This window comes from Anolis sagrei, chromosome X (assembly GCF_037176765.1).
Source record: "Anolis sagrei isolate rAnoSag1 chromosome X, rAnoSag1.mat, whole genome shotgun sequence".
Classification (NCBI taxonomy): Eukaryota; Metazoa; Chordata; class Lepidosauria; order Squamata; family Dactyloidae; genus Anolis; species Anolis sagrei.
In genome coordinates this window covers 11,610,538-11,744,874 of record NC_090034.1, presented here as the reverse complement: position 1 = coordinate 11,744,874, position 134,337 = coordinate 11,610,538, and the positions used below count along the sequence as shown (strand labels likewise).

The 134,337-nt window shown below is 44.6% G+C and overlaps 1 protein-coding gene across 4 annotated transcripts; it reads left to right on the top strand.

Moving 5' to 3' along the window:
* Positions 1–39,333: 39,333 nt before the first annotated feature.
* On the top strand, positions 39,334–134,135 carry LOC132782122 (phosphatidylethanolamine N-methyltransferase). Of its 4 annotated transcripts, none has more exons than XM_067473653.1 (7): positions 39,334–39,417; positions 50,725–50,832; positions 85,677–85,792; positions 102,936–103,081; positions 117,040–117,151; positions 128,671–128,745; positions 131,111–134,135. In XM_067473653.1, the coding sequence occupies exons 2-7, from the start codon at positions 50,740–50,742 to the stop codon at positions 131,157–131,159; spliced, it is 591 nt and encodes a 196-aa protein (XP_067329754.1). In that variant the 5' UTR covers positions 39,334–39,417; positions 50,725–50,739; the 3' UTR covers positions 131,160–134,135. The 4 variants fall into 4 exon arrangements, with proteins under 4 accessions (XP_067329754.1, XP_067329755.1, XP_067329756.1 ...); XM_067473652.1 differs by lacking the exon at positions 39,334–39,417 and adding an exon at positions 41,026–41,186; XM_067473654.1 differs by lacking the exons at positions 39,334–39,417; positions 50,725–50,832 and adding an exon at positions 41,022–41,186.
* Positions 134,136–134,337: the final 202 nt, after the last annotated feature.

Sequence of the window (134,337 nt, the reverse complement as noted above, 5' to 3'; positions counted from 1 at the left end):
CTCAAAAAGAGAAGATGGAAACCTCCTGAGATAGTTGTGGGGAAAAGGGGGTCTTGATCTGAAGGAAAAATAGGGGAAGGTGAGAAAGGGAGAGAAAGGAGGGAGGGAGGGAGAAAGGAAGAAGGAGGGAGACAGAGGGAGGGAGTGTTTTAAATCAGCCACCAGAGGCTGATGGTTGAACTGATAATATAGAGATGATTGTGAGCTTTCCCGTCGCACAAAGTGATGGGGTCTCAAGCCTGAGAAATTCAAGTCTGGGAAATGATGACTCTCTGTGAAATAACTGGCTTGGAAAGTGCAGGGCCACAAAGGCATTCAGGGGAGTCAGAAGCAGCAACAGGAGAAAAGTAATTGAGTGAAGAGCTGAGTGATAAGGAGGGTTCCCATGGGAACCCACCTGTAGTTATGGAGGTCAACAAAAGTCTTCTTGGGGAGGAAACTCAAAAAGAGAAGATGGAAACCTCCTGAGATAGTTGTTGTAGGGAAAAGGGGGGTCTTGATCTAAAGGAAAAATAGGGGAAGGTGAGAAAGGGAGGGAAAGGAGGGAGGGAGAGAAAGAAGGAAGGAAGGAAGGGAGGAAGGGAGGAAGGGAGGAAGGGAGGAAGGAGACAGAGGGAGAGGGTGTTGTAGACCAGCTTCCAGAGGCTGATGGTTTAAATCCGTGGTTCTCAACCTGGGGTCCCCAGATATGTTTGGCCTACAACTCCCAGAAATCCCAGCCAATTTACCAGCGGTTAGGATTTCTGGGAGTTGAAGCCCAAAAACATCCGAGGACCCCAGGATGAGAACCACTGGTTTAACTGATGATTTAGAGAGGATTGTGAGCTTTCCCGTGGCACAAAGTGATGGGGTCTCAAGTCTTGAGAAATTCAAGTCTGGGAAATGATGACTCTCTGTGAAATAACTGGCTTGGAAAGTGCAGGGCCTCAAAGGCATTCAGGGGAGTCAGAAGCAGTAACAGAAGATAAGTTTCGAGTGAAGAGCTGAGTGATAAGGAGGGTTCCCATGGGAACCCATCTGTAATTATGGAGATCAACAAAAGTCTTCTTGGAGAGGTGACTCAAAAAAAAGAAGATGGAAACCTCCTGAGATAGTTGTTGAGAAGAAAAAGGGGCCTTGATCTGAAGGAAAAATAGGGGAAGGTGAGAAAGGGAGGGAAAGGAGAGAGGGAGGGGAAAAGGAAGGAAGGAGGGAGACAGAGTGAGGGAGTGTTGTAGATCAGCCACCAGAGGCTGGTGGTTCAACTGACTGGCTTGGAAAGTGCAGGGCCACAAAGGTATTCAGGGGAGTCAGAAGCAGCAACAGAAGATAAATAATTGAGTGAAGAGCTGAGTGATAAGGAGGGTTCCCATGGGAACCCACCTGTAATTATGGAGATCAACAAAAGTCTTCTTGGGGAGGAGGCTCAAAAAAGAGAAGACGGAAACCTCCTTAGATAGTTGTTGAGATGGAAAAAGGGTCTTGATCTGAAGGAAAAATAGGGGAAGGTGAGAAAGTGAGGGAAAGGAGGGAGGGAGAGAAAAAGGAAGGGAGGAAGGAGACAGAGGAAGGGAGTATGGCAGATCAGTCACCAGAGGCTGGTGGTTGAACTGATGATTTAGAGAAGATTGTGAGCTTTCCCATGGCACAAAGTCATGGGGTCTCAAGTCTGAGAAATTCAAGTCTTGGAAATGATGACTGTGAGATAACTGGCTTGAAGAATACTAAATCATAAAGAGATAGTAGATAAAGTGCAAGCAGAATGGCAAGAAATATGGGGCTTTAACGAAAAGGGGGTGACAAAAGGAGTTCTATGGGTCACCAGAGGCTGATGGTTGAACTGATGATTTAGAGAGGATTGTGAGCTTTCCTATGGCACAAAGTCATGGGGTCTCAAGTCTGAGAAATTCAAGTCTGGGAAATGATGAACTCTCTGTGAGATAACTGGCTCAGAAAGTGCAGGGCCTCAAAGGCATTCAGGGGAGTCAGAAGTAGCAACAGCAGATAAGGAATCTAGTAAAGACCTGTTTCATAAGGAGGGTTCCAATGGGAACCCACCTGCAGTTACGAAGAACAACAAAAGCCTTCTTTTACAAATCAGAGCGAAAAATAGATTGCTTCATTCAGAGAGATTACGTGGGAAAGTTGTGAAAGACATTCACGGGAAAAGGAATGATTTCATGGGTATCTATTAAACAACAAGTTTTTTACCTTAAAGTCAGTTCAGACAACACTGCATTAGAGTGAGAAGCTAAGCCTGAGTTCTCTTGTTCCTGGTTCAAGCCAAGTTTTGATTTTGGATATAATATATCCCTGGAAGTTTTCTGTGTTCCTATTCATGTACTCCTGTTCACGTTTTGCTAGTTATACCTTCTTGATTGTGGACTTAAGCTGTACCTGTGATTTCTAGCTGTTCCTGGACTTTGTTGTCTCTAGAACCTTAGTTGGATTATTGTTTGGTTATCACTTGTTGCTAAACCTTTTTGGATTATATATCTTCCTTTCTTGTTGTTGTTGTTCATTCGTTCAGTCGTCTCCGACTCTTCGTGACCTCATGGACCAGTCCACGCCAGAGCTCCCTGTCGGCCGTCACCACCCCCAGCTCCTTCAAGGTCAGTCCAGTCACTTCAAGGATACCATCCATCCATCTTGTCCTTTCTTAGTCCTGATTTTTATATGCTTTAGCAACAGTAAGAACTGACCATGACTATGGAACAACAGATTGGGAAAGGCGTACGGCAGGGTTGTATACTCTCACCCAACCTATTCAACATGCAATGTGCGGGACTTGACGAATCCACACACACACACTTTTCTTACCGCCATGTATTCCTTTTATCTAGCATCCAAGCAGCTGTTGTTGCTGCTACGGCAACAACAACAACAGAAAAAGCCACCAATTTGGCTTGCAACGAGCCCCAGCCGTGTCACCATAGAAACCCAAGCCAGAAGTGTTTCAAGGATGTGGCAGCAGGTGAAACATGAATTTCCATCCATTGCATTAGCTGAAGAGCAAGGCAAGGCACTCTAGTATTTCATAGCATTGAGCCATGGCAGATGATAGTGGTGTCAAAGTGTAGATCAGGCATGGTCCAACTTGGGCCCTCCAAGTGTTTTGGACTTCAACTCCCACCATTCCTACCAGGCTCAGGCTCTTTCCTTTTCCCCCTCAGCCGCTTAAGCGGCTGAGGGGGAAAAGGAAGGAGCCTGAGCCTGGTAGAAATGGTGGGAGTTGTAGTTCAAAACACCTGGAGGGCCCAAGTTGGACCATGCCTGGTGTAGATGCTACCCAGAAGATGTCATATTTTCCCATAGAAAGGGATGTGCATGGAGTAGTTAGGGACTGTAAAAGACACTTGGAGATCATGGGGCAAAAGTAACTTGCTGTCAAGGAGAAGATTGGATGGGATTAATCTTTCCCTTCTGCATTCTCTCCCGCCGTGCCTATTCTTCCACATTATGAACCTTTCTCTATGTAGACGACATACCCATAGGTCACACCCCAGTTTCCATTTTGAACCGTTGGAGCATATGCAGTTAATATTTCACTCCCTTTTCTTCTTTCCTTTTCTCCTTCCTTCCTTCTCTATCTCTTTCCTTCTCTCCCCCCTTTTTCTTTTCCTTCCTCTTTCTCTCTTTTCTTCCTTCCTTAGCTTTTTGCTTCCATCCTTCCTTCTCTTTCCTTCTTTCCTTCCCTCCTTCTTTCCCTCCTTCATTTACTCCCTCTTTCCTTCCTTCCCTTTTTTTCTTTCCTTCTCTCCTTCCTTCCTTCTCTATCTCTTTCCTTCCCTCCCCTTTTTCTTTTCCTTCTTCTTTCTCTCCTTTCTTCCTTCTCTACTTCTTTCCTTCCTTAGCTTTTTGCTTCCATACTTCCTTCTCTTTCCTTCTTTCCTTCCCTCCCTCTTTCTCTCCTTTTTTCTTTTCTTCCTTCACTCACTTTCCTTCCCTTTTTTCTTTCCTTCTCTTTCCTTCCTTCCTTAGCTTTTTGCTTCCATCCTTCCTTCTCTTTTCGTCTTTCCTTTTCTCCCTCTTTCTCTCCTTTCTTTTCTTCCTTCACTCCCTCTTTCCTTCCTTCCTTCCTTTGTTTCCTTTTCTTCTTTCATTCTCTCCTTCCTTCCCTACCTCTTTCCTTCCTCCCCCTTTTTTCTTTTCCTTCCTCTTTCTCTCCTTTCTTCCTTTCTCTACCTCTTTCCTTCCTTAGCTTTTTGCTTCTATCCTCCCTTCCCTTTCCTTTTTTCCTTCCCTCCCTCTTTCTCTCCTTTTTTCTTTTCTTCTTTCATTCCCTTTCCTTCCTTCCCTTTTTCTTTCCTTCCTACCTTAGCTTTTTGCTTCCATCATTCCTTCTCTTTTCTTCTTTCCTTCCCTCCCTCTTTCCTTCCTTCCTTTCCTTTTCTTCTTTCCTTCTCTCCTTCCTTCCCTACTTCTTTCCTTCCCTCCCCTTTTTTCTTTTCCTTCCTTTCTCTCCTTTCTTCCTTCTCTACCTCCTTCCTTCCTTCCTTAGCTCTTTGCTTCCATCCTTCCTTCTCTTTCCTTCTTTCATTCCCTCCCTCTTTCTCTCCTTCTTTCTCTTCTTCCTTTGCTCCCTGTTTCCTTCCTTCCCTTTTTTCTTTCATTCTCTCCTTCCTTCTGTCCCTTTTTCCTTCCTTCCTTCCTTCCCTTTTTTCTTTCATTCTCTCCTTCCTTCCTCCCTTCCCTCCCTCTTTCCTTCCTTCCTTCCTTCCCTTTTTTCTTTCATTCTCTCCTTCCTTCCCTCCCTCTTTGCTTCCTTCCTTCCCTTTTTTCTTTCATTCTCTCCTTCCTTCCTTCCTTCCCTCCCTCTTTCCTTCCTTCCTTCCCTTTTTTCTTTCATTCCCTCCTTCCTTCCTTCCCTCCCTCTTTCCTGTCTTCCCTTTTTTCTTTCATTCTCTCCTTCCTTCCTTCTCTACCTCTTCCACCCTTTTTTCTTTTCCTTTCCCTTTCTCTCCTTTCTCCCTTCTCTATCTCTTCCCTTCCTTCCTTCACACTTTGATTCCATGCTTCCTTCTCTTTCCTTCTTTCTTTCCCTCCCCCTTCCTTCCTTCCTTCCTTCCTTCCTTCCTTCCTTCCTTCCTTTCCTTCCTTCCCTTTTTTTTCTATATCATCATTTAGTTTTTTGTCATTTAGCTTTTTGGGGGTTTTAAGTTATTTCCACTGTTTTTGGGGGGGAGGTATGAGTCATGGTCACTCACTGGTCTGTTAGGGGTATAGTGGCCACATTTCGTGTCAATTAGTCCAGTGGTTTTTGAGTTATGTTAATCCCACAAATGAGCATTACATTTTTATTTATATAGACTAGCCATCTCCTGCAACGCGTTGCTGTGGCCCAGTCAATGTATATGTGCTTTGTGTGTGTGTGTGTATTTTTGTATATGTGTGTTTGTGCATGCTTTGTAATATGTGTATATATGTGTGTATATATTTGTATATATGTGTATATATGTTTGTTTGTGTATATATGTGGTTTTGTGCATGCTTTGTAATGTTTTTTTGTGTATTTCAGTGTTTTTATGAGTGATGGTCACTTATTGGCCTGATAGGTGTATTGTGTCCAAATTTGGTGTCAATTCGTCCAGTGGTTTTTGAGTTATGTTAATCCCACAAATGAACATTACATTTTTATTTATATAGACTAGCCGTCCCCTGCCACGTGTTGCTGTGGCATAGTCTGTGTATATGTGCTTTGTGTGTGTATATGTGTGTAAATATTTGTGTCTATGTGTGTTTGTGTATATATATGTGGTTTTGTGCATGCTTTGTAATGTTTTTTTTTTTGCTTTTTAAGTCTCTTCTGCTGTGATTTTCAGTGTTTTTTTATGAGTGATGGTCACTCATTGGCCTGATAGGTGTATTGTGTCCAAATTTGGTGTCAATTCGTCCAGGGGTTGTTGAGTTATGTTAATCCCACAAACTAACATTACATTAATATCATCATGTAATGCACTGCTATTACCAGCAGGTGGCACTGTATGCAAAGATTGGGAAAAGAGGGCACTGGAGTAATGCTTTTAGCTGGTCTTTTGGAAGGAAAGCAAGAAAACCATTCAACTTCAAAGTGCTGCTCTCGCCCTGAGATTCCTCCCCAATTCTTTGAGGAATGGGGAAAAGGGACCAAGGAAGCTCTATATATCCTTCCTTTAGGCAATGTGAATTTAAACTCAGTTGCTGTTTTGATTTAGGTTTCCTAGTAGGTGAATAAGAGCCAAGAGTGTGATGCAGCAGCTAAAAAGGCCAATACGATTCTAGGCTGTATCAATAGAAATCTAGTGTCTAGAGCAGAGCTTTCCAAACTAGTGTGTCACCTGTAGTCCATAGATGTGTTGCATGAAAAAATGATCCCCACAGACACAGGCTGTCTGGCAGGAAGGACACAGTCAAAACCTTCCCGGCAGATAGCCATCCAGCTACAGATCAAAAACTTCAATGGACCTCAGACAGTCTATACTTCACTAGAGTTGGAAGTGATCCCCAAAGGGCATCTAGTCCAACCCCTTCTGCCATTCAGGAAGACATAGTCAAAACCCTCCTGGCAGATAGCCATCCAGCCTCAGTTCAAAAACCTCCAATGGACCTCAGGCAGTCTATACTTCACTAGAGTTGGAAGTGATCCCCAAAGGGCATCTAGTCCTACCCCTTCTGCCATTCAGGAAGACACAGTCAAAACCCTCCTGGCAGATAGCCATCCAGCCTCAGTTCAAAAACCTCCCATGGACCTCAGGCAGTCTATACTTCACTAGAGTTGGAAGCGATCCTCAAAGGGCATCTAGTCCAACCCCTTCTGCCATTCAGGAAGACACAGTCAAAACCCTCCTGGTAGATAGCCATCCAGCCTCAGTTAAAAAACCTCCAATTGACCTCAGGCAGTCTATACTTCACTAGAGTTGGAAGGGATTCCCAAAGGGCATCTAGTCCAGCCCCTTCTGACATTCAGGAAGACACAGTCAAAAACCCTCCTGGCAGATAGCCATCCAGCCTCAGTTCAAAAACCTCCCATGGACCTCAGGCAGTCTATACTTCACTAGAGTTGGAAGCGATCCTCAAAGAGCATCTAGTCCAACCCCTTCTGCCATTCAGGAAGACACAGTCAAAGCCCTCCCAACAGATGGCCATCCAGCCTGCATTGAAAAGCCTCCAGAGAGTTTTCATCCCTGCAGAAGTGGGGCTGTTCAAGTGCAGTTACAGTGATAACCTTTATAATTTGCATGAATTAGTTGATTGATTTGCAATAATTACCACTAAAATGGCTATGTTTCTAATTATGAAAAAAATCTGTTAACAACTATGCTTGTGATGAAACACATGAAGTGGCTATAGAAGAAACCACACAAGAATCAACTGTAATATGTAAGGGGAAAAATCCAAACCTCGTTCGTACAGTGAAGATGACATGAAATGTGTGAGTGTGTGTAGTATATTATATTATATGCAATTCTATAATTTATATATTGCATGAAACTCTTCTAAGGTTGGTTTGACCTCTGCTTTGGTAGTAAAAGTGAATCACCGTTCCATGAAAGGATGTTAACGTGGCTGGGGGGAGGAAAGGGCCTGAGGCTGTAAGGAATTGTGGGGCTTGAAGTAGAAAAAACCTAGAGTACAGAAGTTTGCCCATGCCTGGGTTAGATGGCCATCTGTTGGGAGAGCTTGGATTGTGTCTTCCTATAATGTAATGTGTTGTCATCAACTCTTTTGGATGGGAGATATAAAAACGTGGAACATTCCAAAAGGGTTTGTCCTTGTGAATTAGTCTCTGTTGAAGCAGTTCGACCGTTCTTTGTTTGTTTGCCCGAAATATAATAGACAGACGAAATACAGGAATTCCATTTTTTCAGTGTTCTCAATGGCAAAGGTGTTATACAATTCTGTATCTTCTGAACAACTCTGATGCATTATTTTGTGAGAACTTCTGCAAATTTTATTTTTGAGATTAGTACCTTTTAAGTAGTTGGTTTGCTTTTTTATCTGTTACTATCTGTACCTGCCAGTCTTCCCTCCCTCTTTCTCCCCTCCTTTGTTTCCTTCCTTCCTTCCTTCCTTCCCTTTTTTTCTTTCATTCTCTCCTTCCTTCCTTCTGTCCCTTTTTCCTTCCTTCCCTTTTTTTCTTTCATTCTCTCCTTCCTTCCTTCTGTCCCTTTTTCCTTCCTTCCTTCCTTCCTTCCTTCCTTCCCTTTTTTCTTTCATTCTCTCCTTCCTTCCTTCCTTCCTTCCTTCCTTCCTTCCTTCCCTCCCTCCCTCTTTCCTTCCTTCCTTCCATCCTTCCTTCCTTCCCTTTTTTCTTTCATTCTCTCCTTTCTTCCCTAACTCTTTGCTTCCTTCCTTCCCTTTTTTCTTTCATTCTCTCCTTCCTTCCTTCCTTCCTTCCTTCCCTCCCTCTTTCCTTCCTTCCTTCCCTTTTTTCTTTCATTCTCTCCTTCCCTCCCTCCCTCTTTGCTTCCTTCCCTTTTTTCTTTCATTCTCTCCTTCCTTCCTTTTTTCTTTCATTCTCTCCTTCCTTCCCTCCCTCGTTCCTTCCTTCCCTTTTTTCTTTCATTCTCTCTCTCCTTCCTTCCTTCCTTCTTTCCTTCCCTTCCTCTTTCCTTCCTTCCTTCCTTCCTTCCTTCCTTCCTTCCTTTGTTTCTTTCATTCTCTCCTTCCCTCCCTCTTTCCTTCCTTCCTTCTCTTTTTTCTTTCATTCTCTCCTTCCTTCCTTCCTTCCTTCCTTCCTTCCTTCCTTCCTTCCTTCCTTCCCTCTTTCCTTCTTTCCTTTCCTTTCCTTTCATTCTCTCCTTCCTTTCTTCCTTCCTTCCTTCCTCTCTCTCTCTCTCTCTCCTTCCTTCCTTCTCTTTTCTTTCCCTTCCTCTTTCTTCCCTTTCTTCCTTCTCTACCTATTCTTGGACTGCAACTCCCAACAGTCCTCCTGATCAATCAATCTGACTACCTACCTATCTATCTATCTCTATCTATCTATCTATCTATCTATCTATCTATCTGTAGAATTGCTGGGAGTTGCAGTCCAGGAATAGGAAATCGGAAATATGCAGGGATTGGGATGCTCTCAAAGAAATCCAAGGAGAAGAAAGCTTGCAATTTGGAAGCAGTGCATTTGGATCATCCTCCTCTCCTAAAGGGCCTGGTCTACGGGATGCTGGGAGTTGTAGTTCGGAAGAGAGTGTGGATATGCTTTTGTGTGTTTTGTTTGCTGGGGGAGTTGTTTTTGCGAATGCGCTGTAGCATCTTTTTGCTTTTTGGCCTTTTAAGTCCCTTCTGTTGTGTGTTTTTCAGTGTTTTTATGAGTGATGGTCACTCGTTGGCCTGATAGGTGTATTGTGTCCAAATTTTGTGTCAACTCGTCCAGTGGTTTTTGAGTTATGCTAATCCCACAAACGAACATTACATTTTTATTTATATAGACAAGCCGTCCTCTACCATGCATTGCTGTGGCCCAGTCTGTTGATCTGGATAATAAAGTAATGCGAAAGTGTTGGTTTCTAATATATATGATTTCTTTCTGCTTGTGGGTAAACAGTATTTCTTGATGTTTCTTTGTCAATGTTGATGTGGAGAGTGTCTGGTTTGCCCGCCCTGGAACATGCAACATATAATTGTCCTTCTTTAAGGGTCCCTTTCAAATCTATGATACTATATCTGTCATATACATATGTATATGTGTGCGTGTGTATGTGTGTGTGCGAGAATCATATCTATCTATATCTATGGCTGGATGTCTCTTTGTCAGGAGGGCTTTGATTATGTTTTCTTGCCCTGATGAAGGGGGGTGGACTGGATAGCCTTCAGGCAGCATTTCTCAACCTGGGGTTAGGACCCCTGAGGGGGTCGCGGAGGGGTGTCAGAGGGGTTGCCAAAGATCACCAGAAAATACAGTATTTTCTGTTGGTCATGGGGGTTCTGTGTGGGAGGTTCATCCCAATTCTATCATTGGTGGGGTTCAGAATGCTCTTGATTGTAGGTGAACTATAAATTCCAGTAATTGCAACTTCCAAATGTCAAGGCCTATTTCCCCCAAACTCCCATCTGTGTTCATATTTGGGTATATGGAGTATTCATCCCAAGTTTGGTCTAGATCCTTCATTGTTTGAGTCCACAGTGCTCTCTGGATGTAGATGAACTACAACTCCCAAACTCAAGGTCAATGCCCACCAAACCCTTATAGTGTTTTCTGTTGGTCATGGGAGTTCTGTGTGCCAAGTTTGGTTCAATTCCATCATTGGTGGAGTTCAGAATGCTCTTTGATTATAGGTAAACTATAAATCCCAGCAACTAAAACTCCCAAATTACAAAATCAGTTGTTGCCCTGATAGGTGTATTGTGTCCAAATTTGGTGTCAATTCATCCAGTGGTTTTTGAGTTATGTTAATCCCACAAACGAACATTATATTTTTATTTATATAGACTAGCTATCCCCTGCCACATGTTGCTGTGGCTCAGTCAGGTGGTCTTTGGCAACCCCTCTGGCACCCCCTCATGACCTCCCCCCAGGGGTCCCGACCTTCTGTGCGGGTGGTTTGACCCATTTCTATCGCTGGTGGGGTTCTGAATGCTCTTTGATTATAGGTGAACTATAAATCCTAGCAACGACAACTCCAAAATGTCAAGGTCTATTTCTCCCCAAACTCCATCTGTGTCCATATTTGGGCATATGGAACATTTGTGCCAAGTTTGGTCCAGATCCACCATTGTTTGAGTCCACAGTGGTCTCTAGATGTAGGTGAACTACATCTCCCAAACCCTTCTAGTGTTTTATGTTGGTCGTGGGAGTCCTGGCCCAATTATATTATTGGTGGGGTTCTGAATGCTCTTTGATTGTAGGTGAACTATAAATCCCAGCAATGACAACTCCAAAATGTCAAGGTCTATTTCCCCCAAACTCCATATGTGTTCATATTTGGGTATATGGAATATTTGTGCCAAGTTTGGTCCAGATCCATCATTGTTTGAGTCCTCAGTGGTCTCTGCATGTAGGTGAACTACAACTCCCAAACCCTTCTAATGTTTTCTGTTGATCATGGGAGTCCTGTGTGTCACCTTTGGTTCAATTCTATCATTGGTGGAGTTCAGAATGCTCTTCGATTGTCGGTGAACTATAAATCCCAAGAACTACAATTCCCAAATGACAAAATCAATTTTTTTAATGAAACACATACATTGGGTTGTTAGGTGTCTTCCATCCAAATTTGGTGTCAACTCGTACAGTGGTTTTTGAATTATGTCAATCCCACAAACGAACATTACATTTTTATTTATATAGATTTATGATTGTGTTGTGATTGTGTTGTTGCATGCCAATAAAGGTTGCGTATGTGTCTTCCCGTATGGCAGAATGGGATTGGACTTGATGGCCTTTGGGGTCTCTTCCAACTCTAGGATTGTGTGATTTCTTTGCCTCTTGTCAAGTGACTTATATTTCTGGGCAAAATGTACAACCTTTTCGATATGTTGCAGCTCTCTCGCTGCTTCCAGGAAATTATTTCTGTCCCTTTCTTTCTTCTCTTCCTCTCTTGAGAGATAGAGAGAGGTCAGAACAACTCTCAAATCTAATAGAACTCATCACGGGAGGAGGTCTGGATGACATTTGGAGGGCTGCAAAGCACTGGCTGTTCCAAGGCTTTGTGCAGTTGGGCTTCCCTCGCTTTGCATCCTTCCTCCCACAAGGCCAAGACCCATTCCCAGGAGAGTGAAAAGCAACAGGTCAAGATGTCCAAGGGGAATCGATATTCGGAGAAATCTTCTTTGTGCTGTTGCCCTCCTCTTCTGTTAAGTCCTTCGCGAGTTCTGCGAAAAGATGGGCACTTCAACCTCCTATATTATTATATTCTAAGTAAGGGGCTTTGAATGAAATTAACAGCAAAAGAGAGACATACCCTTTCTCTGTAGAAAAAGAGCACCACGGAAGAAACAAGATGTGACATATTAATGTACTTTCTTACACAGGATGCTTGTGGTTAACTTCAAAGGTTGTTTTTTTGAAGCACAGAGCCCCCGGTGGCGCAGTGGGTTAAAGCCCTGTGCCGCCAGGACTGAAGACCAACAGGTCGCAGGTTCGAATCCGGGGAGGGGCGGATGAGCTCCCTCTATCAGCTCCAGCTCCTCATGTGGGGACATGAGAGAAGCCTCCCACAAGGATGATAAAACATCAAAATCATCCGGGTGTCCCCTGGGCAACGTCCTTGCAGACGGCCAATTCTCTCACAACAGGATACTCCTGACACGACCAAAAAAAATTATTTATTTATTTATTTAAAAGTCTTATATACCGGCCTTCTCACCTCTCTTGAGGGACTCAGGCCAGTTTCCAACCATAATATCACAGACAATCAATAAAACATCATAATTCATATTACAGTAAAACATTAAAACAGCAATTACAATCAATGACTACTGAAAGGGTCTTTGAGATAAGTTTGCAAATACTAAGTAAGGGGCTTTGAATGAAATTAACAGCAAAAGAGAGACATACCCTTTCTCTGTAGAAAAAGAGCACCACGGAAGAAACAAGATGTGACATATTAAGGTACTTTCTTACACAGGATGCTTGTGGTTAACTTCAAAGGTTGTTTTTTTAAGCGCAGAGGCCGCATGTACAAGAAGGTACTTTCCATCAAAAGGTCAAGAGAGGGGGCTGGAAAGAGGGTACTTTCCATGACAAAAAAATGTTCTTGTTTACTTGAGGTTATATATTTGGTGGTCAAAAGCCAAGGGGGCACGGCAGTCACTTGAAGGGTATTATCTGTGCATGCTACTCGGCTGTCTGTCTTCTTCATTGTTGGGGTTCAGCCTGAGTTTGAACTTGAACCTGATTCTCTGTTTGTTCCTCCTGATGCTAATGAAAATATATTTACTGATGCTAATGAAAATGTACCTCTTGATGCCAATGCTCCTAAAATTAGTGAGGAAGAAACTTCTGTAGGTTTGGAAAATGCCAATGTTCCTGAAATTAGTGAGGAAGGGACTTCTGTAGATTTGGAAAATGAAAGTACCAGTGTTCATGAGAATGTTTCAGAGGGAAGCCATGACCTTTCACTCCCTTCTGCACCTGTTCACTTTAATGAGAACAGAAGGGGCCAGATTTGGCAAGACAGAAGTAAATCACTCAGCTTGCATAGGTCTTCCCAATTAAAAGAAATACAAACAATGGCTTCAAAGCAGAGGGGCGGTTCACGGAACCAATTCTTCGGCTTGAAGTGCCTTCCACCGGGCTGACTTTCTCAGTTCAGGCATCATTTCAGATTGATGAAGACCTTGGCAGTTCTCCCGGTTTCCCTGGCCATGGTCTTGAAAGATTTCTAGGATATCAAGCACGGTTAGTGGATTGCTAACAGGTTCCAGTATTTTACAGTGTGGCTGTGGGTTTTGTTTTGTCCATTTAAATTCATGTTTGCTGATTTTGCTGTGGCTTTTGACTTGCATTTTTCCTTTATTTTGTAACCATTTTTCTTCAATAAAAAAGGATTGTTTTTCACAGTCAAGTGTGGTGGATAGTTATCTTAGGGCCTCGTTCCCTGCTCTGGATTGCAACATTCATGAAGAAACTAAAATAAACCTTGCTTTTTGACCTTTTTTGGGACTGTCTCCTTCCTTCTGTGCTCCCGCGACATGGACCTAAAAAGACCCAATTTAAAGTCTCTAACACTACAATGGTCAGTCGTCACACTAAAATCGTTGTTCATCATCCTCCATCCATATCTCAGGGTGTTGACTCACTCGTCGAATGCCTGTCTCCATAGCCAAGTCTTCACCTGTTTCCTAAACGTCAGGATAGAAGGGGCGGTTCTGATCTCCAGTGGGAGAGAGTTCCAGAGCCAAGGGGCCACCACCGAGAAGGCCCTGTCCCTCGTCCCCACCAGACGCGCTTGCGAGGCCGGTGGGACCGAGAGCAGGGCCTCTCCAGAAGATCTTAATAATCTTGATGGTTCATAGAGGGGGAGAATACGTTCGGAGAGGTAAACTGGGCCGGAGTCGTTTAGGGCTTTATAGGTTAACACCAGCACTTTGAATTGTGCTCGGAAGCTAATTGGCAGCCAGTGGAGCTGGTGTAACAGCGGAGTGGTGTGCTCCCTGTACCCAGCACCCGTTAGTAGTGTGGCTGCCGAGCGTTGGACTAGCTGCAGCTTCCGGGCAGTCTTCAGAGGCAACCCCACGTAGAGAGCGTTGCAGTAGTCTAAACGGGATGCAACCAAAGCGTGGACCACCGTGGCCAAGTCAGACTTCCCAAGGTATTATTATTATTATTATTATTATTATTATTATTTACATATTATAACATTATTCTTATATTATTATTATTTGCCACATTATTATTAGTATTATTATTTACCTATTATAACATTATTCTTATATTATTATTATTATCCACATTATTATTACTATTATTATTTACCTATTATAACATTATTCTTATATTATTGTTATTTGCCACATTATTATTATTATTATTTACATGTTATAACATTATTCTTATAATATTATTATTATTATTTGCCACATTATTATTATTACTATTATTATTTACCTGTTATAAAATTATTCTTATATTATTATTATTATCCAGATAATTATTACTATTATTATTTATATATTATAATGTTAATCTTATATAATTATTATTTGCCACATTATTATTATTATTACTATTATTGTTTACCTGTTATAACATTATTCTTATAATATTATTATTATTATTAGCCACATTATTATTACTATTATTATTATTTACATATTATAACATTCTTATATTATTATTATTATTTGCAACATTATTATTATTATTATTATTATTATTATTATTATTATTACGCTCGAAACAATCCACCTGTAAGGCACACCGGTTTCATTGTGGACATATGGGCCAATATTCCTTCAGATGGAATCCTTTTGTAGATTTCTGCCATGGCTCAATGCATTTGGATGCTGGGATTTATAGCTTTACAAGGACTGGAGCCCACTAATACATTTGCACAGCAGAATTAATATAATTTTGTGCCACTTGAAACTGCCACAACCCATTAATGCACCCACACTGTAGAATTAGTGCAATTTGGCACCACTTGAAACTGCCATGGCTCAATGCTATAGGATGCTGGGAGTTATAGTTTTACAAGTACTGGAGCCCACTAGTACATCTGCACTGCAGAATTAATATAGTTTGGTGCCACTTGAAACTGCCATGACTTCATGTAATAGGATCATGGGATTTATAGTTTTACAAAGATTGGAGCCCACTAGTACATCTGCACTGCAGAATTAATATAGTTTGGTGCCACTTGAAACTGCCATGGCTTAATGCAATGGGATCCTGGGAGTTATAGTTTTACAAGGACTGGAGCCCACTAATATATTTGTACAGCAGAATTAATATAATTTGGTGCCACTTTAAACTGCTATGGCTCAATGCAATTGGATGCTGGGATTTATAGTTTTACAAGGACCACAGTCCATTAATGCACCCACGCTGTAGAATTAGTGCAATTTGGACCCACTTGAAACTGCTATGGCTCAAGGCATTGGGCTGCTGGGATTTATAGTTTTACAAGGACTGGAGCCCACTAGTACATTACACTGCAGAATTAATATAGTTTGGTGCCACTTGAAACTGCCATGGCTCAATGCAATGGGATCATGAAAGTTACAGTTTTACAAGGACTGGAGCCCACTAGTATATCTGCACTACAGAATTAATATAGTTTTGTGCCACTTGAAACTGCCATGGCTTAATGCAATGGGATCCTGGGAGTCATGGTTTTACAAGGACTGGAGCCCACTAATATATTTGTACAGCAGAATTAATATAATTTGGTGCCACTTTAAACTGCTATGGCTCAATGCAATGAGATGCTGGGATTTATAGTTTTACAAGGACCACAGTCCTTGTAAATGCACCCACGCTGTAGAATTAGTGCAATTTTGACCCACTTGAAACTACTATGGCTAAAGGCATTGGGATGCTGGAATTTATAGTTTTACAAGGACTGGAGCCCACTTGTACATCTGCCCTGCAGAATTAATATAGTTTGGTGCCACTTGAAACTGCCATGGCTCAATGCAATGGGATCATGGGATTTATAGTTTTATAAGGACTGGAGTTCACTGATACATCCGCACTGCAGAATTAATGTAGTTTAGTGCCACTTGAAACTGCCATGGCTCAATACAATGGGATCCTAGAAGTTATAGTTTTACAAGTACTGGAGCCCGCTAGTACATTTGCACTGCAGAATTAATATAGTTTTGTGCCACTTGAAACTGCCATGGCTCAATACAATGGGATCCTAGGAGTTATAGTTTTACAAGTACTGGAGCCCGCTAGTACATTTGCACTGCAGAATTAATATAGCTTGGTGCCACTTGAAACTGCCATGGCTTAATACAATGGGATCCTGGGAATGATAGTTTTACAAGGACTGGAGCCCACCTATGTGTCTATACTGTAGAATTAATGCTAGGAATTATAGTTTGGCGAGACCCCAGCAATCTTTGACAGAAAAGGCTCAAGACCTTGTGGAACTACAACTCCCAGGACTGTACAGCATTCAACTTTGGTAGTTCAAGTAGGGTCAAAGTGCATTTATTAGATGATGCAGCTATGCCTTAAAAGCAGCAACTTTAGTTGAATTTGCCCGCAGACCTCCTCTCTGTTTTGCCTTTTCCAAAGGCCTTCTGGAGCAAAAAGAACAAGCCACCTCACGTTTCAGTGCAGGAATGCTCATCGCTGGCATGGATCGATCAATAACATCCTCAAAGGAAATAATAAACACCTCGGGGCTGTTTTTCCTCCCAAGAAGCCCTTCTCACACATCGAGCCATGTGTCGCCGCCGGAGGGAGGCTTCCCCACATGCACAAACACTTGGGAAGCCGATCAAAAGTCACATTTCACCTTCGCTTTATTGACCTTGCAAAGACATTAGACATCGTGAATCGCAGCGCTCTCTGGACCGTCCTCCAAAAAATCGGATGCCCTCACAAATTTGTGAACATCCCACAACTCCTCCATGATAGCAAGAGTCTTGGACAGCAATGGTTCCCAACGTTACCCATTTAAGGTGGAATCAGGAGTTCAAACAGGGGTGTGTTATTGGCCCAACCTTATTTTCCATCTTCGTCACTACGATATTTCATCTTGTTGATGGGAAGCTTCCCACTGGAGTGGAAATTGTCTATCAGACAGATGGCAAACAATTTAAACTCAGCAGACTGAAAGCCAAAACTAACGTCACAACAACATCTGTTATAGTGAAATCGATAGGAACTTTAGAAGGGTCTACCCCAGGAGGAGAGACCCTGCGGCCCCACCAAAGAGGGATCGCTAAGTTGGTGAGCAAAGAGAAGCCTAATTTTAAGCGATTTATTTTCCCTAAGTTCCCAAAAAGAATCTCACCAAAGTTGAAGAAAGCGCCACCGAGATGATTTATTAGCGATTCAGCTGAAAAGGATGCAAAGCAGCAATCATTCACCAAGGTAAGCATACATGTACAGAAATAAATGCCATTTTTATAGAAAATACAGAGTTGTGTGGTTCAAATCCCCCACTCCCCGCCCCTCGCCCAGCTCGGTGATTGGCTGGCACGCAAACAGCTGGGAGGAGGCTTGGCCGTCCCCCATGCGTCTGGGCCAATCACAGGGCTCCCGTGGTGTGCCAGAGCCAATCAGAAGACTCCTGCTGCCTCTGCACTCCAGCGAATCAGAAGGGAGGGAGGCGGGATGAAGGAAAACAATGCATTCTTGAATGGATTATGGAGTTACAGGAAATGTCCAGGCGGCCTAACGAGTCCGAACCGGTCTTCAAGAAAAGCCAATCTATTGTGTTGTGATTGATCTGAGATAAGCATCGATGTGAGCGATATGACTTAATCTGGGTTTTCCTCTTGCGGTCAGGCAGGGGCACAATGGGGGAGATTTCGGGTGAATGTCTTTAATGGAAAGGCTTGAAAGGAAATGGGTCAGGAGGAAGAAAACTTTCCGAAGGTCCTCTTTCCCCCAATTGTAATGTGATTAAAAGTCTGCCAAGCGATTGTCTTCCTGATGGTCAAATCCTCCGAAGTCAGAGAGATATTTCTTTGTTATTTTTCCATGCAAGAAATGTCCTCAGATAAGGGTTTCCACAATCGCTAATTGCTTTTCTTTTCAGAGGCAAGGTAACTTCCTTATACATTTTTTCCAACAAAGGGAATGGGGCAGAAAGGGTCAGGAGAAGGTTACATACACAGGAGAAAATAGGAGAATATAGAAATCATAATACAGAGAGTAAACCCAACTACCCTCCCCCAGTGTCCACAGTTCATATTATTCATAGGAAGGTCCATAAAGGGAAATATTTCCATGAGGGGGAAAGAGAGTCCCTTGTTTGTGAGATGGGGGACCATCAGGAGCCCAAGTGTGTCTCAGACGGAAAAAGTCAAATACTTTTGTGGCATGATTTTCAGTAATAAATTGGTTACCTTCTGCTATAAACATATGAAAATAGGGCATAAAGCCTTGATTAAATGATACGCACCAAATTGACCAAGGCTTAACCCTTATTATCCAGTCTGGTGTCCTTGCCCTTAGCAAAACTATAAGTTACTATCTCTTATGGGGGGGGGGGTCATGTTCGACTTCATTACAATTCCAATATGCCGATGATAACATAGTCTGTGCACATTCAGAAGAACACCTACAAGCCACCCTAAACACCTTTGGAGAAGTGTACAAGAAGCTCAGCCTCTCATTGAACATCGGAAAAATCAAGTGCTCTTCTGACAGTCACCAGCTAATCGCTCTGCAATGCCAGAAATACAGCTTAATGGTGTAACATTAGAAAATGTTGACAGTTTTTGCTACCTTGCAAGCCACAAAAGTCAACACTGACACTGAAATACAGCACTGCCTGAGCTCTGCGAGTGCAGCATTTTTCTGAAATAAAGAAAAGAGTGTTTGAGGACCGGGACATCCATAGGGAGACCAAGGTGCTTGTTTATAAAGCTGTTGTCCTCCCAACCCTGCTATATGCCTGCAAAATGTGGACTGTCTACAGGCGTCACACTCAACTCCTGGAATATAATAATAATAATAATAATAATAATAATAATACTTTATTTATACCCCGCCTCCATTTATTTATTTATTTATTTATTTGGAGTGCTTCTACCCCACCCTTCTCAACCCCCTAGGGGGGACTCAGGGAGGCTTACAAAAGGCAAAATTCGATGCCTAACAATTACAACATACAATACACTATACAATACACAAATTTACCACATAATATCACAGTTATAACTAATTAAAACCATCAGACAATATACTAGCAGCAATAAAACATCTTGTGGTCAGTGTTCACCAAATCCAAGTCCGTAAACCTTTTAGCATCATCATTGTCCTTTCCTACTCTGGTCATTATTGGTTGTCTTTGTCCATCTGCCAGCTACCCGAACGCTTGGTCCCACATCCAGGTTTTTAGCTTCTTCCTGAAGGAGAAGAGGGATGTTGATGTCCTAATTTCCCCGGGGAGTGAATTCCACAGGCGAGGGGCCACCACCGAGAAGGCCCTGTCCCTGTCCATCTCCCCAAAGAGGACTCGGGGCGGCTTACATAAGGCCACGCCCATCAATACAGTAGAGCACAACATAAACACAAAAACACAACAAAAATTAGAAAATAAAGGACATACAATGCAAAACCAATATAAGTAAACCACAAATAATCACACTGGGCAGGGCCAAATTCAAGGATAACATTTTAAAACACTGGGGGATAGGACAATGTAAAAAAAACACAGGGAGGGGATCTGAGGATGAGGTAGGATTTAATTGCACTTCTGAGGTCATTTTATGCAAAGTTTGGTCAAGGAGTATCTTACATTTAATCATTGAAGGCACATTGGAATAACCAAGTTTTCAGGCTCCTCCTAAAGATTGCCAGGGTGGGGGCTTGCCTACTATCTCTAGGGAGTGAATTCCAGAGCCATGGGGCCACCACAGAGAAGGTCCTCTCTCTCGTCCCCACAAGTCGCGCTTGCGATGAATTATTCCATCAGTGTTGCCTCCTGAAAATCCTGCAAATCTCTTGGGAAGACAGGCAGACAAATGTCAGTGTGCTGGAACAAGCAGAGACCACCTGTATTGAGGCGATGCTCCTATGCCATCAACTCTGTTGGACTGAAAACCACATTGTCCGAATGCCTGATCACCGTCTCCCAAAGCAGTTAGTCTATTCCAAACTCAAGAACAGAAAATGAAATGTTGGTGGGCAGGAAAAAAAGATTGGGCTTAAAGCTAACCTTAAAAACTGTGGCAGATACACCAAGAACTGGGAATCCCTGGCCCTTTAGCACTCTAGCTGGAGGTCAGCTGTGACCAGCAGTGCTGTGGAATTTGAAGATGCACGAATGGAGGGCAAAAGGGAGAAACGTGCCAAGAGGAAGGCTCATCAAGCCAAACCTGACCGGGACCGCCTTCTGTCTGGAAACCGATGTCCTCACTGAAGGACAACATGCAGATCAAGAATAGAGCCCCACAGTCACCTACAAACCCACTGCCAAGACACAACACTTGGACAGCCATCATATTCAGACAACGAGAGATTGCATAAGTAAGGAAGGAAGTCTCCAAAATACACTAGTGTTCCCTTAAAAGCCACTGTGATTTGTTATTTCTTTGCAGCAGTCAAGGAAACCCCAAACCCAATGCGATCAAGGGATGAAGAAATGCCAGTCGCCTTGGGCAGCTAGCAAACTATGTCCAGTTTGGACAACAAAAACGATATGGAGAAACTGGAAGATGTTTCCATTGGAACAAGCAAATTGATCCATTGAGAGAAAAGGAGACTGAGGGCTGGCATGAGAGGTATCTTAAGAAAGCAAAGAAAATGGAGCTGGGTTAGAATTAATGCCATTGTACCCCACTTTAACTGCCATAGCTCGATGCTTGGAGCTGTAACTTGGCAGAGAAGGCTTTAGACCTTGTGAACCTACCTTACGATTCCATAGCATTGAGCCAAAGCAGTTACGAGGGTTGAATGAAAACTAATGCCTCCACCTTCGTTACTTGGGTTTGATGAGAATATTTTAATAAATCAAATGCAGAAATAATCCTTAGAATGTACTCTTTAACTACCACCATTCACTTTTCCACATAATCACCAGACAATGGGATACATTTCTGCCAACAATGAACAAGTTTTCTGAAGCCATCATGGAAGAAATCAACACTGTTTCCGCAACCAGCGTCTCACAGTTCTCTCATCCTGGGTACCCATCGTGCACAGATCTTCTGATAGCCAAGCAAAGTAATAACGTGACCCACCCGTTCTTGTGAAATGCCGATTACGCTTTAAATTTCTCTCCCGAGTGATATGACGATCATCCTGAATCAATCTGTCAACCTTTTGCCTGTGAAATTCGGTTGTTGCTGTCACAGGACGTCCAGCTCTTTGTTTGTTGTGCAAGTCAGATGTTCCCACCTCAAAATCTTTAAACTTACTCGCCCAACAATGCACAGTACTCACATCAACACAATCAGCATAAACAGCTTGCATTCTCTGATGAATCTCCTTTGGGGTGACACCTTCTGCTGTCAAGAATTCAATAACTTAACGTTGCTTAAGTCTCATTGACCAACCGTCTGCACAGGGTTCCATACTTCGCACTTTAACAACACAACCATTCAATGCTAAGGCTTCCTGCCAAAATGGAACTGTAGAGGAGAGTCTTCTGAACAAGCCAGTACCTGACGCATACCATTATTGCCATCTGTTGAGGAGTTACGAAGGTGGAGGCATTACTTTTCATTCAACCTTCACAAAATGGTAGGAAACTGTGTCAACTCTGCACAAACCACTGGGTTCAAATGGAAACAAGACAGAATCAGGGATACCTTGAAGCAGGAGATCGTACGTATCAACCCTGATGGCCCAGAGTTCTTCATTCAAATGCAAAACCCTGATGCAGTAAATATCTTGGATGGAAATATTTTGGAGCCATACATCTTCCATAATGGACTTGCACGGTCGTGTAACATCTGTATCCAAAAAAGGGGTTGCAATACTACATTGGGGAGCCATCAAAACATTCGATGCACCATGGGACTCATTGTGCATCATTCTGATTGTGCTCCATTCCAATTGTGAATCATGTTGAGCTGTATCCAAACATCAACTAAGGAGTGCTCTTGGGCATGGAGATGTCATAGCTTTTGCACCGTTATTCCTGTTTTCAATTTACCTATCAGGGCTTCTTGGTGCTTTTACTATGTAATGAAGTGTATATAAGAGTGGGTAATGTGGTCTATGTAGCTAAATAGGTGTAATGTTGTGTATGGGAAGTAGGAGAGGATCCCCACCATTTATTGCTTTCAAAGCGCTGCTCTCGCCCTGAGATCTCGCCCCAATGGAGAAAAGGGACCAGGCTCCATTATTTGAGGCCTTGGGATCTGACAGTCCTGAATTATAACACCTAATTTTGGTGTCCTTCATCTCCCTGCTTTCCTCGTGCAACAAGGACACGTTGCAGAAGCCTGAAAACAAATGCTGAGTTCTGCGAAGGACTTCTTTCTGGATCCAGCCGCAACCTGTTTCAGGCCGGAGGGCAATTTGGGGAGAGACGCAAACAAGTTGAGCTATTCAAGGCAGAGGGAGTTGACTGCCTTCTCTATCCGACGGGAACGTTTCGGAGAACCCAAAGGAGGCATCAACAATGGGGTGCTTTTATTTCCATAAAGGGATTTGCGTGTGGAGACATAGTACGCACCAAACAATGCCACCGCACACTTGAAAACATCAAACAATGCCACTCCACACTCGGAAATGTATTAAATTACGGCACGTGGATACGATGGCACCTGTCGAACGAACGAACCCCATGCCCTGGGTGGCTTGCCTTCAGAGAAAATGAATTCAAACTCAGTTTATTTATTCCCGACCTCCAAAGAGGGACTCAGGACTACTTCCAACAATATAAAAACACCAATAAAATACACAATTACATAAAATGATCATGAATATACATTTAAAACAGTTCGCCAAGTTTAAAACGTGCTCCAAATCAGTCCAAAAAATGTGGTCCATACAATCTCATCTAAGCCAATAAAACCCGTCTATTCTGTGAACGCTTGCTCCCACAGCAAAGTCTTAAGTGTCTTCCAAAAATTCAGGAGGGAGGGGGCAGACATAACCTCTGTAGGGAGGGAGTTCCACAGCCGAGGGGCCACCACAGAGAAGGCCCTGTCTCTCGTTCCCACCAAACGCGACTGCGATGGTGGCGGGACCAAGAGCAGGGCCTCCCCAGATGATCTTAAAGTACTTGATGGTTCATAGGGAGACATGTTCAGACAGGTAAGGTAGGCCAGAGCCGTTTAGGGCTTTATGGGCCAGTGGAGCTGGTGTAACAAGGGCGTTGTGCACTCCCTGTACCCTGCTTCTGAAAGTATCCTGGCTGCCAAGTGTTGGACTTGCTGAAGCTTCTGAGCAGTCTTCAGAGGGAACCCCACATACAGCGCGTTGCAGTAGTCTATTCAGGATTAACAAGAGCGTGGACCACCGTGGCCAAGTCAGACCTCCCAAGATACGGGCGTAGCTGGCGCACAAGTTTCTATTTTGAAGGAATTGGCAATAATTTCTGTGCTAGCCATCCCAGGTTGGCATGGACAGACCCAATTGGAATAATCTCTTTCAAACTGGGACATTGTTGCGACACTCCACCTATTACTAAGACATTTTGAGCAGTGGTTCCTAACGTGCGGTCCAAGTACCATCAGTGGCCCCCAAAAACTAAAATATGGTCCTCACTGTTACTACACCGTTGCAACAAGAGGGACTGGTCTCTCAAAACCCTCTTATAGTGCCTAGGAAATGGGGATGTCAGGAGGGGAGAGGCTGACTACCCACAAAAGGCATGACAACAAACCTGTTATCGAAACCTCTGTGTATCTATCCAGCATGCCAATGACTCAAAACTATTAGGGGAGGTTCTCCTTCAATACAGTGGGTACATTATATATCAAGATGGAGATAACCTCTCACAGTTTTGGCTTCCTCCAATGTAGAATACCTTTCCGAGTGGAGCCATTCCATGTGGCAGCCTTGGTATTTACTTACTTACTTACTTGTTCATTCGTTCAGTCGTCTCCGACTCTTTGTGACCTCATGGACCAACCCACACCAGAGCTCCCTGTCGGCCGTCACCACACCCAGCTCCTTCAAGGTCAGTCCAGTCACTTCAAGGATGCCATCCATCCATCTTGCCCTTGGTCGGCCCCTCTCCCTTTTTCCTTCCACTTTCCCCAGCATAATTGTCTTCTCCAGGCTTTGCTGTCTCCTCATGATGTGGCCAAAGTACTTCAACTTTGTCTCTAGTATCCTTCCCTCCAGTGAGCAGCCGGGCTTTATTTCCTGGAGAATGGACTGGTTGGATCTTCTCGCAGTCCAAGACACTCTCAGAACTTTCCTCCAACACCACAGCTCAAAAGTATCGATCTTCCTTCGCTCAGCCTTCCCTAAGGTCCAGCTCTCACATCCGTAGGTTACTACAGGGAATACCATGGCTTTGACTAGGCAATGGATCTTTGTTGCCAGTCTGATGTCTCTACTCTTGACTATTTTATCGAGACTGGACCTTGCTCTCCTCCCAAGAAGTAAGCGTCTTCTGATTTCCTGGCCACAGTCTGCATCTGCAGTAATCTTTGCACCTAGAAATACAAAGTCTGTCACGGCCTCCACATTTTCTCCCTCTATTTTCCAGTTGTCAATCATTCTTGTTGCCATAATCTTGGTTTTTTTTATGTTTAGCTGCAACCCAGCTTTTGCGCTTTCTTCTTACTTACTGTATTTGTATACCGCCTTTCTCAGCCAATCGGCGACCCAAGGCGGTTTCCAACAAATCAGTACATATAAAAACATAATGCAGATTAAAACATTAAACAATATAAAACACCACAAAAGCAATAAAAACAACATCATTAGCGTCTCATTATTATCAAGCATTGTCCAGTTCCATTGTCAAATCGTTCGATTTCCTATATTAGCTACTCTGCATTTGTAAACGCTTGCTCGAACAGCCATGTTTTAACTTGCCTCCGAAACGTTAAGAGGGAGGAAGCAGATCTAATCTCCCTAGGGAGGGTGTTCCATAGCCGAGGGGCCACCACTGAGAATGCCCTGTCTTTCATCCCCACCAAACGTACTTGAGACGAAGGCGGGACCGAGAGCAGGGCCTCCCCAGATGATCTTAGAGTCCTCGATGGTTTGTAAGGGGAGACACGTATCTTCAGTTTTAGGCCTGTTCTTGGTGTTTTTTGGTGTTCTGATTCAGAAAATTGCACATCAGGTCTAGATTATTAAATATGGTTTTCTGTGGATGAGCAGATGGCAACTACTGGATGGCATATGTTCTGTATCAGAAACTAGAGCTGATGTGGTCTATCCAAGGCAATTTTCTCAATCAGCACCCCAAATAACCAAACTGAATCTAAAGTTGACTAAAAACAGATTCATAACCCTTTTGGTACTAATGTTGGAGAGTAGTAGTCCCTGGTCAAAGTGGTCCCTGGTCAAAAAGGGGTTGGGAACCACATTCACCTTCAAGCTAATGAGATTTCTCGTTCCTGATGTGTGACATTTGCAATTAGCGAGGCTTGCCAGGCGTCCCTCTGCTGTCCACGGGACTTAGAAAAACTCCAAATTTCCAGCATCTCTAGGAGCAGAAAAGAGCAACCTTTGAATGTCAAAAAGCTCAGCAAAGCAGCCTTTGCAGACCCAGAACAATGATTCTGTGGAGGAGGTTTGCCAAAGCAATCTCCCTTTTGCAGGCATTTCGAACAAGCAAGTGGAGGTCAGCATGACAGAGTGAAAAATACTCCGTGATCCGGCTCGCATCTGTACATCGGTCAAGAGCTCTCCAGCCGACATAAGAGCAGGAGAGAGGGGGGTTGTATAGGAAAGCAGGAATAGAGGAATACGAATGTGTTTTGAGCCACAATATGGGCCAATATTCCTCAAATACATACATATATGCATAAATATACATATAGGACTCCATCCTAAACAATTTTGGCCAATATTCCTATATGCGAGGCAGACCAAATTTCATGCTTCATCGCTGGCTCTAACATTGGAGACTTGTAGGTCTCAATCAAGAGATAAATATAGTAATAATAATAATAATACCCAATTTCTTTGTTCCTAAGAAATATGTTTTTCCCCCTATAAACATATCTAAAAATGGGGTGTGTCTTATAATAGAGGGTGTTATATCTATAAGGGCTCCCCCTGTGGTGCAGTGGGTTAAACCCCTGTGCCGGCAGGACTGAAGGTCACAGGTTCAAATCCAGGGAGAGGCGGATGAGCTCCCTCTATCAGCTCCAGCTCCTCATGTGGGGACATGAGAGAAGCCTCCCACAAGGATGGTAAAACATCAAATCATCCAGACGTCCCCTGGGCAACGTCCTTGCAGACGGCCAATTCTCTCACACCAGAAGCGACTTGCTCCTGACATGACAAAAAAAATCTATAAGGTAAAGGTAAAGGTTTCCCCCTGACATTAAGTCCAGTCGTGTCCAACTCTGGGGGTTGATGCTCACCTCCATTTCTAAGCCAAAGAGCTGGCGTTGTTCGTAGACACCTCCAAGGTCATGTGGCCAGCATGAGTACATGGACCACTGTTACCTTCCCACCGGAGTGGTACCTAACCAATTGATCTACTCATATTTGCATATTTTTGAACTGCTAGGTTGGCAGAAGCTGAGCCTAACAGCAGAAGCTAATGCCATTCCCCAGATTTGAACCTGTGGCCTTTTGGTCAACAAGCTCAGCAGCTCAGTGGTTTAACCCATTGCACATCTATATCTATATCTGGGTTGTTGTAGGTTTTTCCGGGCTATATGGCCATATTCTAGAGGCATTTTCTCCTGATGTTTCACCTGCATCTATGGCAAACATCCTCAGAGGTAGTGAGGTCTGTTGGAACTAGGAAAAAAAGGGTATATCTATATCTATCTGTTGGTGATACAGAAATTAGTATGTGTCTTACAATCAATGATGTCTTAGAATGGAGAAAAATGATAATAATTAATAATAATAGGTATCTGCCATATAGGTGAAGACATAACATCCAAGGAAATGAAGGGACTTGAGATAAAAGCAGGATACAAATATAATAATAATTATAATAATAATAATAATAATAATACCGTATTTCTTCAATTCTAAGGCAAACTTTGTTCCCATATAAACATCTCTAAAGATGGGGTGCATCTTAGAATCAAGCGTGTTTTATACATACATGTATGTTGTCTTATTGATAATATTATATGTTTATCGTCTATGTTTTAATTGCTTGTATTGTTGTGATTATTGCTTGTATTGTTGTGTTGAGCTCGGCCTCATGTAAGCCGCACCGAGTCCCTTGGGGAGATGGTAGAAGGGTACAAATAAAGTGTTATAAATAAAGCGTTATTGTACCCGACACACACATACACACACACACACACACACAGAGAGAGACTGTTTCTTTGGTGGTACTTTTCTTTTGTGTCAGGAGCGACTTGAGAAACTGCAAGTCACTTCTGGTGTGAGAAAATTGGCTGGTCTGCAAGGACATTGCCCAGGGGACGCCTGGATGTTTTGGTGTTTTACCATCCTTGTGGGAGGCTTCTCTCATGTCCCCGCATGGAGAGCTGGAGCTGACAGAGGGAGCTCATCCACGCTCTCCCTGGATTTGAACCTGCAACGTGTCAGTCTTCAGTCCTGCCAGCACAAGAGTTTACCCCACTGCGGCACCGTGGACTCCTGAAATTATACGTATTACAATCGATGGTGTCTTAGAATCAGAGAAATGTGGTAACAGTAATAATAAGTCTCTGGCACATTGATGAAGACATAAAAGCTGCAACACCAAGAGTGCAACTACATTGTAGAATTCATGCACTTTAACTTCTATGGCTCAGTACTATGAAATCGTGGGATTTGTGGCTTGGGGAGAGAAGGCCAAACTACAACCCACACAATCCCCTAGCATTGAGCCATGGTGGCTAAAGTAGTACGAAACTGCATTAATTCTCCAGTGTAGATGCATCCCCAGATGTGAACTGGTGAACTTACTCTGAGTTTTAGTCTGAACTCAAAGAATCCTAGCCTCCCAAAGAAATTCATTGCCATGGATAGTGCTTTTAACGTTCTCACAGTTTTCAAATGATGATAGATGGGAGGTATGTTCAACAAGCATCTTGTCCCAGCAGAGATGTTTGGATTTTCTGCATATTATCATCTTCCAAAATGCCTTGGTTGTTGTGCAAAGGAGCCCAAGTTTCTTGCCAGGTGGGAAGCGAGAGCAGTACGTGTGAAAAAGATCTTGGAGTCCTCGTGGACAACAAGTTAAACATGAGCCAACAATGTGATGTGGCGGCAAAAAAAGCCAATGGGATTTTGACCTGCATCAATAGGAGCATAGTGTCTAGATCTAGGGAAGTCATGCTACCCCTCTATTCCACCTTGGTTAGACCACACCTGGAATATTGTGTCCAATTCTGGGCACCACAATTCAAGAGAGATATTGACAAGCTGAAATGTGTCCAGAGGAGAGTGACTAAAATGATAAAAGGTCTGGAGAATAAGCCCTATGAGGAGCGGCTTAAGGAGCTGGGCATGTTTAGCCTGAAGAAGAGAAGGCTGAGAGGAGATATGATAGCCATGTATAAATATGTGAGAGGAAGCCACAGGGAGGAGGGAGCAAGCTTGTTTTCTGCTTCCCTGGAGACTAGGATGCAGAACAATGGCTTCAAACTACAAGAGAGGAGATTCCATCTGAACATGAGGAAGAACTTCCTGACTGTGAGAGCCATTCAGCAGTGGAACTCTCTGCCCCGGAGTGTGGTGCAGGCTCCTTCTTTGGAAGCTTTTAAACAGAGGCTGGATGGCCATCTGTCAGGGGTGATTTGAATGCAATATTCCTGCTTCTTGGCAGGGGGTTGGACTGGGTGGCCCATGAGGTCTCTTCCAACTCTTTGATTCTATGATTCTATGATTCTATGATAAGCTAGTTATTTTTTCTTGGAAAGTTTATTTTGGAAGCCCTCCTTTGCCTCTCCGTGTTTCTTCTGCTTTTACAAGCCTTCAGCCGACAGACGTACAAAAGCAAGGAGACGTCCAGAACAAACACACAGGACCCATAGATTTATTAGAGGCAGACGGAGGAGCTGACCTTGGCTCTTCTCAGATAAAAAATTCCTTTGACTTTTCCAAAGTTATTATTATTATTATTATTATCCACTTTCTAGGAGAGTCTTGACGTATACATTTTTTGTACGTGGTGCTTTTCAAACCTTCCCTTGTCGACTACGTCCCTATTAAATGAGGACAATGGACCCACTCTGGCTTTTAGTGTGAACTTTAAGTGTTTGAGAGTCCCCACAGCATGCTCTCCAAGCATCCTCCTTGTTTGAAGGCTTTTAAACAGAGGTTGGATGTCCATCTGTTGGGGGCAGTTTGACTGTGCTTTTCCTGCATGGCAGGGGGTTGGACTAGATGGCCTATGTGGTCTCCTCCAACTCTGATTTTATGTTCCTGGGGTGCATCTACTACACTGTCAAATGAATGTGGTTTGGCACCACTTTGACTGGCAATGCTCAAAGTCATGGACTCTTGGGAGTCATAATTTGGTGACCACCAGACCTCTTTGGCAGGGAAGGCTCCGAACCTTGTGAAACTACAACTTCCAGGATTCCATAGCACTGAAAGTGGTGCCAAACTGCATGAATTTGACTGTGTAGCTGCATGCCTGGTTACTTCTCTGCTTATTTATCGTGTCATCAGCAACCGTACCATTGTATTACATTTCTAACAGAACAAAACAAACAAACAGATTAAAAAACACAGATTTTGCAATGTCTTTTGACCAGTATCTGGCCACTTGGAGTGCCTCTGGTGTTGCCGCAAGAAGGTCCTCCATTGTGCATGTGGCAGGGCTCAGGTTGCATTGCAGCAGGTGGTCAGTGGTTTGCACTTCTCCACACTCGCATGCCGTGAATTCAACTTTGTAGCCCCATTTCTTAAGATAGGCTCTGCATCTTGTGGTGCCAGAGCGCAGTCTGTTCAGCGCCTTCCAAGTCGCCCAGTCTTCTGTGTGCCCAGGGGGGAGTCTCTCTTCTGATATCACCCACGGATTGAGGTGCTGGGTTTGAGCCTGCCACTTTTGGACTCTTGCTTGCTGAGGTGTTCCAGCGAGTATCTTTGTAGATCTAAGAAAACTATTTCTTGATTTAAGTCGTTGACATGCTGGCTGATACCCAAACAGGGGATGTGCTGGAGATGTCTCTGCCTTGGTCCTTTCACTATTGGCTGCTACTTCCCGGCGGATGTCAGGTGGTGCAATACCGGCTAAGCAGTGTAATTTCTCCAGTAGTGTAGGGTGCAGATACTCTGTGATAATGCGGCATGTCTCATTAAGAGCCACATCCACTGTTTTAGTGTGGTGAGATGTGATCCACACTGGGCATGCGTACTCAGCAGCAGAGTAGCATAGCGCAAGGGCAGATGTCTTCACTGTGTCTAGTTGTGATCCCCAGGTTGTGCCAGTCAGCTTTCGTATGATATTGTTTCTAGCACCCACTTTTTGCTTGATGTTCAGGCAGTGCTTCTTGTAGGTCAGAGCATGGTCCAGAGTGACTCCCAGGTATTTGGGTGCGCTGCAATGCTCCAGTGGGATTCCTTCCCAGGTCATCCTCAGAGCTCTGGATGCTTGTCTGTTCTTAAGGTGAAAGGCACATATCTGTGTTTTGGATGGATTAGGGATCAGTTGGTTTTCCCTGTAATAGGCAGTAAGAGCACCTAGAGCTTCAGAAAGCTTCTGTTCAAGCATCTCAAAGCTCCCTGCTTGAGCGGTAATGGCACGATCATCAGCATAGATGAAACTCTCTGTCCCTTCTGGCAGTGGTTGGTTATTTGTGTAGATGTTGAACATGGATGGAGCAAGCACGCTCCCCTGAGGCAGGCCGTTCTTCTGTTTCCGCCATCTGCTTCTCTGGCCCTGGAACTCAACAAAAAAGCTCCTGTTTTGTAGCAGGTTTCCTATGAGGCGGGTGAGGTGGTAGTCCCTTGTGATATTTTTCTCAGGAGGAGGCAGTGGTTCACAGTATCATAAGCTGCTGACAGGTCTATGAAAACAGCTCCTGTGATCTGCTGCCTTTCAAAGCCATCTTCTATGTGCTGAGTCAGGTTCAGCACTTGCATTGTGCAGCTTTTGTCTTTTCTGAAGCCAGCTTACTGTGGAATCAGACTGGGGTCTATTTTTTCCATAATTCTATGCAAAATAAGTCTCTCCAGAACTTTGTAGAGGTGGCACAACAGGGAGATTGGTCTGTAGCGTTTTGGATCATTACGGTCTTTGCCTGGCTTCTCTGGCAAAGACTTCTCTGCTGCCCCTCTTTTTAAGCTGCTTTTAAAATGTCCTGGTTTCTCTCTTTTTCACTCACTTTCCTCCCCAGCTTATTTGTATTTCTGCAAAGTACAGAAGGAGAGGAAAGCGACAATGGAGCACAAAAAAAAATCCCAATAGATTTAGTCAAAAGCAAACTGCTGCAGTATCTCCTAGTTTGCCTGTCCTTTCTCATGCACATTATTGTTTTCTATTTGCCATTTTCTCACATGGCTTGGCACCCCATGTCTCCACATCCATCTCTGAAACGATCCTTATGTCCCACTGAAAACAAAATGTGATTCTGAGATGGAGAGATCCATCAAAGCTGCTGGATTCAAAACACAAAAGCAGCCTGTGTTTTGAATCCAGAGCCAGATAGTCATCCGACACACACGACTCCTTGGTTTTATAGTGTTTTGGCTACTAGTGGTTACAAAGGATCCAATGTGTGCACAAATATAGCACAACATGCCATTGTGGGTCTCCCCTGTGAGTCAAATGCATGCCCTGTGCCATGGGGCAAACTGCTTTGGGGATGACCTTCATTCGAAGGATTTTTTGGGAGGAGGATGGGGCATCTCCACTGTTGATTCAATGCAGTTTGAGTGTCATGGCCCAATGCTAGGAAAACCTGAGCATTGCAGTGTGCGCTCTTTGGCACAAAAGGCTCAAGGCTTTGTCAAATGATAACTCCCAGGATTCCATAGCTTTGAGCCGTGGCAGCTCAAGTGGCTCAATGTTATGGAATTTGGGCATATTGGGTATTTGTACCAAATTTTGTCCAGTGAATGAAAATACATCCTGCATGGAAGTTCTGTGTGCCAAGTTTGGTTCGATTCCATTGTTGGTGGAGTTCAGAATGCTCTTTGATTTTAGGTTAACTATAAATCCCAGCAACGACAAGTCCCCAATTGACAAAATCAATCCTGTCTCCAACCCCACAACAAAAATACATCCTGCATTTCAGATATTTTCATTACAGTAGCAAAATTACAGTTATGAAGTAGCAACAAAAATAATGTTATGGTTGGGGGTCACCACAACATGACGAACTGTATTAAGGGGTCGCAGCATTAGGAAGGTTGAGAACCACTGATCCATACTGTAGAATCAACACATTTTCTCCCCATTTAAACTGTCATGCCTCAATGCTATGAAATCATGGGAGGTGTAGTTTGCACTCTTTGTGGCAAAGAAGGCTCATGTCCTTATAAAGCTACATCTCCATAGCCTTGAGCCTTGGCATAGAATCATAGAATCAAAGAGTTGGAAGAGACCTCATGGGCCATCCAGTCCAAGCCCCTGTCAAGAATATTGCATTTAGATCACCCCTGACAGATGGCCATCCAGCCTCTGTTTAAAAGCTTCCAAAGAAGGAGCCTCCACCACACTCCGGGGCAGAGAGTTCCACTGCTGAACGGCTCTCACAGTCAGGAAGTTTTTCCTCATGTTCAGATGGAATCTCTTCTCTTGTGGTTTGGAGCCATTGTTCCGCGTCCTAGTCTCCAGAGCAGCAGAAAACAAGCTTGCTCCCTCCTCCCTGTGGCTTCCTCTCACATATTTATACATGGCTATCATATCTCCTCTCAGCCTTCTCTTCTTCAGGTTAAACATGCCCAGCTCCTTAAGCCGCTCCTCACAGGGCTTGTTCTCCAGACCCTTGATCATTTTAGTCGCCCTCCTCTGGACACATTCCAGCTTGTCAATATCTCTCTTGAATTGTGGTGCCCAGAATTGGACACAATATTCCAGGTGTGGTCTAACCAAAGCAGAATAGAGGGGTAGCATGACTTCCCTGGATCTAGACACTCTGCTCCTATTGATGCAGGCCAAAATCCCATTGGCTTTTTTTTGCCGCCACATCACATTGTTGGCTCATGTTTAACTTGTTGTCCACAAGTAGTGTCAAACTACATTCTTTCTATAGTGCAGATGCAACATTCGAGCTGCAATATATATTTTTTTCTTACTCAAGCCTTCACAGATATATTTGTTTCCCTTCGCCAGTGTGCAAAAGTTTGGCAAAACATGGATTGACTTTTTAGGAATGTGCATCTCATTTGCCTATTCTTTTCCATCATGAATTTTGAATTTACTAATTGCATACCCCGCAGTGCATTTCTTTGGAGCTCTACCTGTAACACCGCATTTTCCAGCAAGTGCCAGTGGTTGACTTTCATTTGAAGGGTTTTTTTGGAGGAGGACAGGGCCTCTACACTGTAGGTTTAATGCAATTTAACTATCATAGCCCAATGCTATAGAAACCTGGGCATTGTAGTGTGTGCTCTTTGGCAAAGAAGGCTTAAGGTCATTTCAAACTACAACTCCTATGGTTCCATGGTTGCTCCAGTGGTTACTCACTTGATGGACTGTCACCTTGTCGTGGTGAGTGGGCTTGCATGTTCCCATGAACCTGCAGGCACAATGCCTAGAGTCGTGCACTCCCAGGAGTGGCTGTGGGGGAGGTTCCAGACCAAGCACAGTCCGAAGACCCAAAGACCTCAACGGCGGAGCAGGTGGAGGATAACATGGTACATGGTACAACGGCTGTGAAGGCAGAAGAAGGCTGCAGCAGACTGAGAAGCCACGGTCATTGTGTTAAACTACACCACCAGTAGAACCTCACTCTGTGAAGACTATGTGTTGATCAGTTGTGCACTGACCTCCACACATTAAAAAACTCACGCACACGCGTCTTCCAAAGAAAATAAAAACAAACCAACAAAAGTCCCATGGCGATCAGCGAGTGGCGACGGCGGCAGTGTTGTCGAGGGCATCCCAGGCCCCTGCCTTCAAGCTGGTGTGACCAGCAGCAGGGAATTCCACAGTTCCTGGGTGCAAAGATTGGGCCAAACTGATGAGGTGTGCCCCAACAGCAAGCTCAACCAGGGACTCTGCACAGTCGTATGCTCTGTCCTTTCACTTCCCTGCCAAGCCCCAACTTCAGCAGGACTGTGAAATCTGAAAGCCCCTAGTCATGGACTGGCACATGGGCGGTGGATATGGACTCAGTCATTCTACCTCAAGGTCCTCAAGGTCTGAGAACTGGGATGCCCTGGCCCTTGAGCACTCCAGCTGGAGGTCAGTTGTGACCAGCAGTGCTGCAGAATTTGAAGAGGCACGAATGGAGGGTGAAAGAGAGAAACGTGCCAGGAGGAAGGCACGTCAAGCCAACCCCGACCGAGACTGCCTTCCACCTGGAAATCAATGCCCTCACTGTGGAAGAAGATGCAGGTCAAGAATAGGGCTCCACAGCCACCTACGGATCCACAAGAATACTGATCATGGAAGACTATCCTACTCGCCCAATGAGGGATCGCCTAAGTAAGCTCCAGTGGTGCCGAACTGCATTCATTCAATGTCAACAACTTTCCATGGAAGCAAAGGTCGGCATGTTAGGCTAGGCTTCTAGGAGTCCTGGGTTCAAAGCTCTTCTCAGGAGTGAACTTTGGCAAGTCATGCTCTCTCAGTGTCCAAGGCAGGCAACTTCAAACTGCCTCCGAACAAGTCTTGCCAAGAAAATAGCCTCTGAGACAACTTGGAGGCAAACCCTAGCAGCTGTTTGTGAGCGAGGGGCTTCTGAGCATGCGCAGAGGATTCCCCCCCCCCCCCCCGCCTTTTTAGTTCATGGAGTCACAGAATCACAAGTTCTGAACCTGCTGACCATCCAAGGCACAATTGAGACAGCGAGGCATGAAAATATGATCCCGCTGGGCTGCCTTTCCCTCTCTTTATTTCCAAACGATATCCGGTTTTTAATGAGCTCCAAAGGGTTAGCGTGGCTCGGCTGTATCCGAAAAGGCCTTCTGCATCCAGCCTCACGTGTTGCCTATTGCGATTCATTTTCCTCTCTCTTTTTTTGGCAAGAACTAGTTTCTTCCAACTTTTAAAAACCTACTTGCTATTATGCATTAGCCCCATTTCGGCCCTTGAGTTGTGCTATTTTCACACAATTGGTTTTCAGCCTTCTTGAAATGTCGTATCCAAAAGTCAGTTTGGTGTTATGAACATTAGATTATGACTATGGGGAGACTCAGGTTTGGATCCCTGCTCCGTGGAAACTCAAAGTCACATTCTCTCAGCCTCAGAGGAAGGCTTCTGCTCCTAAACAACTCTTCCCAAGGAAACCCTTTAATAAGGTTTCCTTATTACTCAAAAGCACAAGAAAGAAGGTGGAAGGAGGAGAGAGAAACCAGGACATAAAATCAGCCAAAAATGGGAATGCATAGGAGCAATTTTCAAATTGAGAGAGTTGGGTATATAATCCAAAATGGAAGTCTTTTGAGGTCCCATGTTCTCTTACATGTGTTTCTAGCACTTTGAAATAAACTGGGACTATTTGTTTTGATGGTAAAGCAAGGGCTTTCTGAAGTGGTCCTCACCGCACTGCTGTTGCCATGCTTCCGTAATCGATTTCCGACTCTTCAAACCCCTGGTGAAGAGGTTGAACCTATTCAGAAAGGTTTTTTTGTACTTTCCTGATGGAAAGGAAAATGAGCAGAGTCTCACCACGGTTACGTAAGGACCCATTTACCCTTTTAATATGCAGTGCATTAAGTGGGTTTCATGGAGAGCCTTTTTAGAGTTCAACTGGGATCAAGGAAAGATCGTAGGAGGATACTGGCTTTATTATTATTTTGTTCCTGTTTTGAATAGGTTTGCCCTCCTTTCCAAATCTGCATCCAAGATCAAACTAGAACTCTCCAGGGATGGATGGCACAGCAAGGTGGACTGTTTGGTGGGATGAAAATCACACATAGTTCACATCTTTACAAATCCACGCACTGCCTTGCCAGAGAAAAGATATGCCATGTAGATAATCAGTAAAGAAGAAGATGTTTACACTTTGTTATGCAGAGCAACATATATACAGTCATGTGAACAGTTGCACTGACTCACACAATGTCCTCTGAGAAAGATTCAAATGGTGTCCATGTGAAGGATCTTCTTCCACCAGCTCAGGAGCAAAAATACAAAACTGACTTGCTATGCTCCCTGCACAGAAAACCTAAACATGTAACTGTTGCCAAAACTCCCAGACTCAGCTAGCCTCTCTGGTGTGGCCCAACCAATAAGCTTCATGCTTTCCATTATTCAGTTAACACACTTACCAACTGATTTTTACATGCTCCAACAGACAGTGGACACATTTCCACTGTGAGAATGCATGCAATTTGAAACTATTTTGATTGCCATGTTCAGTGCTATGGAATCATAAAGTCACAGTTTGCCCTTCTGAGACAGAGAAGATCTCAAGACCTTGAGGAATTACAACTCCCAGGATTTCATTGCAGTTAAAGTGCTGTCAAACTGCATTCACTCTACAGCAGTGGTGCCCAACCTTTTTTTGACCAGGGACTACTTGACCAGGAACCATTTTGACCAGGGACCACTCTCCAACAATAGTATCAAAATGGTTACAAACGGGTTTTTGCTCAACTCTAGATTTGGTTTGGTTATTTGGGATGCTGGTTCAGAAAACTGTATTGGATAGACCACCTTAGCTCTGGTTTCTGATCCGGAATATATGCCATCCAGTAGTCACCATCTTACTTACTTAGGCGATCCCTCGTTGGCCGAGTAGGATAGTTTTCCAGGATCAGAATTCTTGTGAGTCTATATGTGGCTGGGGAGCCCTATTCTTGACCTGCATCTTCTTCCTCAGTGAGGGCATTGGTTTCCAGGTGGAAGACGGTCCTGGTTGGGCTTGACTTGATGTGCCTTCCTCTTGGCACATTTCTCTCTTTCATCCTCCATTCGTTCCTCTTCAAATTCTGCAGCACTGCTGGTCACAGCTGACCTCCAGCTGGAGCGCTCAAGGGCCAGGGCTTCCCAGTTCTCAGTGTCTATGCCAGAGTTTTTAAGATTGGCTTTGAGCCCATCTTTAAATCTCTTTTCCTGTCCACCAACATTCCATTTTCCATTCTTGAGTTCAAAGTAGAGGAACTGCTTTGGGAGACGGTGGTCGGGCATCCGGACAACGTGGCCGGTCCAGCGGAGTTGATGGCGGAGGACCATTGCTTCAATGCTGGTGGTCTTTGCTTCTTCCAGCATGCTGATGTTTGTCCGCCTATCTTCCCAAGAAATTTGCAGGATTTTCCGGAGGCAGCACTGATGGAATTGTTCCAGGAGTTGCATGTGACATCTGTAGACAGTCCACGTTCATGTGACGTCTGTACACAGTCCAAGTTCTCAGTGTCTATGCCAGAGTTTTTAAGGTTGGCTTTGAGCCCATCTTTAAATCTCTTTTCCTGCCCACCAACATTCCGTTTTCCATTCTTGAGTTCGGATTAGAGCAACTGCTTTGGGAGACGGTGGTAAGGCATCCGGACAATGTGGACGGTCTAGCGGAGTTGATGGTGGAGGACCATCACTTCAATGCTGGTGGTCTTTGCATCTTCCAGCATGCTGACATTTGTCCGCCTGTCTTCCCAAGAAATTTGCAGGATTTTCCAGAGGCAGCGCTGATCGAATTGTTCCAGGAGTTGCATGTGACATCTGTAGACAGTCCACGTTTCGCAGGCATATAGCAGGGTTGGGAGGACAATAGCTTTATAAACAAGCACCTTGGTATCCCTACGGATGTCCCATCTGGTCACCCACAGAAAATCATATTTAATAAGCCTTGGTACTATAAGAGGGTTTCATGAGTAACGGTGATGCCGCGGACCATATTTTATTTCTTGTGGACCACTGGTGATCCATGGACCACTAGTTGGGAACCACTGTTTTACAGTCCAGATGCATCCAAAGACTCTAGGCTCAGGCAAAAGCAAACTACGGCATCCTTTCCTAGTGTTTACATTCTTCCTCATTCATAACTTTGGACACTTTGGCCACATAGAATCATAGAATCAAAGAGTTGGAAGAGACCTCATGAGCCATCCAGTCCAACCCCATTCTGCCAAGAAGCAGGAATATTGCATTCAAATCACCCCTGACAGATGGCCATCCAGCCTCTGCTTAAAAGCTTCCAAAGAAGGAGCCTCCACCACACTCCGGGGCAGAGAGTTCCACTGCTGAACGGCTCTCACAGTCAGGAAGTTCTTCCTCATGTTCAGATGGAATCTCCTTTCTTGTAGTTTGAAGCCATTGTTCCGCGTCGTAGTCTCCAAGGAAGCAGAAAACAAGCTTGCTCCCTCCTCCCTGTGGCTTCCTCTCACATATTTATACATGGCTATCATATCTCCTCTCAGCCTTCTCTTCTTCAGGCTAAACATGCCCAGTTCCCTAAGCCGCTCCTCATAGGGCTTGTTCTCCAGACCCTTGATCATTTTAGTCGCCCTTCTCTGGACACATTCCAGCTTGTCAATATCTCCTCTTGGCCATTCGTCTGTGAAATCTTGGAAGGTATGAAATAAATAAATTAACTCCCTGGTCAGTTGTCCTTTGCCTCAGCTGTCATTTTGGATCATGGAAACGTCCCTTGCCAGCATCATGGAAAGGAAAGCAACCCCAGGTTGCAAACCAGTGGCCAAGAAAGATTCAAGAATCAATTACTTTGGCATTTTTATAGGGTTGCGTTTGTTGGCCAACACTCATAACAAAGCACATGACTATAGAGGCAAGCAATGACCCTTAAGGAAATAATAATAACAGGGAGGGGGGGGACTAGCCAAATATGGAAAAGCCCAATTGTTTGAGACATACATACACACCCACACCCACCCACACACACATAATTAAAGAGGTTCATGATAAAGAATCAAAAACAATTTGGCTCATTAGAGAAAAATGTGGTTGCCTGATTAAACTCTTAAGACGAAGATTGGGAGCAGCAGGCAAGCCAAATTTAATATGAGTCAAGATTATGTAAAACTATACATCCCAGGATCCCATAGCCTTTGGCCATGGCAATTGAAGTGGGGTTAAACTGCATTCCTTCGAAAGTGTGGACACAACCTCAGGGAGACGTCCAACATGTGCCAGGTGCCAGCGTCTGCCTTCTGTTTACAGTGCAAAGTCCAGGCTTTCCAGGACCCATTGCAGTCAGCCGGTCGATCCCTTTACCACCTAAAGCTTCTCCATCTGGAGGTTGAGGAACCCCAGGAAGGTTAGTGGCTTCCTTGAAATCCCAATCCCATTCACCCTTTCCCTTTCTTCCAGGGTTTGGACATGTTATGCGTTCTGTTAGGGTGCATCTACACTGTCAAACGAATGTGGGTTGAGCTCACTAGAACTGCCATGGCTCAAGGCTAAGGGATCTTGGGAGTTATAGTTCTACAAGGTCTGGACCATAGGGGTGCATCTTACTTGCAGGATTGATGCAGTTTGACCTTACTCAATGCGCAATGCTTTGTGGTCCTGGGAGTTATAGTTCTACAAGGTCTGGACTGCAAGAGTGAATCTTACCTGCAGGATTGATGTGGTTTGACCTCACTAGAACTGCCATGGCTCAAGGCTAAGGGATCTTGGGAGTTATAGTTCTACAAGGTCTGGACCATAGGGGTGCATCTTACTTGCAGGATTGATGCAGTTTGACCTTACTCAATGCACAATGCTATGTAGTCCTGGGAGTTACAGTTCTACAAATTCTGGACTGCAAGAGTGAATCTTACCTGCAGGATTGATGTGGTTTGACCTCACTTGAACTGTAATGGCTTAAGGCTATGGGGTCCTGGGAGTTGTAGTTCTACAAGGTCTGGACCCCAAGGTTGGATCTTACCTGCAGGTTGATGCGGTGTGACCTCACTCAAACTGCCATGGCTCAATACTATGAAGTCCTGGGAGCTGTAGTTTTACAAGGTCTGGACTCTAGGGGTGCATCTTACTTGCAGGATTGATGCAATTTGACCTCACATGCCATGACTCAATGTTATGGGCTCCTGGGAATTGTAGTTCTACAAGGTCTGGACCCCAAGGATGGATCTTACCTGCGGGTTGATGCGGTTTGACCTCACTCAAACTGCCATGGCTCAATGTTATGGGGTCCTGGGAGTTATAGTTCTACAAGGTCTGGACCCTAGGGATGCAGGTTACTTGCAGGATTGATGCCATTTGATCTCACTTGCCATTGCTCAATGCTATGGGGTTCTGGGAGTTGTAGTTCTACAAGGTCTGGACCCCAGGGGAGGATCTTACCTGCAGGTTGATGCAGTTTGATCTCACCCAAACAGCCATGGCTCAATGCTATGGGGTCCTGGTTATAGTTTTACAAGGTCTCAATCCTTCTCTGCCCAAAAGGGCCAAACTACAACTCCTAGGATTCCATTACATTATATCAACACAGACTAACTGCATTGAACTGGATTATCTGTCAGTGAAGACTCATTCAGTCCAGTTCAATGTGGTTCAGTCTGCATAATATGAGCCTAAATTGGATTATGTGTCGTCCATGGATATATGTTGTCCTTGCATAGCTCAGTGCTTTGATAGTTCAGTGAGGCCTCAATCCTCTTTGCTAAAGACCTTGTCAAACTACAACGCCCAGGGTCCTATGGCAGTGAAAGTGATTTGAAGCTGTGTTAATTCGACAATGTAGCATTCCAAGTTCAGCTTCCAGAAAATGTTGGGAGATCTCCTAAAGAGGCTTAAAACACGCCTAACGTGTGAACCCACCCTCTGTACACGTGTAGGGAGGGCAAGAGCCCAAAGAGGCAGGAAACTACATCCCCCAGCAAGCTTTGCGGTAGATTACGAAGCTGTGACTCATCAGGAAGCAGGAGTCGATTGAGCAAAGCTTTTTAAAATATATATATATATATATACATTGCAACCAGCAAACAGAAGACAGATTCAGGTTTGGGGTGCTTTTGGGGAATGCACCCTGGGCTCCCCCCTTTGGATTGCTGTGAAGGATTGAATAATGTGGATTATAGCAAGGTAGAGCCTTTATTTATTTGCAAATTCGCATTTTCCCAGGAATTTACCAAAGGAGGTTTGGGGCAGAGCTGGGGACTCATTGTGCCAAAGGAAGGGTGCATCTCCATTGGAGAATTCAGGCACACACACAAAAAAAGGAATCCTGGGAGTTGCAGTTTTGGAAAAATAATTCGCCTTCCCTTCCCAGAGAAGTGCTGGTGCTTTACCAAACTATAAATCCCAGGGTTATTGAGCCAGGGAGGTAGAAGTGGTGCCCAACTGCAGTCATTCCAAAGTGTAGATGGAACTCTTGGCTCTGATTGTTTTGCTTTCCTGGAGATGGCAACAAAAACATGCAAAGTGTGGCCTTTCTGTATCATCCACATTTGGGTTTTGCAACTATGTCTTTCCTCCTTGTTGCCAAATCTTGTAACTTTCCCATTTCCTCCTCCTTCCATTCTCGTTCTTTCCACTTTCACTTTCCCACAAAGTTACTTTGATCATAGAAGTTCCTAGATTTAGAAATCTGGCCAAGTTCAGTTTGCAAAGGTCCTGGGAGTTGTAGTTCTACAAAGTCTGGACCCCAGGGGAGGATCTTACCTGCAGGTTGATGCGGTTTGACCTCACTCAAACTGCCATGGCTCAATGTTATGGGGTCCTGGGAATTGTAGTTCTACAAGGTCTGGACCCCAAGGATGGATCTTACCTGTGGGTTGATGTGGTTTGACCTCACTCAAACTGCCATGGCTCAATGTTATGGGGTCCTGGGAGTTGTAGTTCTACAAGGTCTGGACCCTAGGGCCACATCTTACCTGCAGGATTGATGCAGTTTGAACTCACTTGCCATGACTCAATGTTATTGGGTTCTGGGAATTTTAGTTCTACAAGGTCTGGACCCTTACTTGCAGGATTGATGCCATTTGATCTCACTTGCCATAGCTCAGTGTTATGGGTCCTGTGAGTTGTAGTTCTACAAGGTCTGGACCCTAGGGCCACATCTTACCTGCAGGATTGATGCAGTTTGAACTCACTTGCCATGACTCAATGTTATGGGGTCCTGGGAATTGTAGTTCTACAAGGTCTGGACCCTTACTTGCAGGATTGATGCCATTTGATCTCACTTGCCATAGCTCAATGCTATGGGTCCTGTGAGTTGTAGTTCTACAAGGTCTGGACCCTAGGGCCACATCTTATCTGCAGGATTGATGCAGTTTGAACTCACTTGCCATGACTCAGATTTAGAAATCTGGCCAAGTTCAGTTTGCAAAGGCATTTGCAAGCCGTGAGTTTAAGAGGCCTTTCTTTGGCACCACATTGTACAGCTTGGGATCTTCACTTTAAATCAGTGTTTCTCAACCTTCCTAATGCCGCAACCCCTTAATCCAGCTCCTCATGTTGTGGTGACCCCCAACCATAACATTACTTTGTTGCTACTTCATAACTCTCATTTTGCTACTGTTATGATTTGTCACATAAATATCTGATATACAGGATGTTTTTTCAATCACTGGACCAAATTTGGCACAAATACCCCATACGCCCAAATTTGAATATTAGTGAGGTTGGGGAGATTGATTTTGCTATTTGAGAGTTGTAGTTGCTGGGATTTATAGTTCACCTACAATTCAAAAGCATTCTGAACTCCCATTAACGATGAAATTGAAACAAACTCCCCACACAGAAGTCCCATGGCCAACAAAAAATACTGGAAGGTTTTGGTGGGCATTGACCTTGAGTTTTGGAGTTGTAGTTCACCTACATCCAGAGAACCCTATGGACCCAAACAATGATAGATCTGGACCAAACTTGGCACAAATACTCAGTATGCCCAAATATGAACACTGGTAGAGTTTGGGGGAAAATTGACCTTGACATTTGGGAGTTGTAGTTGGTGGGATTTATAGTTCACCTACAATCAAAGAGCATTCTGAACCCCACCAATGATAGAATTGGGCCAAACTTCCCACACAGAACCCCCAGGACCAACAGAAAATACTGTGTTTTCTGATGGTCTTTGTCAACTCCTCTGACACCCCTTTGCAACCCCCCCCCCCAGGGGTCCTAAACCCCCAGGTTCAGAAACATTTGGAAGTTGTAGTTGCTGGGATTTATAGTTCACCTACAATCAGAGCATTCTGAACCCCACTAATAATAGAATTGGGCCAAACTTCCCACACAGAATCCCCTGGACCAACAAAAAATACTGTGTATTCTGATGGTCTTTGTTGACCCCTCTGACACCCCCTGATGACCACCCTCCCAGGGGTCCCAAACCCCCAGGTTCAGAAACATTTGGGAGTTGTAGTTGCTGGGATTTATACTTCACCTACAATCAAAGAGCGTTCTGAGGCCCACCAACAATAGAATTGGGCCAATCTTCTGCCTTCCACCAAAGGGGTTCCTATGACCATCAGAAATATATGTTTCTGATTATCTTTGGTGACCCATCTAAAAATCCCTCGTAAGGATCCCACCCTCCAGGTTGATAAACACTGCTTTAAATTGATCTTTGGTATGAATAACATGAGTTTCAACAAATGTAAACACTAGGAAAGGATGCCACAGTTAGCTTTATTATGATTTTGTTCCTGTTTTGAATAGGTTTGCCCTCCTTTCTGGATCTGCATCTAAGGTCAAACTAGAACTCACTTGGGATAAATGGCACCAAAGGATGGACCGTGAATGGCACAGTGGTGGAACCTAGAGTTTTTGGATGTATCCAGACTGTAGAATTAATGTTTGTGAAAACACTTTAACTGTTATAGGATCCTGGGAGTTGTAGTTCCTCGAGGTCCTGAGGGCGTTTCTCTCCCAAAAGGGCAAACTGCAACTCTGTGATTCCATAGCATTGAGTCATGGCAATCAAAGCAGTTTCAAACTGTACTCATTCTCGCTTTTTTTCAATTCGGAAGCAACTTGAGTAACTGCAAGTCGCTTCTGGTATGAGAGAATTGGCTGTCTGCAGTGACATTGCCCAAGATGTGTTACCATATTGTGGGAGGCTTCTCTCATGTCTCCACATGGGAAGCTGGAGCTGACAGACAGGAGCTCACCCCATCTCGCAGATTTGAACCACTGATCTTTAGGTCAGTAGTTCAGCCAGCACAAGGATTTAACCCATTGCACCACTGTGGCTCCATCATTGTGCCATTCGTGGTCCGTCCTTCAGTGCCATTTATCCCAAGAGAGTTCTAGTTTGACCTTGGATGCAGATTCGGAAAGGAGCGCAAACCTATTCAAAACAGGAACAAAATCGTAATAAAGCCAATATCCTCCTGCAACCTCTTCTCGATCTCAGTTGAAGTCTAAAAAGCTCTCCATGAAACCCACTTAATGCATTTGCATCTTAAAAAGGGAAATGGGCCCTTACGTAAGTGTGGTGCGACTCTGTTCGCTTTTCTTTCTTTTCATCTGGAAAGCATAAAAAAGCTTTCTGAATAGGTCCAACCTCTTTGATGGAGGTTTGAAGAGTCAAAAATCGACTCTGAAAGTCATGGCAACAGCATTGTGGTGAGGACCACTTCAAAAAGCCCTCGCTTTGCCATCAAAACAAAGCTCTCCAGCTTAATGTATTGTCGAAGGCTTTCATGACCGGAATCACTGGGTTGTTGTAGGTTTTTCAGAGGTAGTGAGGTGAGCTTATTTGGAAGAGCTAAAAACAAATATAAGAGAACATTGGATCTCAAATGGCTTCCATTTCCGTACCCAGCTCTCTCAATTTGGAAATTACTTCCATGCCTTCCCACTTTTTTCAGCTGATTTTTAAATGTCCTGGTTTCTCTCTCCTCCTTCCACCTTTTTTCTTGTGCATTTGAGTCATTTCCAACTTTATAGTAACCTTATTATAGAGTTACCTTGGGAACAGATTTTTAGGAGTGGTTACCTTCTTCTGAGGCCAAGAGAGTGTGACTTTGGGTTTCCACATAGCAGGGATCCGAACCCAGGTCTCCCCATAGTCATAATCTAGTGTCCAAAGCTTTTTTGTGTATGTGTGTCAGGAGCGACTTGAGAAACTGCAAGTCACTTCTGGTGTGAGAGAATTGGCCGTCTGCAAGGACGTTGCCCAGGGAACGTCCGGATGATTTGATGTTTTTATCATCCTTGTGGGAGGCTTCTCTCATGTCCCCGCATGAGGAGCTGGAGCTGATAGAGGGAGCTCATCCGCCTCTCCCCGGATTCGAATCTGCGACCTGTCGGTCTTCAGTCCTGCCGGCACAGGGATTTAACCCACTGCACCACTGAGGGCTCCATCCAAAGTTATGAATGAGGAAAAATGGGAGAGGGGAAGTTAAATATAATTAAACTCTTAAGATGAAGGTTGGGAGCAGCAGGAAAGCCAAAACCAAATCTACTTCCCCATCAAGGGAAATACGTCATATAGGATATGGATGGGTGACACCAGCTTGGTAACAGTCAATTTGAAGGGGATCTAGAGGTCTTTGCAAACTGGACATTCAGACTACAAGTAAGGAGATTCCACCTGAACATTATGAAGAACTTACTGACTGTGAGAGCTGTTCAGCAGTGGAACTCTCTGCTGCATAATGTGGTGGAGGCTTCTTGTTTTAAGCAGAGTCTGATGGCCATCTGTCGGGGGTGCTTTGAATGTGATTGTCCTGCTTCTTGGCACAATGGGGTTGGAGTCGATAGCCCACGAGGTCTCTTCCAATTCTAGGATTCTGTGATTCTATGAATGTGTCCAGAGGAGAGCGACTAAAATGATAAAAGGTCTGGAGAACAAGCCCTATGAGGAGCGGCTTAAGGAGCTGGGCATGTTTAGCCTGAAGAAGAGAAGGCTGAGAGGAGATATGATAGCCATGTATAAACACGTGAGAGGAAGCCACAGGGAGGAGGGAGCAAGTTTGTTTTCTGCTTCCCTGGAGACTAGGACGCGGAACAATGGCTTCAAACTACAAGAGAGGAGATTCCATCTGAACATGAGGAAGAACTTCCTGACTGTGAGAGCCGTTCAGCAGTGGAACTCTCTGCCCCGGAGTGTGGTGGAGGCTCCTTCTTTGGAAGCTTTTAAACAGGGGCTGGATGGCCATCTGTCAGGGGTGATTTGAATGCAATATTCCTGCTTCTTGGCAGGGGGTTGGACTGGATGGCCCATGAGGTCTCTTCCAACTCTTTGATTCTATGATTCTATGACATGAGCCAACAGTGTGGCGTGGCAGTGAAAAAAGCCAATGCGATCCTAGGTGGCATCAATAGTAGGATTGTGTCAAGATCAAGAAAAGTGATAGTCTCTTGAGCTTTCTCTTCCAGAGGCCAGAACACAATGGAGTCATGGATTCAAATGGCAGAGGGAAAGTGATGCCAACTAAACATCAGGAAGAACATCCTGATCAAATTGTGATGCATTTGCAGTCTCCTTGAGATAAATTCCTCCTTGCTTTTCTGTGGGTCTTCTAATAGATTTGTTGATTCTTTCAACCGGCCTGTGTTTCACAACGTTATGTTTAATGCCCAAAGAAAAGATAAATCCTCAAAGCCCGGGATGTCTTGATTTATCATACAAAAATATAAATCCCAGGGAGGTATAAATATATAGTAGGGGATGGAAAAATGGAGAAGGGAGGAAAACAAAGTAGAGGGAGATCAAGTTGGAAAGAGAGCAGAAAAGAAAAGGGATGAATCCTACATTGTAGGATTCATACCGGTTGAGACCACTTTTAGCTGCCATAGCTCAATGCTAAGGAATCCTAGAATCTGTAGTTTTGTGAAGCACCAGCATGATTTGCCAGAGTGGGGAAAAGATCTTGGAAACCTACAGCTCCCAGGATTCCATAATTTTGAGTGAGATTTTGCCAATGTTGTGAAAGGTGTCCCAATGTATTATTATTAGTAGTATTGGTATTATTAGTGTTATTATTAGCTGTTGTTGAAGGCTTTCATGGCTGGAATCACTGGGTTGCATGTTCCAGAAGCATTCTCTCCTGACATTTTGCCCACATCTATGGTAGGCATCCTCAGAGGTTGTGAGGTCTGTTGGAAACTAGGCAAGGGTTTTTTTTTTATGTCAGGAGCAATTTGAGAAACTGCAAGTCACTTCTGGTGTGAGAGAATTGGCCATCTGCAAGGATGTTGCCCAGGGTAACCTGGATGTTTCATCATCCTGCGGGAGGCTTCTCTCATGTCCCTGCATGAGAAGCTGGAGCTTACAGACAGGAGCTCACCCTACTCCCTAGATTCAAACTGCCAACCTTCCTATCCGCAGTCCAGCCAGCACAAGGATTTAACCCAATCCATCACTGTTTGGGGATCTCTATATAGACTTGTCCACAGCTGTAGGGTATACCAAACACGGTTCCCAAACACGAATCAAGGAACATGAAAGGCATTGCAGATTAATACAACCAGAGAAATCAGCCATAGCAGAGCACCTGATGAACCAACCTGGACACAGCATATTATCTGAGAACACAGAAATGCTGGACCACTCTCACAACTACCATGTCAGACTACACAGAGAAGCCATTGATATCTACAAGCATGTGGACAATTTCAACAGAAAGGAGGAAACCATGGGAATGAACAAGATCTGGCTGCCAGTATTAAAAAAAACAACTCTAAAATCAGAACAGTAAATAAAGAACAACACTAAAAAAAAACCCAAGGGAATTCCAGACAGGAATCAATCAGGGCCAACTAACACATCCCAACAAAGGATTCCCCTAGAAAGGAAGCAGACAGGCTTTGAAGCTACAAGACCATTTGATGCTAAACAAGTTGGCCAATTGCAACATTCACACTTGCCTCAAGCAGACAAGAGTTCTTTCTCCCACCCTGGACATAATTCCACAGATAGATAAGCCTAGTTTCCTACAGACCTCACAACCTCTGAGGATGCCTGCCATAGATGTGGGCGAAACATCAGGAGAGAATGCTTCTGGGACATGGCTAGACAGCTCAGAAAACTCACAGCTACCCATTACTACTACTACTACTACTACTACTACTACTATTATTCATAGTAGTATTTATACACCACCTCCTCCTTAAAAATCACACAATAAGAGAATAAGGGAATACAATAGGTAAAAGTAAAGGTTTTCCCCTGACATTAAGTCCAATCATGTCTGACTCTGAGGGTTGGTGCTCATCTCAATTTCTAAGCCAAAGAGCTGGCATTGTCTATAGACACCTCCAAGGTCATGTGGCCAGCATGACTGTATGGGTCGTTCTCTTCCTGCCGGAGCAGTACCTATTGATCTACTCACATTTGCATGTTTTCAAACTGCTAGGTTGGCAGAAGGGACTACAGTACAATAATTAAAAAATACAATTCAATAACGGAGAAATAGTAGTGATGATGATGATGATGATGATGATGATGACAATAAGAAGAATATTGGAGGGTAGGCATGGAGCCCGCGATGACACAGTGGGTTAAAGTGCTGAGCTGCTGAGCTTGTTGACCGAAAGATCACAGGTTCGAATCCGGGGAGCGGCATGTGCTTCTGCTGTCAGTCCCAGCTTGTGCCAACCTAGCAGTTTGAAAACATGCAAATGTGAGTAGATCAATAGGTACCGCTCCGGCGGGAAGGTAACGGCGCTCCATGCAGTCATGCTGGCCACATGAATTTGGAGGTGTCTATGGACAACGCTGGCTCTTCAGCTTAGAAATGGAGATGAGCACCACCCCCCAGAGTCGGACACGACCGGACGTAATGTCAGGGGAAAACCTTTACCTAGGAGTGGTTGTGACTGGTTTGTGGATTCTGGACATTGTAGTCCCTAACATTTGGGGAAAATGGAGCATTAAAAACTCACTGATTTGATTGAAGTTTTGGAGTGTTGGGAAAAAATTTCCTCCATCATTTGCCAAGTTTAGCACTCAACCGGTAATATTTCTAAACCGAGCTTCAAGTGGGTTGCAAATTAATCTCTCGTTTCCCCGAAAAATGCAGAAAACCTGTCATTTGAGTCAAAGCATCAGAAGAAACCGTAGAGCAGTGACTACTCTCCCTGTTGAGCCACAAAAGGCATCATGCTGCACCGCTGTGTTAAGTGATGGAGGGGAAATATATCCATTCCATTATCAACCTCCCGAGGATGTGAAGTGGAGTTGTTTCAAGCAACGAAATGTTCCAACCTGTCGCAATTTCTGGTTTCAAGCTCATTCCGAACTCCTACGCCTCTCTGTGGGGTTTAGTTCCCCCAAATGCAAAGAAATCGGTGGGCAGAAAGATATGGCTGTGTTGTCGTGCTTAGGGAACATTATAAAAATATAATACTTGTTTGAATAGTAGGTCAAAATACTTAGATCAGGCATGGGCAAACTTTGGCCCTCCAGGTGTTTTGGACTTCAACTCCCACAATTCCTAACAGCCTACCGGCTGTTAGGAATTGTGGGAGCTGAAGTCCAAAACACCTGGAGGGCCAAAGTTTGCCCATGCCTGATACTTAGATAATATGAAAAAGGATACGAAGCCAGATTTCTCTCCCATGTTTGCCGTTTTTGCAAAAAGTCTCTGAACAAAACATAAGTCTTCCCTCCTTTCAAAACAACTGTAGAAAATAATCCTAGAGTTGGAAGAGACCTCGTGGGCCATCCAGTCCAACACCATTCTGCCAAGAAGCAGGAAAATTGCATTCAAAGCACCCCCAACAGATGGCCATCCAGCTTCTGTTTCAAAGCCTTCACCACACTCTAGGGCAGAGAGTTCCACTGCTGAACAGCTCCCACAGTCAGGAAGTTTTTCCTCATGTTCAGATGGAATCTCCTTTCTTGTAGTTTGAAGCCATTGTTCTGCGTCTTAGTCTCCAGGGCAGCAGAAAACAAGCTTGCTCACTCCTCCCTGTGACTTCCTCTCACATACTTGGGAAAGTTGCATGTTTACAGCCTCCAAGAAAGGCAAATCATCTCTGAATAGATGTTGCCAAGAAAACCATTAGTTGGAAATGACTAGAAGGCACAAAATGATTTTTTATAATGCATACATACATACATACATACATACATACATACAGAGCCAATCTTAAGAAATGGGGCTACAAAGTGGAATCCTCGACATGCGAGTGTGGAGAAGAGCAAACCACTGACCACTTGCTGCAATGCAACCTGAGCCCTGCTACATGCACAATGGAGGACCTTCTTGCGGCAACACCAGAGGCACTTCAAGTGGCCAGATACTGGTCAAAGGACATTTAATCAACTACCAAGCTTGCAAATTCTGTGTTTTGTCTGTCTGTTTGTTTGTTTGTTTTGTTTTAAAAAGTAATACAAATGTCTGGTTGCTGATGATTTATTGCTAAATAAATAAATACATATATGCATGTATGTATGCATTATAAAATTATAATGCATACATACCTCTTAGCCTTCTCTTCTGAAGGCTAAACATGCCCAGCTCTTTAAACCACTCCTCATAGGGCTTGTTCTCCAGACCCTTGATCGTTTTTGTTGCCCTCCTCTGGACACATTCCAGCTTGTCAACATCTCCCTTCAATTGTGGTGCCCAGAATTGGACACAGTATTCCAGATATGGTCTAAACATAATAATAATAATAATAATAATAATAATAATAATAATAATAATAATGTTTTTAATAGGTGGACTTCTCAGTCATGACTCTCCTCTTCAATTCCGTGGATCCGACTGACTCCAGTTTTGTGTCCGCTGTCCTTTGCATCGCCTTTAACCCACTTTTCTGGAATCTGGTAATGTACCGTATCCTCTGTTTTTCGTTGTTGTTTTTTTGTGTGTTTCTCTTATCAACTGCTGTTTCATTTCTCGGTTTTATGACACTCGCTGCCCGGCATGGCCTAGTTCCATAAGAGTGTTTTGTTCCTTAGCAATTGCACTGTTGAGAGCTCTTCAGTCTTCCTTCTCTGACTCTAAAGAGAGCCGATTTTATGGCTTTGGGAAGCATGAATGGGACTACAATCTGTGACTGTGTCCCTATGTCAAGGGGTGGGCTAACAACAACAACAATAACAACAATCCCATCTTTATTTTGCAGTTGGAATCCAAAGACACTCTCAACATTAAAAATAATGTGATTTATAATCTGCAACATACAAATATTAAAATACCAGCTTGGGTATTCAGCATTGCCCAGGTTATTTGGAAAAGTAACTACAAGTCACATCATGCCAGGTTAGTAAAGGTAAAGGCTTCCCCTTGACATTAAGTCTAGTTGAGTGGTGCTCATCTCCATTTCTAAGCCAAAGAGCCGGCGTTGTCCATAGACACCTCCAAGGTCATGTGGCCAGCATAACTGCATGGAGTGCCATTACCTTCGTGCAGAAGTGTTACCTATTGACCTACTCAAATTTGCATGTTTTTGAACTGCTAGGTTGGCAGAAGCTGGGGCTAACTGTGGGAGCTCACCCCACTTCCCGGATTTGAACTGCCAACCTTTTTGTCAGCAAGTTCAGCAGCTCAATGGCTTAAATTGCTTCACCACTAGGGGCTCCCATGTCAGGTTAACCCCCTGAAACTCCATCAGTGGTTAAGGTTTTTCATCTTGGAAATGTTTGATCCCTAAATTATCATTGGTGAGGTCTGTGTGGTCTCTGGCTGCAGGATGAACTACAGCTCCCAACATAGTAGGTCAGTCTCTTCAAACCTCTCCAATAGGTTCAGTAGGTCATGGTGGTTCTGTGTGCCAAGTTTGGTCCAGACCCATCGTAGTTTGAGTTCACAGAGCTGTCTGAATGTAGGTGAACTACAACTCCCTCAAATCAAGGTGAATTCTCCCCCAAAACCTTCCAGTATTTTTTGTTGGTCATGAAGGTTCTTTGTGCCAAGTTAGGTCCAGGGCCATCATTGGTGGGGTTCAGTGTGCTCTTTAATTGTAGGTGAACTATAAATTCCAGTACTACAACTCCCAAATGTCCAGTCCAATTCTCCCCCAAACTCACCAGTATTCAAATTAGGGCATGTTAGGTATGTGTTCTAAATTTCCATTGTTGTTTGGGTTCACAATGCTCTCTGGATGTGAGTGAACTGCAACTCCTATACATCAAGGTCAATTCTGCCCAAAGACCTCCAGTATTTTTGTTGGTCATGAGGGTTCTGTGTGCCAAATGTGGTCCAGGTACATTGTTGATGGGGGTCACAGTGCTCAGTCTTGATGCAGGGTGAACTACAACTTCCATCATGTTGAGTCAGTCCACCAACCCCCCAACTCCAGTATGTTCAGTTGCTGATCAATTCGGCTCTGTTTGCTGTGCACCATGGAAAAGAGTAGGAAAGGATTATGGGAGAGGCAGTGGGCAGGATCATGCAAATTCCACACCAATGGAGAGAGCCAGAAACACTGGGATGTCTGTGGTGGAGGAAACACATAAAATCTGGGATGAAAATCTCCCCATTTGAAAGCATTCACTTGGGTGTTGGGCAGGATTGTGTTTGTGTAGGACACTAGCAGGAGTTGTATACATTCACGGCGCTTGCTATAACCTGCAGTGTCATTGGAGGGAGGGCTTTTGGTGGCTCCTCATGGGTAGGATCATAACTGTTTGTGGAAGTGGGAGCCTGTCTGTGGAAGTGGGCAACCCAGGCCACAAACAAACATACATATGTTCACTTTTATTATTTTTGTCGTGTCAGGAGCGACTTGAGAAACTGCAAGTCACTTCTGGTGTGAGAGAATTGGCCGTCTGCAAGGACGTTGCCCAGGGGACACCCAGATGATTTGATGTTTTATCATCCTTGTGGGAAGCTTCTCTCATGTCCCCGCATAAGGAGCTGGAGCTGATAGAGGGAGCTCATCTGCCTCTCCCGGATTTGAACCTGCGACCTGTTGGTCTTCAGTCCTGCCGGCACAGGGGTTTAACCCACTTTTATTATATGTATGTATGGATGGATGTATAGATATGTGTGCCCCTCACAACCCCAATGTTTGCCCCCATTAGCCATTTCCAATGCCTCTAGATTTCCCCACTTTGAAATATATGTACGTATGTGTATATGTTTATATATCTGTACAAATGTTATGTGTACACACATAACATTTTTCCAGTGGTTTATTTTTTTACCTCTAAATGGGTCACAGCTGCTGCAAACCAGGTCAGTTTTCTCCCCACTGTTCTTTGAAACCTTAACATTAAACACCAAGGAAAACCTAGGGAAATGGATCCAAAATCCAGAAAGTGATGGAATCATGCTTTTTTTTTCTCCTGTTGAGTGTGATGGGTCAATTCTGGGGCAAAAAAGGCCCCCTGGCCCGTATACAGATGGGACAGGCAGTGAATTTTGGAAATGGTTTGGGAGGAATAGAGGATGACCTTGGAAAGGAGAACTTCAATAGCAAAATTCATAGTGTTTTAGGGAGAGATGTCTGCAGAGAAATGTGCTTTTGAGGCTATACCGTGGTTCTCAACCTTCCTAATGCCACAACCTCTTAATACAGTTCCTCATGTTGTGGTGATCCCCAACCCAAAAAATATTTTTGCTGCTACTTCATAATTATCATTTTGCTACTGTTATGGATTGTAATGTAGATATCTGATATGCAGATATTCTCAACCTTCCTAATGCCGCAACCTCATGTTGTGGTGACCCCCAACCATACAGCTCCTCATGTTGTGGTGACCCCCAACCATAACATTACTTTGTTGCTACTTCATAACTGTCATTTTGCTACTGTTATGATTTGTCACATAAATATCTGAAATACAGGATGTATTTTCATTCACTGGACCAAATTTGGCACAAATACCCGATATGCCCAAATCTGAATACTAGTGGGGTTGATTTTGTCATTTGGGAGTTGTATTTGCTGGGATTGATAGTTCGCCTACAATCAAAGAGCATTCTGAACTCCACCAATGATGCAATTGAATCAAACTTGGCACACAGAACTCCCATGACCAACAGAAAATAGTGGAAGGGTTTGGTGGACTTAGAGCAGGGGTCCTCAAACTAAGGCCCAGGGGTCGGATGTGACCCTCCAATGTCATTTACCTGGCCTTTGCTCAGGGTCAACCTAAGTCTGAAACGACTTGAAATCACACGACAATAATCCTATCTCATCAACCAAAAGCAGGCCCACACTTCCCATTGAAATACTAATAAGTTTATATTTGTTAAAATTGTTCTTAATTTTAATTATTGTATTGTTTTCAAGTGTTTTTTGCACTACAAATAAGATATGTGCAGTGTGTACAGGAATTCATTCATGTATTTTTCAAATTATAATCAGGCCCCCCAACAGTTTGAGGGACTGTGACCTGGCCCTCTGTTTAAAAAGTTTGAGGATCCCTGACTTAGAGTTTAGGAGTTGTAGTTCACCTACATCCAGAGAGCACTGTAGACTCAACCAATGATGGATCTGGACCAACCTTGGCACAAATACTCAACATGCCCAAATATGAACATGGGTGGAGTTGGGGAAAATAGACCTTGACATTTGGGAGTTGTAGTTGCTGGAATTTATAGTTCACATACAATCAAAGATTATTCTGTACCACACCAATGAGAGAATTGGGCCAAACTTCTCACACATAACCCCCATGACCAACAGAAAATACTGTGTTTTCTGATGGTCTTTGACAACCCCTCTGATACCCCCCCCCCCCCCCGTGGCCCCCAGGTTGAGAAACACTGGGCTAAGAGATCTGAAAGATATGGTCTTCAGATGCCATATGACCAGACTTTGGCCCCATCTACCATATAATACAGTCCCAGAATGCAGTTTAACTGTATTGAATTGCATTATATGGCAGCGTAGAGTCATATAATCCAATTTAGTGCAGTCAATCTGCATTCTGAGACTGCATTATATGTCAGTGTGGATCCAGCCTTTGTTAGATGCAGACATATCAGCAACAGTTGGAGCAAGATGATTGGCTTCAATTGTTCCTAAATGCCTTCAACTTGACAGCCAGCCAAAGTATTGGGATCAGAGGAGTATGTCTTAGATGGGATCTACCCTACCCAATCATCCAGATCAATGCAATTAATCCACATTCTGAAACTGGATTATAGGGTAGTGTAGATCCAGCCTCTGACTTTTGGAAGACACCAAGATGGGTCAGTCTCCTCTAGAGTTTTGGATCAACCTGATGTCTCTCCAGATGTGTTGGGCCATGGTCTTTATACATCAGTTTTGGATCAAGCTGCTGTGTCTAGGATATGTTGGACCGTGACCGCTATATGCCATTCCTTTGGATCAACTTGCTGTCCCCAGATGTCTTGGACCATCACTTCTATCTGCCATTGTCCTCCACACAATTCCACAGTGTCTTTCCTAGGCTTGAAGGAAGACACTCGAAAGAGGCACTAGGAGGAGAAAAAGCCACCATTGCACTCCAAACATAGCCTTCAACCAAAAATAATTCACTCATTAGCAAAACAGTCATACATCAACATCACCCTCTATTAGATTAGCTTCCAAGGGCAAAACAACACAGAATGGAGCTAGACTGACTTCCAAAAGCACATGTCCTTCAGAAGCCATGAGAATGTCCTTCAGATGCAACAGACCATCATTCAGCAGCCAACTATACTTTTTTGTTTGCTATTGTTGTCTGCCTTCAAATCATGTCCTACTTTTGGTTACCTTAAAACAAATCTATCTGTTTTCCTCTGCAAGGTTTGCTCAGAGAGGGTTTGCCTTTGCCTTCCTTTGAGGTCCAGAGATTGTGACTTGCCCAAAGTCACCCAATACGTTTCCAGGGCTGAACAGGGATTCAAATATTGGTTTCCAGAGTTCAACACTCGAACCACTTCACCAAAGTTTGGATGGCTACCTTTTAGAAATGTTTTCCTTGTGTCTTCCTGTATATAAGGGGGTTGGACTGGATGGACTTTGCAGTCAATAGGGTTGTGCTTCCTATTCTGGATCAAGATACTTTAATGAGGAACTAAGATCCCTTAGAAACATAGAGCTGGAAAAGACCTCATGAGCCATCCAGTCCAACCCCATTCTGCCAATAAGCAGGAAAATCACATTCAAACCACCCCTAACAGATGGCCATCCAGCCTCTCTTTAAAAGCCTCCAAAGAAGAAGCCTCCACCACACTCCAGGGCAGGGAGTTCCGCTGATGAACAGCTCTCACAGTCAGGAAGTTCTTCCTCATGTTCAGATGGAATCTCCTTTCTTGTAGTTTGAAGCCAATGTTCCATGTCCTATTCTCCAGGATAGCAGAAAACAAGCCTGCTCCCTCCTCCCTATGACTTCCCTCACATCTTGATCCATGGCCCTCATCATGTATCCTCTCAGCCTTCACTTCTGCAGGATAAACATGTTGTTGTTGTTGTTCATTTGTTCAGTCGTCTCCGACTCTTCGTGACCTCATGGACCAGCCCACGCCAGAGCTCCCTGTCGGCCATCACCACCCCCAGCTCCTTCAAGGTCAGTCCAGTCACTTCAAGGATGCCATCCATCCATCTTGCCCTTGGTCGGCCCCTCTTCCTTTTACCTTCTTCTTTCCCCATTATAATTGTCTTCTCTAGGCTTTGCTGTCTCCTCATGATGTGGCCAAAGTACTTCAACTTTAAACATACCCAGCTCTTTAAGCTGCTCCTCATAGGGCTTGTTCTCCTTTGAGTCACCCTCCTCTGGACACTTTCTAGCTTGTCAACATCAATTGCAGTGCCCAGAATTGGACACAGTGTGATTCCAGGTGTGGTCTGACCATGGCAGAATAGAGAGGGAGCATGACTTCCCTGGATCTAGGCACAAGACTCCTCTATTAGCTCCTTCTATGGAGGCTTTTAAACAGAGGCTGGATGGCCATCTGTTGGGGTGCTTTGAACGCGATTGTCTTGCTTCTTGGCAGGGGGTTGGACTGGATGGCCCATGAGGTCTCTTCCAACTCTATGATTCTATGATTTATGCAGGCCAACATCCCAATGGCTTTTTTGCCGCCTCATGACATTCCTGGCTCCTGTTCACCTTCCTGTCCATGAGGACTCCAAGATCTTTTCCCCACATCCTGCTGTTGAGCCAGGCATCATCCCCCATTCTGTATCTTTGCATTTAATTTTTCCTGCCTAAGTGGAGTATCTTGCATTTGTCCCTGTTGAACTTCATTCTGTTAGTTTTGGCCAATCGTATCTGTAATCTGTTCAGACCGTTTTGAATTCTGCTCCTGTCTTCTGGAGTATTGGCTATCCCTCCCAATTTGGTGTCATCTACAAACTTGATGAGCATGTCTTCTAACCCTTCATCTAAGTCATTAATAAAGATGTTGAACAGGACCAGGACCAGGACCAGGATGGAACCCTGCTTATTTATTTATTTATTTATTTAGGGTGCTTTTACCCCGCCCTTCTCAACCCCCGAAGGAGGACTCAGGGCGGCTTTCAAAAAAGGCACAATTCGATGCCTATACAAATTACACATAATATACAAAACCATAGTTAAAAGCAGTTATCACAATTAAAACAATCAAACAACCAATACATAACACATCATATAAAACATCATATAAAAACCATTCTCGTGATCAGCGTTTCATTTTTCAGAGTTCCATAGATCTAATCCATTAATCATTTCCTAGTCATCGTCAAAGTTCTTTCTTTATCTGCCCGATTGTCCGAATGCCTTGTCCCAGATCCATGTTTTTAGTTTTTTCCTAAAGGAAAGGAGCGATGTTGCAGATCTAATTTCCCCGGGGGGAAAATAGAGAAGGCCCTGCTCCTCGTTCCCGCCAATCTCATTTGTGATAGAGGCGGGGACGAGAGCAGGGACTCCCCAGAAGATCTTAGGTTCCGGAGTGGGACGTAGAGGGAGATCCGTTCGGACAGATACTCTTATGGCACTCCACGCAACACTTCTTTCCAGGATGAAGAGAAAGCATTGGTCAGAATCACCCATTGGGTTAATTCCCTTAACCAATTACAGATCCACCTAACTGTAGTTTTGCCTAGCCCACATTTGACTAGTTTGTTTGCCAGAAGGTCATGGAGAACCTTGTCGAAGGAAGGCCTTCCTGAAATCTGGATACTCTCCCTTGATCGGAGAGTTCAAATCTCTGCAATCGTAGGCATCTCTTGACCTTGTTTTGGATATGGGTGAGTTTGCCATCTTAGAGAGGAAAAATAGGGATTGTTGGTGACCGACTGCCCTAATCCCCGATTACAATGGCTGCCTTTGTCTCTTGCATGGTCCCAGTTAGTGAATTGAGATGTTGGAAAGAGCATTGACTGGAAGGGCAGGAGGAACTGAAACCAAAAGGGATGGTTGTTGTCAACTCAAGTGAGCAAGCATCGATCCCTGCTCCTAAGTGTCTCATCTGTCTGGCGGTGAAGCAACAAAAGGTTTAAATGGGCTAACATATAACTCCCAACACCTGGGGAGAGGCGATGACAGAGGGAAAACAGTGTGAACAGCTAAATTTAGCCCACCAGGAACAAAGGCGGCAACAAAACTGGGTCAGGAGAGCATCCATGGCTCGGCCAAGTGTGGGAGTGCGTCTTGCGTCATTTGCAGCAGGGTGCATCTACATTGTAGAATGAATGCAGTTTGGCGCTGCTTGAAAATGCCACGGCTCAGTTCGATGGAGCTGCCACTTTGCAAGATCTTCACTGAGCCATGGCAGTGAAAGACTTGTTGCACCACATTCGTTCTGCAGCGTAGATGCGCCCCGGCTTTGCCGTCTTCGAACCCTGAGTCTGAATTCAGTTTTGTTTTCACAAAACGACAAAAACCTTTATAAAATGAGTGTCAGTTGGGATGATGGCATGTTTTGACCGTTTGGAGCTGATGGGAGTTGTAGTCTAAAAAATTGGGAAGTAAATGTAAAGTAGTGGGTTGCTGTGAGGCCATGTTCCCAAAGCATTCTCTCCTGACATTTTGCCCACATCTATGGCAGGCATAGAGGTTTATATATCTGTGAAACACACAAACACACACATTTATACATACATACATACACACACACACATACTAGCCATCCCCTGCCATGCGTTGCTGTGCCTAGTCTCTGTATATGTGTGTGTTTTGTGTGTGTGTATATATTTGTGTATATGTGTATATATGTGTGTTTTGCATATATAAATGTGGTTTTGCGCATGCATTGTAATGTATTTTTAAATATTTTTTGCTTTTTAAGTCTCTTCTACTGTGTTTTTCAATATTTTTATGAGTGATGGTCACTCATTGGCCTGATAGGTATATTGTGTCCAAATTCGGTGCTAATTCATCCAGTGGTTTTTGAGTTATGTTAATATCACAAACAAACATTACATTTTTATTTATATAGATATATATGTGGAATGTTGAGGGTGGGAAAAAGAACTCTTGTCTGCTTGAGATATGTGTGAATGTTGCAATTGGCCAACTTGATTAGCATTGAATGGCCTTGCAGCTTCAAAGCCTGGCTGGTTGCTACCTAGGGGAATCCTTTGTTGGGAGGTGTTAGCTGGCCCTAATTGATTCCTGACTGGAATTCCTCTGTTTTTTTTAAGTGTTGCCCTTTATTTTAGAGTTTTTTAATACTGGAAGCCAGCCATGTCCATGGTTTCCTCCTTCCTGTTGAAATTGTGGATTTCACTGGCTTCTCTGTGTAGTCTGACATGGTGGTTGTGAGAGTGGTCCAGCATTTCTGTGTTCTCAAATAATACGTTGTGTCCAGGTTGGTTCATCAGGTGCTCTGCTATGGCTGACTTCTCTAGTTGAGGTTTGTTGTAGGTTTTTTCGGCCTATATGGCCATTCTCTCCTGACGTTTCTCCTGCATCTATGGCAAGCATCCTCAGAGGCAGTGAGTCCTCAACCCAGTGATTCTGGCCATGAAAGCCTTCGACAATACATGCTCTAGTTGGGTCTGTCTGCAGTGCCTTTCATGTTCCTTGATTCGTGTTTGGGCAGTGCTGTGTTTGGGGGTCCCTCTGTAGACTTGTCCACAGCTGCATGGTATACAGTAGACTCCTGCAGAAGTGAGAGGATCCCTCTTGTCCTTTGCTGAATGGAGCATTTGCTGGATTTTCTTAGTGTGTCTGTAGATAGTTTGTAGGTTGTGTTTCACCATCAGCTTCCCTATGCGGCCAGTGGTTCCCTTGATGTCTTGTAAGAACCCTTTCCCTCTGGGTGGATCTTTGTCATGACTCTCGTGGCTTGTTCTTGATCTTGCAGCTCTTCTGATGTCTGTGGTGGAGTCTCCATTGGCCTGTAGAGCCCAGTTGAGGTGGTTCAGTTCTCCTTGGAGGAGGTGGGCTTCGCAGCTTTGTTTTGTATGGTCTTCTAGGGCTATAACTGTGCCTCTTTTTTGACTTGGGTGATGGTTGGAGTTTTTATCTATCCGTGTGTGTAGGTTTTCTGTAAGTTGTTGATTGGGTTTGCTTTGTTGGTGACATGTAGGAATTGCATTTTCCCTTCATTTTCTTTTTCCATGGTGAATGTTTGGGTGGATGCTGTTAAAGTGGTCCAAGAACTTGTTGAGTTCTTCTCCTCCATGGCTACAAATGGTGAAGGTGTCGTCCACATATCTGAACCACATGGTGGGCTTTTTGTTGCTGTTTCCAGGGCTTGTTTCTCAAAGTGTTCCATGCAGAAATTTGCTATGACTGGGCTGAGGTGGCTCCCCATGGCTACTCCATCTTTCTGTTCATAGAATTCATTGTCCCACCGGATGTAGCTTGTGGTGAGTCAATGGTGAAACAGAGCTGTTATGTCTTCAGGGAAAGACATAACAGCCTCCATAATCAGAAACCCTGTGCTTTTGAGCACCAAATCATTGGACTAACCCTCCAACTGCCCCAAATAAAGAAGGACCTAATCTTCTAGCCTCAGTTTCTCTTTGTTAGGATTATTTTTCATGCCAGTTTGAAAAATGGCCAATAGGGAGCACTGTAGGAGCACCACGTATCTCTTTCCAATCTCTCTTCTGCAGCCTGGTAGATGCTGCCTTGAGTAGAGAGATCTTCCTGTTTTTGAATCATTCTCTCTATCCATCCCTTTATGTAGAATTCTGAAATACTAAATACTCCAAAATCGTTTTCATGGGAGAATGAGGTACATCTACATAGTGGAATGAATGCAGTTTCGCCCCCCCTTTAAGTACCATGGCTCAATGTTTTGGAAATCTGGGAGCTGTAGTTTCACAAGGTTTCTAGATTTCCAGCTACTCAAAGTAGCTGGAAACTTTAGAAGATGGGTAGCACCCCATGTTTGTTCAATAGTGCCCAAGTCTCCCACCCATTGTACTGGCACTTCTCCGATCTGTTTAGGATGCAGCTGGATCATTATTCAAGAGTTATTTAATCGCTGACGGCCTTTTGCAGATATGGTCCAGGGAGGAAAACAATCCCAGCGTGACTTTGATTTGCATGTGTTGTGGCCATCAACAGCAGGGATGGTCCAGATTTAGCCTCTCGCCTTAATGACAAGGGCCGTGCCAGAATCTAAGCTGCCCAATTAAGCAGGACTAAAAGGGGGGGAAAGGGTTTGGTCGTTGAGAAATGATGGTTGAGTTTATGAAGCTGTCATTAAGTCTGCTTTGAGTTTAGGTCTATCTCCACTGTAGAACGAATGGAGTTTGAGACCACTTTGGCAGAAAAGACTGAAGTTGTAAAGATACAGCTCCCAGGATTCCATACCATTAAGCCATGGCAGTGAAAGTGGATTAATTTTACATTGTAGATGCACCTGCAGACGTGTCTCGGCTTCTTCACTTCTGGTTGGGGAAGACCTGGCACCTGGTATTACACACATTCATTCTGGGTCAGGCATGGGCAAACTTCGGCCCTCCAGGTGTTTTGGACTCTGACTCCCATAGTTTCTAACAGCTTTTCAGGCCCCTTGCCATGACTCAATGCTATGGGGCCCTGGGAATTGTAGTTCTACAAGGTGTGGGCTCCAGGGGAGGATCACATTTGCAGGATTGGTGCAGTTTGACCTCACTTGCCATGGCTCAATGCTATGGGGTCCTGGGAGTTGTAGCTCTACAAGGTCTGGACCCTAGGGATGCATCTTATTTGCAGGATTGGTGCAGTTTGACCTCACTTGCCATGGCTCAATGCTATGGGGTCCTAGGAGTTGTAGTTCTACAAGGTCTGGACCCTAGGCATGCATCTTACTTGCAGGATTGGTGCAGGTTGACCTCACTTGCCATGGCTCAATGCTATGGGGTCCTGGGAATTGTAGTTCAACAAGGTCTGGGCTCCAGGGGAGGATCACAGTTGCAGGACTGATGCAGTTTGACCTCACTTGCCATGACTCAATGCTATGAGGTCCTGGGAGTTGTAGTTCTACAAGGTCTGGGCTCCACTGGTGGATTTCACTTGCAGGATTGATGCAGTTTGACCTCACTTGCTATGGCTCAATGCTGTGGGGTCCTGGGAGTTATAATTCTTCAAGGTCTGGACCCTAGGTATGCACCTTACTTGCAGGATTGATGCCGTTTGACCTCACTTGCTGTGGCTCAATGCTGTGGGGTCCTGGGAGTTGTAGTTCTACAAGGTGTGGGCTCCAGGGGTGAATTTCACTTGCAGGATTGATACAGTTTGACCTCACTTGCCATGGCTCAATGCTATGGGGTCCTAGGAGTTGTAGTTCTACAAGGTCTGGACTCTAGGCATGCATCTTACTTGCAGGATTGATGCAGTTTGACTTTTCTTGCCATGGCTCAATGCTATGGAGTCCTGGGAGTTGTAGTTCTACAAGGTCTGGGCTCCACTGGTGGATTTCACTTGCAGGATTGATGCAGTTTGACCTCACTTGCCATGACTCAATGCTATGGGGTTCTGGTAGTTGTAGTTCTATAAGGTCTGGGCTCCAGGGGTGGATTTCACTTGCAGGATTGATGCAGTTTGACCTCATTTGCCATGGCTCAATGCTGTGAGCCACAGTTGCAGGATTGATGCAGTTTGACCTCACTTGACATGACTCAATGCTGTGGGGTCCTGGGAGTTGTAGTTCTACAAGGTCTGTACCCTAGGTATGCACCTTACTTGCAGGATTGATGCAGTTTGACCTCACTTGCCATGGCTCAATGCTGTGCCATCCTGGGTGTTGTAGTTCCCATTACTGTTCTTTGTGCACCCTTTGCTCAAGTTGACTTTGGCCTCTGGCAAACCCCTGAATGAGAGACCTCCAAGAGTACATCTACACTGTAGAATTAAGCCAGTTTAACCCCAGTGTGACTCAATGCTATGGAATCATAGCAGCCGTGTTTTAAAAGGTTCTTGAGCTTTCTCTCTGCAAGACTGCTGGTGCCTCACCCAACTACAAGTCCCAGGATTCCAGAGCATTGAGTCATGGCAGTTAAAGTGATATGAAACTGCATTATTTTTACAATGTAGATGCAGTTGTAGACATGGCTCAGCTTCATCTACTATGGTTAGGGACATTCCAGCACCTAGTGGTTGAAGGTGGTATTACAAGGTGATTGAACTTGCTACAGATTTGAAACAACATACATAATTGCCAAGTTTCAGAATCCAGGAGCTGCAGTACAGACAGAAAGACAGACACACATCCTGTCGGCATAATAGATCTCCTGGCCTGGTGTTTAATATTTTCCAAAGACTCCCTGATCAATGTGGACCCCCTGCGACCCGGCTTTTGATACCACCAAGGGAAGTGTTCTATGCAAATCCCACTGTAGGGTGGTGTTCCTATTGAACATTATTTAATGACTTCCTCCACATGGTGTGTATATGAAGGCACAGCGGAGTGCCAAAGCGAGGTGGCGGATGGCGGTTCCCAACCGCCGCGTTGGCCTCTGGCACATGACAGGGGGTTCTTTTGATGGCGGACGGAAATAGCACCTCGGAAAAGGCACTCATGAATTAATAGCGAGGTTCTGACAATCTGCTTTGTTCACCCAACGGCTGATGAAACCCACCAGAGCCTCGTTGTATGTCATTACCAGCATTTCATTCAATGGGAGGGATTCAGAGATGCTCAAAGGGTTGAAAAGGGAGAGTGAGTCCTCTGGCTGAAAAGGGCTTCAACAATGAGTGGCTGCAAGCTGCCATTGGCGACTAGTCACGGCCAATTCTCTCACACCAGAAGCGACTTGCAGTTTCTCAAGTCGCTCCTGAAACGACAAATATATATATATATTGTGGCTGTACATTCTGTATATTTTTCATACAAGCCTCTTTGATTCTCTTTTGTAGAGAGAAGAAGAAAGATATAAAAGGTAAAGGTTTTTGTTATTTATGAAAAAGATCTTGGAGTCCTCGTGGACAACAAGTTAAACATGAGCCAACAATGTGATGTGGCGACAAAAAAAGCCAATGGGATTTTGGCCTGCATCAATAGGAGCATAGTGTCTAGATCTAGGGAAGTCATGCTCCCCATGCTCTATTCCGCTTTGGTTAGACCACACCTGGAATATTGTGTCTAATTCTGGGCCCCACAATTCAAGAGAGATATTGACAAGCTGGAATGTGTCCAGAGGAGGGCGACTAAAATGATCAAGGGTCTGGAGAACAAGCCCTATGAGGAGCGGATTAAGGAGCTGGGCATGTTTAGCCTGAAGAAGAGAAGGCTGAGAGGAGATATGATAGCCATGTATAAATATGTGAGAGGAAGCCACAGGGAGGAGGGAGCAAGCTTGTTTTCTGCTTCCTTGGAGACTAGGACGCAAGGGAACAATGGCTTCAAACTACAAGAGAGGAGATTCCATCTGAACATGAGGAAGAACTTCCTGACTGTGAGAGCCGTTCAGCAGTGGAACTCTCTGCCCTGGAGTGTGGTGGAGGCTCCTTCTTTGGAAGCTTTTAAACAGAGGCTGGGTGGCCATCTGTCAGGGGTGATTTGAATGCAATATTCCTGCTTCTTGGCAGAATGGGGTTGGACTGGATGGCCCATGAGGTCTCTTCCAACTCTTTGATTCTATGATTCATTCAGTTGCTTCGGACTCTCCCTGTCGGTCGTGGCCACCCCCAGCTCCTTCAAGGTCAAACGAGTCACTTCAAGTATACCATCCATCCATCTTGTCCTTGGTTGGCCCTCTTCCTTTTTTTCATTGTGGCTATACATTCTGTATATTTTTCATGCAAGCCTCTTTGAATCCCCTTTGTGGAGAGAAGAAGGAAGGTATAAAAGGTAAAGGTTTTTTTGTTTATTCATTCAGTTGCTTCCCACTCTCCCTCTCGGCCGTGGCCACCCCCAGCTCCTTCAAGGTCAGTCCAATCACTTCAAGGATACTATCCATCCATCTTGTCCTTGGTTGGCCCCTCTTCCTTTTTCCTTCCATTTTCCCCAGCATAATTGTCTTTCTTGTCTTCTTATTATGTGGTCAAAGGACCACACCAACAACCACCATGTCAGACTAGACAGAGAAGCCACTGAAATCCACAAGCATGTGGACAATTTCAACAAAGAGGAAGAGACCATGAAAATGAACAAAATCTGGCTACCAGTATTAAAAAACTCTAAAATTACAACAGCAAAACAGCAGAGGGGAAACAATCAGGCACATCTTAACACCTCTCAACAGGGTATTTTCCCAGGCTCAGCCAGGCCTTCAAATGCTAATGAAGGTGGTCAGTTGAAACATTCACACCTAGCTCCAGCAGGGAAGAGCTCCTTGCCCCACCCCAGCCATTCCACAGATATAAAAACCCATTGTCCTAATTCCAACAGACCTCACTACCTCTGAGGATGCTTGCCATAGATGCAGGCGAAACGTCAGGAGAAATGCCTCTAGAACATGGCCCTATAGCCCGAAAAAACCCACAAGAACCTAGACTTCATCTTTGCCTCTAATATCTTTTTTTCCTGGAGGATGTACTGGATGGATCTTTTTGTGGTCCAAGGCACTCTCAGCATTTTCCTCCAACACCGCAGTTCAGAAGCGTCTCTCCTCCTTTGCTCAGCCTTCCTTATGGTCCAGCTCTCACATCCATAGGTTACTACAGGGAATGCCATTGCTTTAACTATGCGGTCCTTTGTTTCCAGCGTGGTGTCTCTACTCTTCACTATTTCATCGAGACTGGACATTGCTCTCCTCCCAAGAAGGAAACACCTTCTGATTTCCTAGCTGTAGTCTACATCTGCAGTAATCTTTGCTCCTAGAAATACAAAATCTGTCACGGCCTCCACGTTTTCTCCCCTTATTTGCCAGTTATCAATTCAAAGGTTTCCCCTGGCATTAAGTCTAGTTAAGTCCAACTCTGGGAGGTGGTGCTCGTCTCAATTTCTTAGCCGGAGAGCCAGCGTTGTCCATAGATTTATTTATTTATTTTGTCTTGTCAGGAGCAACTTGAGAAACTGCAAGTCGCTTCTGGTGTGAGAGAATTGGCCGTCTGCAAGAACGTTGCCCAGGGATGCCCGGATGATTTGATGTTTTTATCATCCTTGTGGAAGGCTTCTTTCATGTCCCCACATGAGGAGCTGGAGTTGATAGAGGGAGCTCATCTGCCTCTTCCCGGATTCGAACCTGCGACCTGTCGGTCTTCAGTCCTGCCAGCACAGGGGTTTAACTCACTGCGCCACCTGCGGCTCTTTTCCATAGATGACTCCAAGGTCATGTGGCCAGCATGACTGCATGGAGCACTGTTACTTTCACGCAGAAGCGATACCTCTTAATTTACTCACATTTGCATGTTTTTGAACAGCTAGGTTGACTGAAGCTGGGGCTAACAGTGGAAACTCACTCTGCTCCCCGGATTTGAACTACCCGACTTTCAGCCAGCAAGTTCAGCAGCTCAACCATTTAACCCGCTGTGCCACCAGGGGCCCCAGAATATAAATATACATAGTAGAGGTGGTCCTAGTGGTGATCGGCACACTGAGTGCAGCACCCAAAGACCTTGGCATGCACTTAAAAACAATTGCGCTGACAAAGTTACCATCTGGCAGCTGCAAAAGGCCACCCTACTCGGATCTGCATGCATTATTCGCCAATACATCACACAGTCCTAGACACTTGGGAAGAGTCCAACGTGTAATCTGCAAAAGCCAGCATAGTGATCTTGTTTGCTGTGCACTAATCTTGTTATGTATCGAATAATAATAATTAGAGCATTATTATTATTCTTCTTCTTATTATTATTAATAATAACAACAACAACAATTAGAGCATTTTCCGAGTGTTGGTTAAGCATAAACGCTCATCCACAGGGAGAGGCAGATAATAAATTAATTATGATGATGACGATGATCTCCCAAGAGTTATGTTTTGTCCAAGGATGGGCGAGAGTCAATACAATCAGTGTGTCCACATTTGCAGATTTCACTCTTGCAGACTTGGTAACAGGGGCGGCTCAACCCATTACGCAAAATAAGCATTTTCAGTATAGTTGATTTTGCCCAGGGGCGCTCTTGAGGCGCTCTTGGGGGAAAATAGACCTGGACATATGCGAGTTGTAGTTACTGGGATGTATAGTTCACCTACAATCGAAGAGCATTCTGAACTCCACCAATGATAGAATTGAACCAAATATGGCACACAGAACTCCCACGACAAACAGAAAATATATATCAGTGATTGGTTGGGGGGGGGGGGGGCAAAATACTATTTGCTTACCATTGAAAATTACCTAGGGCCACCTCTGCTTGGTAAATATGTTTTCCTTCAGGGTGCATCTACATTGCAGAATCAATGCAATTTGGCCCCACTTTAACTGCCATGGCTCCATGCTATGGAATCCTGGGAGATGTAGTTTTGCAAGGTCTTCAGCCTTCTCTGGCAAAGGGGACTAGTTCCTCATCAAACTACAGCTCCCGGGAGTCCAAGGCATTGAACCGTGGAAGTTAAAAGTGGCATTGACCTGTATTAATCCTGCCGTTTAGATGCGCCAACAGTCCTTCTGAGCTGAAAGCCTGACAGTTACGGAACAGATTGTGGCATGACCTTGATTTAGAACGTCACAGGGAGTTTAGGGGTCACTCTGTCTTTTGGAGAGGATTTCCCAAGGACTGGAAAAAAATAGAAAATGAGATTGGCCAGGATTATGGAATTTCCATGTTGCTTTCTATATGGGAGGTGATTAAAACCTATGGATGTCTTTTGGTCTGGAAAGGAAACAAGATGATTAGATATTACAAGAGGGACAGTTGAAAGGTCTCTCAGAGCTCAAAGGCATCTTGGATTTGGACTACAATTCCCATGATCCACAATCTGTGTGGCTCGTGGGTTCTTGGAGAGATAGTCCAAAGCCAGTCACATTTCCAAGCTGTCCCAAGAAACAACTCCAATACTTCAATTGGGTGATGGCGTCCCAATGCGTATCTCTTCCCTGTATCCCCAGACAGTGTAGCCAGCGGATACTGGGGGAGGTAGTCCAAAGCCAGTCCCGTTTCCAAGCTGTCCCAAGAAACAACTCCAGTACTTCAATTGGGTGATGGCATCCCAATGTGTATCTCTTCCCAGTATCCCCAGACAGTGTAGCCAGCAGATACTGGGGGAGGTAGTCCAAAACCAGTCCCATTTCCAAGCTGTCATAGAATCATATAGTTGGAAGAGATCTCATTGGCCATCCAGTCCAACCCCCTGCCAAGAAGCAGGAAAAACGCATTCAAAGCACCCCCGACAGATGGCCATCCAGCCTCTATTTAAATGCCTCCAAAGAAGGAGCCTCCACCACACTGGCTCTCAAACTTCAACTGGGAAATGGCATCCCAAAGTGGGGATCCTTTCCCAACCAATGTGGCTAGTGGATACTGGGGGAGATAGTCCATAAACAGTCCTATTTCAAAGAAACTACCTCCCATACCTCTGGAGCCCCCGGTGGCGCAGTGGGTTAAAGCACTGAGCTGCTGAGCTTGTTGATCGAAAGGTCGCAGGTTCGATTCCGGGAAACGGCGTGAGCTTCCGCTGTCAGCCCTAGCTTCTGCCAACCTAGCAGTTCGAAAACATGCAAATGTGAGTAGATCAATAGGTACTGCTCCAGCAGGAAGGTAACAGCGTGCCATGCAGTCATGCCGGCCACATGACCTTGGAGGTGTCTACGGACAATGCTGGCTCTTCGGTTTAGAAATGGAGATGAGCACCACACCCCAGAGTCAGACATGACTGGACTTAATGTCAGGGGACTACCTTTACCTTACCTCCCATACTTTGACTTGAAAATGGACTCACTGTCCCCCCCAAAGTGTCCATTTTTCTGAGCTCTTCCAAGAAACTGCCTCCCAAACTTCGACTATGAAGTGGTGTCCCAATGCCCATCCATCCTAGTATCCTCAGCCAGTGGATACTGGGAGGGCATTCCCCAAAAGAGACATGTTTCCAAGCTTTTCCAAGAAACCTCAACTGGGAAAAGGAGTTCCGGTGACCAAATGGATTGGCACCAAACCCTCAAACAGTGGGGTCAACCCCAAACAAGGTGTCTCTTTTGACATCTGCTTTCAAAGATGGATTAGATAGATCCGCAGAGAGTTATGGCCCCAAGCTGCTGTTGGCTAATATCCACAACAGCTCCACGAATATGGAACAAAAACTGGAGCGACCCAACGGAGCCCAAGGGTCATTTTGGGTAGCTTCATTCCCTTTCCGGCAAAACACAGGCCTTTGTTTGTTTGCTTTTCGGTTTGGCGGCTTCTTTGGATTTGATGACCATGAATAGGCAAGGGCTTGGGCTTATCCAGATATCCTCAAAAGGTCTAGAAAGGGGAGGGAATCCATTCGACCTGATTGACTTCCTTATCTTCGAGCTTTGGATCAAGGAAGACGGGCAGAAAAACACCGAGAAAGAGATGCAGGTTTCATGAGGTCTAAGGAGTTGTTTTGCTTTTGTAGCCATTTGGGGAGATTATGTCTCCATCAAAGCCCCACATGATATGACAACCTGATGGAGATTTCATCTCTTTAATAGTGTTTACGGGTTTGGGGTGAAAGCAAGGTCGCCTTGCTCAGCGTTGGATTTCTTTTCCAAATATCCCTTTCTCCAAATTTTCAGTAAGAAGTAGAACAGTGGTTCTCAAGTTTCCTAAAGCCCCGACCCCTTAATTCAGCTCCTAATATTGTGATGACACCCAACCATAACATTATTTTTGTTTCTACTTCATAACAGTCATTTTGCTACTGTTATGAATTGTAATATAAATATTTGCTACTTGTTAAATATTTGTTATTACTTCATAACTAATTTTGCTATTGTTACGAATCATCAAGTAAATATTGCTATTGTTATGAATCATCAAGTAAACATCTGATATAAGGGATGTATTTTCATTCACTGGACCAAATTTGGCACAAATACCCAATACGCCCAAATTTGAATACTGGTGGGGTTGGGGCGAGGATGATGTTTTCATTTGGGAGTTGTAGTTGCTGGGATTTATAGTTCACATTTGGCACAAATACCCGATAAGCCCAAATTTGAATACTGGTGGGGTTGGGAGGGGGATTGATTTTGTCATTTGGGAGTTGTAGTTCCTGGGATTTATAGTTCACCAACAATCAAAGAGTATTCTGAACTTCACCAATGATGAAATCGAACCAAACTTGGCACACAGAACTCCCATGACCATCAGAAAATACTGGAAGGGTTTGGTGGTCATTGACCTTGAGTTTCGGAATTGTAGTTCACCTGCATTCAGAGAGCTTGTGGACTCAAACATTGATGGATCTGGACCAAACTTGGCACGAATCCTCAATATGCTCAGTGTGACTTCCTTGCTGGGTTTCCACAACTGAGTGGGAATTCAAACCTAGGTCTCGAGAGTCCAACTGCCTTCATATGAAACTGAGAGAGCGTGATTTCCTCAAGTTGGTTGAATGGGTTTCCATGGCCAAGAGGGGCTTCAAACCCAGGTCTACAGAGTCCAACTGCCTTCCTCTGGGGCCGAGGGAGCGTGACTCACCCAATGGGTTTCCATGGCCAAGCTGGGATTTGAACTCGAGTCTCTCCAGGCATCAGATGCAGACCCTCAAACCACCAGGACTCCATTCCTTCTCTCCAAAAAGAGACACATGTTTAGGAGTGCAACAACATCCCTGGTTGCACGTTCTCCCAACGCGATAGGGAAGAATATGATTGCGGCGCCGTTGCCCATAATTGTTCGCAACGGGTTGCGTACTCTTTAAGCAGCCTCATTAGCGTCGCCTAATTGGCCCTGGGCTCGTTGGAGGCGTCGTGGCGTTCCCTCCTTGGGAGAGACACCTTGAACGTTCCTCTGATCCGGCCTCACGTAGGAACATCTCTTCAGAGGCGCTCATTAGAGGGTTTGCATGCAAATAGCGTCTCCTCTTAATTGCTCGCTTGTACAAATTAATTAGCGGCGGAGGGGAGGGTTGTTCTGTTCCCCTCTTGGCATTTTTTTCCCCCACCAGCAATTAAGTTTGCCGTCTCGCTGTTTCTTATTTCAGGTGGCGATGCGGAGAAACCCATTGCGGTCCAAAGGCTCAAGGCCTTGTCAAACTACAACTCCTTCTAATCTAACCATAATATTAATTCAATTGCTACTTCATAACGGTATTTTTGCTACTGTTATGAATTGTAATGCAAATATCTGATATGGAGGATGTATTTTCATTCACTGGACCAAATTTGGCACAAATACCCAATACGCCCAAATTTGAATACTGGTGGGGTTGGGGCAGGGACGATGTTTTCATTTGGGGGTTGTAGTTGCTGGGATTTATAGTTCACCTACAATCAAAGAGCATTATGAACTCCAACTACGATGGAATTGGACCAAACTTGACACAGAATCCCATGACCAATAGAAAATACTGTAAAGGTCTGGTGAGCATTCACTGGACCAAATTTGGCACAGATTTGGCACAGATACCCGATATGCCCAAATTCGAATACTGGTGGTGTTGAGGGGGATTAATTTTGTAATTTGGAAGTTATACTTGCTGGGATTTATACTTCACCTACAATCAAAGAGCACTCCAAATTCCACCAAGGATGGAATTGAACCAAACTTGGCACACAGAACTCCCATGAGCAACAGAAAAGACTGGATTTGGTGGGCACTGACCTTGAGATTGGGAGTTGTAGTTCACCTACATCCAGAGAGCATTGTGAACTCAAACAATGATGGATCTGGACCAAACTTGGCACAAATACTCAGTATGCTCAAATGTGAACACTGGTGCATTTTGGGGAAAATAGACCTTGACACGCTGCCATTCACTTTGGCTGAGAGCCCAACTGAGAAGATTCACCATCTATTTCCAAAAAGAAAGAGGACAGTTGAGAGATCTTCAGCTTTCTCTGCCAAAGGGGTTCCTAAGACTATCAGCTTTGGTGACCCCTTTGACACCCCCCCTTGCAACCCCCCCCCCCAGGGGTCCCAACCCCCAGGTTGAGAAATGCTGCCATAAAGGAAGACACAACCCAAGCCCTCCCAACAGATAGCCATCCAGCCTCTGATTCATCGTATTTAAACATGGCTCCCTTCTCTCAAACTTCTCTTCTCCAGACTAAACATACCCAGCTCTGCCATGCATTGATCTCCATCCAAATTCACTTTGATGGGGATCCATGCTTGTACCATTACGTTTGCTCATGCCAACATTGAATCGCTTTCTTCTTTTCTCTCCATCCCATGGCATTTGCAAAGGGAGGAACGTGCTCTTCATGCGTGTGCATCTCCAAATTGCTCCGAGGTCAGGGCTGCATGGATAGGCGTGGGTGCATGTGCATTAGATATATAGATTACTCCATTCATAATAATGGCACTAAACCTAGATGACAATGCCGGATCACACAAAGCACGTTTGCACCCGACGGGGAAGGATAAACTTATGACTCGGCAACAGAAATTAACCTTTTGAGAACGATGGCAGTCTATGCTCCTTTCCATTTTGTAAACAACAGGGATCAAACTGAACAGAACAGTCAGTATCTTTACGGCCCAGACATTGGAAAATATCCAGAACTGGTCTTGTTTTGGAGATTTATGGCACATATTATGAGAGAATGAGAAGAAACATAAACCTTTCCCAAAGGGTTTGGTCTGAAGATAATAGTGGACCATACAAGATTCATATTGGCCACTGATGAAGATCACTCACCAAAACACATCTCACTATCTTGTGAGGCGCTTTGAGATATTATTATTATTAGTAATAATTATTACTACTACTAATAATAATTAGTATATTTACTTTTTTTGTCATGTCAGGAGGGACTTGAGAAACTGCAAGTCGCTTCTGGTGTGAGAGAATTGGCCGTCTGCAAGGACGTTGCCCAGGGGACGCCCGGATGATTTGATGTTTTTATCATCCTTGTGGGAGGCTTCTCTTATGTCCCCATATGAGGAGCTAGAGCTGATAGAGGGAGCTCATCCGCCTCTCCCCGGATTCGAACCTGTGACCTGTCGGTCTTCAGTCCTGTCGGCACAGGGGTTTAACCCACTGCGGCACCGGGGGCTCCTATTTACTAATTGATCTATAGTTTTAGTATTATTGATACTCGTAAGTACCATCTGTCAGAAGTGTTGGAGCATGCAAGGAATCAGTGAGTGTGTGTGTGTGGCAACTGTAAAATAAGATGCATGAAGCTGATTGGTTGGGCTTGCCCAGGGAGCAGGCTGAGCCTGGGACTTTTGGTTACTGTTACATTTTTGTTCAGGCTTGAGCTATGCACGTGCACAGCGAGAGAAAAAGGGAGAAGCAGAGAGGGACAGAGTTTGGAGTGTGCTCGTTTCATGAGCTGCTGAAGGTATTGATCCACATGGACAAAGAAAGACAATTTTCAATGTCTCATAAAAGGACATTATGTGAGTTGATGCAACTAATCACATTGCACCTATGTTGTTCTTAACTACGAAGAGTAAACTACTTGTTCTTTACTGTTCACCTGTGTGGCATATTTTCTTTCTTTGGCAAAGCAGTGTGTGAGCTGATCAAACATGAACTACTCATGGTTTATTTTACTTTACGCCACAAGAAGGGCTTGGATAGTGTCATCCTGCCTAGTAGAAAGGGTTGGGCCTGTTCCAGCTGAACATGAGGAAGAACTTCCTGGCTGTGAGAGCCGTTCAGCAGTGGAACTCTCTGCCCCGGAGTGTGGTGGAGGCTCCTTCTTTGGAGTTTTTTAAACAGAGGCTGGATGGCCATCTGTCAGGGGTGATTTGAATGCAATATTTCCGCTTCTTGGCAGGGGGTTGGACTGGATGGCCCATGAGGTCTCTTCCAACTCTTTGATTCTATGTGATACTTCCAACTCTGTTGTTGTTGTTGTTGTTGTTGTTGTTGTTGTTGTTATTTAGAGGCTGGATGGCCATCTGTCAGGGATCACAGTGCTCTCTGGATGTAGGTGAACTACAACTCCCCCAAATCAAAGTGAATTTTCCCCAAAGACTGCCAGTTTGTTTTTTGTTGTTTTGTTGTTTTTGTTTTGCTGGACATGGGGGCTCTGTGTGTCAAGTTTGGTCCAATTCCATCTTTGGTGGAGTTCAGAGTGTTCATTGATTGCAGGTGAACTATAAATCTCAGTACCTACAACTCCAAAATGTCCAGGTCAATTCACCTCAAATTTAGGCATATCGAGTATGCATGCCAGGTTTGCTCCAGATCCATCATTGTTTGGGTTCATAGTGTGCTCTGAATGTAGGTGAACTACAACTCCTGTAAATCCCTCCAAAGACCTCCAGTATGTTTTCTTGGTCATGGGGTTTCTGTGTGCCAAGTTAGTTCCAGGTCCATTGTTGGTGGAGTTCAGAGTGCTCTTAAATTGTAGGTGAACTACACATCCCAGTCCCTACAACTCTTATAAATTATGAATTCTCCCCAAACCTCTCTCGTATGTTCAGTTGCTGATCAATTCCTCTGTTTGCTGTGTGCCATAGGAAAAAAAATAGGAAAGGTTTAAGGGAGAAGCAATGGATGGGGTCATGCAAATTCCACATCAATGGAGAGAGTAAGGAGCACTGGGGTGCCTGTGGTGGAGGAAACACATGAAATCTAGGATGAAATTGTCCCCGTATGAAAGCCTTCACTTGAGTGGTGGGCAGTATGGTGTTTGTGGAGGACATTGACAGGGCTTTTGGATATGTTTACGGTGCTCACTGTAACCTGCAATGTCATTGGAGGGAGGGCCATTGGTGTCTCCTGAGTGTTTGTGGAGGCAGGAGCTTGTCTGTGTAAGTGGACACCCCAGTCCCACATACATATACAGGGTTAGTCAAAATGCATAGGCCAATAAGCCATTCAATTGAATGGCTTATTGGCCTATGCATTTTGACTAACCCTGTATATGTATTCATTTTTATTATGTGTATAGATTATTATTATTATGGAGAGGTGGAATTTTTTTTGTCATGTCAGGAGCGACTTGAGAAACTGCAAGTCACTTCTGTTGTGAGAGAATTGGCTGTCTGCAAGGACGACCGGATGATTTGATGTTTTATCATCCTTGCAGGAGGCTTCTCTCATGTCCCCGCATGAGGAGCTGGAGCTGATAGAGGGAGCTCATCTGCCTCTCCCCAGATTCGAACCCGCGACCTGTCGGTCTTCAGTCCTGCCGGCACAGGGGTTTAACCCACTGTGCCACCAGGGGCTCCACCGGAGAGGTGGAATGGCCATCTGTCAGGAGGGCTTAGATGGTGTCTTCCTGCCTGGCAGAAGAGGGTGGGACTGGATGGCCCTTGGAGTCTCTTCCAACTCTAGGATTCTAGTAGTAGAATTGGTATTAGCATTATTAAGCAGAGGCTGAATGTCCATCTGGCACGGCTTAAGGCATGGCTTTTAAAGTGGTACCAAACTGCATTAATTCCACAGTGTAGATGCACCCTTGGTCATAATTGGGAGGCGGGGGGAGTAGCCAAAGTCCCTCCATCCTCACCTTGGCCTTGTCCCTCTACAAATCGCAGTGTTGTAGAGATGCAACATAACCTTGTTATCCAATAATGCAATGTTTTCCTTCCAGCTTTGGAGACGAAAGTCTTTCTAGGAATCGTTGGGCCAAAGGCGGTAGAAGGGACTTTGTGCTCATGTTCCATTTAATGTGGTTCTGCAGATAATGCCAGGTCTGTGTTGCTTTGCCCCACCGCTTAAATAATACATTAGCCCTGTCTTCCCCAAGGCTTCCAATCCGAGCAGAGAGAAAGCGAAAAACAGAATCAATTGCCAACACAATGAGATTTCTGATCCTAAGTTGGGATAGCAAGCGGTCAGCGGCGCTCTCCAAAGGACTGGCAAATGCAACCCGAAAATGGTTTGAAGCTGTAAAACTTTTTGAAGTACAGGAGTACATAACACAGCCTCTGGAAAAGAGTCTACTTTTTACAAAGAATAACTCTGTGTCCACTTCTTGGCAACACAATTCAAGGAGATAAACAAAGTGGTATTATTATTATTATTAAGCAGTGGCTGAATGGCCATCTGTTGGGAGGGCTTGGGTGGTGTCTTCCTTCTTGGCAGAAAGGGGTTGGACTGGATGATCTTTGGGGGCCTCTTCCAACTCTAGAATCCTATGGTTCTTCTTCTTCTATTATTATTATTATTATTATTATTATTATTATTATTATTATTATTGTCGGAGGCTTTCATGGCCCGGAATCACTGGGTTGTTGTAGGTTTTTTCAGGCTATATGGCCATGGTCTAGAGGCATTCTCTCCTGACGTTTCGCCTGCATCTATGGCAAACATCCTCAGAGGTAGTGAGTGACCTCACTACCTCATTTGATCTACTCACTACCTCTGAGGATGCTTGCCATAGATGCAGGCAAAACATCAGGAGGGAATGCCTCTAGACCATGGCCATATAGCCCGAAAAAACCTACAACAACCCATTATTATTATTATTATTAAGCAGTGGCTGGATGACCATCAGTCAGGTTGGTTTGCATGGTGTCTTCCTTCCTGGCAGAAAGGGGTTGGACTGGATGATCTTTGGGGGCCTATGGTTCTTCTTCTTCTATTATTATTATTGTTGTTGTTGTTGTTGTTGTTGTCGAAGGCTTTCATGGCCGGAATCACTGGGTTGTTGTAGGTTTTTTCGGGCTATATGGCCATGGTCTAGAGGCATTCCCTCCTGACGTTTCGCCTGCATCTATGGCAAACATCCTCAGAGGTAGTGAGTGACCTCACTACCTCATTTGATCTACTCACTACCTCTGAGGATGCTTACTATAGATGCAGGCGAAACGTCAGGAGAGAATGCCTGTAGACCATGGCCATATAGCCCGAAAAAACGTACAACAACTTATTATTATTATTATTATTATTATTATTATTATTATTATGCCGTGGCTGGATGGCCATCTGTTAGAAAGGCTTGGATGGTGTCTTCCTTCCTAGCAGAAAGGGGTTGGATTGGATGATCTTTGAGGGTCTCTTCCAACTCTAGAATCCTATGGTTCTTCTTCTTCTTCTTCTATTATTATTATTATTATTATTATTATTATTATTATTATTATGCCGTGGCTGGATGACCATCTGTTAGAAAGGCTTGGATGATGTCTTCCTTCCTAGCAGAAAGGGGTTGGACTGGATGATCTTTGGGGGTCTCTACCAACTCTAGGATTCAATATGTACTAAATCCCAAAGCATACGGCTCTAGTCCATTTTTCTTGCCACATTCCACGGGTGGGTTTCCTTGAATAGAGAGGTATTGCTGGGGAATGTTTTGCAACCCAAGGACATGTGGCCTGTTTTGCTCTCAAAGGCACATGAGAGAGCCACATGTCTGATTGGCAAATGCCTTGGACTCCGGGAGGTACGGAGAATCAATTCCTTTTCGAGGTAGTCCTTGTGCAAAAAAAATCAATGTGCATCAGTCTGGTTGTGTGGGCCGGTAACGTGTCACCGAGCTATGTGAACACCAGTGGGGGGAAATGTACAGTGCCACATTTAGTAAAGGAAATTTTAAGTCCATTAAGTCCAGTCGTGTCCGACTCTGGGAGTTGGTGCACATGTCCATTGCTAAGCCTAAGAGCTGGCGTTGTCTGTAGACACATCCTAGGTTATGTGGCCAGCATGACTGCCTGGAATGCCATTACCTTCCCTATTGATCTACTTACATTCGCATGTTTTTGAACTGCTAGGTTGGCAGAAGCTGGGGCTGACAGCGGGAGCTCACGCCGCTCCCCGGATTCGAACCTGCGACCTTTCGGTCAGCAAGTTTAACAACTCTGTGGTTTAACCCACTGCGTCACCGGAGGGGGGGGGGGACACTTAGGTAAGTGGGTTAAACCACTGAGCTGCTGAAATTGGTGACTGAAAGGTCGCAGGTTCGAATCCGGGGAGCGGCGTGAGATCCCCGGATTCGAGCAGCTTTGCTATGGGATGGGTGGCTAGAAATCAGTCCATGCAAAAAAGGGATCCCAGAGAGTCCATGCATCCTCACCTTGGCCTTGTCCCTCTAGAAATCGCAGTGTTGTCGAGATGCAACATAACCTTGTTATCCAAGTCTTGGTAGACCATAAACTGAGTATGAGTCGAGAGTGTGATGCAGCAGCGGAAAAGGCCAATGTGATTATAGGCTAGACCAGTTAAAGTTGCTTCTGGATCGAGAGAATCAGCCGTCTACGAAGGCGTTGCCAGGGGACGCCCGGAGGTCTTGCAATCCTGCGAGGAGGCTTCTCTCATGTCCCCCATGTCATGTGCCTTTCACCTTAAGAACAGACAAGCATCCCGAGCTCTGAGGATTACCTGGGAAGGAATCCCACTGGAGCATTGCAGGACACCCAAATACCTGGGAGTCACTCTGGACCTTGCCCTGACCTACAACAAGCACTGTCTGAATATCAAACAAAAAGTGGGTGCTAGAAACAATATCATACAAAAGCTGACTGGCACAACCTGGGGATCACAACCAGACACAGTGAAGAGATCTGCCCTTGCGCTGTGCTACTCTGCTGCTGAGTACGCATGCCCAGTGTGGAACACATCTCACCACACTAAAACAGTAGATGTGGCTCTTAATGAGACATGCCGCATTATCACGGGGTGTCTGTGCCCTACACCACTGGAGAAATTACACTGCTTAGCCGGTATTGCACCACCTGACATCCACCGGGAAGTAGCAGCCAATAGTGAAAGGACCAAGGCAGAGACATCTCCAGCTCATCCCCTGTTTGGGTATCAGCTAGCACATAAATGACTTAAATCAAGACATAGTCTTCTTAGAACTACAGAGACACTCGCTGGAACACCTCAGCAAGCGAGAGTCCAAAAGTGGCAGGCTCAAACCCAGAACCTCAATCCGTGGGTGATACCAAATGAGAGACTCCTCCCTGGGCACACAGAAGACTGGGCGACATGGAAGGCGCTGAACAGACTGCGCTATGGCACCACGAGATGCAGAGCCAATCTTAAGAAATGGGGCCGCAAAGTGGAATCCACGACATGCGAGTGTGGAGAAGAGCAAACTACTGACCACCTGCTGCAATGCAACCTGATCCCTGCGACATGCATAATGGAGGACCTTCTTGCAGCAACACCAGAGGCACTCCAAGTGGACAGATACTGGTCAAAGGACATTTAATCAGCTACCAAGTTTGCAAAATTTGTGTGTTTTTTTATCTGTTTGTTTGTTTTGTTCTGTTAGAAATGTAATACAATGTTCTGGTTGCGGACGACACGATAAATAAATAAATAAGTCCATGCAAAAAGGGATCCCAGAGAGTCCATCCATCCTCACCTTGGCCTTGTCCCTCTACAAATCGCAGTGTTGTAGAGACACAACATAACCTTGTTATCCAAGTCTTGGTAGACCATAAACTGAGTATGAGTCGAGAGTGTGATGCAGCAGCAGAAAAGGCCAATGTGATTATAGACTATACCAGTTAAAGTCTAGTCTAGATGAAAGGAAATAATACAATCAACAAGTGACCACAGGGAGGAGGGAGCAAGCTTGATTTCTGCTTCCCTGGAGACTAGGACACGGAACAATGGCTTCAAACTACAAGAAAGGAGATTCCATCTGAACACGAGGAAGAACTTCCTGATTGTGAGAGCCGTTCAGCAGTGGAACTCTCTGCCCCAGAGTGTGGTGGAGGCTCCTTCTTTGGAAGCTTTTAAACAGAGGCTGGATGGCCATCTGTCAGGGGTGATTTGAATGCAATATTCCTGCTTCTTGGCAGAATGGGGTTGGACTGGATGGCCCATGAGGTCTCTTCCAACTCTTTGATTCTATGATTCTATGATTCACCTTGGCCTTGTCCCTCTACAAATCGCAGTGTTGTAGAGACACAACATAACCTTGTTATCCACGTCTTGGTAGACCATAAACTGAGTATGAGTCGGACTTGAGAGTGTGATGCAGCAGCAGAAAAGGCCAATGTGATTATAGACTATACCAGTTAAAGTCTAGTCTAGATGAAAGGAAATAATACAATCGACAAGTGACCTCTGGCTTGGAAACAGATCATGTGAAAAGGGATGTAGGAGTATTAGTAAACTGCAATCTGAACTGAGTCAAGAGTGTGATGCGGCAGCTTAAAAGGCCAATGCGATTCTAGATTCCATTAATGTGTTGATAGAGTGAAGTCCTAACCCCACTCTATTCTGTGATGGTCGGACCTTTGCTGCAGAGGGTCCCAAATGAGATGGGGCCATATAAGGACCTAGACAGGTGGCTTCGTATTTGGCACAGCGCCTTCTGTTTGCGGTAAGCCGGAGATAAAAATGGAACGGCGCAAAATAGAAGCAGGCGCCAGGTTTGTCGAAGTTAATGAAAATGCAGCAGGACAGACTTGGATGCAGGGGAAACCGTATCCCCGTCTCCCTGGAACAAACACTTAATATGAATGGAGCAAAGTAGGCATGAAGCGTGCCCTGTGGCCTTTGCAACTCATTAAATTGAAGAGGTTTTTGCAAAAAGGGGGAGGGAGGAGGAGGTGGGGAGCAAGGGCCGTGCATATCATCAATGGGTAAGCCGTTGCACGTTTCGGATGCATAACGCACATGCCGTTCGAAACCGCGAGCCCTTTTGGGGGTTTCATCGTCAACCTTGCCCTTGCAGAAAAGTCATAGTCATCAGGGTACACTTAGGTCAACAAACCGTGCATCTACACTGTAGAATTAATCCATTTTGGCACCACTTTTACTGAGGTGATCCCTCATAGCCCAAGGATGATGGTCCTCCAAGTCAGGTGTCTTGGCAGTGGGTCTATAGGTGGCTGTGGAACCCTATTCTTGATCCATATGTTCTCCTGCAGTGGAGACATCGGTTTCCAGGTAGAAGGCGGTCCCAAACAGTTTTTCCCTTTCACCTTCCATTCGTGCCGCTTCAAATTCCGCAGCACTGCTGGTCACAGCTGACCTCCAGTAAGAGCATTAAAGGGCCAAGGTTTCCCAGTTCTCGGTGTCGATGCCACAGTTTTTGTTGGCTTTAAAACCATCTTTAAATTTCTTTTCCTGTCCACCAATGTTACACTTCCCGTCCTTGAGTTGGAAGTAGAGTAACTACTTTGGGAGACGGTGATTGGGCATTCGGACAACGTGGCCAGTAGAGTTGATGGTGTAGGAGCATCACTTGAATGCTGGTGGTCTTTGCTTCTTCCAGCACGCTGACATTTGTCCACCTGTCTTCCCAAAAGATTTGCAGGATTAGCTACCATGGCTCAAGGCTGTGGAGTCCTGGGATTTGTAGTTTACTAAAAGCACTCTCTGGCGGTATCTACAGTATAGAATGAATGCAGTTTGGCACCACTTTGCTTGCCATGGCTCAAGGAATCATGGGAGTTGTAGCTTTACAAAGCATTTTGTCTTCTCAGCCGAAGGGAGCCGGTGCCTCACCAAACTACAACTCCCAGGATTGCATAGCATTGAGCCAGAGCAATCTAAAGTGTTATCAGACTACATAAAATCATAGCGTTGGAAAAGACCTCATGGGGCCATCCAGTCCAACCCCATTTTGCCAAGAAGCAGGAAAATCACATTCAAAGCACCCCCAACAGATGGCCATTCAGCCTCTGTTCAAAAGCCTCCAAAGAAGGAGCCACCACCACACTCCGGGGCAGAGAGTTCCACTGCTGAACGGCTCTCACAGTCAGAAACTTCTTCCTGATGTTCAGATGGAATATCCTTTCTTATAGTTTGAAGCCATTGTTCCGCATCCAAGTCTCCAGGGAAGCAGAAAACAAGCTCGCTCCCTCCTCCCTATGGCTTCCTCTCACATATCTATACATGGCTATCATGTCTCCTCTCAGCCTTCTCTTCTTCAGGCTTAACATGCCCAGCTCTTTAAGCTGCTCCTCATAGGGCTTGTTCTCCAGACCCTTGATCATTTGAGTCGCCCTCCTCTGGACACATTCCAGCTTGTCAATATCTCTCTTCAGTTAAGGTACCCAGAATTGGACACGTTTCGCCTGTATTTAGGGCAGGCATCCTCAGAGGTTGTGAGGTCTGTTGGAACCTCATGACCTCTGAGGACGCCTGCCATAGATGCAGGCGAAAGGTCAGGAGAGAATGCTTCTGGAACATGGCCATGCAGCAACTCAGTGATTCCGGCCATGAAAGCCTTTGACAATATATTCATATTATATTAATGACACTCCTTGCACTTATATGGCTCAAAGCTATAGAACCCTGGAAGTTGTAGTTTGACAAGGCCTGGTTCCAGCTTGTCAATATCTCTCTTCAGTTGTGGTGCCCAGAATTGGACACGTTTCGCCTGCATTTAGGGCAGGCATCCTCAGAGCTTGTGACGTCTGTTGGAACCTCATGACCTCTGAGGATGGCTGCCATAGATACAGGCGAAAGGTCAGGAGGGAATGCTTCTGGAACATGGCCATAAAGCAACTCAGCAATTCCGGCCATGAAAGCCTTCGACAATATATTAACGTAGTGCTGTGATACTCCTTGCACTTATATGGCTCAAGGTTATGGAACCCTCGAAGTTGTAGTTCGACAAGGCCTGGCGCCTTCTCTGACAATGCAAGAGTGCAAACTACAACTCCCAGGATCTAATACCCTTGAGCCACGGTGATGAAAGTGGTGTGAAACTGCATTGTCGCTGCACCCTTGAAGACACAATACCAGGATCTATTCAGATTAGTTGGGGGAAAAACTGCGTGTGATCAGCATGCAAGTGGCATCCATTGCTCTGTGCGAAAGGCATCAATAACAGCTTGTTGATTGCCTGCCTTCCCGTTCGCTCCATGACTCAGGTTCGAATCCTGGCGTCATTCAATAAAGTATCTGCGACTCATGCCTTCACCCCCAGACCCTTTTTTTTTTTTGTCGCAGCTCCCATTATAGCAGCCGGCTGACGCATTTGCCGCCGAAGGTTGTTTTTAGCGTTTGCCTTCCTCCCAAATTGAATTTACTATACTGCAAGCTATTTATATCAAAGAAGAAATAGTCAGGGAGAGGCGTCGGTGGGTTGGCAAAAAGCACACACGGGCGAAACGCGTTCTGGGTTGTGTTATCCGTGGAGTACGATCCATCTCTATTTATTGCCGCTCCGTTGTGCCTTTCTTTGACGTTGTGTTGAAATGGCAATTTTCGGATGCCCTGTATCAAACACGAGAGTGATTTCACGCGCTCTGGAAATGATGCTTCGTCTTATAGGTTGTCTCTTTTTATGATTTTTATATAGCCGTCGGGGGAGAAGGCGGCCACAAAAGCATTGATTGTAATCCTACGTCTCAGGATGGATATAAGAAATATGTTTTATTATTTTGAATTATGCCAGGTGAAAGCTTTTAGAAAAGATGTATATGCGAAAGTTGTATTACAGCACAAGCTGAATCTGGGCAACAGTGTGACGCAGCAGCTAACATGGCCAATACAATTCCAGGCTGCATCAATAGAAGGATAGTGACCAAAACTGGCATGGGCAAACTTGGGCCCTCCAAGTGTTTTGGACTTCAACTCCCACAATTCCTAACAGCCTACTTATAGAATCATAGAATCAAAGAGTTGGAAGAGACCTCCTGGGCCATCCAGTCCAACCCCCTGCCAAGAAGCAGGAATATTGCATTCAAAGCACCCCTGACAGATGGCCATCCAGCCTCTGTTTGAAAGCCTCCAAAGAAGGAGCCTCCACCACACTCCGGGGCAGAGAGTTCCACTGCTGAACGGCTCTCACAGTCAGGAAGTTCTTCCTCCTGTTCAGATGAAATCTCCTCTCTTGTAGTTTGAAGCCATTGTTTCATTGCATCCTAGTCCCCATGGAAGCAGAAAACAAGCTTGCTCCCTCCTCCCTGTGGCTTCCTCTCACATATTTATACAAGGCTATCATATCCCCTCTCAGCCTTCTCTTCTTCAGGCTAAACATGCCCAGCTCCTTAAGCCGCTCCTCATAGGGCTTGTTCTCCAGACCTTTTATCATTTTAGTCGCTCTCCTCTGGACACATTCCAGCTTGTCAATATCTCTCTTGAATTGTGGTGCCCAGAATTGGACACAATATTCCAGATGTGGTCTAACCAAAACAGAATAGAGGGGTAGCATTACTTCCCTAGATGTAGACACTAGGCTCCTATTGATGCAGGCCAAAATCCCACTGGCTTTTCTTGCCACCACATCACATTGTTGGCTCATGTTTAACTTGTTGTCCACGAGGACTCCAAGATCTTTTTCACACGTACTGGCTGTTAGGAATTGTGGGAGTTGAAGTCCAAAACACCCGGAGGGCCCAAGTTTGCCCATGTCTTCTCTATATGAAATGTACAAGTTTGATCTAGTTTTTAAGCAGAGATGGGTGGCCATCTGTCAGGAGGGCTTCAATTATGTCTCCCTAAATCAAGGAAGGGGGTAGCCTAGATTATCTTTGGGAATCCCTTCAAACTCTATAATCCTATGTCTGATGGGGAGTAAGGAACCATCACCCAGCCTGGCACACACCATTCCTGGAAGAAAGGGGTTGGATTGGATGACCTTTGGTGGTCTCTTCCAACTCTAGGATTCTATAATTCTATTATTATTATTATTATTATTATTATTATTATTATTATTATTATTATTATTATTATGTTGCTGTGAGTTTTCCGAGCTGCATGGCCATATTTCCAGAAGTATTCTCTCCTGTCGTTTTGTCCAGGAAGCAGGCAGGCTTTGAAGCTGCAAGGCCATTCAATGCCAAACAAGGTGGCCAATTGCAACATTGGAGGTTGTTGTAGGTTTTTCCAGGCTATATGGCCATGTTCTAGAGGACCACTCTCACAACCAACATGTCAGACTACACAGAGAAGCCATTGAAATACACAAGCATGTGGACAATTTCAACAGAAAGGAGGAAACCATGAAAATGAACAAAATCTGGCTACCAATATTTAAAAAAACCTCTAAAATTACAACAGCAAAACAACAGAGAGGAAACAATCAGGCACATCTAATCACCTCTCAACAAAAGATTCCCCCAGGCACTGCCAAGCCATCAAATGCTAGAGTCCTTTGCCCCACCCTGGTCATTCCACAGATGTATAAACCCATTTTCCTACTTCCAACAGACCTCACTACCTCTGAGGATGCTTGCCATAGATGTAGGTGAAACGTCAGGAGAAAATACCTCTAGAACATGGCCATATAGCCCGGAAAAACCTACAACAACCCAGTGATTCTGGCCATGACATTATTCTCTCTTTCTCCCACCTTGGACATTATTCCACAGATATATAAACCCCATTTGCCTAGTTTCCAACACAACCTCTGAGGATGCCAGCCGTAGATGTGGGCGAAACGTCAGGAGAGAATGCTTCTGGAACATGGCCATTTAGCCTGGAAAACTCACAACAATCCTGTGACTCCGGCCATGAATGCCTTATTATTATTATTATTATATCCCTTTTTGTTGCCCTTTTTAGATGGCCAGATGGGAGCACAGGACTCGGTCGCTCACTCGCCTCTTCCGGTCTCCTTATGTGGCTTGCTACTGTTTGGGAGCCACCATCTTACTCCTCAATTTCCTACGGAGTCACTGGTAAGTTTTGAGGGTGTTGGTGGGTGCATCTACACTGTCACATTAATGCATTTGCACCACTTTAACTTCAGCAGCTCAATGCTGTGCAATCACAAGAGGAGCAATTTTAAATTTAGCTGCGCCCGTACCTTGAGAAGCCAGATCTGGCCACGGTGGTCCACGCTCTTGTCACATCCCGGTTGGATTACTGCAACGCACTCTACGTGGGGTTGCCTTTGAAGACTGCTCGGAAACTACAATTAGTCCAGCGAGAAGCAGCCAGATTGCTCACCGGGGCGACGTATAGGGAGCACACCACCCCCCTATTGCGTCAGCTCCACTGGCTGCCGATCCAATTCCGAGCACAATTCAAAGTGCTGGTTTTGACCTACAAAACCCTATACGGTTCCGGCCCGGTGTATTTGTCCGAACGGATCTCCCTCTACATCCCACCTCGAAGCCTAAGATCTTCTGGGGAGGCCCTGCTCTCGACCCCGCCACTCTCACAAGTGAGGCTGGCGGGGACGAGGAGCAGGGCCTTCTCAGTGGTGGCCCCCCACCTGTGGAACTCACTCCCCGGGGAGGTCAGATCGGCATCCTCCCTCATGGTGTTTAGGAAAAGACTGAAGACCTGGATCTGGGATCAAGCCTTTGGTCATTCTGAAGGTTAACTGAAGGATCTGATGATAGACAAGAACAATTGGAATGGAATGGACATATGGACTCTGAACCCGAGCATGAGATTGTTTATGTTTTTATTATGTTTTTATTATGTTGCTATTATGTACTGATGTTTTAATTAATTGTTGTGATGATTGTATTTGTATTGCTGTAAATTGTTTTGGGCATCTAATTGTGCCCCCACTGTAAGCCGCCCTGAGTCCCCCCCGGGGTGAGAAGGGCGGGGTATAAGTAAATGAAATAAATAAATAAAAATAAATAAATAAGGTCTTGAGCCTACTCTGCTCAAGAGTGCTTGTACCTTGTCAAACTACGGTACCCAAGGTTCTGTCACATTGAGACATAATAATTAAAGTGGAGTCAAATTGCATCAATTTGACAGAGTAGACATGCCCTTAAGATAGTGGTTCTCAACCTTCTTAAAGCTGCAAGACCCTTAGTACAGTTCCTCATGTTGTGGTGACACCCAACCATAACATTATTTTCGTTGCTACTTCATTTTGCTACCATTATAAATCGTAATGTGAATCCTCTGATATGCGGGATGTATTTTCATTCACTGGAACAAATTTGACACAAATACCCAATACACCCAAATTTGAATACTGGTGGGGTTGAGTATGTCATTTGCTGGGATTTATAGTTCATCTACAATCAAAGAACATTCCGAACTCCACCAACGATGGGACACAGAACTCCCATGACCAACAGAAAATACCGGAAGGGTTTGGTAGGCATTGGCCTTGAGACTGGGAGTTGTAGTTCACCTACATCCAGAGAGCACTGTGGACTCAAACAATGATGGAATTGAACCAAACTTGGCACACAGAACTCCCACGACCAACAGAAAATACTTGGAAGGGTTTGGTGGGCATTGGCCTTGATACTGGGAGGTGTAGTTCACCTACCTCCAGAGAGAACTGTGGACTCAAACAATGATGGATCAGGACCAAACCTGGCATGAATCCACAATGCACCCAAATGTGAATACTGGTGGAGTTTGGAGAAAACAGACTTTGATATTTGGGAATTGTAGTTGCTGGGATTTATAGTTCACCTTCAATCAAAAAGCATCATGAACACCAATGATGGAATTGAACCAAACTTGGCACACACAACTCAGAACTCCCACGACCAGTATTGGAAGGGTTTGGTGGGCATTGGCCTTGAGATTGGGAGTTGTAGTTCACCTACATCCAGAGAGCACTGTGGACTCAAACAATGATGGATCTGGACAAAACTTGGCACGAATACTCAATATGCCTAAATGTGAATATTGGTGGAGTTTGGGGAAAAGAGACCTTGACATTTGGGAATACTGATTGAGTTTTGGGAAATAGACCTTGTTATTTGGGAATTGTAGTTGCTGGGATTTATAGTTCACCTTCAATCAGAGTGCATTCTGAACTCCACCAACGATGGAATTGAACCAAACTTGGCACACAGAATTCCCATGACCAACATTGGAAGGATTTGGTGGGCATTGGCCTTGAGATTGGGAGTTGTAGTTCACTTACATCCAGAGAGCACTGTGGACTCAAACAATGATGGATCTGGACAAAACTTGGCACGAATCCTCAATATGCCCAAATATGAATATTGGTGGAGTTTGGGGAAAATAGACCTTGACATTTGGGAATACTGATTGAGTTTTGGGAAATAGACCTTGACATTTGGGAATTGTAGTTGCTGGGATTTATAGTTCAGCTTCAATCAGAGTGCATTCTGAACTCCACCAACGATGGAATTGAACCAAACTTGGCATACAGAACTCCCATGACCAACAGAAAATACTGGAAGGGTTTGGTGGGTATTGGCCTTGAGACTGGGAGTTGTAGTTCACCTACATCCAGAGAGCACTGTGGTCTCAAACAATGATGGATCTGAACCACACTTGGCATGAATACTTAATATGCCCAAATGTGAACACTGCTGGAGTTTGAGGATAATAGGCCTTGACATTTGGGACTTGAAGTTGCTGGGATTTATAGTTCACCTACACTCAAAGAGCCCCTTAAAACCCACAAATGATAGAATTGGGCCAAACCTCCCACACAGAACCCGCATGACCAACAGAAAGTACTGTTTTCTAATGGTCTTTGGTGATTCCTCTGACACCTTGCAACCCCCCCCCCCCCCCCCCAAGGGTCCCAACCCCCAGATTGAGAAATTCTGCCTTAAGAGCTGAGGAGAGCAAAGAGCTCCCCAAATGCCTTGCAGAGGCCCCTGCAAGCTCACCTTCCCTGTCTTGGATTACCTTCGCTGCGCCGGGAACATCTAAGGACACATTACCATAATGTACAGCACATCACTCCCAAGGGATTACTAGCGCATCGAGGAGGAGGAGGAGGGAAGCGAAACCTTTATGTCATATCAAAGATAAGAGAGTCAAAGCAACCTGCCTGCAAGAAAAACACAACAGAGGTAATCCTGGAGGAAAAAGGAAAAACAGAACGCCGAGACCCCTTTCATCCGTAAAAGCATGAAGAACTACCTCACAAGGATGTCGCTCTCTAATGGAGCGATGATGAAGTCGTCTTGCTGTCCATCAGAGGCTTCATAAAAGTTTCTAAGGTTTATTTATTTACTTATTTACAGTATTTATAGTCTGCCTTTCTCATCCCGAAGAGGACTCAGGGCGGATCACGGAACACATATACGGCAAACATTCAATGCTGTTATACACTGACAAGGTTCAGAAGGTTCTTTGATTGCAGGTGCACTATAAATCCCAGCAACTACAACTCTCAAATGCCAAGGTCCATTTTCCCCAACTCCACCAGTGGTCACATTTGGGCATATTGAGTATTTGTGCCAAGTTTGGTCAAGATCCATCACTGTTTGAGTCCACAGTGCTCTCTGGATGTAGGTGAACGACAACTCCCAAACTCAAGGTCAATGCCCACCAAACCCTTCCACTTTTTTCTGTTGGTCATGGGAGTTCTGCGTGCCAAGATTAGTTCAATTCCATCGTTGGTGGAGTTCAGAATGCTTTTTGATTGTAGGTGCACTATAAATCCCAGCAACTACATCTCCCAAATGTCAAGGTCTATTTTCCCCAAACTTCATCAGTGTTCACATTTGGGCATATTGAGTATTTGTGTCTAGTTTTGTCCAGATCCATCATTGTTTGAGTGCACAATCCTTTCTGGATGTAGGTGAACTACAACTCCCAAACTCCAGGTCAATGCCCACCAAACCCTTCCACTTTTTTCTGTTGGTCATGGGAGTTCTGCATGCCAAGATTAGTTCAATTCAATCGTTGGTGGAGTTCAGAATGCTTTTTGATTGTAGGTGCACTATAAATCCCAGCAACTACATCTCCCAAATGTCAAGGTCTATTTTCCCCAAACTTCATCAGTGTTCACATTTGGGCATATTGAGTATTCGTGCCTAGTTTTGTCCAGATCCATCATTGTTTGAGTGCACGATCCTTTCTGGATGTAGGTGAACTACAACTCCCAAACTCAAGGTCAATGCTCACCAAACCCTTCCTGTATTTTCTGTTGGTCATGGGAATTCTGTGTGCCATGTTTGGCCCAATTCTATCATTGGTGGGGTTCAGAATGCTTTTTGATTGTAGGTGAACTACAAATCCCAGCAACTGCAACTCAGAAATGTCAAGGTCTACTTTCCCCAAACTCTACCAGTGCTCACATTTTGGCATATTGAGTATTCATGCCAAGGTAGGTCCAGATCCATCATTGTTTGAGTCCACAGTGCTCTCTGGATGTCGGTGAACTGCAACTCCCAATCTCAAGGCCAATGCCCACCAAACCCTTCCAGTATTTTCTCTTGGTCATGGGAGTTCTGCGTGCCAAGTTTGGGTCAATTCCATCGTAGATGGAGTTCAGAATGCTTTTTGATTGTAGGTTAACTATACATCCCACCAACTACAACTCCCAGTGAGAAAATCAATCCCCATCAACCTCACCAGTATTCAGATTTGGACATATTGGGTATTTGTGCCAAATTTGGTCCAGTGAATGAAAATACTTCCTGCATATCAGATATTTACATTATGATAATGTGATGGTTGGGTGTCACCACAACATGAGGAACCATATTAAGGGGTCGCGGCATTAGGAAGGTTCAGAACCACTACTCTAATACGTCCCAAGGTGAAACTCTCTCTTTCTCAAAGTGGATCTGGGTTCAAAGCCTAATTGCCCTGATTCCTGGATTACGGGAGCCTTGAGTCAGTTTTCCTCCGAAACAACAGGAGCGACTACACCCACCGCTGCTTCCTTTTTGTTATTATGGCGACGATTATTCAAAGTGCTCGTGGTGCGTTTTTCCTGGAACCTGTGTAGTAAAAGGTTGCAAATGGGTCGGAATTGATTCCCAAAGTAATTGCCAGCTCAGCCTTTGCTTGACTTATGTAATAGCGAGATAAGTGTGTTTGAGTTTTCACTGCCTTTGGCAAGCTCTGGTTTCTCCATCTCTAGCCTGTTTCCGGACTGCAACCGGGGGGGGGGGGGGGGGGAATACATAGGGCCAGAATAGTAGCCCGCTGTCCATCTACAAGTCCCAGATTCCCATTGCATGGAGCCAAGGCAGTTAAAGTGACATGATGGCAACAGTCTTGGACAGCAATGGCTCCCAAAGTAACCCATTTAAGGTGGAATCCGGTGTCAAACAGGGATGTGTTATTGCCCCAACTTTATTCTCCATCTTCATCGCTATGATACTTCACCTTGTTGATGGGAAGCTTCCCACCGGAGTGGAAATCATCTATCAGACAGATGGCAAGCTATTCAACCTCAGCAGACTGAAAGCCAAAACCAAGGTTACAACAACATCTGTTATAGAACTCCAGTATGCTGATGACAACATCATCTGTGCGCATTCAGAAGAAGAACTACAAGCCACTCTAAACACCTTTGCAGAAGCATACGAGAAGCTCGGCCTGTCATTGAACATTGAAAAAAACAAGGTGCTGTTCCAGCAGACACCAGCCAACCCCTCTCCAATGCCAGTGATACAGCCTAATGGTGTAACAATAGAAAATGTTGATCATTTCCGCTACTTTGGCAGCCACCCCTCCACCAAAGTCAACATCGACACCAAAATACAACACCGCCTGAGCTCTGCGTGTGCAGCATTTTTCCGAATGAAGCAGAGAGTGCTTGAGGACCGGGACATCCATAGGGATACCAAGGTGCTTGTTTATAGAGCTATTGTCCTCCCAACCCTGCTCTATGCCTGTGAGACGTGGACTGTCTACAGACGTCACATGCAACTCCTGGAATGATTCCATCAGCGCTGCCTCCGGAAAATCCTGCAAATCTCTTGGGAAGACAGGCAGACAAACGTCAGCGTGCTGGAAGAAGCAAAGACCACCATCATTGAAGCGATGGTCCTCCGTCATTAACTCCGCTGGACCAGCCACGTTGTCCGGATGCCTGACCACCGTCTCCCAAAGCAGTTGCTCTACTCCGAACTCAAGAACGGAAAACAGAATGTTGGTGGACAGGAAAAGAGATTTAAAGATAGGCTCAAAGCCAACCGTAAAAACTCTGGCATAGACACCGAGAACTGGGAAGCCCTGGCCCTTGACCGCTCCAGCTGGAGGTCAGCTGTGACCAGCAATGTTGCAGAATTTGAAGAGGCACGAATGGAGGGCGAAAGGGAGAAGCGTGCCAAGAGGAAGGCGCGTCAAGCCAATCCTGACCGAGACCACCTTCCACCTGGAAACCAGTGCCCTCACTGCGGAAAAAGATGCAGATCAAGAATAGAGTTCCACAGCCACATGCAGACCCACAAAAATATTGGAAGACAATCCTCCTCAGAAAACGAGGGATCGCCTAAGTAAGTGGTGCTAAACTGCAGTGTAGATGCACCCCTAGAGATCCAGCATTGATGTTGTGAGCAAGCCTTATGCTATCATCCGTAGCTGACTCCTTTGTATGCTTCGGAGAGGGTCAATGACACATCTTTGGGTGCCCTTTTGCACAAACGAAAGGAGCAGCCCAAAGGGAAAGGTGGGAGTCTTGAATGGCTCATCGTTGGAAGGTCGGGTTACGTCAGAGCAGCCCAGCCTGGCTTTTCTCTCCCTTCGCCTGTCTCTTTCCCCTTTTTAATTTTTTTCTGACTCACCAAATGCTTTCCCAACTGAAATACAGCCACTCTTCGTCCTCCTCATCACTCCAACCAGAGAAAAGGCCGGCTGCGCATTTAGTTCTATAGCTAATTTACGTCATTGGCAGCTCTTTCCAAACTCTAGCTTGAGTGACGGGGGAAAGGACAACCTTGTCTGTCTTTTGATGCTTTCTGCTTTGTTCAGGAGGGATCTCTGGAGTATTGTGGTGCCTGAAAGCAATGGATAAGAGTAGTGTTTTTAATACATAGGTCTGGAAGGAGACTCCGACCATTGTCTGATCAGGCACATCAAATCACTCCCAACAAAAGATTCCCCCCAGGCACTTTCAAACCATTAAATGCTAATCAAGGTGGTCCGTTGAAACATTCACACCTAGCTGCAGCAGACAAAAGTCCTTTGTCTCACCCATGTCATTCCACAGATATATAAACCCATTTTCCTACTTCCAACAGACCTCACTACCTCTGAGGATGCTTGCCATAGATGCAGGTGAAACGTCAGGAGAAAAATGCCTCTAGAACATGGCCATATAGCCCGGAAAAACCTACAACAACCCATTGTCTTATAGTTGCACAAGGCAAAGAGAGGCCAAGTTGGCTGTGCCAAGGAAGCATAATGGAAACAGCACCCCAGATTGCAGAATTGTGCAATTTTGTCTTTCCTTTGATGTATTCTGGCTTGTTTGGTAGTATCTCCAAGTTGTTTTGGTGGATATGGTTGCATTTTCATCAATAGGTCTAAGCAAAGTGTGGAAGGAGACTCAGGTCATGATCCGACCAAGCAAAATCCTAAAGAGAATACCTGTTTAGAAATCTATAGATCCTCCAACATAATTTAGAGAGGATGCTTCCCTAGGAATCTTTCGGTCTTCCAATGCAACTCTAGAGAAGACATCTCTTTAGGAATGTCTAGGTGCTTCAGTGCAATACTACCAAGTCTCTAGGTCCTCCAGTGCAATTTTAGAGAAGGCACATCTTTAGGATTCTCTAGGTCCTCCAGTGCAATACTACCAAGTCTAGATACTCCAGTGCAACTCTAGAGAAGACATCTCTTTAGGAATCTCTAGGTCCTCCAGTGCAATACTACCAAGTCTAGATTCTCCAGTGCAACTCTAGAGAAGATATCTCTTTAGGAATCTCTAGGTCCTCCAGTGCAATACTACCAAGTCTCTAGGTCCTCCAGTGCAACTCTAGAGAAGACATCTCTTTAGGAATCTCTAGGTCCTTCAGTGCAATACTACCAAGTCTCTAGGACCTAAAGGACATATCTTCTCTAGAGCTGCATTGGAGGACCTAAAGTCTAGGTCCTTCAATGCAACTCTAGAGAAGATATCTCTTTAGGAATTTCTAGGTCTTCCAGTGCAATACTATGAAGTCTCTAGGTCCTCCAATGCAAACCTAGAGAAGATATCTCTTTAGTACTCTCTAGGTCCTCCAGTACAATGCTACCAAATCTCTAGGTCTCCAATGCAACTATAGAAAAGATATCTCTTTAGGAATCTCTAGGTCCTCCAGTGCAATACTACCAAGTCTCTAGGTCCTCCAGTGCAATTCTAGAGAAGGCACGTCTTTAGGACTATCTAGGTCCTCCTGTGCAATACTACGAAGTTATAGGTCCTCCAATACAAATCTAGAGAAGATATCACTTTAGAAATCTCTAGGTCCTTCAGTGCAATACTACCAAGTCTCTGTCTCCTCCAGTGCAACTCTAGAGAAGATATCTCTTTAGGAATCTCTAGGTCCTCCAGTGCAATACTACCAAGACTCTAGGTCCTCTAGTACAGTTCTAGAGAAGGCACGTCTTTAGGAATATCTAGGTCCTCCTGTGCAATACTACCAAGTTATAGGTCCTCCAATGCAACTCTAGAGAAGATATCTCTTTAGAAATCTCTAGGTCCTTCAGTGCAATACTACCAAGTCTCTAGGTCCTCCATTGCAACTCTAGAGAAAATATCTCTTTAGGAATCTCTAGGTCCTCCAGTGCAATACTACCAAGTCTCTACATCCTCCAAATCAACTAGAGAAGTCATGTCTTCAGGAATCTCTAGATTCTCCAATGCAATGCAACTCTAGGGAGGATACCTCTCCAAGGAACTGTAGGTTATCTAATGCAAATGTAGAGAGGATGCCTCTCTAGAACTCTTTAGATCCTGCAGTGCAACTCTAGAGAGGATATCTCTCCAGGGAACCTGAGGTCTTTCAATGCAACTCTACAGAGGATATCTTTCTAGAAATCTTTAGGTTTTCCAATGCAACTAGAGAGGATGCCTCCCTAGGAGTCTCTAGGTCTTCCAACATACCATCTCTAGAGTTGCATTGGAAGACCCAGAGAGTCTTAAGGATTTATCCCTTCTAGAGATGGTACCTCTCCAGGAGACTGGGTCTTTCAATGCAACTCTAAAGAGGATATCTTTCTAGAAATCTTTAAGTCCTCTAATGCAACTCTAGAGAGTCTCGAGGTCCTGCAATGTAACTTTAGAGAGGACGCCTATCCAGAAATCTCTAGGTCCTCCAAGACAACTAGGGATACATCTGTAAGACTATTTAGGTCTTCCCATGCAACTCTAGAGATGAGACCTCTCCAGGAAACTTGAGGTCCTCCAACACAGCTCTAGAAGGGATTCATCTTTAAGACTCTCTAGGTCTTCCAGCGCAACTCTAGAGAGGATACCTCTCCAGAAACTCTAGATCTTTCAATGCAACTCTAGAGAGGATATCTTTCCAGAAATCTTTAAATCCTCCAGTGCAATTGTAGAGAGTCTCTAGGTCCTGCATTATAACTCTAGAAAGGATGCCAATCGAGAAATCTCTATGTCCTTCAGCATAACTCTAGAAAAGATATATCTTTAAGACTCTCTAGGTCTTCCAATGCAACTCTAGAGAGGATACCTCTCCAGAAACTCAAGGTCCTCCCAACACAACTCTAGAAGGGATACATCTTTCAGGCTCTCTAGGTCTTCCAGTGCAGCTCTAGAGATGATAACCCAGGAAACCCTAGATCTTTCAATGCAGAGAGTCTCTAGGTCCTGCATTATAACTCTAGAAAGGATGCCAATCCAGAAATCTCTAGGTCCTTCAGCATAACTCTAGAAAGGATACATCTTTAAGACTCACTAGGTCTTCCAATGCAACTCTAGAGAGGATACTTCTCCAGGAAACTCTGAGTCCTCCTGCTCTACTCTGGGAGCAAAACTCAAGTAATATAACAGCATTTGGTTGTAACCACAGTCAAGCAGAACGAATCGGGTCAAAAGGAGGATCCGGAGCCAAGAAAAAAAGAGGCTACTTGAGATAACACTTACATACTGACCCAAATAACAGGCATAACATGCCAAATAGACCTGGGAGGAGGCAAAGAAGGTTATTATCAGTTGGAAGATGCTGCGAAGGGAAAGAACAGCATGGCAAGGGGGCCTGGCAGGAGAGAGATTAGTTTTGCAAAATGGAGCAATCTGTTTCAGGCTTATAAAAGGGTTGGCAGGATGCCTCTCAGCAGAGAATGGTCAAGGGAAAATCAACATCTCTTCTCCAAATCCCAGGCTGGGGACCTTCCAGTCCTTTTTCTTGGTCCAATTTATGGCCAGGAGAGCAGACTGCCCTGCCAAGCCTCAGTTTTCAGTGAATGATGTAACTCGCATTTCCAGAGTTGAAAAAGAGGTTGTTGAGATTGTGGGTCTTTTTGATTCAGAAGCTGTGGGGCTCTGTTTCCTTGGGGTCGCAAGCAATGCATTTACACTATAGAATTAATGCAGTTCTACATTTCTTTAATTGCCATGGCTCAAGGCTATGATATTCTGGAAGTTATAGCTTTTCAAGAGTCTTTAGCCCTCTGTACCAAGGAGCATTTGTGCCTCACCAAACTACACTTCCCAGAATCATAGAACCATAGAATCAAAGAGTTGGAAGAGACCTCATGGGCCATCCAGTCCAACCCCCTGCCAAGAAGCAGGAATATTGCATTCAAATCACCCCTGACAGATGGCCATCCAGCCCCTGTTTAAAAGCTTCCAAAGAAGGAGCCTCCACCACACTCCGGGGCAGAGAGTTCCACTGCTGAACAGCTCTCACATTCAGGAAGTTCTTCCTAATGTTCAGATGGAATCTCCTTTCTTGTAGTTTGAAGCTATTGTTCCGCGTCCTAGTCTCCATGGAAGCAGAAAACAAGCTAGCTTCCTCCTCCCTATGACTTTCTCTCACATATTTATACATGGCTACCATATCTCCTCTCAGCCTTCTCTTCTTCATTCTAAACATCCCATAGCACTGGGTCATGGAGGTGGAAGCAGTGTCAAACTGCATTAATTCTGCGGTGTAGATGCATCCCGACCATGTCTATTTGAATCTGGTTGACATTCCTGTACAGCAGCATTTCTCAACCTGGGAGTCAGGACACCTGAGGGGGTGTCAGAGGATTCTCCAAAAACACAGTATTTTCTGTTGGTCATGGGAGTTCTGTGTGGGAAGTTTGGCTCAATTCTATCGTTGAAGGGGTTCAGAATGCTCTTTAACTGTAGGTGAACTATAAATCCCAGTAAATACTATTCCCAAGTGACAAGGTCTATTTTCCCTAAGCTCCACCAGTGTTCACATTTGGGCATATTGAGTATTTGTGCCAAGTTTGGTCCAGATCTATCATTGCTTGAGTCCACAGTCTGGATGCAGGTGAACTACAACTCCAAACTCAAGGTCAGTGCCCACCAAAACCTTCCAGTATTTTCTGTTGGTCATGGGAGTCCTGTGTGCCAAGTTTTGGTTTGATTCCATTGTTGGCAGAGTTCAGAATGCTATTTGATTGTAGGTGAACTATAAATCCCAGCAATTACAACTCCCAAATAACATAATCAACCCCAACAGTATTCAAATTTGGGCATATTAGGTATTTGTTAGGCCTGTGCGGTTTCGTTCGTTAATTCGTTAATTCGTTATTAATTCGTTATTTTTAATACATCCGACGCGATTTCAAAACACATTTTCAAACCCGGAAGGGTTTAAAAATATCGAAACAGCAGGAGGCTGCTGAGTGCTGCTGGTGCCTGGGAGCCAATCCGGCGCTCCCAAGCACCCCAGCAGTGCACCGCCCCTGCCTGTTGGGCGCCCGGCCCGCGCGCGCTCACCCTTACAACCGGCCTCCGCGCGCCATCCAATCGGCTCCGGCTCCTGCGCCCTCCTCCTCCTCCTCCTCCTCCTCCCAGCTGTGTTGCAGGAAGTGCCAGGAGGAGGAGGAGGAGGAGGAGGGCGCAGGAGCCGGAGCCGATTTGATGGCGCGCGGAGGCCGGTTGTAAGGGTGAGCGCGCGCGCCATCCAATCGGCTCCGGCTCCTGCGCCCTCCTCCTCCTCCTCCTCCTCCTCCTCCCAGCTGTGTTGCAGGAAGTGCCAGGAGGAGGAGGAGGAGGAGGAGGGCGCAGGAGCCGGAGCCGATTTGATGGCGCGCGGAGGCCGGTTGTAAGGGTGAGCGCGCGCGCCATCCAATCGGCTCCGGCTCCTGCGCCCTCCTCCTCCTCCTCCTCCTCCTCCTCCTCCTCCTCCCAGCTGTGTTGCAGGAAGTGCCAGGAGGAGGAGGAGGAGGAGGAGGGCGCAGGAGCCGGAGCCGATTTGATGGCGCGCGGAGGCCGGTTGTAAGGGTGAGCGCGTGCGCCATCCAATCGGCTCCGGCTCCTGCGCCCTCCTCCTCCTCCTCCTCCTCCTCCTCCTCCTCCTCCCAGCTGTGTTGCAGGAAGTGCCAGGAGGAGGAGGAGGAGGAGGAGGGCGCAGGAGCCGGAGCCGATTTGATGGCGCGCGGAGGCCGGTTGTAAGGGTGAGCGCGTGCGCCATCCAATCGGCTCCGGCTCCTGCGCCCTCCTCCTCCTCCTCCTCCTCCTCCCAGCTGTGTTGCAGGAAGTGCCAGGAGGAGGAGGAGGAGGAGGAGGGCGCAGGAGCCGGAGCCGATTTGATGGCGCGCGGAGGCCGGTTGTAAGGGTGAGCGCGCGCGCCATCCAATCGGCTCCGGCTCCTGCGCCCTCCTCCTCCTCCTCCTCCTCCTCCTCCTCCCAGCTGTGTTGCAGGAAGTGCCAGGAGGAGGAGGAGGAGGAGGGCGCAGGAGCCGGAGCTGATTGGATGGCGCGCGCGCGCTCCTGCGCCCTCCTCCTCCTCCTCCTCCTCCTGGCACTTCCTGCAACACAGCTGGGAGGAGGAGGAGGAGGAGGAGGAGGGCACAGGAGCCGGAGCCGATTTGATGGCGCGCGGAGGCCGGTTGTGTGAGTTTTCAGGGCTGTATGTACTGTATGACCATGTTCCAGAAGCATTCTCTCCTGACATTTTGCCCACATCTATGGCAGGCATCCTCAGAGGTCTGTTGGAAACTAGGCAAATGGAGTTTATCTATGGAATGTCCAGGGTGGGAGAAATGAAAGCCATTCAATGCTAATCAAGGTGACCATTACTGCAACATTCACACTTACAAAATGTTTTGTAAATATTTACGAAATTTCGTAAATAACAAAACATTTTTTTGGAAAGTTTTGTAAATATTTTAAATATCGAAACAAAAAAACACCCTAATTACAAATCGATTTTAGAAACAAATTTTTTCTTGATCAAACAGGCCTAGTATTTGTGCCAAATTTGGTCCAGTGAATGAAAATGCATCCTGCATACCAGATATTTCCATTATGATTCATAACAGTAGCAAAATGTCAGTTACGAAGTAGCAACGAAAATAATTTTATGTTTGGGGGTCACCACAACATGAGGAACTGTATTAAGGGGACGCAGCATTAGGAAGGTTGAGAAACACTGCTGTACAGTCTTCAAGGGCCACCCAATGCGTGCAACATATTGCAGTAGTCTATCCCGAATTTTTATCAGGGCACAGTGCTTTGTGTCATAGATATTACTTTTATGTTAGAAATAATGGACATGCAACTGATTGTGTGGCCTTGAGTTTCTTTTCTTTCAGATTGAATCAATAGGTGTGTTCCCAGCCAAAGAACCCAATTTTCCGAAAATAGAAAGTACTTGGGAAAAGACAAGATGGGTGTTGATGGTGCTAAGCAATGGCAAACCTTTTCAGAAATACAGATATTGGACCCCAGTTGACTTTCGGCTGCTGAACAAGTTATATCATCCGAAGTAATCAATCCTCCTTGTTATGTCCCAGTGTTGCAAACGCTAGCAAAGGCGTCTTGAGTTCGTGCATTATACAAATAGAAATACAGTGTTGGAAACTATGGTTTCCGCAACAGAGTCGTTGCCACTCCCTCCGGGGAGAAAATGGCCCATTTCCATGGTCCATTACCATCGGCAAACAATTTTATTCTTCCAAGTAACTGAAATTCGGGTGGTAAAGGGATTGAATGCCTTATTTGCACAAGTATCGAGGCACAAAGGAAAATAAGAGTAAGCGAAAAGGTGCCAACAGCAGAGTTGCAAACTCATTTCAGAGCCCTTCCAAACAGCCATATAAGGCAGAAAATCCCACAATATCTGCTTTGAACTTGGTTATCTGAATCCACACTGCCATATATTCCACTGTTCAAAGCAGAAAATGTGGGATTTTATTTAGCTGTGTGGAAGGGGTCTTAGGTGTCCATTTGATCAACTATGGGTGCATTTGCACTGTCAAATTGTTGCAGTTTGACATCACTTAGAATCACAGAATCAAAGAGTTGGAAGAGACCTCATGGGCCATCCAGTCCAACCCCATTCTGCCAAGAAGCAGGAATATTGCATTCAAATCACCCCTGACAGATGGCCATCCAGCCTCTGTTTAAAAGCTTCCAAAGAAGGAGCCTCCACCACACTCCGGGGCAGAGAGTTCCACTGCTGAACGGCTCTCACAGTCAGGAAGTTCTTCCTCATGTTCAGATGGAATCTCCTCTCTTGTAGTTTGAAGCCATTGCTCCATTGCGTCCTAGTCTCCAGGGAAGGAGAAAACAAGCTTGCTCCCTCCTCCCTGTGACTTCCTCTCACATATTTATACATGGCTATCATATCCCCTCTCAGCCTTCTCTTCTTCAGGCTAAACATGCCCAGCTCCTTAAGCCGCTCCTCATAGATCTTGAACTGCCATGGCTCAGTGCGGTGGAATCCTGGAAGTTGTAGTTGTGATGAAGCATTGATTTTTAACTGTAGGTTAAGCTTCGTTATGTATATGTGTCTCTACAGTTAAATATGATTGTATGTGTATTTTATTTGTCGTGTCTGGGCAACCAGACAATTGTATTACATTTCTAACGGAACAAAACAAACAAACAAGCAAAACACAAAATTTGCAAGCTTGGTAGTTGATTAAATGTCCTTTGACCAGTATCTGGCCACTTGGAGTGCCTCTGGTGTTGCCGCAAGAAGGTCCTCCATTGTGCATGTGGCAGGGCTCAGGTTGCATTGCAGCAGGTGGTCAGTGGTTTGCTCTTCTCCACACCCGCGTGTCGTGGATTCCACCCTGTAGCCCCATTTCTCGAGGTTGGCTCTGCATCTCGTGGTGCCAGAGCGCAGTCTGTTCAGTGCCTTCCAAGTCGCCCAGTCTTCTATGTGCCCAGGAGGGAGTCTCTCATTTGGTATCAGCCATTGGTTGAGGTTCTGGGTTTGAGCCTGCCACTTTTGGACTCTCGCTTGCTGAGGTGTTCCAGCGAGTGTCTCTGTAGATCTTAGAAAACTATTTCTTGATTTAAGTCGTTGACGTGCTGGCTGATACCCAAACAGGAGATGAGCTGGAGATGTCTCTGCCTTGGTCCTTTCACTATTGGCTGCTACTTCCTGGCGGATGTCAGGTGGTGCAATACCGGCTAAGCAGTGTAATTTCTCCAGTGGTGTAGGGCGCAGACACCCCGTGATAATGCGGCATGTCTTATTAAGGGCCACATCCACTGTTTTAGCGTGATGAGATGTGTTCCACACTGGGCATGCATACTCAACAGCAGAGTAGCATAGCGCAAGGGCAGATGTCTTCACTCTGTCTGGTTGTGATCCCCAGGTTGTGCCAGTCAGCTTTCGTATGATATTGTTTCTAGCACATATATGCTTAGATGGTTGAATAGTATTATATGCATGTAGGGTTAACCATCCCTAGGGGGATGGGACGAAGCTCAGCACTCTGAGTTAGGTTGTCACAGAGAAAGGGGTGGAGCCAACTGCACTTACCAGAAGCAGACATTTTGAGGCTTCAGTCCTTTGGTCATCGAGCCAAAGGGAAGGTGGTTCAAACGTGCAGTGAACCAAACTAAGGGAAAGCTTTTAGATTTAAGTAAGTCAAGGGGGACTTATTTAGGTTTGTGGTTTAGCTGTGTGCTAATAGGGGAAGAAATCCTACTGGGAATCTTTACTTCAGCAGGAAGCTGAAGGGAGAGAAGGGCATTAGCTGACCTTAGTTAATCTGTCAAATAAGTAAACATATTTAGAAGTGTAACAACTAAAGAACTAGTTGGTGAAGTAAAAGACATCCTAAAGTTATATTAAGATTTGTTGAAACTGTAACTCGTGAAGCTTTATACCTCAGGAGAAGAGAACTCTGAAACCATTAAGACCCTTCCATACTCCAAATAAACTTGTTCTTGTTTTAGTAACTCAAGCCTCAGTGTACTATTTCAATGACAAAAAAATCCCTGCTACACACCAAAAGAAACAGCTAGGACATTAAGATCATCTGGGGAGGCCCAGTGCTCGGTCCCGCCAGCATCACAAGCATGCCTGGTGGGGACAAGAGACAGGGCCTTCTCAGTGGTGGCCCCTCAGCTGTGGAACGCCCTTCCTACAGATATCAGATCAGCCCCCTCCTTATTGGCATTTCGGAGGAAAGTGAAGACCTGGTTGTTTGAACAGGCATTCGATTAGGCAGTGTGATTGATTATAGGAACACGGAATAACGGATGATGAGATTGGATTCTGATTCTAGTGATGGGACGTGAATGATTTGTCATATTGATGTTTAATTGTTGTTATGCTATTGTTTTTAAATGCTCCAATGGTTTTGTAATGTGTGCATTGAAACCACTTTGAGTCGCCTAAGGGCTGAGAAAAGCGGTATATAAATGAAATAAATGAATAAATGAACACTACAGAGTGGTAGCAATGAATCTGTTTGAAAATAGGGGAATCCATTAATAAACTGAATAGGAAACCTTTACAAATTGGTGGCAGCATAGCCTAGTATCTCACGGATGGTGGCAGCATACTAGATTGAATACAATATCGGACAACAAAGAGGAAGCCTTTACAGTAGTTTGTATGCTTAAGCGGCTGAGGGGAAAAAGGAAAGGGACTGAGGCTGTTAGGAATTGTGAGAGTTGGAGTCCAAAACACCTGAAGGGTCAAGATTTGCCCATGCCTGGTGTAGACTCCTATAATGCAGTTCAATGCAGTGTAGATGGGTCCTCAATCAACGTCCTCCCTTTCCTTTCCTCCGCAGTTTCACAGAAGCCATGAAGAGCCAACCCAAGCTGGAAGTACTGGATTGTCTCCTTGGGTACTATGTCGGTGTGGCCTTTGCAGCCGTTGGCTCCCTCTTTGTCATCTCCAGCTTCCTTGCCTTAGGTTTCTTCGGGACGTTCTTGGGTAAGCTTCAAAACAAACTCATGCATGACCATATAAAGTCAGGTTTCAACCAGGAGGTCAAGTTCTCGAGTTGGAACTTTGGTTGTCAAAGATGGGGAGGATTTACACCAGGCATCCTCAAACTGCGTCCCTCCAGCTGTTTGGGTCTCCAACTCCCAGAAGCCCCAACGAGCTTGTTCAGTTGTAGAATCATAGAATCAAAGAGTTGGAAGAGACCTCCTGGGCCATCCAGTCCAACCCCATTCTGCCAAGAAGCAGGAATATTGCATTCAAATCACCCCTGACAGATGGCCATCCAGCCTCTGTTTAAAAGCTTCCAAAGAAGGAGCCTGCACCACATTCCGGGGCAGAAAGTTCCACTGCTGAACGGCCCTCACAGTCAGGAAGTTCTTCCTCATGTTCAGATGGAATCTCCTCTCTTGTAGTTTGAAGCCATTGTTCCATTGCGTCCTAGTCTCCAAGGAAGCAGAAAACAAGCTTGCTCCCTCCTCCCTGTGGCTTCCTCTCACATATTTATACATGGCTATCATATCTCCTCTCAGCCTTCTCTTCTTCAGGCTAAACATGCCCAGTTCCCTAAGTCGCTCCTCATAGGGCTTGTTCTCCAGACCCTTGATCATTTTAGTCGCCCTCCTCTGGACACATTCCAGCTTGTCAATATCTCTCTTGAATTGTGGTGCCCAGAAATGAACACAATATTCCAGATGTGGTCTAACCAAAGCAGAATAGAGGGGTAGCATTACTTCCTTAGATCTAGACACTATGCTCCTATTGATGCAGGCCAAAATCCCATTGGCTTTTTTTGCCGCCACATCACATTGTATGCTGTCGCACGCTGGGCCTATACATAAGACTGTAGACAGGACATAAATTCTATGTGCCCAACGGGATGCCGGGGCTGCCTCAGGATTAAAGTCCCTTGGATTTCCTTAAAACAGAGTCTTTAGATTGTTTAAAGGTTCAGCAAAGTTCTTTATTATTGAAAACAAACAGGTACTTCAAGGCTTTCTTAATAGTCTATTAGCTCTCTCAATCTTGTTCACTGGGAACAGGCACTATCTTCATAAACTGTATCTTAACTACTGGGGAAATCGTTAACTTCTAATCTGGGCAGTCTGTCTTTGCCTCTGTTGGCGTGGAGCCCCTACACCCGGTACCAACTGCTACTGGCTTCCGCGAGTGACCCTTACCAAGCAGAGCTTTGTAGACCTCCAAGGAAAAAAGAAGGAGTTCAGGTTTCAGTGATGGCTGGCTGAAGTGCTGTGAAACCAGATTCCCTCGGCAGAGGAGCTGTAAGGCTGTATAACTCCCGGCCAAGCTGTAGCCTTTTCTCCCCGGCCAAGCTGTAGAAGACTAAGCTTGATTTTATATCCTGCATGAAAGGCTTCTCTGTGTGGACTGGCCCAAAATGGCTCCTATTCCCTCCAAAACCCAAAAAGGGGGCGGGACCAGGGAACCTAACGATAATTGAGAGGTGGCTTGCCCTGTGATTGCAGCCAAAAGAAGACACCTATCTGTGGAGTCCCTGAAACTTAGGACTACAACAAACATTCAATGCAAAGCAAACAAAATTGGAGCTCCTGGTACAGCTGTACCTGCACACTGGGTTTTAATCCTAACTTTAAAGGAAATCCCCAAAGTGCTTACCCTTAATCTCTTAAATTGATGGGGAGATATTGGAAATATATTGATACATAAACTGTATGTACTTTAGAAGGACTGAAATGTAAGAAAAATCAGTCTCTCTCTGTATTAGAAAGCCGAGCTGACAGGCCAGGAAGAATGCTGCAGGAGATCTGTGTTGAAAGGGGGAAGAGAAGTGGGGCATGTTATCTATACAGAGACTGGTACAGCATAGCACAGGCTATACCTTTTTACTTCTAAGTAAGGGATCTCTCTCCCTCCTGACAGGTCAAAGTAGGCCTCATGATGGACTGGTGTAAGCTGTAAACTGCTCTTAGAAAAAAATATAGAGAGACATGCCTCTTTCATGTTGGAAGATAAAATTTGATATTTCTATTATGCTAAAGTGACACAGTGATGATGTAATGTATGTAGAAGCATGTTTCTTTGTTTGCCTGCATTCAGAGGCGGCCCTAGGTAATTTTCAATGGTAAGCAAACAGTATTTTGGCACCCCCCAACCTTCCAATCACTGATATATAATTTCTGTTCGTCATGGGAGTTCTGTGTGCCATATTTGGTTCAATTCCATCATTGGTGGAGTTCAGAATGCTCTCTGATTGTAGGTGAACTATACATCCCAGTAACTACAACTCGCATATGTCAAGGTCTATTTTCCCCCAAGAGTGCCCCTGGGCAAAATCAACTATACTGCAAATGCTTACTTTGCGTAATGGATTGAGCCGCCCCTGCCTGCATTTGAAGAGGTATAAAAAGCAAAGTCAACGCCTTTATCCTCACTCTGGTTGCTTCTGAACACAACTCCTCACCAGAGTCCCAGTTGAAAATAAACGTACTTTTCTGCCCTCCAAACAAAGGATCGCTCTTGGTATTATCTCTCCTATTTGCTGCTACAAAACTTAGATCAACTCCTTGGCCTACCTTCTTGAAACTTTAGACTAAAACCCAGAGTGGAGTCATGAAATAGAGAGCGCCAGCTGCTACACTTGAATGGTTTTGAGCTTCATCCCAGAGAGGAGCAAACCTAAAGACTCAAGTTCTAGAACAGCGTTTCCCAACGAGGGGATTGGGACCCCTATTGGTCATGGGGGTTCTGTGTGGGAAATTTGGTTTAATTCCATTATTGGTGGGGTTCAGAATGATCATTGATTGTAGGTGAACTATAAATCCCAGCAACTACAACTCGCAAATGTCAAGCTCTATGTTCCCCAAACTCCACCAGTGTTCACATTTAGACATTGAGTATTTGTGCCAAGGTTGGTTCTGATCCATCATTGTTTGAGTCCACAGTGCTCTCTAGATGTAGATGAACTACAACTCCAAAAATCAAGGTCAATGCCCTCCAAATCCTTCCAGTATTTTCCATTGGTTATGGGAGTTCTGTGTGTCAAGTTTGGCTCAATTCCATCGTTGGTGAAGTTCAGAATGCTCTTTGATTGTAGGTGAACTATAAATCCCAGCAACTACAACTCCCAAATGTCAAGGTCTATTTCTCCCAAACTCCACCAGTGTTCGCATTTGGGCATATTGAGTAGTCATGCCAAGTTTGGTCCAGATCCATCAGTCCACCATGCTCTCTGGATGTAGGTGAACTACAACTCCCAAACTCAAGGTCAATGCCCACCAACCCTTCCAGTATTTTCTCTTGGTCATGGGAGTTCTGTGTGCCAAGTTTGGTTCAATTCCATCGAGGGTAGAGTTCAGAATGCTCTTTGAGTGTAGGTAAACTATAAATCCCAGAAACTGTCGCAGCTATGGTGTTGCTGCTTTATAGTTGGGGTTGATTTCAAGCATTCAAACCCCCTTCTCAGAAGCTGCGCCCCGTTGAGAAGAATAATACAATCCACAGAAGACAAACCTTCTTCCAATAAAGTAAATGTTTATGCAATAGTCACAAATAACAGTTTCAATCCATCGATCCCAATATTCCAGCAAACCTTCCTTAAGCTTTTATAGGAATCTATTCCTCTTCCTCTAGCTCTTGCTTTCTTCACAGTCTCATCATCACCATCAGCATTCTCTGCTCATTCTCTTCTCTATCTCTTCTCTACTCTCTACATTCTCAGTCTCTCAATTTGTAATAGCTAAGCTTTCACAGGTGGCTTGACTGTTGCTGGTCATACAATGACTGGACATGATTCTTGCAATCACTTACCCATTTTTCACTTAAGAAATGATCTAAACAATATAAAACTCTGACAGAAACTACAACTCCCAAACGACAAAATCAACCCCCACAACCCCAGCAGTATTCAAATTTGGGCGTATCAGGTATCCGTGCCAAATTTGGTCCAGTGAATGAAAATACGTCCTGCATATGCGATATTTACATTACAATTCATAACAGTAGCAAAATGACAGTTGTGAAATAGCAACGAAATTTGCTATTTGGGGGTCAGCACAACATGAGGAACTGCATTAAGGGGTCGCGGCATCTGGAAGGTTGAGAGCCACTGTTCTAGAGGCTCCTAGAAAGAACCCCTGGAAGGTAGGAAAATCGCCGTTCCTTTCTCCATAGGGCTCTCCTTCTTAAGTCGTGCCATTCAATTAGGCATTTGAGAGATGTTTCAAAAGTGGCACATAGTGTGTCGCTCGAACTAAAGCGTTTCTCTGTGGCTTCCCAATTTCCTTCGCAGCAGGGGCCACTTTTGAACGGTGGGGTCTCTTCATTCCAAGCTCACTAGCCCTGTTGCTTCCCTTCCTTAATTTTCACAGGAGTGTGAACTCAGTAGGGTAGCACACCTACATCTACCTGGGCCATTGTTCCTCCAAAACCATTGTGCCAAAGCTCTGGCGCTCTCCGGATTGCTCATTTTTGAATGCTTAGATGTATTTGTTTCCCATTCTCTATAAGTCTTTTGCCCTATTTTCTGCATCATGTCACGATTAATCCATGCCTTGGAGGAGGTAATGAGGTTTCTGTTGAAAGGAGGCCAGGCAGAAGAGGGCAGATATGGGAACCTTTCTTAGCTGCTTTACTATCGTTACTACAACTAGACCACTCACATATACAACAGCAGCAAAGAGATACATCTGCACTGTGGAATGTATGCATTGTGAAGCCACAGCTCAATGCTATGGAAGCCTAGGATTTGTCATTTGGTGGCCTAGGATTTGTCGTTTGTATTTCATAGAATCATAGAATCAAAGAGTTGGAAGAGACCTCATGGGACATCCAGTCCAACCCCATTCTGCCAAGAAGCAGGAATATTGCATTCAAATCACCCCTGACAGATGGCCATCCAGCCTCTGTTTAAAAGCTTCCAAAGAAGGAGCCTCCACCACACTCCAGGGCAGAGAGTTCCATTGCTGAACGGCTCTCACAGTCAGGAAGTTCTTCCTCATGTTCAGATGGAATCTCCTCTCTTGTAGTTTGAAGCCATTGTTCCATTGCGTCCTAGTCTCCAGGAAAGCAGAAAACAAGCTTGCTCCCTCCTCCCTGTGGCTTCCTCTCACATATTTATACATGGCTATCATATCTCTTCTCATCCTTCTCTTCTTCAGGCTAAACATGCACAGCTCCTTAAGCCGCTCCTCATAGGGCTTGTTCTCCAGACCCTTGATCATTTTAGTTGCCCTCCTCTGGACACATTCCAGCTTGGCAATATCTCTCTTCAATTGTGATGCCCAGAATTGGACACAATATTCCAGGTGTGGTCTAACCAAAGCGGAATAGAGCATGGGGAGCATGACTTCCCTAGATCTAGACACTAGGCTCCTATTGATGCAGGCCAAAATCCCATTGGCTTTTTTGCCGCCACATCACATTGTTGGCTCATGTTTAACTTGTTGTCCACGAGGACTCCAAGATCTTTTTCACACGTACTGCTCTCAAGCCAGGCATTATCCCCCATTCTGTATCTTTGCATTTCGTTTTTCCTGCCAAAGTGGAGTATCTTGCATTTGTGTGTTGCACCTTGAGTGCTTTTGTGAGCTTCTCCAAGTCCCTTCGGGGAGATGGTGGTGGAGTACAAATAAAGATTATTATTATTATTATTATTATTATTATTGTAAATTAACCAAAATAATATAAAGCATAGGAGGTTGTAAATTTATTTTTGCTGCCCAAAAATGGGTATTTTGATAGCAAAAAGTGTTATTTATTTACTAGCCGTCCCCTGCCACGTGTTGCTGTGGCTCAGTCTGTGTATATGTGTGTGTTTTGTGTATGTGTGTGTATATATTTGTGTATGTGCATATATATGTGTTTGCATATATATCTATGTGGTTTTGCGCATGCATTGTAATGTATTTTTATATTTATTTTGCTTTTAAAGTCTCTTCTGCTGTGTTTTTCAGTATTTTTATGAGTGATGGTCACTCGTTGGCCTGATAGGTATATTGTGTCCAAATTTGGTGTCAATTCATCCAGTGGTTTTTGAGTTATATTAATCCCACAAACGAACATTACAGGTAATCCTTAGAGCTCGGGATGCTTGTCTGTTCTTAAGGTGAAAAGCACATGTCTGTGTTTTAGATGGATTAGGAATTAGCTGGTTTTTCCTTTAATAAGCAGTAGGAGTAGCTAAAGCTTCGGAGAGCTTCTGTTCAACCATTTCAAAGCTCCCTGCTTGGGCGGTGATGACACAATCATCAGCATAGATGAAACTCTCTGTACCTTCTGGCAGTGGCTGGTCATTTGTAATGTTGAACATTGATGGAGCAAGCACGCTGTCCTGATACAAGCCATTTTTCTGTTTCCACTATCTGCTTCTAGCACCCAATTTTGCTTGGTATTCAAGCAGTGCTTCTTGTAAGTCAGAGCACGGTCCAGAGTGACTCCCAGGTACGGTATTTGGATGTGCTGCAGTGTTCCAGTGGGATTCCTTCCCAGGTAATCCTCAGAGCTCGATATGCTTGTCTGTTCTTAAAGCACACTGTACTGGGAAGCATTATAATTGATTGAAAAGGTATCCAGGAGCGTTAAGTCTTGGCCAGAAAAAAAATGGGATTCTGGAGATGCTGAGAACCAAGATCCAGGGGAGCAAACTGCTTTGGTTAGACCACACCTGGAATATTGTGTCCAATTCTGGGCACCACAATTCAAGAGAGATATTGACAAGCTGGAATGTGTCCAGAGAGTGACTAAAATGATAAAAGGTCTGGAGAATAAGCCCTATGAGGAGCGGCTTAAGGAGCTGCGCATGTTTAGCCTGAAGAAGAGAAGGCTGAGAGGGGATGTGATAGCCATGTATAATTATGTGAGAGGAAGCCACAGGGAGGAGGGAGCAAGCTTGTTTTCTGCTTCCCTGGAGACTAGGACGCAATGGAACAATGGCTTCAAACTACAAGAGAGGAGATTCCATCTGAACATGAGGAAGAACTTCCTGACTGTGAGAGCCGTTCAGCAGTGGAACTCTCTGCCCCGGAGTGTGGTGGAGGCTCCTTCTTTGGAAGCTTTTAAACAGAGGCTGGATGGCCATCTGTCAGGGGTGATTTGAATGCAATATTCCTGCTTCTTGGCGGGGGGTTGGACTGGATAGCTCATGAGGTCTCTTCCAACTCTTTCATTCTATGATTCTATGAAACAGTTGCCTTTTGGAGAGAGTTTGGGGCAAAAATCACCCAAAATTTAAAAATTGGGGCAGGTTTTTGAAAGGTTTAGGGAGGGTCCCTGCCCCCCCCCCCCAAAAATCGCATTTAGGGGCCCCATTATGTGCTGCTGGGCACCCTTTATGCATACAATGGACAACTAGCAGTGGGGAGGAATGGTTTTCATTGAGAGAAACAATCCCTCCATGAGCTGCGGTTTGCTCAGATTTAGTAACCAAACCGTTCACACAGCTTTGTTTAATGTGCTCTTAAGGAAGATTAGCACAAATGCCCGACTTATGCTTTTCCAGGTACTGTCAAAACATCTTGTTTCTCTCTCTGTTGGTTTGTGTGTCTGTCGGGCTGGAGAATTAGAGCAACTCAAAAGCTTGCTTTCGGGTCTTTGTGTTCTTCCTCTGTGCCCCAAATGCTCCCAATTTGGGCTCCAAATCCCTACTGTTTCTGCAATTTTTGGAAAGGACAAAGCTTCCCAAGGCCAGGTCTGGTTGTCTCTTTATCTCCCCCCCCCCCCCCCCCCCCACCATCTGACATTCAAACGAGCGTATAGACGCCCAGGAATTCATAAGAGGCGCCTAATATACAATTTGCAGAAAAGCAGGAGGAGGAAGGTAATATTTCAGGGAAAAGACAGGCAATTTTCTTGCAGCGAGATGGAATAATGATACCTCCGCTGAGAACGAAAGGTCTTAGATTGTGATGGTTGCCTCGAATGATGGGCAAGTTTGGCGTCAGTGGAGTTTTGGAGAGAAGGAGAAAGTCCCATCTCTTGTTTGTTTGTTTGTTTACTTGTTTATTTGTTGCATTTCTATACGGCTCTTCTCACTCATATCAAATATTGCAAATTTTGTGTTTTGTTGGTTTGTTTATCTATTTTTTTAAATGCAATACAACTGTTTTGGTACGCTCCTGACATGATAAATAAATAACTCGTATCAAAATGGCAAAAATTCAATGCCAAACATACATATAAAAGCAATACATAACCTAACTAAATTAATAACATATAAATATGAATTAAAACCATTAATAACTATACAAAGACATATCATAACGTAATAAACATTTGGGTTATTGAGAGATTTCCGGGCTGTACAGCCATGTTCCAGAAGCATTCTCTCCTGACGTTTCGCCCACATCTATGGCAGGCATCCTCAGAGGTTGTGAGGTCTGTTGGAAACTAGGCAAATGGGGTTTATATATCTATGGAATAATGTCCAGCGTGGGAGAAAGAACTCTGGTCTGCCCGAGGCAAGGGTGAATTTGGGTTGTTGTAGGTTTTTCCGGGCTATATGGCCATGTTCTGGAGGCAATTTTTCTCCTGACGTTTCGCCTGCATCTATGGCAAGCATCCTCAGAGGTAGTGAAGTCTGTTGGAACTAGGAAAATGGGTTTATATATCTGTTGAATGACCAGGGTGAGACAAAGGACTTTTGTCTGTTGGAGCTAGGTGTGAATGTTTCAGCTGACCACCTTGATTAGCATTTAATGGCTTGGAAGTGCCTGGGGGGATTCTTTTGTTGAGAGTGATTTGATGTGCCTGATTGTTTCCCCTCTGTTGTTTTGCTGTTGTAATTTTTGAGTTTTTTAATACTGGTAGCCAGATTTTGTTCATTTTCATGGTTTCTTCCTTTCTGTTGAAATTGTCCACATGCTTGTGGATTTCAATGGCTTCTCTGTGTAGTCTGACATGGTGGTTGTGAGAGTGAATGTTGCAATTGGCCACCTTTATTAGCATTTAATGGCCTTGTGTTGTCGAAGTCTACATAGGGACCACCAAACACAGCGCCCAAACACGAATCAAGGAACATGAAAGGCATTGCAGACTACTTCAACCATAGCAGAGCACCTGATGAACCAACCTGGACACAGAATATTATTTGAAAACACAGAACTGCTGGACCACTCCAACAACCACCATGTCAGACTACACAGAGAAGCCATTGAAATCCACAAGCATGTGGATAATTTCAACAGAAAAGAGGAAACCATGAAAATGAACAAAATCTGGCTACCAGTATTTTAAAAACTCAAAAATTAGAACAGCACAACAACAGAGAGGAAACAAACAAGGACATCTAATCACCTCTCAACAAAAGATTGCTCCAGGCACTGCCAGGCAATCAAATGCTAATCAAGGTGGTCAGTTGAAACATTCACACCTAGCTCCAACAGACAAGAGTCCTTTGTCCCACCCTGGTCATTCCACAGATATATAAACCCATTGTTCTAGTTCCAACAGACCTCACTACCTCAGAGGATGCTTGCCATAGATGCAGGCGAAACGTCAGGAGAAAATGCCTCTTCTGTGTTCTCAGATAATATGCTGTGTCCAGGTTGGTTCATCAGGTGCTCTGCTATGGCTGACTTCTCTGGTTGAAAGAAGACATCACAGCTCTGTTTCACCATTGCCTCACCACCAGCTACTTTCAGTGGGACAATGAGTTCTATGAACAGAAAGAAGGAGTAGCTATGAGGAGCCCTCTCAGCCCGGTCATAGCTAATTTCTACATGGAACACTTTGAAAAACAAGCCCTGGAAACAGCAACCAAAAAGCCCACGATATGGATCAGATATGTGGATGACACCTTCACCATTTGGAGCCATGGAGGAGAAGAACTCAACAGGTTCCTGGAACATCTTAACAGCATCCACCCAAACATCCAATTCACCATGGAAAAAGAAAATGAAGGAAGACTGCCTTTTCTAGATGTCCTAGTCATCCGCAAACCAGATCAACAACTGGGTCACACCGTCTACAGAAAACCAACACACATGAATAGATATCTACATAAAAACTCCAACCATCACCCAAGTCAAAAAGAAGCACCATTAAAGCCTTGGCAGACCGTGCAAAAAGAATCTGCGAACCCCACCTTCTCCTGAACCACCTAAACTGGGCTCTCCAGGCCAATGGATACTCCACCTCAGACATCAGAAGAGCTGCAAAAACCGAGAACAAGCCACGAGAGTAAAGATGATCAAATTAAGAAGTCAATTTGGATAGAATACAATCATACATGAATAGAAGGAGTGCCTTTTTTGGACTGGCATCCTTTATTCCAAATAGACTACTGCAACGACTACTGCAATAGACTACTGTTACATCCCGAATAGACTACTGCAACGCTCTCTACGTGGGGTTGCCCTTGAAGACTGTTCGGAAACTTCAACTAGTCCAGCGAGCGGCAGCCAGATTGCTCACTGGGGCGACATACAGGGAGCACACCACCCCCCTGCTATGCCAGCTCCACTGGCTGCCAGTTCAGTTCCGAGCACAATTCAAGGTGCTGGTCTTGACCTATAAAACCCTGTACGGTTCCGGTCCAGTGTATCTGTCAGAACGTATCTCCCGCTACGTCCCACCTCGGAGTTTGAGATCATCTGGGGAGGCCCTGCTCTCGACACCACCACTCTCACAAGTGAGGCTGGTGGGGACGAGGAGCAGGGCTTTCTCGGTGGTGGCCCCACACCTGTGGAACTCACTCCCCGGGGAAATCAGAGCATCACCATCCCTCCTCTCCTTCAGGAGGAGGGTGAAGACTTGGTTATGGGACCAGGCCTTTGGGCAACCAGGCAATTAAAGACCAGCAGGATTGACGAAATGGTATTAAAAGCAGATCTATGAGACAGCAAACACTGACAATGTAAGGGAGGAATTAGGTTTGTATTGATTTTATTGATTTTATTGATTTTATTGGAATAATGCATGAAGCTGTTGGTAACTGTGAATTTATTGTAATTTGTGATGATTGTTGTGATGCAGGCATCTAATCGTGCCTTTACTGTGTAAGCCGCCCTGGGTCCCCTTCGGGGTGAGAAGGGCAGGGTAAACGAACCCCAAATAAATAAATAAATAAATAAATAAATAAATAAATAAATAAATATTCGGCACAGTCCCTGACCTTGCAACAACAGCACTGGCTTTTCTGAGCTTCCGACATTCCCTTGCATAGCTTACAAATACCAGTTTCCACTTCTTCTTTTTCTCTCTGCTTCACTTTGAATGAAAAGGGCGGCTTATCAAACCCTTTAAGTCAAATTAGAGAGGGAGCGGTGCGAAATGAATGGATGGCTTCTAAAGTGCCTTTGAGTCGGAGAAGTGCTTTGTGCTGAAATTACAATGGGCACTTATAGCACGGTCCCCCATTGTTTTAGCCTTCTACTGCCCCCACCTCAATCAGTGTGAAGTTGACATGACTCGGAATTGACATTTGCACAAAGTGCAACACGCTATAATTTACGTGCATTACTACCCAGGGCCAGATCTGCAATCGCTTTGGCCCCACACTGTGCCAGAAAAAGGCCACCCGGCTTGAAGCTCAGAGAATGAATGGCCCTCATCCCATTGTTTTTCTGTCCCCAAACTGGCCAAGTGGGATAATGACACAGCAGAAAACTTTAGAAATCATGCCTTGCCTGTTGCTTGGTGATGGCGTTGACAACCTGCTGAGTCAGCCTTACAAATGTCGGAGTTCGAACATTGGCTTTGAGATTGCTGCACAATAACAATGATTGTTTTTTTTTCACCGATATGCAGAAACATATTGAGGATATGGGGGTAAAAATCTTGGGGTCCAATTGGAAGGGGAAAACCGGGGAGTTCATTCAATTGCAGGGTTCCATTGAATGAAAATTTGCAGTTGGGGTTCAATTGCAAGTGCAAAATGTTTTTGTTTCTGTCAGTATGCACTTCATTCAATTTTGGGGTTCAGTTGCTTGCAAATGGTTGGATTTGATGCTTAGGTGCTAAATTGGATGGTGCATTCAATTCTGGGGTTCAGTTGCATGCAATTTGTGGGGTCAAATGCAAAATTGGAAGGGTTGAATTGCAAGTGCAAAATGGTTGAGTTAATTGAGGGTTCTGTCCTGGGCCCGGTCCTGTTCAACATAGATCATAGAATCATAGAATCAAAGAGTTGGAAGAGACCTCATGGGCCATCCAGTCCAACCCCCTGCCAAGAAGCAGGAATATTGCATTCAAATCACCCCTGACAGATGGCCATCCAGCCTCTGTCTAAAAGCTTCCAAAGAAGGAGCCTCCACCACACTCCGGGGCAGAGAGTTCCACTGCTGAACGGCTCTCACAGTCAGGAAGTTCTTCCTCATGTTCAGATGGAATCTCCTCTCTTGTAGTTTGAAGCCATTGTTCCGCGTCCTAGTCTCCAGGGAAGCAGAAAACAACCTTGCTCCCTCCTCCCTGTGGCTTCCTCTCACATATTTATACATCTTTCTTAATTACTTAGAGCAGTGGTTCTCAACCTTCCTGATGCCGTGACACCTTAATACAGTTCCTTATGTTGTGGAGACCCCAACCATTAAATTATTTTCACTGGACCAAATTTAGCACAAATGCCCAATACGCTCAAATTTGAATACTGGTGGGGATTGTTTTGTCATTTGGGAGTTGCAGTTGCTGGGATTTATAGTACACCTACAACCAAAGAGCATTCTGAACTTCACCAACGATGAAATTGAACAAATGAAGCAAACTTAGCACAAAGAACTCCCATGACCAACAGAAATTACTGGAAGGGTTTGGTGAGCATTGACCTTGAGTTTTGGAGTTGTAGTTCACCTACATCTAGAGAGAACTGTGGACTCAAATAATGATAATTCTGGACCAAGCTTGGCACGAATACACAATATTCCCAAACATGAACACTGGTGGAGTTTGGGGAAAATAGACCTTGACATTTGGGAGTTGTAGTTGCTGGGATTTATAGTTCACCTATAATCAAAGAGAATTACACACAAACGATATAATTGGGATTGAACTTCCTACCAGAAAATACTGTGTTTTGTGATGGGCTTCAGCGACCCCTCTGACACCCCCTCGCGACCCCCCCAGGGGTCCCGACCCCCAGGTTGGGAAACCCTGACTTAGAGGAAGGGTTAGAAGGCAGGATCATCACGTTTGCAGATGACACCAAATTGGGAGGGATAGCCAATACTCCAGAAGACAGGAGCAGAATTCAAAACCATCTTGGCAGATTAGAGAGATGATTGGCCAAAACTAACACGATAATGTTCAACAGGGACAAATGCAAAATACTCCACTTAGGCAGAAAAAAGGAAATGCAAAGAGACAGAATGGGGGACGATGCCTGGCTCGAGAGCAGGACGTGTGAAAAAGATCTTGGAGTCCTCATGGGGAGGAAGGTGAGCATGAGCCAACAATGTCATGCGACAGCTTAAAAAGTCAATGGGATTTTGGCCTGCATAAATAGGAGTCTAGTGTCTAGATTTAGGGAAGTCATGCTCCCCATGCTCTGTTCGGCCTTGGTCCAGACCACACCTGGAATCACACTGTGTCCAATTCTGGGCACCACAATTCAAGGGAGATGTTGACTCTAAGCTGGAAGGTGTCCAGAGGAGGGCAACTCAAATAATCAGGGGTCTGGAGAACAAGCCCTATGAGGAGCGGCTGAAAGAACTGAGCATGTTTAGCCTGCAGAAGAGAAGGAGGAGAGGAGACATGATGAGGGCCATGTATAAATATGTGAAACTGCATTCATTCTACAGCAGGCATGGGCAAACTTTGGCCCTCCAGGTGTTTTGAACTTCAACTCCCACAACTCCTAACAGCCTCAGGCCCTTTCCCTTTCCCCCTCAGTCCAAAACACCTGGAGGACCAAAGTTTGCCCATGCCTATTCTACAGAATAGATCCCCAAACCTTTCGAAGCTCTGGATGGATCTTTGGTCTGCTCCGGCATTTGATGTTTCAAGTCCTTAGCTAAAATATTTGTCTTTTTGGCTTCTAGGGGACTACTTTGGCATCCTAATGGAAGCAAAGGTGACCGGCTTCCCCTTCAGCGTCTTGGACAACCCCATGTACTGGGGAAGCACCATTGTCTACCTTGGATGGTCTCTGATGTGAGTCATGTGGGGACGGGGGAGATGGTTATACTTGTCACTCAAGACTTTGCAAAACTACAACTCCCAGGATTCTATGGGATTGAGCCAGGACAGTTCAAGTGGTGTCAAACTGTATTTATTCTCCAGTGTACCCCTAGATTAAGAAACTGCGACTCTTGCTAGTTTTAAGCATGGAAACCTTCTCCCAAAGATTAAGTCCTCTGTTGCTCTGATGTCATCAGTCTATGTCACCATGAAATATCCCAAATCCTGGTGTATCTGGCAGGATCTTTATTTCCAAGGTGACCCAATTGAAATCCTAGCTGCCGAGGATGAATTAATGATAATCTCTGACTCTTTGTCATCGCCAAGGACTTCTAAATAATGCAAAAAAATTGCAAAAGGTGCCACGTCCATTGCATTCTTTTGTCCTATATAATCCAGGAGCAGCTCGGTGTTGCCAAGTCTCATTTAAGAGATGAAAATGGGGGGATAAATATAATAAATACAATAATGATAATGATAATGATAATGATAATGATAATGATAGACCTGGCTTTGGGTACCATTTTGTCTTTTGCTTTGGGAAGCTAAATATTTAGTCCTCTTGTCCTCTATCGATCTGTCTGTCTATCCATCTATCCATCCAATGATCTATCTATCTATCTATCTATCTATCTATCTATCTATCTGTTCATCCAGTCATCCATCTACCTACCTACCTATCCAACTGTCCATCCAATAATCAATCCATCCATCCACCTGCCTACCTAATCCATCCATTTAATAATCTTATCTATCTATTTATCTCTCTCTCTCTATCCATCCATCCAATCATTATCTATCCATCCACCCATCCATCCAATCATCTGTCTATCTATCTATCTATCTATCTATCTATCTATCTATCTATCTATTCATCCAGTCATCTACGTACCTACCTATCCAAACAATAATCAATCCATCCATCCACCCATCCATGCAATCATCTCTATCTATCTATCTATCTATCTATCTATCTATCTATCCACTCACCCACCCGCCTAACTACCTATCCAATTATATATATATATATATATATATATATATATATATATATATATATATATCCATCCATCCATCCATCCATCCATCCATCCATCCATCCATCCAATCATCTGTCTATCTATCTATCTATCTATCTATCTATCTATCCATCCATCCAGTCATCCATCTATCTATCTACCTACCTACCTACCTACCCACTTACCTACCTATCCCATCCATCCAATAATCAATCAATCCATCCAGTCATCCATGTACCTAACTACAGACTTACCTACCTATCCCATCCATCCAATAATCCATCCATCCATCCATCCAGTCATCCATGTACCTACCCACCTACCTACCTACTCACCTACCTATTCCATCCATCCAATAATCAATCAATCCATCCAGTCATCCATGTACCTACCCACCTACCTACCTACTCACCTACCTATTCCATCCATCCAATAATCAATCAATCCATCCAGTCATCCATGTACCTACCCACCTACCTACCGACTTACCTACCTATCCCATCCATCCAATAATCAATCAATCCATTCAGTCATCCATGTACCTACCTACCTACCCACTTACCTACCTATCCCATCCATCCAATAATCAATCAATCCATCCAGTCATCCATGTACCTAACTACAGACTTACCTACCTATCCCATCCATCCAATAATCCATCCATCCAGTCATCCATGTACCTACCCACCTACCTACCTACTCACCTACCTATTCCATCCATCCAATAATCAATCAATCCATCCAGTCATCCATGTACCTACCCACCTACCTACCTACTCACCTACCTATTCCAATTATATATATATATATATATATATATATATCCATCCATCCATCCATCCATCCATCCATCCATCCATCCAATCATCTGTCTATCTATCTATCTATCTATCTATCTATCTATCTATCCATCCATCCAGTCATCCATCTATCTATCTACCTACCTACCTACCCACTTACCTACCTATCCCATCCATCCAATAATCAATCAATCCATCCAGTCATCCATGTACCTAACTACCGACTTACCTACCTATCCCATCCATCCAATAATCCATCCATCCATCCATCCAGTCATCCATGTACCTACCCACCTACCTACCTACTCACCTACCTATTCCATCCATCCAATAATCAATCAATCCATCCAGTCATCCATGTACCTACCCACCTACCTACCTACTCACCTACCTATTCCATCCATCCAATAATCAATCAATCCATCCAGTCATCCATGTACCTACCCACCTACCTACCGACTTACCTACCTATTCCATCCATCCAATAATCAATCAATCCATCCAGTCATCCATGTACCTACCCACCTACCTACCTACTCACCTACCTATTCCATCCATCCAATAATCAATCAATCCATCCAGTCATCCATGTACCTACCTACCTACCGACTTACCTACCTATCCCATCCATCCAATAATCTATCTATCTATCTATCTATTTATCTATCTATATCTATTTATCCATCCATCCATCCATCCATCCAATAATCCCTCTATCTGGCTATCCATCCATCAATCTCTTTAGTTCCGTCATCTCCTCTACTAAGGGGACTTCAGTGGTGTCAAACTGCATTATTTCTGCAATGTAGAGGCACCCTCAAATTCCTGAAAATGGAGCAAAACATAAATGCAGCCACCTTCCCCTTCTTTCTTGCCTCTCGAAGCCTCGCGATGCTTCTCTTCTCCAGGTTACTTGGGCAGCTGATTAATACTGATTTGACCTTTTCGAAGAAGGATCTTATGTAATAATGGCGCCAAAGCCAGCAAAAAAAGAAAAGAAAGGAAAGCTGCTTAATCCTCTTGGACTTGAATTCAGAACAGGACTTTCTGTCGTGTTCGCCGCATTTCCAAGCCGGATGATGCAGATGCAGGTGTGAGACAAGGATAGATATTTCTAGTAGTATCATTATATAATTTCTCAAATCTTTCTTAAACAATTTTGGAAATTATTTCCAAATATTCTTCCTGCCTTTACAAAAAAGGCACCAATTTTCTCCTAATTGTGGTTACCCTCCCATCTGCCCTTCTGGACAATTCAATCACGGTCTCCATGACGCCCACAAACCAAGGCTGTTTCCTTCCATCCCAACAAGAACATGTTCTGGGTGACCTCACGAAAGGCACTTGTGGAACGTATCCGATTTCCTGGGCTTCATATTCTGACTCCTTTTTAAAGTCAAAGGAAAAGGTAGGATAAAGGGAAAAAGACGAGCCAGAATGACAATCTATAGACAATCTATGCATCCTTCGGTCTTGGGTACCATCATTCCCATTTTTGGTGGGGAAATAATATTTTTTAACTCTCTAAGGGTGCATCTACATCAGGCATGGGCAAACTTTGGCCCTCCAAGTGTTTTGGACTTCAACTCCCACAATTCCTAACAGCCTACCGGCTGTTAGGAATTGTGGAAGTTGAAGTCCAAAACACTTGGAGGGCCAAAGTTTGCCCATGCCTAATCTACATTGTAGAATTGATATGGGTTGACACCCCTTGAACTCTCATGGTCTTGGCTCCGTAGAGCCAACAATGGGCTCCTCCCCATAGGTCATCTCCCCATAAGAGACTTTGGATACATCTACAACTTCGAATTAATACAGTTTGATACCATTTGGACTCCCATGGGATTTGTAGATTGGGAAGGGCACCAGCACTCTGTGGCAGGGAAGAGTGAACTGGAACTACCAGAATCCCATAGCAAAGGTCCAAATGGTACCCATAGTCATCTATTATTATTATTATTATTATTATTATTACCCAACTTTCTCTTAAATGAGAAAATGGAGTCAAACGACATTTATTCAAAGGTGTATTATTATTATTATCATTATTATTATTATTACCCAACTTTCTCTTAAATGAGAAAATGGCATCAAATGGCATCCATTCAAAGGTGTATTATTGTTGTTGTTGTTGTTGTTGTTGTTATTACCCAACTTCCATCTCCTAAATAAGAAAATGGTGTATCATCATTCTCACCCTATTATTATTATTATTATTATTATTACTATTACTATTATCATTGTCATTATTATCGTTACCAAGCTGCTATTATTATTACCCATCTTCCATCTCTTAAATGAGGAAATGATGTCAAATGGCATTCATTTGAAGGTGTATTTATCATTATTATTATTATTATTATGTTCATCACTATCGTCACCATCATCATCATCATCATCATGCAACTTACCAAACTATTATTATTATTACCCAGCGTTCATCTCTTAAATGAGAAGGTGATGTATTATTATTATGTATTGTCGAAGGCTTTCATGGCCAGAATCACTGGGTTGTTGTAGGTTTTTTCAGGCTATATGGCCATGTTCTAGAGGCATTCTCTCCTGACGTTTTGCCTGCATCTATGGCAATCATCCTCAGAGATAGTGAGACCTCACTACCTCTGAGGATGCTTGCCATAGATGCAGGCAAAACGTCAGGAGAGAATGCCTCTAGAACATGGCCATATAGCCCGAAAAAACCTACAACAACCTATTATTATTATTATTATTATTATTATTATTATTACTACTACTACTACCCAACTGCAGGGTAGGAGAAAGAACTCTTGTCTACTTGAGGCAAGTGTAACTGTGGCAATTGACCACCTTGATTAGCATTGAATGGCCTTGCAGCTTCAAAGCCTGGCTGCTTCCTGCTTGGGGGAATCCTTGGTTAGGAGGTGTTAGCTAGCCATGATTGTTTCCTGCCTGGAATTTACTTTCCAGTTCTAGGAAGTGATCCCCCTGCAGGAAGCAGCCAGGCTATGACGCTAGAAGGTTATTGCTAATCAAGGTGGCCAATTGCAACATTCACGGTTGCCTCCAACAGATAAGAGTACTTTCTCCCACCCTGGACATTCTACAGGTATATAAATTCCACTTGTCTAGTTTCCAACAGACCTCACAACCTCTGGGGATGCTTGCCATAGATTTGAGCGAATCAAAGTGCTAATCAAAGAAGTGCTAATCACTAGTGCTAATCATCAGTGCTAATCAAGCTGGCCAGTTGCAACATTCATGCTTGCCTCCAATAGACAAGAGTTCTTTCTCGCACTCTGGACATTCCACAAATATGTATACTCCCACTTGCCTAGTTTCCAACAGACCTCACAACCTCTGAGTATGCCTGCCATAGGTAAAGGTAAAGGTAGTCCCCTGACATTAAGTCCAGTCGTGTCTGACTCTGGGATGTGGTGCACATCTCCATTTCTAAGCCGAAGAGCCAGCGTTGTCCGTAGACACCTCCAAGGTCATGTGGCCAGCATGACTTGCATGGAGCGCCGTTACCTTCCCGCCGGAGCGGTACCTATTGATCTACTCACATTTGCATGTTTTCGAACTGCTAGGTTGGCAGAAGCTAGGGCTGACAGCGGAAGCTCACGCCGCTCCCCGGAATTGAACCTGCGACCTTTCGATCAACAAGCTCAGCAGCTCAGTGCTTTAACGCACTGCGCCACCGGGGGCCTGCCATAGATGTGAGCAAAACATCAGGAGAGAATGCTTCTGGAACGTGGTCATACAGCCCAGAAAACTCACAGCAACTCATTATTATTATTATTATTATTATTATTATTATTATTATTATCCAACTTCCACCTCTTAAATGAGAAATTTGTGTATTGTTGTTATTATTATTATTATTATTATTATTATTATTATTATTATTACCCAACTTCCATCCCCTGAATGAGAAAATGTTATCAAACGGCATTCATTCAAAGGTGTAGATCGCACACGCAATCCACTTGGACCTCAAAAGTCCTGGGCTGGATGGCCTCTGGAGACCCTTTCCAATGCTATAACCCTGTGATTCACCCCTTCCGGTTCTGAATATTGTCTTTAGCCTACTTTTGCCCTGCGTTCTGCCTTAGCATAACAAACCACAGGGCGATTCTCTCCTCGTCGTAACGCCGCGGAGTCCGCACTCATTTCAACCTGAAGTGTTTACTTCTGCAGCTTGGCCTTATTATTTGTCTCCGGTGTTTACATGTTTTGTCTCCGCAGCGGCACCCCACTCCCTGGCATGATGCTGCCTCTTGAGTCACATATACAGTCCTCCTCTTTGAATCATCGCTGCGGCCTCTTCTAAGTCGCCCTCATTTCCATTTGTGACCCACTTTCGGAGTGGTTTTTCGGTCCGATCAAAACAATACCCAAAGCAGGTTGAGTCTCAATCGAAGCAGGATGAAAGATCATACCGAAATGAAAAATAATATTGAAAGACGGATCGAGAGAACAGCTTGTTCCATGGTTGTCACCTCTCCAAATGGACCAATTTTTCCCAAAACGGTCCCGTTATATATGGCATCCAGATCTCATTATATATAGCATGGTCCAGGCATGGGCAAACTTGAGCCCTTCGGGTGTTTTGGACTCCAATTCCCACAATTCCTGGCCTCAGGCCCCTTCCTTTTCCCCCTCAGCCGCTTAAGCGGCTGAGGGGGAAAAGGAAGGGGCCTGAGGCCAGGAATTGTGGGAATTGGAGTCCAAAACACCTAGAGAACCAAAGTTTGTCCAGGGAAAAAAATCAAGGTTTGAATTCAAGCCATATTAGGTATATATGACACACCCTTTTCTTGACTTGACAGCAAACACTTGATTTTGCCAGTTTTTATAATACTTTACGAGGTCGTTGTCAAATGTTATATAAACTGGCAAATGGCATCCTAAAACCTTATGCAAACTGGTCATGTCAAGGTTCGATGTCAAGTCAAGGTGTGCCGTATCTAAAATGGCAAAGCCAGGCTTAGCTTTTCAGGTGCCACTACATAGGCAATCGGTGGACATCAATGGCATCTGGAGTCGGATTTGGCCAAGGAGGTCCACGCCTTAGTTACCTCTAGATCGGATTATTGCAATGCACTCTACGTGGGGCTGCTCTTGAAGACGGCCCAGAAACTTCAATTTGTCCAACGAGTGTCAGCCAGATTACTAACTGGTGCGAATTACAGGGAGCGGTCCACCCCCGGTATTTATTTATTTATTTATCGTGTCGTCAGCAGCCAAACGTATGTATTGCATTTTTAACTAAAACAAACAGACAGACAAAACACAAAGTTTGCAAGCTTGGTAGTTGATTAAATGTCCTTTGACCAGTATCTGGCCACTTGGAGTGCCTCTGGTGTTGCCGCAAGAAGGTCCTCCATTGTGCATGTGGCAGGGCTCAGGTTGCATTGCAGCAGGTGGTCTGTAGTTTGCTCTTCTCCACACTCGCATGTCGTGGATTCCGCTTTGTAGCCCCATTTCTGAAGGTTGGCTCTGCATCTCGTGGTGCCAGAGCACAGTCTGTTCAGCGCCTTCCAAGTCGCCCAGTCTTCTGTGTGCCCAGGAGGGAGTCTCTCATTTGGCATCAGCCATTGATTGAGGTTCTGGGTTTGAGCCTGCCACTTTTGGACTCTCACTTGCTGAGGTGTTCCAGCGAGTGTCTCTGTAGATCTTAGAAAACTATTTCTTGATTTAAGTCGTTGACGTGCTGGCTGATATCCAAACAGGGGATGAGCTGGAGAAATCACTGCCTTGGTCCTTTCACTATTGGCTGCTACTTCCCGGCAGATGTCAGGTGGTGCAAATAAAGTATTATTATTATTATTATTATTATTATTATCCCTAAAATAAAGGGTTGCCTTTTGGATTGGCAGTTAAAAAAAAGCCAATGGGATTTTGTCCTGCGTAATGGATTATGGCTCAATGCTATGGAATCATAGGAGTTATAAGTCTGCCAAAGGAGTACTTTTGCCTCTCCACATCCCAAATGTAGCTCAGTGAGATTTTGGCCTGCATCAATAGGAGTCTAGTGTCTAGATCCAGGGAAGTAATGCTACCCCTCTATTCTGCCTTGGTCAGACCACTTTACCTGGAATTGCACTGTGTCCAATTCTGGGAGATGTTGACAAGCTGGAATGTGTCCAGAGGAGGGTGACTCAAATGATCAAGGGTATGGAGAACAAGCCCTATGAGGAACGGCTTAAAGAGCTGGGCATGTTTAGCCTGCAGAAGAGAAGGCTGAGAGGAGATGTGATGAGGGCCATACATAAATAGGTGAGGGGAAGTCATAGGGAGCAAGCTTATTTTCTGCTGCCATGGAGATTAGGATGCAGAACAATGGCTCCAAACTACAGGAAAGGAGATTCCACCTGAACCTTAGGAAGAACTTCCTGACTATGAGAGCTGTTCAGCAGGGGAACTCTCTGCCCTATTAGGAACTGTAGGAGTTGAAGTCCAAAATACCTGGACGGCCAAAGTTTGCCCATGCCTGCTCTATAGAGACGGACTCACAGAACCAGGGCAGCCTTGGGTACGCTACAAATCACCTTTCCGTCTTTCAGCTTGGCCTACATTTCTGCAGATTCATCATCCCTGTCATCCCGGTCTTATATAACCGTCTTTTCAGCTCTTAAGTCACCTACCTAATCTCCCTCTTCGGCAAGGGAAATCTCATTGTTTAACCCACCATGAGTAAGAAAGAGAAAAGGCAGATGACCCAATTAGGTCCAGAGGCTAATGGATGTTACCATCATACAGAGCTCGGATGCTGACCAACTGGAAAACTGTATATCCCAAAGATATCGGGTCCCTTCTCTTATGGGAACACATGAGATGGGGTCTTCCCAGTGGTGGCCTTTGTGTCCCCCCAAAAAGCAAGAATGTTCTCTTCCTTCCTGTTCTATGATCCTGGTGGTGCTACTATCATTATTAGAACTGGAGTGTGTTGTTTTCAAATGAAACATGCATTTATTGAATAACTATGGCCCTTTCCATATTAGGAGGCTGACAACAACAACAGCAACAATAACAACAACGTGTTGTCAAAGGCTTTCATGGCCGGAATCACTGGGTTGCTGTGAGTTTTCCAGACTGTATCGCCGTGTTCCAAAAGCATTCTCTCTTGAATGTTGGAAACTAGGCAAGTGAGGTGGAATGTCCAGGATGGGAGAACTGTTATCTGTATGAGGCAGATATGAGTATTGCAATTGGCCGACTTGGTTAGCATTAAATAGTAGGCAGCAGCCAAGCTTTGAAGCTTCAAGGCTAATCAAAGTAGACAATTGCAATATTCATTGCCTCAAACAGACAAGAGTTATTTCTCCCACCCAGGACATCATTCCACAGATATATAAACCCCACTTGCCTAGTTTCTAACAGACCTCACAACCTCTGGGGATGCCTGCCATAGATGTGGGCGAGAATACTTCTGGAATACTTCTGGAACATGGTCGTACAGCCCAGAAAACTTACGGTGACTCAACAACAACAACAATAACACCAGGATTGAAAAGTTGATGACAGATCCCATGTGTACACTCTGCGAGGGAGCAGATAAAACAATAGATCACATCCTCAGCTGCTGCAAGAAGATCGCGCAGACAGACTACAAGCAGAGGCATAACACCGTTGCTCAGATGATTCATTGGAACTTGTGCCACAAATACCATCTGTCTGCAACAAAGTACTAGTGGGATCACAAGCCTGAAAAGGTTACAGAAATGAACACGTCAAACTACTCTGGGACTTCCGAATTGAGACAGACAGAGTTTTGGAGCACAATACTCCTGACAATACTCCTGACCTCATGGTCGTATTAAAACACAAAGTATGGATCGTTGATGCTGCAATCCCAGGTGACAGCAGGACTGAAGAGAAACAACTGGAAAAGCTGACATGATACAAGGATTTAAAGATCGAACTGCAAAGGCCCTAGCACAAGCCAGTCAAGGTGGTCCCAGTGGTGATCAGCACACTGGGTGCAGTGCCTAAAGACCTTGGCTTGCACTTAAACACAATAGGCACTGACAAAATTACCACCTGCCAGCTGCAAAAAGCCACTCTACTGGGATCTGCACGCATTATTCGCCAATACATCACACAGTCCTAGACACTTAGGAAGTGTCCAACGTGTGAACCAATACAACAGCCAGCAGAGTGATCTTGTCTGCTGTGGACTCATCTTGTCGTGTTTCAAATAAATAGCAGGAAGACACTTCCAAGCCCTCCTGACAGATAGACATCCAGACTCTGATGATGATGATGATGATAATAATAATAATAATTGTTCTGTCGCGCTCTGGGCCTGTAACAGCTGTCTTTTCTATAGGACGTATACTTTAAGCCCAGCGGGAAGCCATGGCGCCTCAAAGAGAGGTTCTCAGGGATTTTTCTGAAGTGATGGTCTTTAGAGTCTTTAATGATACAACAAAGTCTTTATTATGGAACAAACAACAAATCTTCAGTGGTTCAAACAACACTTCAAGGTTTTCTTAGTCTAGTCCTCAATGGACTGGTACCTGACTTTGATTAACTTTCTCTGTAGGAAAAACCCTTTTTAACCTCTCTCAGGCTTTTTACTATCTATGCCTCATCGGTGTGGGTCCTACTACCGATTCCAAATGCATCTGGGTATCGAGTAGACCTACCAGCCGAGGCTTGAAGATATTTCAGATGGAGTTCTGTGGATCTGTAGTGCTGTCCTCCCTCCGAGAATTCTTTGAGAACTTCAGGGCTGTTTTCCCTCTGTTTGCTGTGAGGCTGAGAGGCTGTGAACTCTCTGCCAGAGCCTTGGGACCTTTTCCCTGGAATTTCTGTTTCTGTTTCCCCGGATGTTCTTGAGAAAAGAAGCTTTTCTACAGGACGAGCTGGTCTACATCCTATAGTTTAGCTTCCTTATGTGAGACTGCCCAAAAATGGCTCCTTTCCTTCCCAGAGCCCTGAACAAGGGGCGGAACCAAAGCTTAATTATGATGGACAGGAGGCCTGCCCTATGACTGCAAACAGATAACAGAAAGAAAATAAAGTTGGAGCTCCTGGTACAGGACAATAATAACAACAATAATAATACAGATCAAGCATATATATCTCACTTGCTGTGTCATACTGTGTTTTTGTGTCAGAATAACAACAACAACAACAACAACAACAACAATAATAATTCCAGCAGATGTATGTTTATAACAGGAGGATTTTGGCAACAGAATTCAAGGGACTGGTGTATTTGCTTTAAAATATACAGCCTTTTACTCTTGTAAATATATTATTTATTTAATAAATAAAGCCTCTTCCAAACTATAAGGTTTGTTGTTGTTGTTAAAACAAGCTTTTAGAATGGGAGGATTTTGATTAAAGGACTTTCAAGAGAGTGGTATATTTGTCTTCAAAAGTATTGTCTTTCGCCCTTTGAAATGTATCGCGTATTTGATAGCTATGACGTCTTCAACACTGTGTGGCTATAGGACAATGATTCTGCATCAACAGCCTTGGCTGCATCCTGGGATTTGTAGTTTGGTGAGAATTTCACCCCAGAAGCCATAGCATTCAATGGGATATTGTCATGGCAGTTAATATGGAATTATAGCACTATAACTATGTTGTTTGGAAAGGCCTTATGTTATGAATTATTATAGGAGTAAGAAAATATTTACATCTTTACCTTCCTCTATTTTCTTGTCTTTTTCCCAACTAGGCATGCAAGTCCGGCTGGTCTGGTCCTGACGGCGGTTGTGGCCTTCTGCTATGCCATTGCTTTGCTCTATGAAGGGTGAGTTGCTCGGACAATGAAATAATTAGAAATAATTCCTTAGTGTCAGAGAATTAGAGGTAAGAAAGATTAATTCCATGGTCCTGTTTTGCCCGTGGCAATTCATCCTAATATTGCATCGATTGCCACTTGAACTGCCACGGCTCAAGGCTCTGGAATCCTGGGGAGGTGCAGTTTTGCATGGTCTTTGTCATCTTGGCCAAAGAGTGCAAACTACAGCTCCCATTATCCATAGTCTTGAGCCATCGTAGTTAACGTGACACCAAACTGCATTCATTCTACGGTGTATAGGCACCTAGCTAGATGATCCCAATGGGAATGTTTAGAAGCGACCCACCTAAGGCCCAATGCCTTAGAAATATGTTCTACTTTTGCAAAGTACGTGTTTCTTTCTCTCTGGTGCCCACACATCTGGGTTCAAACTGGGTTAATGGCAGGTTGGCAACTCAACATAGTTCCTTCGGCAAGACGTTGAATGGAAAGGGGGAGTTTTTCACCCCTGCTTCTGCTCTGACCCCGAGGCGGTTCGGGTTTTATGGCATTAATTATGTGCCGATATAAAAAGGACCTGTCAATCTAACAAGTGGGAACTGGAATGAGACCCACAGATGGGGCAAAGATCCTGCTGGGAGACTGCAGAACGGAGACGTTGTGTCACAATGATTGCGCCCACTCCTCCGTCTTCTGCCATCCGCTTACATCTGGTTCAGGGCTGTATTGCCACAAGGGTCAGCGCAGGCCTCTCCTTTCTGTTTTGATGGTGTTCTAGAGGACACATTTTAGTTGGGGCCAGACCCAGGGGTCAAAAAGATGGGGCCAGGATGCCACCACAGCTGAGAACGAAGTTCACCTTTCTAGTAACTGAGATTGAATCACTCCCCCTCTCTCTTTCTTCTTTCTGTCCTTCTTTCCTTTCCCTTTCTCCTTTTCCTCCCTTCCTTCTTTCCATCCATCCATTTCCCCAATCCTTTTACCCTTCCTTCTTTCCTTCTCTCCCTTCTTCATGTCCATTTCCCCTTCCTTCCTTCCTTCCTTCCTTCCTTCCTTCCTTCCTTCTTTCCTTCCTTCCTCTTTTCTTTCTATCCAACCATTTTGCCTTGATTCTCAATTCATCTTTCTCTCCATTTGTTTCTCCCTCCCTCCCTCCCTCCCACCTTCCTTCCTTCCTTCCTTCCTTCCTTCCTTCCTTCTTTCCTTCTCCTGTCCCTTCTTTCTAACCATCCATTTAATCTTGATTCTTCCTTTCTTCTTGTTCATTTCTTTTGCTTCCTCCTTCCTTCCTTCCTTCCTTCCTTCCTTCCTTCCTTCCTTCCTTCTTCTGTCCCTTCTTTTCTATCCATCCATTTCACCTTGATTCTTCCTTTCTTCTTGTTCATTTCTTTTGCTTCCTCCATCCTTCCTTCTATCCATTTCCTTCCTTCCTTCCTCTTTCTGTTCATCCATTTCACCTTGCTTATTTCTTCATTTTCTTCCTCATTTCCTTCTTTCTTTCTTTCTTTCTTTCTTTCTTTCTTTCTTCCCTCCCTTCATCTGTTTTCTCTTCCTTTGCCCTTTCCTTCTTTCCTTCATATTTGTTTCTCTTTCTTCTTTCTTTCCATCCGTTTCACCTTGATTCTTCCTCCCTTCTTGTCTTCTTTTGCTTCCCCCTTTCTCCCCTTCTATCCATTTTTCTACCTCCCTTCCCTCCTTGCTTCCTCCTTCTGTCCATCCATTCCACCTTGCTCTTTCCACCTTTTCTTCCTCCCTTCTTTCTGTACATCGATTTTTGCCTTGTTTATTTCTTCCTTTTTTTCTTCCTTTTCTTCTTCCTTTCCTCCTTTCTTCCCTCCCTTCATTTGTTTTCTCTTCTTTTTGCCCTTCCTTCCTTCCTTCCTTCCTTCCTTTTCCTTCTGTCTTCTTTCTGTCCATCACTTTCACCTTGATTCTTCCTCCCTTCTTGTCCATCTCTTTTTTCCTCCTTTCTTCCCTCCTTCTATCCATTTTCCTTTCCTTTTGCTCTTCCTTGATTCCTTCCTCCCTCTTTTTGTCCATCCATTTCACCTTGCTCCTTCTGCTTTTTCTTCCTCTCATCTTTCTGTACATCCATTTCACCTTGGTTCTTGCTTTCTTTTCTTCCTTCTTTTCTCTTTTCTTCCCCCTTCATCCGTTTTCTCTTCCTTCTGCTCTTCCTTTCCCCTCCCTCTCTCTCTTCTGTCTGTCCATCCCTTTCACCTTCCTTCTGTCCTTCCCTCCACCTTTATTATTTCTTTCTTCCCTCCTTCCCAACTTTTCTTCCTTACGCCCATTTATTTTGCCCTCCGTCCCTTCTATTTTTCCCCATCCATTTCCCTCCTTCATTCTTTCCTTCCTTCCTTGTATTTCCCAGGCCTTTTACAGAAGAAATCTATCGCCAAAAGGCAAGGAAGAGCAAATAGTGCCAAACTCTTCTGCGGAGGAGAATCTGAGGAGAACCAGAAGCAAACATCCAGTCTGCTTTTGCAGCCCGTGCAGCGAAATGAATGGGGAAAGAAACAAAATCCAGCTGGACTCTTTCATTTGGCTTTTCCCAAACTCTTCCAAAGTTGTTATTTTTCCCAGTTAGAAGCGGAGCCCACCTTCAGTTTCCTGCAGCTCTCATCATATCCTCATAAGCCTGAATGGGTTGAAAACATACTTAAGCTTCTAAAGAAAAGGGAGAATGGGCAAGAATAACCCAGGCATTGTATGTGAATGGTCTCTTGCACCAATGGACAAATAATGTAGTTTCATTTATGGAAAAAGCAAGAGATGTGCCCTAGACTTGTGCGTGGAATTAGTTTCTTCTGTTTCCTCCATTTCTTTCGTTACCTTCAGTACTTCGGGAGCCTGTAATGGTAAGGGCCTTCCAGGTACAAAAACCTGCTCAACACGAAAGCAAGCGGGAGCTGATCTCGGCTCCTCCTTTGTTTTTCGACCCCCCTCCCCATCCAAACAAAAAGAAAACTCTCATTCCCTGAAAACTACTCTCCTTTTCCAGGAGGTCATTGCTCTTCCTTACCTGGAAGTGGGAAGCCTCTTTAGCCTTGGAAAGAGTGTGTGGCTGTTGGTGTGGTGCAGCCCAGGAGAGAAAGCAAGTGCCTGCCTGCATCCAAGCACCTCTCCTCTAGAGTAAGAAACAGAACTTACCTCCTTGCCTTGGAAAGAGTGCGTGCAGCCTGCAGGCCCAAGGGAGAAAGTGCCTGCCTGCAGCCAAGCACCTCTCCACCAGAGTAGAAATAGATAAGAATCGTCCTTAAAGCACACACCTGCCTGCAGCTGAGTGCCTCTCCTCTAGAGTAGACACAGGTAAGACGTTTCCTTAAAGCACACACCTGCCTGCAGCTGAGTGCCTCTCCTCTAGAGTAGAAACAGGTAAGAAGCTTCCTTAAAGCACGCACCTGCCTGCAGCTGAGTGCCTCTCCTCTAGAGTAGAAACAGGTAAGAATCATCCTTAAAGCACGCACCTGCCTGCAGCTGAGTGCCTCTCCTCTAGAGTAGAAACAGGTAAGAAGCTTCCTTAAAGCACGCACCTGCCTGCAACTGAGTGCCTCTCTAGAGTAGATATAGGTAAGAATCATCCCTAAAGCACGCACCTGCCTGCAGCTGAGTGCCTCTCCTCTAGAGTAGAAATAGGTAAGAATCATCCCTAAAGCACGCACCTGCCTGCAGCTGAGTGCCTCTCCTCTAGAGTAGAAACAGGTAAGAAGCTTCCTTAAAGCACGCACCTGCCTGCAGCTGAGTGCCTCTCCTCTAGAGTAGAAACAGGTAAGAAGCTTCCTTAAAGCACGCACCTGCCTGCAACTGAGTGCCTCTCTAGAGTAGATATAGGTAAGAATCATCCCTAAAGCACGCACCTGCCTGCAGCTGAGTGCCTCTCCTCTAGAGTAGAAACAGGTAAGAATCATCCCTAAAGCACACACCTGCCTGCAGCTGAGTGCCTCTCCTCTAGAGTAGAAACAGGTAAGAATCATCCCTAAAGCACGCACCTGCCTGCAGCTGAGTGCCTCTCCTCTAGAGTAGAAACAGGTAAGAATCATCCCTAAAGCACACACCTGCCTGCAGCTGAGTGCCTCTCCTCTAGAGCAGAAACAGGTAAGAAGCTTCCTTAAAGCACGCACCTGCCTGCAGCTAAGTGCCTCTCCTCTAGAGTAGAAATAAGTAAGAGTCATCTCTAAAGCACGCACCTGCCTGCAGCTGAGTGCCTCTCCTCTAGAGTAGAAATAAGTAAGAGTCATCTCTAAAGCACGCACCTGCCTGCAGCTAAGTGCCTCTCCTCTAGAGTAGAAATAAGTAAGAGTCATCTCTAAAGCACGCATCTGCCTGCAGCTGAGTGCCTCTCCTCTAGAGTAGAAACAGGTAAGAATCGTACTTAAAGCACACACCTGCCTGCAGCTGAGTGCCTCTCCTCTAGAGTAGAAATGGGTAAGAATCTTCCTTAAAGCACGCACCTGCCTGCAGCAGAGCGCCTCTCCTCTAGAGTAGAAACAGCTTAAATGCCTAAAATGATGGGAAGGGGAGCCTGGGAAGCCCCTCCCCATAATGAGCCAATAGAAAATAGATCTTTCGGCACCCCAGAGCAAAAACAGATATCTGCTCTCCCAATTTCGGAAGGCTCCAAAAAAAAATGGATCAGGGTCCCCACTGAAAGCAAGGACACCGAAATGGGTCAAGATTTACTCAGATTGCACAAGCCTAGTGTGCCCTTGCATTTGTTGTATAGTGGTTTTTGGAGGGAAAGCTGGACATGCTTTGATGATGGAAGAACCAAGGGAGCTCCTTTATCAGAAAGCTAAGGTCTTTTTGCTTCTGGGCCTCGCACTGCTATAAATTCTTTCCCCTGTTTGCTTTTTGCAAAAAATAGTTTCTTCACACCCCAGTCGTGAAAATATCTTAAATTCCTCCCACTCTTATTGTTTCCAAACTCATCCCAATTAACTCAAATTCCTTCCATTGCCTCACTCTTGTCTTTTTTGCCAACTTTAACTTTCCAAACCAGCCCAATGATCAACAAAGAGCAAAAAAAAAAAATCAGGTGGTGAGATAAGATTCCACAAAGCTGCATCTACACTGAAGAGTTAAGACAGATTGATGCCACTTGAACTGCCATGGCTCCTGGGAGTTGTCTTTTGGAGAAGCACCAGCACTTTTGGACAGAGAAATCTCAAGATATTGTACCCAGGATGCCCATAGTATTGAGCCATGTGAGAATGAGCTCACAGGCCCCTGTCTTCAAGCTGATCTGACCGCACAGCAGGGAGTTCCACAGTTCCTGGGAGCATAGACTTTCAAGATGACAAAGGGACTGTGGCTCTAGCAGCAGCTTCAATACAGAAACTTTTCCTTTTCTTGCTTCATTGTAACAATCCCCCAATAAAAAGTATCCTTTCTTTCAACTTTTTCTCTTTCTGGAATGATAAATTGTCTCCTTTACTGACTCTAACTCCACACCCATTATGAACTTTCCCTTTTCCGAGCCGCACTGCTGGCTCACCCGGGATGCTCTTATAGCATCCTGGGGAGGCCAAAACTGCGTTCCTTTGAACCACGGATACGGAGACCTATCGGGCCCCCGTATCCGTGGGTCAACAAATGATC

Bases quoted from the DNA above. Each gene is read 5' to 3' on its own strand.
- LOC132782122 (XM_067473652.1), top strand. From the start codon at position 41,124: ATGCACCCTGGGCTCCCCCCTTTGGATTGCTGTGAAGGATTGAATAAT. The intron at 50,833-85,676 runs GTAATGTACCGT...TGCCCTTTTTAG, and splicing joins ACCCACTTTTCTGGAATCTG to ATGGCCAGATGGGAGCACAG. The intron at 117,152-128,670 runs GTGAGTCATGTG...TTTCCCAACTAG, and splicing joins TACCTTGGATGGTCTCTGAT to GCATGCAAGTCCGGCTGGTC.